At 48.0% G+C, this 144179-nt stretch overlaps 6 protein-coding genes across 13 annotated transcripts in view; 1 reads left to right on the forward strand and 5 right to left on the reverse strand.

Annotated features, from left to right (window-relative positions):
- Nucleotides 1–2368, reverse strand: part of CNOT1 (CCR4-NOT transcription complex subunit 1) — a 66619-nt gene extending 64251 nt beyond the window's left edge. For 5 of the 8 annotated variants that reach the window (XM_040329290.1, XM_040329286.1, XM_040329288.1 and 2 more), the window contains exon 1: nucleotides 2224–2366. The gene's annotated coding sequence lies outside the window, so the exon portion shown is untranslated. Of the gene's footprint in view, nucleotides 1–2223 lie in introns of all 8 variants that reach the window. The other 3 variants (XM_040329289.1, XM_040329284.1, XM_040329291.1) reach the window with 2 other exon arrangements.
- Nucleotides 2369–18001: 15633 nt separating this feature from the next.
- Nucleotides 18002–27101, reverse strand: SLC38A7 (solute carrier family 38 member 7). Its single transcript, XM_040329292.1, has 11 exons — nucleotides 26983–27101; nucleotides 25094–25361; nucleotides 24796–24994; nucleotides 24271–24412; nucleotides 23610–23705; nucleotides 22988–23045; nucleotides 22793–22907; nucleotides 21600–21747; nucleotides 20380–20579; nucleotides 19436–19490; nucleotides 18002–18446 (listed from the first exon to the last, which is right to left on the reverse strand). Exons 2-11 carry the CDS (start codon nucleotides 25322–25324, stop codon nucleotides 18344–18346), a joined length of 1347 nt encoding a protein of 448 aa, XP_040185226.1. The 5' UTR covers nucleotides 25325–25361; nucleotides 26983–27101; the 3' UTR covers nucleotides 18002–18343.
- Nucleotides 27102–47338: 20237 nt separating this feature from the next.
- LOC120917056 (uncharacterized abhydrolase domain-containing protein DDB_G0269086-like) lies at nucleotides 47339–55137 on the forward strand. Its single transcript, XM_040328062.1, has 12 exons — nucleotides 47339–47904; nucleotides 48156–48434; nucleotides 48755–48921; nucleotides 49229–49297; nucleotides 49411–49479; nucleotides 49847–49912; nucleotides 52090–52158; nucleotides 52912–52974; nucleotides 53075–53155; nucleotides 53979–54198; nucleotides 54519–54584; nucleotides 55024–55137. Exons 1-11 carry the CDS (start codon nucleotides 47509–47511, stop codon nucleotides 54576–54578), a joined length of 1539 nt encoding a protein of 512 aa, XP_040183996.1. The 5' UTR covers nucleotides 47339–47508; the 3' UTR covers nucleotides 54579–54584; nucleotides 55024–55137.
- A 4896-nt stretch (nucleotides 55138–60033) lies between these two features.
- GOT2 (glutamic-oxaloacetic transaminase 2) lies at nucleotides 60034–84161 on the reverse strand. Its single transcript, XM_040329293.1, has 10 exons — nucleotides 84049–84161; nucleotides 73869–74025; nucleotides 67349–67477; nucleotides 66578–66637; nucleotides 63558–63719; nucleotides 63314–63418; nucleotides 62521–62671; nucleotides 62147–62312; nucleotides 61903–62053; nucleotides 60034–60497 (listed from the first exon to the last, which is right to left on the reverse strand). The coding sequence occupies exons 1-10, from the start codon at nucleotides 84111–84113 to the stop codon at nucleotides 60375–60377; spliced, it is 1269 nt and encodes a 422-aa protein (XP_040185227.1). The 5' UTR covers nucleotides 84114–84161; the 3' UTR covers nucleotides 60034–60374.
- A 7103-nt stretch (nucleotides 84162–91264) lies between these two features.
- On the reverse strand, nucleotides 91265–130874 carry CALB2 (calbindin 2). The gene is made up of 11 exons (XM_040329294.1): nucleotides 130759–130874; nucleotides 113811–113887; nucleotides 107568–107657; nucleotides 105885–105965; nucleotides 105745–105801; nucleotides 102254–102331; nucleotides 102110–102165; nucleotides 100308–100347; nucleotides 95883–95936; nucleotides 94007–94078; nucleotides 91265–93925 (listed from the first exon to the last, which is right to left on the reverse strand). The coding sequence occupies exons 1-11, from the start codon at nucleotides 130850–130852 to the stop codon at nucleotides 93803–93805; spliced, it is 822 nt and encodes a 273-aa protein (XP_040185228.1). The 5' UTR covers nucleotides 130853–130874; the 3' UTR covers nucleotides 91265–93802.
- Nucleotides 130875–135286: 4412 nt separating this feature from the next.
- LOC120917772 (purine nucleoside phosphorylase-like) lies at nucleotides 135287–142104 on the reverse strand. The gene is made up of 5 exons (XM_040329295.1): nucleotides 141912–142104; nucleotides 141676–141779; nucleotides 139478–139653; nucleotides 139102–139292; nucleotides 135287–136573 (listed from the first exon to the last, which is right to left on the reverse strand). The coding sequence occupies exons 1-5, from the start codon at nucleotides 142060–142062 to the stop codon at nucleotides 136371–136373; spliced, it is 825 nt and encodes a 274-aa protein (XP_040185229.1). The 5' UTR covers nucleotides 142063–142104; the 3' UTR covers nucleotides 135287–136370.
- Nucleotides 142105–144179: the final 2075 nt, after the last annotated feature.

The raw sequence follows: 144179 nt of genomic DNA on the forward strand, positions 1-144179 counted from the left end.
TACTGGGTCAGGGATGACCATGATCCGACCAGAAAGGGAGGGATGGAGATGACCCTACCAGAATCGGGGTGCTGGGCGATGACTGTGGCCCTACCAGGGGGTAGATGACCTTCAGCAAAATGTTTTCACCACCCCCATTCACTTTAGCTGGAAATAAAGTTGCCCGTGACCCCACCAGGGAAGAACCCCTCACTTCCTCTCCCTGTGACACCTGTACAAAAAAAAGGGGGGGGGTCACCAGGACAGGGAGAGCCATGTACTAATTATGTTCTGCCTTAACATAGAACCAGTGAGATCCTCTAACTGGGATACTTCCTCCCTCCACCTAACTGAACTGGGGGGTCATCGCCCGAGTCCCACAAATTTTAGGTACTTGTATAGTCAATTTACTCAGCGCTTTACATTTACATCGGTCCCTAACCTCAAGGAGCTCACAATCCAAGGTCCCCAACTCACATTTATACACATATACTAGGGCCAATTTAGACAGAAGCCAATTAACCTACCAGCATGTCTTTGGAGTGTGGGAGGAAACCGGAGTATCCGGAGGAAACCCGCACAGGGAGAACATGCAAACTCCAGGCAGGTAGTGTCGTGGTTGGGATTCGAACCAGCAACCCTTTTTACTGCTAGGCAAGAGTGCTACACCACTGTGCCACCACCAACATCCGTCACCCCCCCCCCACACACACACACACTTTATAAGAAAGTGCCTCCGTCTATCAGCACCCCCCTTAAGAGAGCATCTCCTTCTCCGGTCATCCCAAAATGGAGAACCTCTTCTCATCACCCCGAAGGGAGGAACACCTCCTCGAATCCCAACATCTGTCTGGAGTTTGCATGTTCTCCCTGTGTGGATTTCCTCCGGGTACTCCGGTTTCCTCTCACACTTTAAAATACATGCTGGTAGGTTAATCGGATCCTGTATAAATTGGCCCAAGCGCATCGGGACCCTTCGGGGGAAGGCCGCGCTATCAAGATCCTGTCCTCTGGTCACCCCTCTCACCCCACCCCCATAAGGGAGCACTGCCCCCCATCAGAAGAAAGCACCTGCCCCCCATTACCCCCCCCCCCCAGGGAAGCACTGCCCCCCATATTACCCCCCCTAGAAGGGAGCATTGCCCCCCCCCCCCATCAGAAGTGAGAACATGCCCCCCCCCCAGAGGGGAGCACTGCTCCCCATATTACCCCCCACAGAAGGGAGCACTGCCCCCCCATCAGAAGGGAGAACCTGCCCCCCTCTGAGTGGACTGCTCCCCCATCAGAAGGGAGCACCTGCCCCCCCATGATAACCCCTAGAGGGGAGCAATCCCCCCCATAACCCCCTCTAGAATGGAACAGCCCCCATTACTGCCCCAGAAGGGATCACCTGACCCCCATCAGAAGGGAGAACCAAAACCCCCCCATTACCCCCCCTGAGGGGAGCACTTCTCCCCCATCAGAAGAGAGCCCCTTGCCCCCCCCCCCTTTATACCCCCCCCTAGAATGAAACTGCCCCCAGAAGAGAGCACTGCCCCTCCCCCCCCATCAGAAGGGAGAACCGAAACACCTCCCCCATATTACCCCCCTAAAGGGAGCACTTCTCCCCCATCAGAAGAGAGCACCTGCCCCCCTTTATACCCCTCTAGAGGGGGAGCACTTACCCCCATAACCCCCCTCTAGAATGGAACTGCCCCCATCACCCTCCCAGAAGGGATCCCCTGACCCCCCCCATCACCCCCCAGAGGGGAGCACTGCCCCCCCATCAGAAGGGAACACCTTCACTGACCCCCCTATTCAGTAGGGATCATATACCCCCCCCCCCTCCAATCACCCCCCAGAGGGGAGCACTGCCCCTCCATCAGAAGGGAGCACCTTCACTGCCCCCCATATCACCCCCTAAAAGGGAGCACTGCCCCCCCATATTACTCCCTATGAGTACTGCCCCCCCATATAAGTGTGCACTGTCCCCATTACCCCCTAAAAGTGAGAACTGCCCCCCATAATCCCCCGGAAGAGAGCTCCTCCCCCCGTCACCCCAGACACACTGGGCCCCATATGTTTCCCCTCCCCCATAGATTGGCCTTGTGAGGGGACACCGGGTCCAGGCGGGGTCTGTGGGCCTCCCTCGGTGCCCCGGCTCAGTGACAGGCCCGACTAAATGTACAATGGGCCCCTCGCTAGAAGGTGACAGCAGCAATGTCCGGGCCCTGGGCTGAGCGGTGTGAAAGACCCCGTTCTCACCTGTAGCGGCCCCCGCAGCCTCCTCCCTCCCCGGTGAATGTTAAGAATTGTTCGGTGACGGTCTCTACGCTCGCTCCCGTCCCTCGTCTTCCCGGTGCTGTCCGTTTGTTTTTGCACAAAATGGCGCTGCCCCACGCTCGCTCCCGCCGCGGCCTTCTCCTCCCCGCTCCTATTTCCCCCAGACTCCGCCCCTCGACCTCGCTGGGCAGCCGCATCGGCCAATGAGCGGGCTCCCCTGATCGCATACGTATATGTGACGTAAGGACGCCGAGGACGGGCGCGCTCCTGAGCCATGACTAAGAAATCACCCAATGAATAGGCGACATCATGTCCCCGCCCCTCACCCCCTCCACCTATCGGATAGCAGCCCAAACAGCAGCCATCATCGCTTTCTCGCATACTTCCTTTGGGCCGTACCACTGTACTAGGGGGGAGGCGAGAGAGGGGAGCAACCACCGTGACCCCAACAGAGAGAACCGAGGAGACGTCTCTTCGTCCGACATACATGGCTACATACTCTGCAGCCGCCTCCCCCAGGGTGGCCCGTCTACTTCCCCACAAATAATGGTATCGTCCGCAGCGCGGATGGGCAATCTGCTATCACGTGGTACAGTCCCACCACCCCGGCGTCTGTGGGTAATGGTACAGTCTGTTACCTGGGTCGGATGAGCTGCTTTGTCCCTTCTAGGCTGTGATTGGTGGAACTGGAGACCGGTGATGACCTTTTGACCAACCAGGACTCCCTGTACAGCTCAGTGTAAGGGAATGTGCAGCTGCCAAAAAGGGAAGCACGTGACCTCAATACTCCCCGCCCCCTCCTCTTCTGGCTGAACAACACGAGTCCTTCATAGTACGGATCCCTATGATGGGTCAGCGCCACCTAGAGGCTATCTGTAAAAGTCATGGACGTTTCCAACGCGTTTCAGGGCTCACAGTCCTCCCTTATCAAGATAATCAGTCCTCCCTTATCAGGGCTCACAGTCCTCCCTTATCAAACCTCACAGGCCTCCTTCCTCAGGGCTCACAGTCCTCCCTTATCAAGGCTCACAGTCCTCCCTTATCAAACCTCGCAGGCCTCCTTCATCAGGGCTCACAGTCCTCCCTTATCAAACCTCGCAGGCCTCCTTCATCAGGGCTCACAGTCCTCCCTTATCAAACCTCACAGGCCTCCTTCATCAGGGCTCACAGTCCTCCCTTATCAAACCTCGCAGGCCTCCTTCATCAGGGCTCACAGTCCTCCCTTATCAAACCTCGCAGGCCTCCTTCATCAGGGCTCACAGTCCTCCCTTATCAAACCTCGCAGGCCTCCTTCATCAGGGCTCACAGTCCTCCCTTATCAAGGCTCACAGTCCTCCCTTATCAAACCTCACAGGCCTCCTTCATCAGGGCTCACAGTCCTCCCTTATCAAACCTCACAGGCCTCCTTCCTCAGGGCTCACAGTCCTCCCTTATCAAGGCTCACAGTCCTCCCTTATCAAACCTCGCAGGCCTCCTTCATCAGGGCTCACAGTCCTCCCTTATCAAACCTCGCAGGCCTCCTTCATCAGGGCTCACAGTCCTCCCTTATCAAACCTCGCAGGCCTCCTTCATCAGGGCTCACAGTCCTCCCTTATCAAACCTCACAGGCCTCCTTCATCAGGGCTCACAGTCCTCCCTTATTGAACCTCACAGTCCTTCTTCATCAAGGCTCACAGTCCTCCCTTATTGAGGCACACAGTCCTCCCTTATCAAACCTCACAGGCCTCCTTCATCAGGGCTCACAGTCCTCCCTTATCAAACCTCGCAGGCCTCCTTCATCAGGGCTCACAGTCCTCCCTTATCAAACCTCGCAGGCCTCCTTCATCAGGGCTCACAGTCCTCCCTTATCAAACCTCACAGTCCTTCTTCATCAAGGCTCACAGTCCTCCCTTATTGAGGCACACAGTCCTCCCTTATCAGGGCTCACAGCCCTCCATTAGGACTTTTGGTCCTGCTTAATCATCGTTCACACTCCTTCCCCATCAGGGTTCACAGTCCCCCTTCATCAGGACTCCTGCTCCTCCTTCATCAAGGTTCACAGTCCCCCCTTATCAGGGCTCACAGTCCCCCCTTATCAGGGCTCACAGTCCCCCCTTATCAGGGCTCACAGTCCCCCCTTATCAGGGCTCACAGTCCCCCCTTATCAGGGCTCACAATCTTCTCTTATCGGGGCTCACAGTCCTACTTCACCAGGGCTCACAGTCCTTCCTTATCAGGACTCACAGCCCTATTCCTTAAATTAAAGCGGTGGTTCACCCATAAAAACGACTTCCCCCCTATTACACTGCCCCCCCGCATTACAATACGAATATGCCATTAATTTTTTTTTGGCTGCTGTACATACCTGGGTACAGCTATTCACCCGTGTCCTCCGGGTTGCGAGTCCCGCGGGAGTGGGCGTTCCTACCATGGCGGTGATTGACGTTTTGACTAAAAAATCAGCTCCCCCCCGTCGCGTAAGCCGCGTCACGACTGGCGAAAGGAGCCGAACTGCGATGCGCAGGCGCAGTATAGCGCCGACTCGCCATTCGGCTCCTTCCGCCAATCGTGACGCTGCTTACGCGACGGAGGGAGCTCGTTTTTTAGTCAAAACGTCAATCACCGCCATGGTAGGAACGCCCACTCCCGCGGGACTCGCAACCCGGAACCCCCAGGTATGTACAGCAGCCAAAAAAAAATGAATGGCATATTCGTATTGTAATGCGGGGGGGCAGTGTAATAGGGGGAAGTCGTTTTTATGGGTGAACCACCGCTTTAAGGACATGTCAAAAAACATAGCTTTTTTTTTTTTATATTTCACTGCTTTTGGGGTGAATGGGTAGGGGTACAATGTACCTGATACCCATTCACATAGAGGGGGGGCGGGATCTGGGGGCACCCTTGTGCAGACCCCGACAAGCACTGGCCAGAGCCCCCCCTTCCTCAAAGCACCCACCCCCTTGAGGGCATGCAGCCTGGTATGGTTCAGGAGGGGGGGGGGGGGGCTCGCTCTTCCCCTCCCTTTCCTGACTTTCTCGGCTGCATGCTCGGATAAGGGTCTGGTCTGGATTTTGGGGCAGATCACACGCCATTTTTTTTTTTTTTTACATTTTGGCATGGGGGGGTTCCCTCTGAATCCATACTAGACCCAAAGAACCTGGTATGGACCTAAGGGGGGGGACACATGCCGTTTCTTTCGCTATTTTCTTTTTTACATTCAGCTGTCAGGGGGGGAACCTGGAAGCTGATTGGTTTCTATGCAGAGCTGCACCAGATTTTGCACTCTCCGGGGCAGATCCACAAAAGAATTACGCCGGCGTGTCTCTTGATACGCCGCGTAATTTCAAATTTTGTGCGTCGTATCTTTGTTTTGTATCTACAAAACAAAGATACGACTGCATCTCGGATCGATCCGACAGGCGTACGTCTTAGTACGCCGTCGGGTCTTAGGTGCATTTTTTCGCTGGGTGGCGTTTCCGTCGATTTCCACGTCGAGTATGCAAATTACCTAGTTACAGCGATTTACGAACGTACGTCCGGCCGGCGCATTTTTTTACGTCGTTTGCGTCCGGCTTTTTCCGGCGTATAGTTACCCCTGCTATATGGTGGCATACTCAATGTTAAGTATGGCCGTCGTTCCCGCCTCGCATTTTGAATTTTTTACGTCGTTTGCGCAAGTCGTTCGCGAATAGGGATTTGCGTAGAATGACGTCACCGTCGTAAGCATTGGCTTGTTCCGGTTTAATTTCGAGCATGCGCACTGGGATACCCCCACGGACGGCGCATGCGTCGTTCAAAAAAAAAACGTTGTTTACGTCGGGTCACAACGTATTTACATAAAACACGCCCCCATCACATCCATTTGAATTCCGCGCCAAAGATACACTACGCCACCGTAACTTACGGCGCAAATTCTTTGAGGATTCCAAAAAAAAAAAGTAAGTTACGGCGGCGTAGTGTATCTTAGCCACGCTACGCCCGGCGGAATAATGCGCCGCTATACGTGGATCTGGCCCTCCAGTTTTAGTAAATCAACCCCTGTTCTGTTGATAAACAGAGATCACCCTTGCAGGCCGGTGTGCCTGTTAACAGCTGTGCCAGTTTTTAGCGCCTCTATGTGATCACCAATCACAAACGTTAACAGTGTAAGGCATTCAAGAGCCCGCCCCTTTCTCTTACAACAGAGGCGAATGAATGAATGAATGAGTTCTTGATCCACCGCAGGTTCGGTGGAGGAGATATTTGAAGGTGGGATCATTTTATTAACCCTTTCACTGCCTCCCCCTCTTGCGTATTTCTCAGCTATATCCTGTCTCTGTATATTAACCCTTCCAGCTCCCTCTGTGTGTGCTGTATCCAATACACAAAGCTTTATGTTTTAATCCCCCCTCAATAAAAACACATCTTCATTACCAAAAAAATTCAAGTGTCTGCTTTTTTTTTATTTTAAAAAAAAGGGGTGAAAGAATCCCAGTGCGCATGCTCGAAATTCCGCGGCAAATCGTCATTGCTTTCGACGTGAACGACGTCCAGCCCTATTCGCGAACGACTTACGCAAACGACGTAAAAAATTCAAAATTCGAAGCGGGAACGACGTCCATACTTAACATTGGCTGCGCCTCCTAATAGCAGGAGTAACCTTACGCGCGAAAAAGCCTCAGCCCCGGAAGAATTTACCCCCTTCCTGACCAGAGCACTTTTTGCGATTCGGCACTGCGTCGATTTAACTGACAATTGCGCGGTCGTGCGACGCTGTACCCAAACAAAATTGGCGTCCTTTTTTTCCCACAAATAGAGATTTCTTTTGGTGGTATTTGATCACCTCTGCGGTTTTTATTTTTTGCGCTATAAAGAAAAATAGAGAGACAATTTTGAAAAAAAAAGCAATACTTTTTGCTTTAATAAATATTCCAAAAAAATATATAGAAAATAATATTTTTTCCTCAGTTTAGACCGATATGTATTCTTCTGCATATTTTCGGTAAAAAAAAAAAAATGCAATAAGCGTATATTGATTGGTTTGCGCAAAAGTTTTAGCGTCTACAAAATAGGGGATAGTTTTATGGCATTTTTATTATAATTTTTATTTATTTTTTACCAATAATGGCTGGTGATGCACTGGCGGGAGAGAAAAACAATCTCCTGTCAGCAGCATCTTTGGAGCGGTGAGAGGAGCGGCGTGTATACCGCTCCTTCACCGCTACTTCCCATTTAAAACAATGGGAAACAATGGGAAACCGCGGCAATACCGCCCGCAATGCGCCTCTGCAGAGGCGCATTGCGGGCAGTATTAACCCTTTATCGCCGCATGCAGGGGTTAAAACCGCACCGCTAGCGGCCAATTTATTTTTTTTTTTAATCGTGACTGCGACATTATGGCGGACACATCAGACACTTTTGACGCTATTTTGGGACCATTGTCATTTATAGAGCGAACAGTGCTATAAAAATGCACTGATTACTGTGTAAATGACACTGGCAGGGAATGGGTTAACACTAGGGGGGTGAGGAAGGGGTTAAGTGTGTCCTAGGGAGTGATTCTAACTGGGGGGGGGGGCTGGGGTACGAGTGACACGACCTTGATCACTGCTCCCGATGACAGGGAGCAGTAGATCAGTGTCCTGTCACTAGGCAGAACAGGGAAATGCCTTGTTTGCATCTCCCCGTTCTGCCGCTCCATGACACGATCGCGGGTCGCCAGCGGACCTCGAGTCTGCGGGTCCTGCGGGCACGGTCACAGAGCTTGTGGCGGGTAGCCATTCTGCCGACGTATATGTTCATTAGGCGATCGGCAAGTGGTTAATACTTTCCTGACATTTTCATTGTAACAGAAAGAAAATGAAACAGAATTTTTTCCCTTAGACCCCTTTCACACGGAGGAGTTTTTCAGGCGGTACAGCGCTAAAAATAGCGCTGCTATACCGCCTGAAAAACTCCTTCACTGCAGACTCAATGTGAAAGCCCGAGGGCTTTCACACTGAGGTGATGCGCTGGCGGGAGAGAAAAACAATCTCCTGTCAGCAGCATCTTTGGAGCGGTGAGAGGAGCGGCATGTTTACCGCTCCTTCACCGCTCCTTCCCATTTAAAACAATGGGAAACTGCGGCAATACGGCTCTGCAGAGACGCATTGCGGGCAGTATTAGCCCTTTATCGGCCGCATGCGGGGGTTAAAACCGCACCGCTAGCGGCCGATTCCCGCAGCAATCCCGGCGGTATAGCGCCACTATTTTTAGCGCCGCTATACCGCCACCGCAGCTCCCACTCCAATGTGAAAGGGGCCTTATTTAGGAAGAAGTACACCAATCAGCCATAACATTCTGACCACTGACAGGTATAGTTATTAAAATTGATTCACAATGGCATCTGAAAGACGGTGGGCTATATTAGGCAGCAAGTGAACATGTTGTCCCTGAAGGTGATCAGTTGAAAGCAGAAATATTGGCAAGCATAGGGATTTAATCAACTTTGACAAGGGCCCATGTTGTTAATGGGTAAATGATTGGGTCAGAGCAGTTCCAAAACTGCAGCTTTTGTGGGATGTTCCTAGTCTGCAGTAATCAGGACCGACCAAAAGTGGTCCAAGGAAAGAGAACCAGTGAACCAGCAATAGGGTTGTGAGGAGTGAAGGCTGGTTCATGGAGTCCGATCCATTAGAAGAGCTACTGGATCTCAAATTGTTCAAAAATGTAATGATTGTTGCAACAGAAAGGTGTGAGAACACGCAGGACATTGCAGTTTGCTGGGTATGGGGCTGTGTAGTCGTAGACCAGTCAAGGGCCCGGATTCACGTAGAAGCGCGCAATGTTTGGGCAGGCGTAACGTATCCTATTTACGTTACGCCTCCGCAACTTTGAGAGGCAAGTGCCGTATTCTCAAAGCAAAGTTGCGGCGGCGTAGCGTAAATAGGCCGGCGTAAGCCCGCCTAATTCAAATGTGGAAGATGTGGGCGTGTGTTATGTAAATGTATGGTGACCCCACGTAAATGACGCTTTCTCTGAACGGCGCATGCGCCGTCCGTGAAAGTATCCCAGTACGCATGCTCCAAATTAACCCGGAAAAAGCCAATGCTTTTGACGTGAACGTAAATTACGCACAGCCTTATTTCGAACGACTTACGCAAACGGCGTAATCGGAAAAATCGACGCTGGCCCGAAGTCCATACTTAACATTGGTACGCCTCATATAGCAGGGGTAACTTAACGCCGGAAAAAGCCTAACGTAAATGGCGTATCTGTAATGCGACGGCCGGGCGTACGTTCGTGAATTGGCGTATCTAGCTGATTTACATATTTCTTTTTTTAAATCAGAAAAGTTTTTATTTTGAAAAAAGCAAAACAAAATATAAGACATGTACAGAGCAGTTAAGTGACCCAAAGGAGAAAGGGCCACATAGGATACATAAGCAGTTGTACATAAAACCAAGGAACATTACATAAACTCAATGGGCTTGATTCAGGTAGATTTGCGTTTTTTTTACGGAGGCGCAGGGCAACGTTTTTGCCCTGCGCCCCCGCAAATTTACTGCGCTGCCCTTGATTCACGGAGCAGTAGCTCCGTAAATTGCGTGGGCGCGCCGGCAAAATACCCGGCGTAAGCGCGCGCAATTTAAATGATCCCGTAGGGGGCGGGAATCATTTAAATTAGGCGCGTTCCCGCGCCGATCGTAGAGCGCATGCTCCGTCGGGAAACTTTCCCGACATGCATTGCGGCAAATGACGTCGCAAGGACGTCATTTGCTTCAAAGTGAACGTGAATGGCGTCCAGCGCCATTCACGAATCACTTACGCAAACTACGTAAATTTGAAATTTCGCGACGCGGGAACGACGGGTACACGTAACATTGGCTGCCCCTGCTAATAGCAGGGGCAGCCTTACGGGAAAACCGCCGTACGGAAACGACGTAGACTGCGTACGCAGGGCTCGCGTAACGTTGTGAATCGGCGTTAGTATGCAATTTGCATACTATACGCTGAGCACAACGGGAACGCCACCTAGCGGCCATCGCAAGAATGCAGCCTAAGATATGCGGGCATAAGAGCCTTATGCCGCGCATATCTTAGGCTGCAGTCGGCGTAACGAGGTTCCTGAATCAGGAGCATTCGTTACGCCGGGGCAAGTAAGCAATTGCGCTGTGTAACTATGGTTACACAGGCGCAATTGCTTCTTGAATCCAGCCCAATAACAGTACTGAATCAATCACCTTGTACAGCTGCTACTTCACCCCTCGGTACATCCGTCAGGAGAGGAATAAAGATAAAGAACAAAGAGAAAACAAAAAGAAAAAAAAAAAAAAAACGGGGGGGGGGGGAAGAACCAGCCCAACCTGATGCCACATACACGATTTACATATTTCTAGGCGTAAATCAGCGTACACGCCCCTAGTGGCCAGCGTAAATATGCATTTAAAGTATGACGGCGTAGGAGACTTACGCTGGACGTATCTTATACAAATTCTGGCATATCTGATTCTTTGAAACAGGCACCAAGATACGACGGCTCAGAGTTACGACGGCGTATCTGGAGATACGCCGGCGTAACTCGTACAGGAATCTGGGCCAAGGTGTCCATGCTGACCCGCGTTCAGAATGGAGTATGGGAAGAAGAGAAGCCGGCCAAAACCTTGTTTGCTGCCATTCATGTGGATGTTACTTTGACACGTACCACCTACCTAAAACATGGATGACCAAGTGGTATCCCCTAAAGGCAGTGGCCTCTTTCAGCAGGATAATACACCCCGCCACACTGCAAAATGGTTAACTTGCGTGAGGAACACGAGTTTGAGGTGTTGACTTGGCTTCCAAATTCTCCAGATCTCAATCCAATCAAGTAGGGATGCACCGATACCAGTTTTGTAAGACCAAGTATGAGTACCGATACTTGCTGATACCAACTACTGATACCTACTTCTCCTTTGGCTAGCTCTGGTTCACACTAGTGTGGCTTTGAAATCGCACTACTTCAGTGCGATTTGAACCTTGCGACTTTATCACTTGCTTTCCAGCCCATTGTCAAAAGACGTCCTGTTTCTAAAGATGGATATCTCAGTAACGGCAGCAGCTGCTGTCACAACTGAGGTATCCATCTTTAGTGCCGACGGTCCTGTACACGATAACGGCGGTCTCTGCGGCGGATTCGCCGCGAGATCGCCGTTATCGGTGGCGGGAGAGGGGCCCCCCCCCTCCCGCCGCTGTCCCGCGCCCTCCGCCGCTTACCGGAGCCGTCGGTAGCGGCGGAGGGGATCGCGACCATCCGGCAGCTGAGCGGGGACGAGACTGAAGGAAAAATCTCCTTCGCCCGTCCCCCATAGCTCTGCTGGGCGGAAGTGACGTCAAAACGTCAGTCCCGCCCAGCCTCCTAAAGAGACATTTTTTTTTTTTTTGTCATTTGAAAAAATGACATTTCCAAATTTTTTTTTTTTTTTTTTGCATTTAAGCCCAAATATGAGATCCGAGGTCTTTTTGACCCCAGATCTCATATTTAAGAGGACCTGTCATGCTTTTTTTCTATTACAAGGGATGTTTACATTCCTTGTAATAGGAATAAAAGTGATAATTTTTTTTTTTTTATTTCACTGTTAAAAATTGTAAAATAAGTAAAAATAAATGCGAAAAGCAAAAAAAATTTTTTTTAAAGCGCCCCGTCCCGACGAGCTCGCGTGGAAGAAGCGAACGTATACGCGAGTAGCGCCGACATATGAAAACGGTATTCAAACCACACAAGTGAGGTATCGCCGCGATCGTTAGAGCGAGAGCAATAATTTTAGCCTTAGGCCTACTCCATAACTCAAAAAATGCAACCTGTAGAATTTTTTAAACGTCGCCTATCAAGATTTTTAAGGGTAAAAGTTTGACGCCATGCCACGAGCGGGGGCAATTTTTAAGCGTGACATGTTGGGTATCATTTTACTCAGCGTAACATTATCTTTCACAATATATAAAAAAATTGGGCCAAATTTATTGTTGTGTTATTTTTTAATTTAAAAAAGTGAATTTTTTCCAAAAAAAGTGCGCTTGTAAGACCGCTGCGCAAATACGGTGTGACAAAAAGTATTGCAATGACTGCCATTTTATTCTCTAGGGTGTTAGAAAAAAATATATATATAATGTTTGGGGGTTTTAAGTAATATTCTAGCAAAAAAAACTGTTTTAGTCTCGTAAACACTGAATCTGAAAAACAGGCTTAGTAATGAAGTGGTTAACAGACATCAATGCAGGTCACAATGAAATCGCAGAAAAGTACTGCAGGAACCTTTGCTGGCAATGAGGTGCATCTTGCGATTTTGAACTGACATATCACACACTTGAAGGTATTGGTTTTAGTATCGGAGCATCTGCATGAGTACAAATGCTTAGTATCTGCGCTGATACTGGTATTGGCCCAACGCTACAATCAAGCATCGGTGGAATGCGCTAGGAAAACAAGTCCAATCCATGGAGGCCCCACGTTGCAACTTACAAGACTTAGGCCTTGTACACACGGTCAGTCAAAACAGATGGAAACGGACTGAAGGTCCGTTTCATCGGTCCAAACCGATGGTGTGTGGGCCCCATCGGTCCGTTATCCTTCGGTCGAAAAATGTAGAACTTGCTTTGAAATTCAACCGATGGACACCTAACCGATCGGTCAAAACCAACGGTTAGTATGCAAAAGCATCGTTTAAAAGCCAGCGCATGCTCAGAATCAGGGGGGGGGGGGGGGGGGGGTTACCTTGCGGGTGTGCTCCCGAGTCCAGCATTTGCGTGCATAGACATGGAATGCCGGACTACAAGTGCAAAGTGAACTTGGAGGTGCAGTCGCTGTAGATCTGAGGGGTAAATCTAAAATGAGGGGAAGCTCTGCTGATTTTATTATCCAATCATGTGCAAGCTAAAATGCTGTTTTTTTTTATTTCCCTTGCATGCCCCCTTGGATCCACAGCAACTGCACTTTGCACTTGTAGTACAAAGTGGATTTGCCTTTAGTAAATACCCTCCTTGTGTCGGAGGAATATAGAAGGGTCTGCTGTGTGTAGACTGGAAAAGAGGGGACCCATGTCAGAATAAAATGGAGGGATCACTGTGCATAGTCTGGAAGAGAGGGGACCACATGTCAGAATATGGAAGGATCATTGGCCCAGATTCAGGTACATTTGCGCTTTATTTGCGGAGGCACAGGGCAACGATTTTGCCCTGCGCCCCCTGCAAATATTTTGCGCTGCCCTCGATTCACAGAGCAGTAGCTCCGTAAATTGCGAGGGCGCGCCGGCAAAATTGCCCGGCGTAAGCCCGCGCAATGTAAATGATCCCGCCGGGGGCGGGAATCATTTAAATTAGGCGCGCTCCCGCGTAGAGCGCATGCTCCGTCGGGAAACTTTCCCGACGTGCATTGCGGCAAATGACGTCGCAAGGACGTCATTTGCTTCAAAGTGAACGTGAATGGCGTCCAGCGCCATTCACGATTCACTTATGCAAACGACGTAGATTTTAAATATTGCGACGCGGGAACGTGGGTATCCTATAGCATTGGCTGCGCCTGCTATTAGGATGTGTAACCTTACGCGAAACCCGACGTACGCAAACTACGTAATTTGCGTACGCAGGGCTCGCGCAACGTTGTGAATCGGTGTTAGTAGCAATTTGCATACTATACACAGATCACAATGGGAGCGCCCCCTAGCGGCCAACGCAAGAATGCAGCCTAAAATCTGCGTGGCATAAGAGCCTTATGCCACGCAGATTTTAGGCTGCAGTTGGCGTAGCGATGTTCCTGAATCAGGAGCATTCGCTACGCCGGAGCAAGTAAGCAATTGCGCTGTGTAACCTATGGTTACACAGGCGCAATTGCTTCTTGAATCTGGCCCATTGTATGTAGGCTGAAAGAGAGGCGCCCCTTGTCAGAGGAATATGGGAGGGTTACGGTGTGTAGACCAAAAGAGAAGGGACTTGTATCATTAGAAGGGTTGCTGTGTGTAGACTGGAAAAGAGGAGACCAAGGGGGTTATTTAGAAAAGGCAAATCCACTTTGGACTACAAGTGCAAAGTGCACTTAAAAATGCACTGAAAGTGCATTTGGAAGTGCAGTCATTGTAAATCTGAGGGGGACATGCAAGGAAAATAAAAAAACAGCATTTTAGCTTGCACATGATTGAATAATAAAATCAGCAGAGCTTCCCCTCATTTCAGATCTTACCCTTAGATCTATAGCAACTGCACTTTGCACTTGAAGTGCAAAGTGGATTTGCCTTTCGTAAATAACTGCCAAATGTCAAAATATGGAAGGATCACTGTGTGTAAGCTGGAAGAGAGGTGACCATGTGTCGGGAATATGGAGGGATCACTGTGTGTAAGCTAGAAGAGGGGACCATGTGTCGGGAATATGGAGGGATCACTGTGTGTAAGCTGGAAGAGAGGGGACCCTGTGTCGGGATTATGGAGGGATCACTGTGTGTAAGCTGGAAGAGAGGGGACGCTGTGTCGGGAATATGGAGGTATCACTGTGTGTAAGCTGGAAGAGAGGGGACCATGTGTCGGGAATATGGAGGGATCACTGTGCGTAAGCTGGAAGAGAGGGGACCATGTGTCGGGAATATGGAGGGATCACTGTGTGTAAGCTGGAAGAGAGGGGACCATGTGTCGGGAATATGGAGGGATCACTGTGCGTAAACTGGAAGAGAGGGGACCCTGTGTCGGGAATATGGAGGGATCACTGTGTGTAAGCTGGAAGAGAGGGGACCCTGTGTCGGGAATATGGAGGGATAACTGTGTGTAAGCTGGAAGAGAGGGGATTCTGTGTCGGGAATATGGAGGGATCACTGTATGTAAGCTGGAAGAGAGGGGACCCTGTGTTCGGGAATATTGAGGGATCACTGTGTGTAAGCTGGAAGAGAGGGGACCATGTGTCGGGAATATGGAGGGATCACTGTGCGTAAACTGGAAGAGAGGGGACCCTGTGTCGGGAATATGGAGGGATCACTGTGTGTAAGCTGGAAGAGAGGGGACCCTGTGTCGGGAATATGGAGGGATAACTGTGTGTAAGCTGGAAGAGAGGGGATTCTGTGTCGGGAATATGGAGGGATCACTGTATGTAAGCTGGAAGAGAGGGGACCCTGTGTCGGGAATATTGAGGGATCACTGTGTGTAAGCTGGAAGAGAGGGGACCCTGTGTCAGGAATATGGAGGGATCACAGTGCGTAAGCTGGAAGAGAGGGGACCCTGTGTCGGGAATATGGAGGGATCACTGTGTGTAAGCTGGAGGAGAGGGGACCCTGTGTCAGGAATATGGAAGGATCATTGTATGTAGGCTGGAAGAGCAGCCTACATACGTGTCAGAGGAATATGGGGGGATTACTGTGTGTAGGCAGAAAGAGAGGGGACCATTGTGTGTGGAATGGTAGTTGTAGTGCAGGTGTCATTTGATCCATATAAAACAAAGTTTCTCTCTTGTATGAGACATATATCACCCACTGAGGCAAAACGCAGCAAACTTCTGGCCATTGATTATTCCATAACACAATGAGACAGAACTGAGAGGCCTCAGATTCCAACTTTTATGAAATGAGTAGAAGGACACCATTCTTTATGTCATACAGACATTTAAATTCCCTTTATTTGTGGAAAAAGACATTGCACAGATATATGAAAACCAAAGCACACAGGTTATAATAGCACCCATTATCCTCAGTGAGCGCAGTCTCTGCTGAGAACCATTCGCCATCCTAGGGGCTGACGAGCTGTTGTGCATTAAAATAAATTGAGGTAAAAATAATCAACAAAACAAACAAAAACGTTTCTTCCTCGTTCTAAACTCCTAGCATCCTCTGCACCAATGTCATGGCACAGAGCTTAAAGGGGTTGTAAAGGTAAAACATTTTTTCCCTAAACAGCTTCCTTTACCTTAGTGTAGTCCTCCTTCACTTACCTCATCCTTCCATTTTGCTTTTAAATGTCCTTATTTCTTCTGAGAAATCCTCACTTCCTGTTCTTCTGTCTGTAACTCCACACAGTAATGCAAGGCTTTCTCCCTGGTGTGGAGAAAGCCTCTTGAGGGGGGAAGGGGCGAGCAGGAGTGTCAGAACACACTCTACTTTGCAGATAGAGAAAGGAGCTGTGTGTTAGTGGACGTCCTGACACTCCTGCTCGCCCCCACCCCCCTCAAGAGGCTTTCTCCACACCAGGGAGAAAGCCTCGCACTACTGTGTGGAGTTACAGACAGAAGAACAGGAAGTGAGGATTTCTCAGAAGAAATAAGGACATTTAAAAGCAAAATGGAAGGATGAGGTAAGTGAAGGAGGACTGCACTAAGGTAAAGGAAGCTATTTAGGAGAAAAAAAAGATTTTTGTACTCACCGTAAAATCCATTTCTCTGAGTTCATAGACGGACACAGCCTTCATTGACCTTAGGGTTATGCTTCTTCCTACCAGGAGATTTAATCTCCTGGTAGGAAGAAGCATAACCCTAAGGTCAATGAAGGCTGTGTCCGTCTATGAACGAAAGAGAAATAAATTGTACCTTTACAACCCCCTTAAGTGGCGAAATAAAGCAGCATGTCACATGACTGAGATCAGCCAGTGCGTGTAAACGTTGCAACTGTCCACAATATTCCCTTCTGCACGTCATGCCATTCAGTTTTGTACCTTGCACGGGTGAAATACGATCTTGGACGCACATGATGCCAATCGTTTAGAAGAATGCAGTCTATAAGGTGACAGTGTGGGGCCCTACAATGCCGTACAAAAAGCCCCTGTTGTAGTTACAGCCTGCCCACCCCAGTTGTAAGACAGGCTGCACTCCAAAAAAATCAAACACTGGAAATGTTTTTCATCCAGAAAAGAGAACAAAGAGTCTGCTATGATTAAGCGCAGCGTTGTAAGGTGTCAGTGAAGAGCCCGGATGAATGTCCACATGAATAAAGTTACCAGCGTTTGACTTTTTTTTCAGGATTCAGCTGATCGTCTTCCTTAGATTCGTGCAGTTGTGGGTTATAGGATAGGCCCCTGCTGGTGTTTAGAGCCCAATTTTTCATGAAGGCGCTTAGGCGCAGCATACCCCATATTCTCTAAAGCAGGCAAATGGTGATCTGAAGAAGTCATATAATAACCATCGTAGTTCTCCAACATTTGCCTATAAAAACATAAAAGTCCTGTGCAAACTGTGGCATTCACGATGCTTAGTAAACTTACAGAATTTTTTTTAATAATTTAAAAAGTAGGGCAGGAGATCTAACAGATGGAAGACAGTGATTGTTTCCTCGTCTCGAGTCACTTCTATGAATGATAAGTCTTCACCCTCCATATTGAAAAACGTATTTCCCATAGGACCCTGCATCTTTTCCCACCATCGGTGGGAGGGGAATACATATACTAAAGACTTGAGATCGGAGGACATACGAGATATACATATAAAAAAAAAAAAAAAAAAAGTAGCATAAACAATTAAAAAAATACATTAAAAATGTGCAATACCATCAATAATAATAATAAAAAAAAATGAATTCTATTGTTAGAGTTGCATTAAAAAAATGAAACAATGGAAGCCTAAATCTAACGCACGGCCTGCATTCCACAGTGGTCTTCATTCAGTGGATCTCCCTGAAGGTGAGGCTCTAAGGCCGCCATGTTCCAGGGCAATGATAGATCTCGCTGATCTACAACTTAATGAAGGAGCAAGTGCCCTTAGATCTCTGTGGCCCAGATGAGGGTGAATCACATTCCAGGGCACCGGCTAACCTTGGCGATCTACAAATGAATGACCATGTAGTGTTCTTTAAGTCTTGGATGATGAGTGACTCATGTTCCAGGGTAATGGCTGCCCTCAATGACCTACAGATTGATGACGACAGTGCAGTGGCCCTAGATCTCCATGTCCTGGATATGGGTGAATTGTTTTTCAGTATGGGGAGGATTCATTATACGGCACATACTGCCTGTGACCACACCTCCCTCTCCACTTACTGTTCAGTTCTTACTGGATGTAGAGCTTGCAATGTGCCCACAGTATTGGATTGGAAATTAAGCGTTGGAGATGGGCAGTGGCTATGTATTGGAGGGGGGTACGAGCAGCGAGAGGGAATGACAGAGGATTCGATGATCTGCAGTACATGAGCAGCGATAAGGAATGTGATATTCAAGTTGTTTCTTGCAGATTTCAGCCCATCAGGTCCACAAAGATGGCCTTTGTAGTGGTTTGTCCAAAGATGAATGCTCCAAGTGTTACCATGGCAACACCATAAGAGATCATAGCCCACCAGCTAAAAGAGTAAGGGACACAGTTAGCTGAGACAGTCCTGGTCTATGAGCCTATCTACATACAGTGCTGTGACCTAGTACACATCAAGAACTCACCCCAATGCAAAATTTACCCCCTTCTTCATACTGTCCGCCTGTCAACTAGTATGTGCCCCAAACACACAATATTCCCTGGTACCCACCCTGTGCCGGCCGTACACACACAGCCGGTTCCTTCCCAAACTCACTACGCCCTGTCAACCTCTGGGTAACCCATACACAATTGTCCCTGGCAGCACCCAGCCTGCATTCTATACACACTACCCTGTCACCCAGCCTGTGCCCCAAATACTGTCCCTGGCACACATACACTGTCCCCGGCACCCACCTTGTGGAGCACACAACCATCCTCCCTGGCACCCACCCTGTGGAGCACATGCACACAGCCCCTGATACCAAGTCTGTACCCCAAACAGCATCCCTGACACCCATCCTGTGGAGCACACAACCATCATCCCTGGAACCCATCCTGTGAAGCACACAGTCCCTGACACTTAGCCTGTGCCTTAAACATGGTCCCTCACACCTACCCTGTGGAACACAAAAGCATCATCCCTGGCACCCATCCTGTGGAGCACACCCGCACATGTATACTTCTTGGCACCCACCCTGTGGTGGCGCACGCACACACACACAGTCATCGCCACCAAGCCTGTACCCCAAACACTGTCCCTGACACCCACCCTGTGGAGCACACAAGCTTCATCCCTGGCACCCACCCTGTGGAGCACACACAGTCCCTGGCACCCAGCGTGTGCCCCAAACCCTGTCCTTATCACACTTTCTGTGTAGCACACACACAATTGTCCTTGCAAACACACTGCCCCATACACACGCACACTGCCCCATACACACGCACACACCCCCTTACACTGCCCCACCATCCATCTTCCACCTTGTACTGTTAGTTATTGATAATTGATTGGATATTGTACGAACGATTCATCCTTACGTTTTGCTCTTTTGCTCCTGAATCTCAGAAAGTTTCAGATTGATGAGACACAGACCTGTTCAAAAGACAAAAGATTTTCATCAGAATTAGGAAATCCGCCTGATTCAACCCAGTTCACAACAGAGGCATAACACAGGACATGGGGGGGGGGGGGGGGAGGGGTGACATTGTAGATGAATTTGTACAGAGCTCCCAAACTGCATACGAAAGACCAAGAAGCCACCGAAAGGAGTAAACCATCAGCTTCAGCTTCTATATTAGAGGTAGAATCTACTTTTGGCGTTTAGGGGTTTTCGTCCGATAGGCAAAAGCTTAACAAAGTGGAAGAAGTGCAAAGTTGCGGAGCAACCCAACACCCCCCCCCCCCCCCAAAAAAAAAAAAAAGATGCTATTGCTGGTACGGAGCTGTAAAGACGCCCCTACGTTACTCTTCTCAGCAGCTCCCGATTTAACGTGAAGACTGCGGTTGGAAAGTTTTCTGCGCACACACATCCCTGCCACTGACCATAGAGGAATAAAGGGTCATCACCCTGATATATACATACACCACTCCTCCAGAATTTCTGTGAGTGCAATATTGAGTTTATTTATTTACAGGTCAACCTGATTTAATACTCAAGGTGATTGCTCCTCTTTCTCTTTATTATGCAGCGTTTGATACAGCTTTGTGGGAGGATGAAATGGAGACAATTTTGATAAAATAGCAACAAGTAAACACTGGCAATGGTTACATTTCTATTTTTAGTATGCCAACAGATGCCATGTATGCACACGTTAAATTACAAATCTACCACACATTCCATCAATGATGGAGTCACAGCAGAAACATGAATGATGTTGCTATGAGTTACCCCCCTCTTCACAACACCCTGCAACAGAATATGTGAGCCCCCAATACCCCCCCCCCCCCCCCCCTCCAACCAGTCCCACAATGTACATCTAACCTGGAAATACAAAAATGAAGCAGGCTGCCAGTCCTCCGACCAGGGAGATGACTCTGCCTATATCCGGGATGAAGAGCGCTAGCAGCAACGTCAGCACAAACCAGATTAGTGTCTGCAGGATTCGTCTGCGCCGCTCTCGCCGTGGCTCCTCCCCTGCTTCCTGAGCGGTAAATCTCAGCCAGAGGCCCTCCAACACCGCCCTGAGAACAGAAAATGCCAATATCAAAACAGGTCACATGATAGTACACACCCCTTTCCCCATCTAGCCAAACAAAACCTTGTTATGGTCTCTGGCTCCGTATTGATCTACAGAAGGCCTCCATCCTATCATCCTTCTTCCAGGATCCTGCTCTCATGACTGGTCTAAAACCTTGCCTGGGAAAACGCAGCCAGTGTCTTCCCAGTTTCCAGTGACATCTGAGCACACAGTTTTGTTTTTTGTTTCCTGGTTCAAATGCAGTTTCACCTCTTCCCTCACTGAACGTGAATCGGCATCCTCACTTCTGTCCAGTAAGGTGATCCAGGGAGTAGCAGAGTGATGCACAAAAGAACAGAGGTAGATTCTCAGACTGGCTGGACAAAATGGGGGAGAAATAAAGCTTCTCGTCCCGGAAATTGTTGTTATGCCTGTCATAGATGGTTCAGGAGCCGGCTGAGACTCGAACCATGTATGGGCAGGCTGGATTTAACCAAATTGATCAACTTGGGTACAACCAGCCTATTGGATTGCACATGCAGTTCTTGCTAGCAGCTGTTATAGGCTTAGCAGAAGGAATTCCCTCATCAACTTGGACTGTGTTTCAGTTTGGTCTATGGCCGGCCTTAGTGGCATGCACCACATTAATAAAGCAGACGGGGGCGGGCAGCATGTCTTTAAACTGGTAACAAAGGGGGCTGCTCTGTTTTCTCAGTTTAGAAGACTGGTGCAGGTTTTATGCCTGTGGCACTCTGTTAATTGCCCCCCACCCTGTATAATCTATTGACTTATCTATATATTTACCACCATTGTGTACCCAGCTGTTTTACTGGAGCTTTCCTTTATTTACAGGCTAGTCAGTCCATCCCTACATGGCGCTGTCAGTACAGTGTTTGCCTGCCATGTGAACAAGCAACTACCTCTATATAGCAACAAAAAAAGTACGGTAATTGTGAAAGAGACTGTACATGAACATTGGGATCCAGTAAAGATGACATGGCAAAAAGCAACAGATGGAACTGACCGGCCACAGTAGTGAAGAATCGGGTAGGAGGTGATCACGCAGACGATGATGAACGCACGGGCCACAGCCACTGGAATGTCGTTAGATGGGAAGGAGAGAAGGACATCCTGGTCCACACCAGAGCCAAACAGCAGGTACCCGCACACCCCTAGATGTGACAATGAAGGGGCAAGACATGGTTACATCATATGGGAAAGGAGCTCATAATACACAAAAAGACCGCAGAAGATTTTCACTATGGCCGGACAAAGCCATTTAACACAGATATTAAACTAATTAGAACTTAATTTGAAGGTTATTGTGTTTGGCCGCAGAGCTCCTGTTATGTGGAGTCTATAAGACCCTACAGGGACTCTACCCAGCCCAAAAAAGACTCCTCCCCACAAACCACAAGAAAAAGAAAGAAAGGGCACACTGACCTAGTAAATTATCCTAAAACCATAATTTTATTAGTAAAACGTGGTATTATACTCACAAAATCACAATGGAGTTAAAGCTCATCATATGGTATGGCATTGTTTAGTCCATAGTGCATCAAAATCTTGGGTAGGAGGTGAAGACCCAATAGGCCAACATGTTTCGAGATTAAAACATCTTTAAAAAGTTTTTGGCTCTGAGAAAGAGGTTTAACCTCAAAACATATTAGCCCATTGTGTCTTCACCTCCTACCCAAGATTTTGATGCACTATGGACTGAACGATGCCGTACCATGTGATGAGCTTTAATTCCATTGTTATTTTGTGAGTATAATACTAAGCACTTTTTAACAATAAAAATTATGGTTTTAGGATAATGCACTAGGTCGATGGGCCTTTTCTTTTTCTTGTGGTTCTAGAATACCAGACTACCCCAGTCTTTAGAGGGCAGAAAGATGTGGCTTATCCTTGTTGAACCAAGATGAAGATTTAGTACATTCATCCTGAGCAGGCTCACTCCCAAGCGCAGGAGAATTTGTGTTTGTGACCATTTGTTCTCCCTCACAAAGTAAGATCCTAAAATGTGATTGGCTGCAGAGTTCCTGTTATGTAGAGCCTAGGAGGCCTCTGCTGGCCAACATTAGGCTCCTACCTCACATAAGAACAACTAATGATGTGATTGGTTATAGAGTTCCTGTTATGTGGAGTCTACAAGACCCTAGGAGAACTCTACCTGGCCCACATCATATGTATAGCATGAAGAATGTCCCAGCTTACCTGTCCCTGTATAGACACACAAGGCAATAAACATGGCGATGGTCACTATAATCCCCCAGCGTCGCATATCCTGCTGCTGCATACTGCCATAGACGGGGACGCTACTGACATGGCACTGTGGACACAGTGGGAAGAAGGTGAGGATGACTACACACAGGTAATTACTGGACAGACACCAAAATAATATCTGCTCACCTGATATCCAAAACAGATGGTGGGGACAGCATTGAAGACTGCAATCCAGGAGGAGGCCCTGAAGAAACAAGAGGAATGTCAGCAACAAAAGACATGCAGACAGCAGGAAGATCAGACGCAGCATAAGAAACATAGAGCCAGTGGGAGGACAAGACACAAGGGGAGATAAGGGGAGAGAAGTGGAGTAAACAAACTGAAGCAGGGGGAAGGACAAGACACAGGGGAAAAGACATGGAGGCAGAGGACAGGGCAGAGGGGAGAAAAGCCGAGACGGGGAGGACAAGATCATGGGAGGAGACACAGAGGCAGCAGGAGGACAGGGCAGAGGGGAGAAAAGCTGAGACGGGGAGGACAAGATCATGGGAGGAGACACAGAGGCAGCAGGAGGACAGGACAGAGGGGAGAAAAGCTGAGTTGGGGGTGGACAAGATCATGGGAGGAGACACGGAGGCAGCGGGAGGACAGGACAGAAGGGAGGAAAGATGAGACAGGGGGAGGACAAGACAGAAGAAGGAAAGCTGAGACAGGGGGAGGACAAGACAGAAGGGAAGAGAAGCCAGGGCAGAGGGAGGACAAGACACAGATGTGGGGGCACAGGAAAGAGGAGATGTGGGAGCAGTACCTGGATGGAATATATGCCGGGATCTGCTCATGTGGCTGGGCGCAGCGGAAGATAACAATAAATGTCACATAACATGTCCCGAGAACACTGAGTGAGCTGTAAAAGACAGGAGACTGTCAGAGATGTAACAGGAACTCAACACAAAAGACAGAAAACTGAGAATACCCCCCACAGGGGCAGCTGATCACTGTGTGCCAATTTAATTAACTGCTTTACCATGTCCTTCTGTGCCTATGAGGGGGTACCCACCATCCCTATGCTGAGTTCCTGGATCTATACCCCTGCTGTGCCCATTATGAGGAATTCACACCATCCCTATGCTGAGTTCCTGGATCTATACCCCTGCTGTGCCCATTATGAGGAGTTTCCACCATGCCTATGCTGAGTTCCTGGGTCTGTACCCATGCTGTGCCCATTATGAGGGATTCCCACCCGCCCCAAGTGAGTTCCTGGGTCTGTACCACTGTTGTGCCCATTATGAGGAGTTCCCACCATCCCTACGCTGAGTTCCTGGGTCTGTACCACCGTTGTGCCCATTATGAGGAGTTCCCATCATCCCTACGCTGAGTTCCTGGGTCTGTAACACCGTTGTGCCCATTATGAGGAGTTTCCACCATGACATTATAATAAAAACTCATAAATACGGACATGGCTGACTCACCTTGCATACTTTTGTACACTGATCTCACGTGGCAGAGACAGCGGCAGAACAAATAAAATTCCTGTGATGGTGATTGTGAACTTCCTGTCAGCATACCAGGGAACACTGCCCTCCGCCAGGGAGGGCATTATGGCTCCGATAACTGCGCACAAACAGCAGAGATAGGGCAGAGTAAGTCAAGCACAGACAGAACACAGATGATATTCTAGACCAGTGATGGTCAACCTTGGCACCCCAGGTGTTTTGGAACTACATTTCCCATGATGCTGCACTAAACTGCAGAGTGCATGAGCATCATGGGAAATGTAGTTCCAAAACATCTGGGTTGCCAAGGTTCGCCATCACTGTTCTAGACTGACGTTCCTGTACAGGATGGCAGTCAGTCCCCGTAGGAAGGGAACCCTAATGGGACCACTGACTGGCAGCTGCTCCGTTAGGAGGAAACATCATCACCCACATACAAAACACAAACACTGACACAACCGGCGGCATCACTCCAGTACCACGTTGGCAAAAGGGACTCACGTTTGTCGAGTTGGTCAGCAATAATGATGAAGAAGGCGATGCATGTCCCGAAAGTGTAAACGGCGATGAGGACCTCACACAGCACACCAGTAAGCCGGCCGCAGATCCCACGTACCACCTCCTGGTACGTCCGCTCGCTGCAGGCGTCCGCGCAGTGTGCCAGGATCACCAGACCACTGATGATGAAGAGCAGCAACACCTTGAGGGGGGATAGACAACACGCATTGTCGTGAGGTGCAAACAGATAATGATGTAACACGGCAAGGGGAGGGGAGATCCTGTGGTGGAGCGCACTTACCAGCTGCAGCACGATACCAGCCGTAACTCCTCCCGCTGCGCTGAAGGCAGCTGGGAAATTCAGCAGACCGGCTCCCAGGGCGGCGTTCACCACAATGAAGACGGCTCCGATGGCGGACGTCCCTCCGGCCAGGCGTCGGGTCTCCGGGACGATGGGGCTCTGCAGGAGGCGAGCCCGCTCCCCGGCGTCCCACGAGTAGTCGTCATTGATGGCCACATTCCCCAGGGACATTGTACTCGGGAAGAGGGAGACACCATCCGTGTGTGTGCTGAAAGAGAGAGAGAGAGAGAGAGAGTCACATGACTGGGCGGGGTCACATGACCAGAGCACACAACAACCTCTTCCTGAATGAAATCTGCTGAGCCAGCACTACAGGAGTCACCTCTTCCCCTTCTCTGACACACATTCCTCCGACATCAGGATTTAACCCCCTTCCTGACTAGATCACTTTTTACAATTTGCCCCTGTGTCGCTTTAATACCCCTCCTCTCCAACATCAGGAAAACTGGACCAGGGGCCTGGAGGAGAGGGAGATACTCCACGATGACATGATACCCCCCTAGTCCAATATTATGAGGGGAGGAGGGGTGATATAAGGGGAAGGAAGGGTACTACAAGGTATATCATGGGGGGGGGGGGGGAGAAAGGGGTATTATAGGGAGGAGGACAGATATTACGAAATGCCATGGGGAAGGGATGGGGGTATTAGAGAGAGAGAGGAGGGGTATTTTGAGGGGGGGTGAATGGTTATATAAGAGGGGAGGGGGGTTATAGGAAGGAGGAGATATTACAGAAAAAAGAAAAGCATAATATGGAGAGAGGAGGGGTACTATATGGGGGGGGGGGGGTACATTTTAACGATAGAATGCATTCTATGAGTAGAGCAGGGGTATTATGGAAGGCAGGAGGGGGGATTATAGCAGGAGGGGTATAATAGGGGAGTAGAGGTATAGAGAGGAGTATTATGAGGGGTACGATAAGGGGGGGGGGGGGGGTATTATGAGGGGAGGAAGGGTATTATGAAGGGAGAAGGGGTATTAGGAGTATTATGAGAGTAGAAGGGTATAATGGGAGGAGTAGGGATATTATGAGGGGAAGAATAGTATAATGAGAAGGAGTTATATGAGGGGTAACATGAGAGGAGTCGAGGTACAATGATGCAAGGAAGGGTATTATGAAGGGAGAAGGGGTACAATTTCAGGGGATGGGTATTATGAGAGGGGGAGGGGTATTACGAGTATTATGAGAGGGGGAGGGGTATTACAAGTATTATGAGGGGAGGAAGGGTATAAGAAGTATTATGAGAGGGGGAGGGGTATTATGAGAGCGGGAGGGGTATTATGTGAGGTGGAGGGGTATTGAGTATTATTATTGAGTATTATGGGAGGGGTATTGGGATTATGGGAGGGAGGAGGGGTATTGGGAGTATTATGAGGGGTATTAGAAGTATTATGAGAGGGGGAGTGGTATTATGAGAATGAGAGGGGTATTAGGAGTATTATGGGAGGGAGGAGGAGTATTGGGAGTATTGAGGGGTATTAGAAGTATTATGAGAGGGGGAGGGGTATTATGAGAATGAGAGGGGTATTATGAGTATTATGGGAGGGAGGAGGGGTATTGGCAGTATTATGAGGGGTATTAGAAGTATTATGAGAGGGGGAGGGGTATTATGAGAGGGGTATTGGGAGTATTATGAGGGGAGGAGGGGTATTAGGAGGAATATTATGAGGGGATGAGGATTATTATATATAGAATTGTTTTTACAATTGGGGAGGGGTAATTAAAAGGAGGAGAAATAACGGGGGAGGGACGAGGTGTATTATGGAGGGGGTACATTGCATGGAGGAGGGGTAGTAATTTGGGTCGGGGTTATATTCGGCTTCCCTCACCTGACCAACCGCTCCTTGCCCGCCACGTGACCGTCCACCTTCTATCACATGACCACCGAAAGGTTTGCCGGTGTAGTGTCACATTCTGCTGCCTATCGTAGAATGCTGCGGCAGTCACGTGGCGGCCAATTGCGCATGCGCAGTTGTCCGCCACGTGACTTCCGCAGCGTTCTAAGATAGGCAGCAGAATGTGACACTACATAGGCAGCAGAATGTGACAATACACCTGGGATGAGAATCCTCGGATCGGTGTGTTATCGCGGCGTCTCCTCCCCTATCCGATCACCGGAATTCACACGAGACTCTCATTCTCCATAATGTTGGTCTTCAAGAAAATGGCGGCTAAAGACCCAGAATTCCCGGCGCCTCTTCCCTGAATTCCCTGCTGTGTGGAGACGCAGTAAGATGTGGAGTCACCTGAGCTACAGGAAGATGTAATTGTACTGTGTGTCCCCCCCAATAGTCTGATCCCTGTGTGTCCCCCCAATCCCCACCCCCCATAGTGTGATCTGTGTGTCCCCCATAGTCTGATCCCTGTGTGTCCCCCCAATCCCATAGTGTGATCTGTGTGACCCCCCCATAGTCTGATCCCTGTGTGTCCCCCATAGTCTGATCCCTGTGTGTCCCCCAATCCCCACCCCCCCCATAGTCTGATCCCGGTGTGTCCCCCAATCTCCCCCATAGTCTGATCCCTGTGTGTCCCCCAATCCCCATCCCCCATAGTGTGATCTGTGTGTCCCCCATTCCTCCCCATAGTCTGATCCCTGTGTGTCCCCCAATCCCCATCCCATAGTGTGATCTGTGTGTCCCCCCATTCCGCCCCATAGTCTGATCCCTGTGTGTCCCCCATAGTCTGATTCATGTGTGTCCCCCAACCCCCCCCCCCCATAGTCTGATTCCTGTGTATCCCCCCCCCCCCATAGTCTGATTCCTGTGTGTCCCCCAATCCCCCCCCATAGTCTGATCCCTGTGTGTCCCCCAATCCCCCCCATAGTCTGATCCCTGTGTGTCCCCCAATCCCCATCCCCCCCATAGTCTGATCCCTGTATGTCCCCCATCCCCCCCCATAGTCTGATCCCTGTGTGTCCCCCAATTCCCCCCATAGTGTGATCTGTGTGTCCCCCATAGTCTGATCACTGTGTGTCCCCCAATCCCCATCCCCCCCCCATAGTCTGATCCCTGTGTGTCCCCCATAGTGTGATCTGTGTGTCCCCCATTCCCCCCCCATAATCTGATCCCTGTGTCCCCCATAGTAAGATTCACACCGGTAAAAAAACGTACCAGTGCGCAGAGTGTGGCAAAACGCTTATCCGGAAGCTGGACCTCATCATCCACGAGAGAACCCACACCGGGGAAAAACCCTTTACATGTTGTGAGTGTGGGAAACGTTTTGTGTGCAACTCCCATCTGGCCTCCCATCAGAGGGTGCACAGAGATCGCAGCAGCCTGACCTGCCCCATGTGCGGCAAATGTCTGAGAAGTGAGCCTCTGCTACGGGAACATACCAAAGCCTGTCCCATGATGATCCCAAATCCCCTCCCCAGAGGAGCACCCAAGGCAAATTATTTCCCATAAGACACCACTGGACCCCCACCAATCAATGACTGCCCCATGATGATCCCAACTTCCCTCCCCAGAGGAGCACCCAAGGCAAATTATTTCCCATAAGACACCACTGGACCCCCCACCAATCAATGACTGCCCCATGATGATCCCAACTTCCCTCCCCAGAGGAGCACCCAAGGCAAATTATTTCCCATAAGACACCACTGGACCCCCACCAATCAATGACTGCCCCATGATGATCCCAACTTCCCTCCCCAGAGGAGCACCCAAGGCAAATTATTTCCCATAAGACACCACTGGACCCCCCACCAATCAATGACTGCCCCATGATGCCACCCAAGACTTATTCCAAGGGCAATTATTTCCTATAAGACCACCACTGGACTCCCACCAATCAATGACTGCGCTGCTTGGACTGCCCTATGATGATCCCCAATCCCCTCCCCAGAGGAGCACCCAAGGCAAATTATTTCCTATAAGACACCACTGGACCCCCCACCAATCAATGACTGCCCCATGATGCCACCCAAGACTTATTCCAAGGGCAATTATTTCCTATAAGACCACCACTGGACTCCCACCAATCAATGACTGCGCTTCTTGGATTGCCCTCGGTGATCTAGTTGAGCATTCACAAACTTGAACCCTCAGTAGGTCTCAGTGGCTGGAGCCTTTCAGAAGATCACAAGTATATTAAAGCGGAGCTCCACCCAAAAAAAGGGGATGCTCCCATTATGTAGTTCCTCCACCCCCTCCGGTGCCACATTTGGCACCTTTCGGGAGGGGGGGGGGAACCTATTTGTACCTGTCCCCACTTCCGGAAGACCTGACTGAAGTGAGGTCCCCTGGAAGTTAGTTCCACCTCCTCCTTCCCCCGCACCGCCGGTCCATTCACAAAGTGCAGCGCACTTCACGCATGCGCAGTATGGAGCTGGCCGTAAAGCCGCTTCACTGCTGGTTTCCCTTACAGGCAGTTGTGGCGGTACCCAAGAACCAATGGGAATGTGGCCTGGGGTGCCGATATGACGGGATCAGCAGCTCCGGGATTTGTGGCTGCTGACTTTTCATTTTTTTTTTTTCGTGTGGGGGGTGTGACTCTTTAAAATGCCATTAAACCCGAAATCCAACATTATATTGCAGCTCACAAATTCTTCGGTGTGACGGCTGCATTCGTTTTCTTTCTTTGGCTTTCTGTTTTCTTAACCACTTGGTTACTGGCCCATAGTCAAAAGACGTCCTGTTTTTAAAGATGGATATCTCAGTAACGGCAGCAGCTGCTGCCACAACTGAGGTATCCATCTTTAGTGCCGACGGTCCTGTACACGATAACGGCGGTCTCCGCGGCGAATTCTCCGCGAGATCGCCGTTATCGGTGGTGGGAGAGGGCCCCTCCCGCCGCTGTCCCGCGCCCTCCGCCGCTTACCGGAGCTGGCGGAGGGGACAGCGACCATCCGGCAGCTGAGCGGGGACGAGACTGAAGGAAAAATCTCCTTCGCCCGTCCCCCATAGCTCTGCTGGGCGGAAGTGACGTCAAAACGTCAGTCCCGCCCAGCCTCTTAAAGAGACATTTTTTTTTTTTTGTCATTTGAAAAAATGACATTTCCAAATTTTTTTTTTTTTTTTTGCATTTAAGCCCAAATATGAGATCTGAGGTCTTTTTGACCCCAGATCTCATATTTAAGAGGACCTGTCATGCTTTTTTCTATTACAAGGGATGTTTACATTCCTTGTAATAGGAATAAAAGTGATTTTTTTTTTATTTCAGTGTTAAAAATTGTAAAATAACAAAAAATAAATGCGAAAAGCAAAAAAAAAATTTTTTAAAGCGCCCCGACGAGCTCGCGCGTAGAAGCGAACGTATACGCGAGTAGCGCCGACATATGAAAACGGTATTCAAACCACACAAGTGAGGTATCGCCGCGATCGTTAGAGCGAGAGCAATAATTCTAGCCTTAGGCCTACTCTGTAACTCAAAAAATGCAACCTGTAGAATTTTTTAAACGTCGCCTATCAAGATTTTTAAGGGTAAAAGTTTGACGCCATGCCACGAGCGGGCGCAATTTTTAAGCGTGACATGTTGGGTATCATTTTACTCGGCGTAACATTATCTTTCACAATATATAAAAAAATTGGGCCAAATTTATTGTTGTGTTATTTTTTAATTTAAAAAGTGAATTTTTTCAAAAAAAAGTGCGCTTGTAAGACCGCTGCGCAAATACGGTGTGACAAAAAGTATTGCAATGACTGCCATTTTATTCTCTAGGGTGTTAGAAAAAAATATATATATAATGTTTGGGGGTTTTAAGTAATATTCTAGCAAAAAAAAACTGTTTTAGTCTCGTAAACACTGAATCTGAAAAACAGGCTCGGTAACGAAGTGGTTAACCAGATGAAAAAGTAATGCAGCTGCCGCCTCTAATTGAGGGGGGAAACCATCTAATGGAGGGGGCACTTCATGGAGGGGCGTCCACCTAATGAATTGGGACCGTCTAATGAAGGGGGATCACGGTGCGGCAGACACAAGATTGGGGGATTTTCTTCCATTTTTTTTTTTTTATCCGTTTTTTTTCCTTCCATTGAATAAGGGGAGATCAGGATATGTGGAGATCGACATGGAGATCGGAATGAAAGATTAGAACTCTGATGTGAAAAGGAAACGTCTTCAGTGCGAGAAAAGGACGACTTCTATTATTTATACCAATAAAGTTACAATTGAACCCTCCAGAGGCGTCATCTATTCAATGTTTATTCCATTCCTCTATTGGGGGGCACAGAGAGGGGTATCATTGGGGTTCTGCTGTGACCCGGGTTACACCCCACAGTCCGGGTGATCATCAATGGAGGCCCCGTGTGGTTTTTTTTGTGGTATTTCCTGCCGGTCATGTGACTGCAATCCCTCTAAGGCAGGGGTCTCAAACTCAAATTACCTGAGGGCCACAAGACAAGTTTTCATATGCCATGGGGGGCCGCATGCAAACTTTCAAACTTCAAAAACAACAGTACTGGTGTCAGCGAGCGCATTATTACCCCCAGCACTGGTGTAAGTCAGGGTGCTCATATATCAGGACCGCGCTCATATATCAAGACCGCACTCGTATATCAAGACCGCGCTCGTATATCAAGACATGCTCGTATATCAAGACCGCGCTCGTATATCAAAGCATGCTCGTATATCAAGACCGCGCTCGTATATCAAAGCATGCGCGTATATCAAGACCGCGCTCGTATATCAAAACATGCTCGTATATCAAAACATGCTCGTATATCAAAACATGCTCGTATATCAAGACCGCGCTCGTATATCAAAACATGCTCGTATATCAAGACCGCGCTCGTATATCAAAACATGCTCGTATATCAAGACCGCGCTCGTATATCAAAACATGCTCGTATATCAAGATCGCGCTCGTATATCAAGACCGCACTCGTATATCAAAACATGCTCGTATATCAAGACCGCGCTCGTATATCAAGACATGCTCGTATATCAAGACCGCGCTCGTATATCAAGACAGCGCTCAGTGCTCACCTCCAAATGTGTATAGCAGTGGTCTCAAAGTACTGGCCCGCGGGCCATTTGCGGCCCGTAGACCAGTTATAAATGGCCCCCAGGCAGGGCAGAAGTGGGGGAGCAAAAAAATTTTTTTTTTTTGTGAGCTGGCGCTATTTGGTGGTGAGCCGTTGGTATTACAAGTTATTACCACCAGATGTGAGCTGGCGCCATCTGGTGGTGGCCGTTGGTATTACAAGTTAAGCATTACAAGTTAAACAGCAATTCTAATGTCATTTTTCACTATTTTCACTGCCATCTTCTTCCCTCTAATTAGAACCCCCAAACATTATATATATTTTTTATCCTAACACCTTAGAGAATAAAATGGCGATCGTTGCAATACTTTCTGTTACGCCGTATTTGCGCAGCGGTCTTACAAGCGTACTTTTTTTGGAAAAAAATACACTTTTTTAAATTAAAAAATAAGACAACAGTAAAGTTTGACAAATTTGCTTGGAATCTAGGAGCCAGCTAAAAAAGTTAGGAGCCAGAAAACGCACCCCGTCCCGACGAGCTCACGCGCAGAAGCGAACACATACGTGAGCAGCGCCCGCATATGTAAACGGTGTTCAAACCACACATGTGAGGTATCGCCGCGATTGGTAGAGCGAGAGCAATAATTCTAGCCCTAGACCTCCTCTGTAACTCAAAACATGCAACCTGTAGATTTTTTTAAACGTCGCCTATGAAGATTTTAAGGGGTAAAAAAGTTTGTCGGCATTCCACAAGCGGGCACAATTTTGAAGCGTGACATGTTGGGGATGAATTTACTCGGCGTAACATTATCTTTCATTATATTTAGAAAAATGGGGATAACTTTACTGTTGTCTTATTTTTTAATTTAAAAAAGTGTATTTTTTTCCAAAAAAAGTACGCTTGTAAGACCGCTGCGCAAATACGGCGTAACAGAAAGTATTGCAACGATCGCCATTTTATTCTCTAAGGTGTTAGGATAAAAAATATATATAATGTTTGGGGGTTCTAATTAGAGGGAAGAAGATGGCAGTGAAAATAGTGAAAAATGACATTAGAATTGCTGTTTAACTTGTAATGCTTAACTTGTAATACCAACGGCTCACCACCAAATAGCGCCAGCTCACAAAAAAAATATTTTTTTTGCTCCCCCACTTCTGCCCTGCCTGGGGGCCATTTATAACTGGTCTACGGGCCGCAAATGGCCCGCGGGCCGGTACTTTGAGACCACTGCTATACACATTTGGAGGTGAGCACTGAGCGCTGTCTTGATATACGAGCGCGGTCTTGATATACGAGCATGTCTTGATAGACGCGCGCGGTCTTGATATACGAGCATGTCTTGATATACGAGCGCGGTCTTGATATACGAGCATTTTTGATAAACGAGCGTGGTCTTGATATACGAGCATGTCTTGATATACGAGCGCGGTCTTGATATAAGAGCATGTCTTGATAGATGAGCTCGGTCTTGATATACGAGCATGTTTTGATATACGAGCGCGGTTTTGATATACGAGCATGTTTTGATATACGAGTGTGGTCTTGATATACGAGCATGTTTTGATATACGAGCGCGGTCTTGATATACGAGCATGTCTTGATATACGAGCGCGGTCTTGATATACGAGCATGTTTTGTTATACGAGCGCGGTCTTGATATACGAGCGCGGTCTTGATATACGAGCATGTTTTGATATACGAGCGCGGTCTTGATATACGAGCATGTCTTGATATACGAGCGCGGTCTTGATACACGAGCATGTCTTGATATACGAGCATGTTTTGATATACGAGCGCGGTCTTGATATACGAGCATGTTTTGATATACGAGCGCGGTCTTGATATACGAGCATTTGTTGTTATACGAGCGCGGTCTTGATATACGAGCATGTCTTGATATACGAGCATGTCTTGATATACGAGCATGTCTTGATATACGAGCATGTTTTGATATACGAGCATGTTTTTATATACGAGCGCGGTCTTGATATACGAGCGCGGTCTTGATATACGAGCAAGTCTTAATATACGAGCATGTTTTGATATATACGAGCACGGTCTTGATATACGAGCATGTCTTGATATACGAGCATGTTTTGATATACGGGCGCGGTCTTGATATACGAGCATGTTTTGATATACGAGCGCGGTCTTGATATACGAGCGCGGTCTTGATATACGAACATGTTTTGATATACGAGCATGTTTTGATATACGAGCGCGGTCTTGATATACGAGCATTTTTTGATATACGAGCATGTTTTGATATACGAGCGTGTCTTGATATACGAAAATGTTTTGATATACGAGCGCGGTCTTGATATACGAGCATGCTTTGATATACGAGCGCGGTCTTGATATACGAGCATGTCTTGATATACGAGCGCGGTCTTGATATACGAGCATGTTTTGATATACGAGCGTGGTCTAGATATACGAGCGCGGTCTTGATATACGAACATGTCTTGATACACGAGCATGGTCTTGATATACGAGCATGTCTTTATATACGAGCATGTCTTGATATACGAGCGCGGTCTTGATATACGACCATGTCTTGATATACGCGTGCGGTCTTGATATACGAGCATGTTTTGATATACGAGTGCGGTCTTGTTATACGAGCGCGATCTTGATATACGAGCATGTTTTGATATACGAGCGCGGTCTTCATATACGAGCATGTCTTGATATACGAGCGCGGTCTTGATATACGAGCGCGGTCTTTATATACGAGCGCGGTCTTGATATACGAACATGATATCAAGACCGCGCTCGTATGAGCGCGGTCTTGATATACGAGCATGCTTTGATATACAAGTATGTTTTGATATACGAGCATGTATTTATACGAGCGCGGTCTTGATATTCGAGTATGTTTTGATATACGAGCGCGGTCTTGATATACGAGCATGTCTTGATATACGAGAGCGGTCTTGATATACGAGTGCGGTCTTGATATATGAGCGCGGTCCTGATATATGAGCATGTTTTGATATACGAGCGCGGTCTTGATATACGAGCATGTTTCGATTATACGAGCATGTCTTGATATACGAGCGCGGTCTTGATATATGAGCATGTTTTGCTATACGAGCGCGGTCTTGATATACGAGCATGTTTTGATATACAAGCATGTTTTGATATACGCGCATGTTTTGATATACGAGCGCGGTCTTGATATAAGAGCATGCTTTGATATACAAGTATGCTTTGATATACGAGCATGTTTTGTACAGGTGTATGCGAGCGCATTATTACCCCCAGCACTGGTGTAAGTCAGGGTTTGACAAATTTGCTTGGAATCTAGGAGCCAGCTAAAAAAGTTAGGAGCCAGAAAACGCACCCCGTCCCGACGAGCTCGCGCGCAGAAGCGAACACATACGTGAGCAGCGCCCGCATATGTAAACGGTGTTCAAACCACACATGTGAGGTATCGCCGCGATTGGTAGAGCGAGAGCAATAATTCTAGCCCTAGACCTCCTCTGTAACTCAAAACATGCAACCTGTAGATTTTTTTAAACGTCGCCTATGAAGATTTTAAGGGGTAAAAAAGTTTGTCGGCATTCCACAAGCGGGCGCAATTTTGAAGCGTGACATGTTGGGGATGAATTTACTCGGCGTAACATTATCTTTCATTATATTTAGAAAAATGGGGATAACTTTACTGTTGTCTTATTTTTTAATTTAAAAAAGTGTATTTTTTTCCAAAAAAAGTACGCTTGTAAGACCGCTGCGCAAATACGGCGTAACAGAAAGTATTGCAACGATCGCCATTTTATTCTCTAAGGTGTTAGGATAAAAAATATATATAATGTTTGGGGGTTCTAATTAGAGGGAAGAAGATGGCAGTGAAAATAGTGAAAAATGACATTAGAATTGCTGTTTAACTTGTAATGCTTAACTTGTAATACCAACGGCCACCAAAAAAAATATTTTTTTTGCTCCCCCACTTCTGCCCTGCCTGGGGGCCATTTATAACTGGTCTACGGGCCGCAAATGGCCCGCGGGCCGGTACTTTGAGACCACTGCTATACACATTTGGAGGTGAGCACTGAGCGCTGTCTTGATATACGAGCGCGGTCTTGATATACGAGCATGTCTTGATATACGAGCGCGGTCTTGATATACGAGCATGTTTTGATATACGAGTGCGGTCTTGTTATACGAGCGCGATCTTGATATACGAGCGCGGTCTTGATATACGAGCATGTTTTGATATACGAGCATGTCTTTATATACGAGCATGTTTTGATATACGAGTGCGGTCTTGTTATACGAGCGCGATCTTGATATACGAGCATGTTTTGATATACGAGTGCGGTCTTGTTATACGAGCGCGATCTTGATATACGAGCGCGGTCTTGATATACGAGCATGTTTTGATATACGAGCATGTCTTTATATACGAGCATGTTTTGATATACGAGTGCGGTCTTGTTATACGAGCGCGATCTTGATATACGAGCGCGGTCTTGATATACGAGCATGTTTTGATATACGAGCGCGGTCTTGATATACGAGCATGTTTTGATATAGGAGCGCGGTCTTGATATACGAGCATGTTTTGATATACGAGCATGTCATTATATACGAGCATGTTTTGATATATGAGCGCGGTCTTGATATACGAGCATGTTTTGATATACGAGCATGTTTTGATATACGAGCATGCTTTGATATACGAGCATGCTTTGATATACGAGCGCGGTCTTGATATACGAGCATGTTTTGATATACGAGCATGTCTTGATATACGAGTGCGGTCTTGATATACGAGCATGTCTTGATATACGAGCGCGGTCTTGATATACGAGCACGTTTTGATATACGGGCGCGGTCTTGATATACGAGCATGTTTTGATATACGAGCATGTCTTGATATACGAGCATGTCCTTATATACGAGCATGTTTTGATATACGAGCATGCTTTGATATACGAGCGCGGTCTTGATATACGAGCATGTTTTGATATACGAGCGCGGTCTTGACATACGAGCATGTTTTGATATACGAGCATGTCTTTATATACGAGCAAGTTTTGATATATGAGCGCGGTCTTGATATACGAGCATGTTTTGATATACGAGCATGCTTTGAAATACGAGCGCGGTCTTGATATACGAGCATGTCTTGATATACGAGCGCGGTCTTGATATACGAGCACGTTTTGATATACGAGCGCGGTCATGATATACGAGCATGTTTTGATATACGAGCATGTCTTGATATACGAGCGCGGTCTTGATACACGAGCATGTCTTGATATACGAGCGCGGTCTTGATATACGAGCGCGGTCTTGATATACGAGCATGTTTTGATATACGAGCGCGGTCTTGATATACGAGCATGTTTTGATATACGAGCGCGGTCTTGATATACGAGAATGTCTTGATATACGAGCGCGGTCTTGATATATGAGCGCGGTCCTGATATATGAGCATGTTTTGATATACGAGCGCGGTCTTGATATACGAGCATGTTTCGATTATACGAGCGTGGTCTTGATATACGAGCGCGGTCTTGATATACGAGCATGTTTTGATATACAAGCATGTTTTGATATACGCGCATGTTTTGATATACGAGCGCGGTCTTGATATAAGAGCATGCTTTGATATACAAGTATGCTTTGATATACGAGCATGTTTTGTACAGGTGTATGCGAGCGCATTATTACCCCCAGCACTGGTGTAAGTCAGGGTTTGACAAATTTGCTTGGAATCTAGGAGCCAGCTAAAAAAGTTAGGAGCCAGAAAACGCACCCCGTCCCGACGAGCTCGCGCGCAGAAGCGAACACATACGTGAGCAGCGCCCGCATATGTAAACGGTGTTCAAACCACACATGTGAGGTATCGCCGCGATTGGTAGAGCGAGAGCAATAATTCTAGCCCTAGACCTCCTCTGTAACTCAAAACATGCAACCTGTAGATTTTTTTAAACGTCGCCTATGAAGATTTTAAGGGGTAAAAAAGTTTGTCGGCATTCCACAAGCGGGTGCAATTTTGAAGCGTGACATGTTGGGGATGAATTTACTCGGCGTAACATTATCTTTCATAATATTTAGAAAAATGGGGATAACTTTACTGTTGTCTTATTTTTTAATTTAAAAAAGTGTAAAGTGTAAAAAAAGTACGCTTGTAAGACCGCTGCGCAAATACGGCGTAACAGAAAGTATTGCAACGATCGCCATTTTATTCTCTAAGGTGTTAGGATAAAAAATATATATAATGTTTGGGGGTTCTAATTAGAGGGAAGAAGATGGCAGTGAAAATAGTGAAAAATGACATTAGAATTGCTGTTTAACTTGTAATGCTTAACTTGTAATACCAACGGCGCCAGCTCACATCTGGTGGTAATAACTTGTAATACCAACGGCTCACCACCAAATAGCGCCAGCTCACAAAAAAAAAATATTTGTTTTGCTCCCCCACTTCTGCCCTGCCTGGGGGCCATTTATAACTGGTCTACGGGCCGCAAATGGCCCGCGGGCCGGTATTTTGAGACCACTGCTCTAAGGGAAGCTGGTAGGCGTGTCTAGAATTGACACCCTGCTCCTCTGTAGCCAATTGGTGTGAACAGGATGGGAGGAGCCGATCACATTCACCTATCAGAGATCTTTCATCAATGTGTATCCAATTCTAAACCCCGCCCCCGAGGTGATTAAATCCCACCAATAGAAAGCTTTGTGATAAAATGATGAGATCATAAAGTGTTATTGTCCTTCAAAGGTGACAGCGCTGGGAGCTGCGAATTGTCCTGGGCAGGAAGGGGGAAGTGCCTAATATTGATGGAGGAGTATCTGATATTAAAGGGGGGTCCCCAATATTGAAGGAGGGTCCCTGATATTGAAGGGGGAGTGTCTGATATGTAAGGGGGAGTGTCTGATATTGATGGGGGTCCCTGATATGAAAGGGGAGTGTCTAATATTGATGGGGGGGTCCCCAATATTGAAGGGGGAGTGTAATAGTGATGGGGATCCCTGATATTGAAGGGGGAGTGTCTGATATTGATGGGGATACCTAATATTGATGGGGGAGTGTCTGATATTGATGGGGGAGTGTCTAATATTGAAGGGGATTCCTAATATTGAAGGGGGAGTGTCTGGTATTGATGGGGATCCCTAATATTGAAGGGGGAGTGTCTGATATTGAAGGGGGAGTGTCTAATATTGATAGGGGTCCCCAATATTGAAGGGGGAGTGTGATATTGATGGGGATCGCTGATATTGATGGGGGAGTGTCTAATATTGAAGGGTGAGTGTAATATTATATATACATACACTCCATACACATAAATAGAAAGGTTTTAGTATCACAATAATAATGCCCTCCCCCCATCTACTTACATTAGATCAGTTGTAGTTTGAAAAAAAAAACAAAAAACGTTGAATTCTGTTGCCGTGACGACTTCCAATTTCAGAAGGCTCCTCCCCATCACAGGTCAGTGCTGTGCCAAGTAAACAACTCCTCCCCCCATCACCTATAACCTACCATCCCTCCACAACGCCTCCACCTGCAGAGGGCGTTGGCGGCTCATTTCGAAGGTCTCGGGACGCTCTTTCACGCGATATAAATATGTTGGGGTAATAAACATTCTCTTCCCAGATATCACCCCCTGTGTTTAGGGGTGGAACCCCCTTTCTGGGCACTGCACACAGCTTAGACCCTGAGTGCAGAGCAGCAGTTGGTTTCCATGAAGACTGTGTGATGTCACAGTAGGAGACCCCGGGGGAGGGTATATAAGGCAGAGCTCAGGGAAACTCAGTAATTTCACTGTAGACAGTTGAAGAGAGAAGACGTGTTGCAGAGAAGTTCCTGTGATATTAGAGAGAGAGAAAACTACAGAGAGACATTTTTACTGAGAAGACGAATTCTTCTTATTATTCTAAAATTCAAAGCATCGCAATGCATGCTTACAATCTGAGATCGGTGGATGACGTCCTGAAGAACGCCTTCCCCCGCATTGAAGAGTATCCCGGATTTGGGAATCTGGTGTCCACCGTTCTCCTCCAACTAGAAACCACCGCCGGAGGAAACGCTGACATGAGGGCGGAGATCCAACAGCTGAGGAATGTAAGACTCCTCCCACTTCTCGCATTTAAAAGCTCTATTTTATTTTCTAGAAAATCACTGTGCCCACTCCTCACTGTGCCCATGCCTCACTGTGCCCATGACTAGACTGACGTTTAACATGGGAGTCTATGGAAGGGGTGCCCGGCTTTGAAAAATCGGTGGGGACCTACGACCGGCCATTACCGGGTCCCCAAAGTCACCAGAGAAATTACCATTTAACATGGGAGTCTATGGAAGGGGTGCCCGGATTTGAAAAATCGGTGCTCCCCGGCCATAGGTCCCCCGGACAAGAAACTTTGCACACTTATAGAGAAGAAATGGGACTAAATGTGTGCCAAGTTCTGGGTCAAGGGGGACCTACGACCGGCCATTACCAGGTCCCCAAAGTCACCAGAGAAATTACCATTTAACATGGGAGTCTATGGAAGGGGAACCCGGATTTGAAAAATCGGTGCTCCCCGGTTGTAGGTTGCCCGGACAAAAAACTTTGCACACTTATAAAGGAAGAGTGGGGGTACATGTGTGCCAAGTACTGGGTCAAGGGGACATACGACCGGCCATTACCGGGTCCCCAAAGTCACCAGAGAAATGACCATTTAATTTAACATGGGAATCTATGGAAGTGGTGCCCGGATTTGAAAAATTGGTGCTCCCCGGCCATAGGTCCCCCGGACAAGAAACTTTGCACACTTATAAAGGAAGAGTGGGGGTACATGTGTGCCAAGTTCTGTGTCAAGGGGACCTACAACCGGCCATTACCGGGTCACCGGAGAAATGACCGTTTAACATGGGAGTCTATGGAAAAGGTGCCCGGCTTTGAAAAATTGGTGGTTGGTCCCCTAGACAACAAACTTTGGACACTTGTAGAGGAGAAATTGGGCTACATGTGTGCCAAGTTCTGGGTCTAGGGAACCTACGACCGGCCATTACTGGGTCCCCAAAGTCACCGGAGAAATTACCACTGTAATATGGGGGTGTTTGACTCAAGTGATAAATGCGCTTCCGTAGATTTAAATTGGTTGTAAACCCACTTTTTCACTTTTACCTACAGGTAAGCCTATAACAAGGCTTACCTGTAGGTATAAAGAATATCTCCTAAACCTGTACGGTTTAGGACATATTCCCCTCGCAATGCGGGCGGCGCATGCCTAGGGGGGAATCCACGGCGCAAGGACCGGCATCCGCCGGACCCTGCCGATTTTAAATCTCGCGCACGCGCGGGAGTGACGTCATCGCCGCTCCAGCCAATCACATCGCTGGAGCGGCGATACCTGGAAGACACGCCGGAGCAAGATGACATCCTGCTCGGCGTGGACCAGGTAAGTGGTGTTCACCTCGTTCCGAGGTAAGTATTTCATAATCGACTAGTATGCGGTGCATACTAGCCGATTATGCCTTTTGCCTTGCAGGTTTGAAAAAAAAAAAAAAAAGTTTATGCGGTTTACAACCGCTTTAAGCGTCAAATATGCAAATGACCTAGATACGCCGATTCAGAAATGTACTTGCGCCCGTCGGATTTAGCTACTCCGTTTACGTAAGGCGTCGGTCCGGCGTAAGTTTACCCCCTCAAAAATTGGTGGACAACAAACTTTGGACACTTGTAGAGGAGAAATTGGGCTACATGTGTGCCAAGTTCTGGGTCTAGGGAACCTACGACCGGCCATTACTGGGTCCCCAAAAATCACCAGAGAAATTACCATTTAACATGGGAGTCTATGGAAGGGGTGCTCGGCTTTGGAAAATCGGTGCTACCCGGTCGTAGGTCCCCTAGACAACAAACTTTGCACACTTGTAGAGGAGGAAAGGGGCTACATGTGTGCCAAGTTCTGGATCTAGGGAACCTATGACTGGCCGGTATCGGGTCCCCAAAATCACCGGAGAAATTACCATTTAACATGGGCGTCTATGGAAGGGGTGCCCGGCTTTGAAAAATCGGTGCCCCCCAGACAAGAAACTTTGCACACTTGTAGAGGAAGATTGGGGCTACATGTGTGCCAAATACCGGGTCCCCAAATTCCAGGAGATCAGGCGCAAAAAGGTGATTTGAGTATAAGCCGAGGGGGGCATTTTCAGAACCCAAAAAATGTGCTGAAAAACTTGGCTTATACTCGAGTATATACGGTAGTTCTGATTCCCAGCTCTCCAGAAGGCGGGGTATCCCAATTCCCGGGGGGGTTGGAATCTTGTAAATATTAGATATCCCATGCCCATTTATCCCTCCTTGGTCTATAGGTTTTTCCCATGGGCTAAGTTCTTTAATAGGGCGCAGGGGTTTTGGGAGGGTATTTACGAAGTGCTGAAGTTGTCTATATCTCCAGTCATCCCAGGGTGACCCTCCATATTTCTCCCGTAGTTCAGCTAAGGTACAGAGCACATTCCCTTTCAGTACATTTTTTATTCTCAAACTGTCCGATAACGTCCCTCTCAGATACAGCTTATCCCCTTTCACTGGGGGGGAAGTGGCTTGTCCCCGAAAGGGGCAATAAGCGGACTGTTATATTGCCGTTTTCTAGCCACACTCTAAATGTTTCTTCTGTGACTGAGGCCGTATCTCCAGATTTCCTTGGTCCCCACATTGTGTGACCCAGGCGTGATTGGCCTAGGTTTTTTTCTAAGGCTACCCATTTTTTCAGACATGTTCCATGAGTCCAGCCAATGGTCCTCCGTAGTACCGCTGCCTCATGGTACTTCTTAAAATCTGGGAGGTATAATCCTCCCCTGGATCTCGGCTCTGTCAGAGTCTTATTGGAAATACGTGGGGGGGGGGGTGAATTTCCCGATCATTGATCAGAGTGTTACAATAGGCTTTTGGGAAGCATTTGGAAGACATATAGGGCCCTTGGTAAGGTCACCATTCATTCTCCCAAACCAGGACAGCCCCCCCCCCCCCCCGGATATCCCTTCAGATCTTGTTTCATTGTATTTAGCAGTGGGAGGTGGTTCTCCCGGTATAGATCTACTTCCGACGAGGACAGGAGAATACCCAGGTACTTCAATCCCCTCCGCCTCCATGCAAAGTCATATGGACATTTAATATCTCTACACTCTGCCGGGGGGACAGAGACCTTCAGCACCTCGGCCTTTTCCTGGTTCATCTTTACATTTGATATTTCTCTGTATTTCTCAAATCCTTTCAGTACCTTTTGAGAGTGCTTGTCCCGGGTTTGGAATATATAACATTATGTCATCTGCAAATGCAGAGACCTTCTGTCCCTGTCCTGCTATTTCTAAGCCGGTAATTTCTTGGTTCCATCGTATGGTGGCCAACAATGGTTCCAGGGAGAGGACAAAAACTACGGGAGAGAGTGGGCAACCCTGACGGGGGCCATTCTATAATGTCTAGAGTACAATGCCTCATCTGTGGGCCTATGCCCGCATATCTCAGTGTCGCCAGCATATACCCCCAGTCTAGTCTATCCAAAGCCTTTTCGGCATCTACTGATAGACATATTAAAGGTTTTTCCCCCTTCTTGGCCCTATGAATCAGCAACACTGCTATTATTACTTTATCCCTTGCTTCCCTCCCAGGGACAAACCCCACCTGATCTTTATCTATCCTCTCGGCCAATATCCTTCCATACATTTTTATGTCTTCATTGATCAAGTATATTGGCCTATAGCTGGCGCATAGCGTTGGGTCTTTCCCTTCTTTAGGTATAAGGGTTATATGGGCCCCTAGGGCTTCTTGGCGCATCTCTACACCTTTCCCTATGGCATTCATATATTGCTGAAAAAATGTCCCAGTGAATTTCTTGTAATATAGTGAGGTGTAGCCATCTGGGCCCGGACATTTCCCTGCTTTAGTGTTTTTAATCGCCTGTTCAATTTCTTCCTTTGTAATTTCTCTTTCTAATTCACTAGTTCCTTCTTCTGATAGAGCTGGTATGTTTGCTTTTTCTAGGTACTGCTTGTGACGGTATTGGTATGATATCCCTGTCGACGTTCCCTTCTTCCCATAACGACAATCACCCCAATATTCCACGAGGAGGGATATCCCTGGAGTCGCCCAGAAAGCCACACATGAGACAAGCTTACTGCTGGAACCAAGACACTTTATTGACACAAAAACTCAGCTTATGTGTGGTTACAGCCTGTTAGGAACGCCCCCCTCACACAGTGGGGTTTCCCATACAGATTATAGGAGACAAGTCGGAGCCGACCATGCAGACATGTTTCTTTAGATAAAGACATCAGCGGAGTTAATTACTAGGTGTAACAGCCTGACCACAATGAAGCAATCAGAATAATTAACATGAGCCCCTTATCTAATCATTGTAAACAGTAAGGCCGGTCTCCTTCCCACACACAATAAATCAATTACCATTTGAACTAGGGAGCTGGCTGAGGAAGGGTCATTAACATGTCAATAGCTTGTGACACATGAACCAAGCAGGGAGATTTACACTGACATCCTTCACAATGGCCCCCCTTTTTCTCCCTGCTCCGGCAAACCCGGTTGGACCTTCCCTGGTCCAGTAGGGTTGACGGGTTCAGAGCTTTTAGTCCGAGGTTAACTCCGTTTGGCGTGACTGACCTCCATTGGTAACTGCTTCCGACTCAGGTATGCTACCGGGTCGTCAGATCACACGCCGGTCAGTCCCCAAGTCTTTGTGCGATCTGCAAAGTCACCAGAAGTCAGTGTGAAGACAGCGAATGGGTCTGTGCGCCGCCGTCTAGGTGTCCCGCTATGGGAGGGGGCAGGTTATGGCTCTGAAGTGACAATCACAGGAGATTCATAAAAAGAAAAAGTTATATTTGTTGAAATGCTGTAGCACTGGTGCTCAGAGTCCGGGGGGGGGGGGGGGGGAGAGGGGACTCAGAGCCCCATAAGGTCAGCCACCCCCTGCTCCCTCCGCAGCCGCCGGTTCTCCTCTTTGAGCTTCTCCAGCTCCATCTCCAGTTCATGGAGCCTGGGGGGGTCAGCCCGCTGTGACCTCAGGTGGTTGTTCTCCTCCTCCATGCGGCTTATGCACTCCTCCAGCTCTATGTACTCACGGATCAGATCCTGCTTGCTCATGTCCTGCAGGCTCTCCACGTGGTCCTTCATCATCAGGAACTGGGTGGTGGTGTAAGGGGCCACCGGTGGGCCCTTGGCGAACATCTCGGCCCGCATCTGGGGCGCCCGCTGCGATTCCATCTCCTCCAGTCGCTTCTTCTCCTCCCAGGTCCGCTGGTTATATGACTTCCAGGACCTCTTCTTCTTGGAGGGTAGCTGGCGGTGCCTCTTTCTGCCCAGCTCCCTCCAAGGCCCCTCCGGCTCATGGCGGTCGCCCATGACCAGCTGACAATGGTGTTCCCTGTTGTCCGTAATAACAGATTGTACCATGAGGGCTTCGTAAGGGGTGCCCAATGGTTCTTCCGGACCCAGCTCCTGGAGATCCCAAGCCGAGTCTACACAATGGGCTGCTGCTGGTGGGCGGTACCCAGGTTGAGACCAATTTGACCTGGTGTTGTCGTTCATGGGGCAATTCTGCTTGAAGTGACCCAACTGTTTGCACCGGAAGCAGCGTTGTTCGTTGTCCTCCTGGCGTGGGTAGCGAGGGCTAGATGTCATCGGTCTGTTAGGCGGTTGGTATCTAGCGGCTGGTGGGTGTGAGGGCGCCGTTGGTTGTGGAGGTTGTACCCGTGGTGTGACCTGGTTTGTCTTGCGAGTATCCGCATATTCATCCGCCAACTTCGCGGCCTCTGGTAGAGTCATGGGCCTGCGATCTCTCACCCAATCTTTGACATCCGTCTGGATGTGATTGTAAAATTGCTCCAGGAGCATTAGTTGCAAAATGTCCTCTGCGGTGGTGGCCTGGCTGCTGTTAACCCAGTTAGAGGCCGACAGGGACAGCTGGCATGCCCATTCTGCGTAAGAGTCTTTCGTGGTTTTGCGTGAGTCCCTGAACTTCTGTCGGTGGGACTCTGGGGTTACTGCATAACGAGCCAGGAGCGCTTCTTTAACCCGGGCGTAGCTATGGATATCCTGATCTGGCACGGTCCGGAAAGCATCAGAAGCTTTGCCTGACAGTTTGCCTGACAATATTGCAACCCACTCTCTTCTAGCAATTCGGTGCAGGTTACATTGTCGCTCAAAGTCTGCCAGGTAGTTATCAATTTCACAGTCCTTTTCATCAAAAGCTTTAAAAGCGCTAAACGGAATCTTCCTTGCGTCTGCTGTGCTGTACTCACTGTTCGTAGAAGGTGCGGCTGCTTGTTGGACTGCTGCCAGTTTTAACTGTAGCTCTGCGTCCCTTATTTGTTTATCCTTCTGTAGTTCTGCGTCCCTTATTTGTTTAGCCTCCTGTAGTTCTGCGTCCCTTATTTGTTTATCCTTCTGTAGTTCTGCGTCCCTTATTTGTTTAGCCTCCTCCGCTAACAGGTCCATCACTTTCAGAACCACATCCGGCGTTGGGTTCGGGCCGAACCACGCTAGCTTCTCTCTCATTAGCTTGTTGGCTGGCGATTCCTCCTCCTGAATCACTGGTGTCTCCATCTCTTGTACTGCTGGCGTTGCTGCAATCCCGTCCTCCTGGTCTAGCTCCATTAATTCTGCTATGATGACCCGCTTGGTTTTGTTGCTAGCGATCCTTCCACGAACTTCCAGTAGTTCTTCCAGTGTCTGCTTGGAATCCGGGTGTGAAGGGGAATAGAAGGGAAAAATCCCGCTGCTACCAACCAATTGTGACGGTATTGGTATGATATCCCCGTCAACGTTCCCTTCTTCCCATAACGACAATCACCCCAATATTCCACGAGGAGGGATATCCCTGGAGTCGCCCAGAAAGCCACACATGAGACAAGCTTACTGCTGGAACCAAGACACTTTATTGACACAAAAACTCAGCTTATGTGTGGTTACAGCCTGTTAGGAACGCCCCCCTCACACAGTGGGGTTTCCCATACAGATTATAGGAGACAAGTCGGAGCCGACCATGCAGACATGTTTCTTTAGATAAAGACATCAGCGGAGTTAATTACTAGGTGTAACAGCCTGACCACAATGAAGCAATCAGAATAATTAACATGAGCCCCTTATCTAATCATTGTAAACAGTAAGGCCGGTCTCCTTCCCACACACAATAAATCAATTACCATTTGAACTAGGGAGCTGGCTGAGGAAGGGTCATTAACATGTCAATAGCTTGTGACACATGAACCAAGCAGGGAGATTTACACTGACATCCTTCACACTGCTCTATTCTGTTTTTCCTAAATTGGGTTTCCTCCGCATGGAACAGTTTTTGATGGGGGCAATTTGATGGAACAGTTTTTGATGGGGCAGTTTTTTATGGGGGCAGTTTTGATTGGGCAATAGAATGTGGGCAATTTGATGGGGCAGTTTTGATGGAATGAATGAAAGTTGTAATTGATGTCTGAGCTCTATAAAAGAAAGATCACAACTAATGTTTCCTATTTGTGGGTATTACAGGAGATGTCAGCGAAGGACGATCAGATGAAGAAGATGGAAAACAGTTACACGGAATGTATGAAAGCCCTGAAAGACAAGGAGGAGGCAGATAAGAAAGAGAAGGAGACCTGGAAGAAGGAGCTGGAAGAGAAGCTGGGCATTGTCCAGAAGGAGTGGGAAGAGAAGAGCGAGAGGAATGGGGTTGCCCTTCAGGAGCAGTGTAAGGAAGCCAATGAGAAGCAGCGGAACATGGAGGAACAACTGATGAAGATGATGGAGGAGTTGAAGGTGATGAAGGAGCAGCATGAAAAGGAGAAGGAGATGGAGGAGCAAATGGATAACATGATGGAGGCAATGGTAAGTATCAGATTGTTGGGGTGTCATTGCGATGGAGCCTACCACACACGGCCGCAATTTCCCAACCAAAAGCTCCCATCGGACTTTTCTTGTGGGAATTTCCGATCGTGTGTACGCCATATTAGTCTTACATAGGTGGCTGCCAAAGGGTGAAATAATCCTCTGTGCTCCCGACCTCCACAATCTGCATTACATTTCACACACTATAAGCTACTCAATGCTTTGACATTTCATTGATTTTCTTCTTCCAGGAACAAAAGATGAAGGCCGGGCGTGATCGGGCCGAGCGTGATCGGGCCAAGAAGGATCAGGATGAGAAGGATCAGGCCGAGAAAGATCGAACCAAGAAGGATCAGGATGAAAAGGATCGGGTCAAGAAGGATCGAGCCAAGAAGAATCAGAATGAAAAGGATCGGGCCAAGAAGGATCAGAATGAAAAGGATCAGGCCGAGAAGGATCGAGCCAAGAAGGATCAGAATGAAAAGGATCGAGCCAAGAAGGATCAGGATGAAAAGGCACAGGATGAGAAGGTAGGGGTGATAGGATTAGTAGTCTTAGGGTTACCTAACCCTAACCCTCTAACCCTGACCCTCTAACCCTAACCCAAGCCCTAACCTTAACCCTAACCCCCCTCTAACCCTAACCTAACCCGAACTCTCTAACCCTAACCCAAGCCCTAACCCTGAACCTCTAACCCTGACCCTCTAACCCCAACCCCCTAACCTTAACCCCAAGCCCTAACCTTAACCCCCCTCTAACCCGAACTCTCTAACCCTAACCCCCTAACCCTAACCCTTATTTGTTCTTTATACAAAGTAATGTAATCTAATGGTCTCTTTTCTCTTATTAGATGATGACGGAGTCGGACCTTCAGAAACAGAAGTTCGCACTTTCCTTTATGCAGATGAAGGATCTGGAGCCCGGTGCTCTGCCCAGGCTGATGGAGGAAAGGTCAAAGGAGACCCTCCAGCCGGTAAAGTTGCAGCCACTACACGTTAAAGTGGCGGCGGACCTCCTGTAAGTGATGATTTCTTCTGTCTTTGGTAGGGGAAGTCTATGTGTACAACTGATCTGCTGGAAGCCGAGACCTTCCTATACAGATATGCTGTACATACAGACTGGTGCCGGCACCCCCCTCTCTCTCCTGCCTCCTGATTGACCTCTCCACCTGATGGTGGCCAATCATGAAGCCGGTGAGGCCGGGCCAAGTGCTCCTATTGGGAGATTATTGGGCTCCCCGAGGATATGTGCCGGCACCAACATTCAGTAGAAAATGTATTTTTATCATAAGAAAGAAATAACCGCCAACTGTTTTCTCTTCTAGGACCGCCAAGATCACGTTTGAGAGTTGTCCTTGCTGCAAATTCGGAGTGTCCCAGACCAAAGCCATCAAGTAAGTCTATACCATCCTCTTGTACCCCAGACTCCACCCTCTTGTACCCGGACTCCACCCGGACTCCAGGAAGAAAACAATAAAATAATCTCTAACTGTTTTTTCTCTTCTAGCACCTCGGAGATCTTTGATTTGCTATGCCCTTCCTGCTACAGCCTGATGAAGAAGCTGAGCTCCGCCCAGTAAGTATCCTCCAATCATAGAAAGATGTTTTGTATTCCTCACATGCGTGTATCCGGACATCCCATAATATCATTACATTTATTATTGGGGAGGGGTGTCCCCCTTTCTCTCCTGCCTCCTGATTGGCCACCATCAGATCGAGGGGTCAATCATGAAGCCGGTGAGGCCGTGCCAAGTGCTCCTATTGGGAGATTGTTGGGCCCTTCATTTGACGGGCCCCCCGGGGGGGAACCCTGGAAGGCCCCTGAGGATATATGCCGGCACCAACATTCAGGAAACACTTCAGAGAGGAAGAAATTAGTAGAAAATGTATTTTTATCATGATAAGAAAGCAATGAAATAACCGCCAACTGTTTTCTCTTCTAGGATCATGGAGGTGTGTAAATTCTGTCCTTGGTGCGGCCACACAGCGTCCCGGAGAAGACCCACCAAGTAAGTATATCCCTCCTATTGTACCCCCCCCATGGGACCCCGATGTAAGAGGGGGGCTCTGATGGGACCCTGATGTAAGGGGGGCTCTGATGGGGACCCTGATGTAAGGGGGGTTTCTGACGTGGACCCTGATGTAAGGGGGGCTCTGACGTGGACCCTGATGTAAGGGGGGCTCTGTCGGGGACCCTGATATAAGGGGGGCCCCTGACGGGGACCCTGATGTAAGGGGGGGGGCTCTGATGGGGACCCTGATGTAAGGGGGGCTCTGATGGGGACCCTGATGTAAGGGGGGGCTCTGATGGGGACCCTGATATAAGGGGGGCTCTGATGGGGACCCTGATGTAAGGGGGGGCTCTGACGGGGACCCTGATGTAAGGGGGGGCTCTGACGGGGACCCTGATGTAAGGGGGGCTCTGACAGGGACCCTGATGTAAGGGGGGCTCTGACGGGGACCCTGATGTAAGGGGGGGCTCTGATGGGGACCCTGATATAAGGGGGGCCCCTGATGGGGACCCTGATGTAAGGGGGGGGGCTCTGATGGGGACCCTGATGTAAGGGGGGGGGCTCTGACGGGGACCCTGATGTAAGGGGGGGCTCTGACAGGGACCCTGATATAAGGGGGGCTCTGACGGGGACCCTGATATAAGGGAGGGGCTCTGATGGGGACCCTGATATAAGATAAGGGGGGGCTCTGATGGGGACCCTGATATAAGGGGGGCTCTGACGGGGACCCTGATGTAAGGGGGGCTCTGACGGGGACCCTGATGTAAGGGGGGCTCTGACGGGGACCCTGATGTAAGGGGGTGCTCTGATGGGGACCCTGATATACCTGATAGGGACCCTGATGTAAGGGGGGGGCTCTGATGGGGACCCTGATGTAAGGGGGGGGGGCTCTGATGGGGACCCTGATGTAAGGGGGGGCTCTGATGGGGACCCTGATGTAAGGGGGGGCTCTGATGGGGACCCTGATGTAAGGGGGGGCTCTGATGGGGACCCTGATGTGAGGGGGGGCTCTGATGGGGACCCTGATGTAAGGGGGGGGCTCTGATGGGGACCCTGATGTAAGGGGGGCTCTGATGGGGACCCTGATGTAAGGGGGGGCTCTGATGGGGACCCTGATATAAGGGGGGCTCTGATGGGGACCCTGATGTAAGGGGGGGCTCTGATGGGGACCCTGATATAAGGGGGGCCCCTGATGTAAGGGGGGGGGCTCTGATGGGGACCCTGATGTAAGGGGGGGGGGGGGCTCTGACGGGGACCCTGATGTAAGGGGGGCTCTGACGGGGACCCTGATATAAGGGGGGGCTCTGATGGGGACCCTGATATAAGATAAGGGGGGGCTCTGATGGGGACCCTGATATAAGGGGGGCTCTGACGGGGACCCTGATGTAAGGGGGGCTCTGACGGGGACCCTGATGTAAGGGGGGCTCTGACGGGGACCCTGATGTAAGGGGGGCTCTGACAGGGACCCTGATGTAAGGGGGGGCTCTGATGGGGACCCTGATATACCCGATAGGGACCCTGATGTAAGGGGGGGGGGGCTCTGATGGGGACCCTGATGTAAGGGGGGGGGCTCTGATGGGGACCCTGATGTAAGGGGGGGCTCTGATGGGGACCCTGATGTAAGGGGGGCTCTGATGGGGACCCTGATGTAAGGGGGGCTCTGATGGGGACCCTGATGTAAGGGGGGGCTCTGATGGGGACCCTGATGTAAGGGGGGGCTCTGATGGGGACCCTGATGTAAGGGGGGCTCTGATGGGGACCCTGATATAAGGGGGGATCTGATGGGGACCCTGATATAAGGGGGGGGGCTCTGATGGGGACCCTGATATAAGATAAGGGGGGGGCTCTGATGGGGACCCTGATATAAGGGGGGCTCTGATGGGGACCATGATATAAGGGGGGGGGGTCTCTGATGGGGACCTTGATATAAGATAAGGGGGGGCTCTGATGGGGACCCTGATATAAGGGGGGCTCTGATGGGGACCCTGATATAAGGGGGGCTCTGATGGGGACCATGATATAAGGGGGGGATCTGATGGGGACCATGATATAAGGGGGGGATCTGATGGGGACCATGATATAAGGGGGGGGGCTCTGAAGGGGACCCTGATGTAGTGACGAGTAGAAAGACTTATTAGTATCAATGAAATAACCTCCAATGTTTTCTCTTGTAGGACGGTGGGGATCCCTGATTTGCTGTGCTCTGACTGTCATACCCTGATGGACAAGCTGCGCTCCGGCCGGTAAGTATATTCCAATGATAGAAAGATATTTCTTATTGTATTCCTCACATGGGTGTTTTCCCGGACATCCCATAATATCATTACATTTATTATTGGAGGGGGGGGGGGGGTCCTGAGGTCAGAATATAATCGCTCAGCGGGGAGATCGCTAACACCCCATACTTAGTACAGCAATCTCCCCCCCAAGCTCTTCCACTAGATTTTACCAGACCCACATCTTATGTCAATAGCACTGATGGGGACCCTGATATAAGGGGGGGCTCTGATGGGGACCCTGATATAAGGGGGGGCTCTGATGGGGACCCTGATATAAGGGGGGCTCTGATGGGGACCCTGATATAAGGGGGGCTCTGATGGGGACCGTGATGTAAGGGGGGCCTCTGATGGGGACCGTGATATAAGGGGGGCCTCTGATGGGGACCCTGATATAAGGGAGGCCTCTGATGGGGACCCTGATATAAGGGGGGCCTCTGATGGGGACCCTAATAAAAGGGGGGACCCTGATATAAGGGAGGCTCTGATGGTGACTGTAATATAAGGGGGGCTCTTATGGGGACCCTAATATAAGGGGGGCCTCTGATGGGGACCCTAATATAAGGGGGGCCTCTGATGGGGACCGTGATATAAGGGGGGCCTCTGATGGGGACCCTGATATAAGGGGGGCTCTGATGGGGACCCTGAATGTAGTGATGAGTAGAAAGACCTTCTTAGTAACAAAGCAATGAAATAACTTCCATCTCTCTTCTTTTCTAGGACCATGGACATCTCCGATTTGCCGTGCTCTGCCTGCCCACTGCTGCAGCCATTGCCCAACCAGTAAGTATCACATGGGTGTTCCCGGACATCTGGACATCCCATAATATCATTACATTTATTATTGGATTTCATTCTTCTACTGACTTTCTTTTCTTATCAGAGAGATAAAGATGACCCCAAATCCTCCTTCAGGACGGAAACCGACAATAATGGGAGAAAGAGTCGCCAGGCTTCACTCTGCGTAAGTATGGGAAAACCAAGGGTTAAAGGGGGAGGGGAAACCAAGCGTTAAAGGGGGAGGGGAAACCAAGCATTAAAGGGGGAGGGGAAACCAAGCATTAAAGGGGGAGGGGAAACCAAGCGTTAAAGGGGGAGGGGAAACCAAGCGTTAAAAGGGGGAGGGGAAACCAAGGGTTAAAAGGGGGAGGGGAAACCAAGGGTTAAAGGGGGGAGAGGAAACCAAGCGTTAAAGGGGGAGGGGGAACCAAGGGTTTAAGGGGAAGAGACAGGGAGGAGCAGGAAAGATCTGGCCATACATACACTTTAATGCTCCTCTGGCAAGATCTCCTACATATGTGTAGGACTATGGGAGGGATATTATGCGGCTCCATGGAGATGGATTCTTCTGGACGAGGGCAGATAATCCACAACATTTCTAAGGCCTCATCAACTAATCTCAGTCCTATGTGCCAATGATGGGGTATAGAAGGGCAGAGGCGGCTCTTTAATTAGACGGTCGCCTAAGGCCTCGCACTCACAGGGGCCTCACAAAGCCTCTGTAGAAGGGTATCTTGGGGTGCCCATAAATAGACCTCTATGGTAGTGAGATAAGAGGGTGTGAGACATCTCCTGCTACCTGTCACCCAATCAATGGACAGGACTCCTTCCCATCACTCCGGGATTCTGTAACCTTTATGATCCTTACCGGATGGTGCCGGGGTGATGTGAGAATGGATGATGGGAGAGCAGATCACGTATGCTCAGATATCGATCACATGGGAATGGGATCAGCTGGGATAAAGTACTATAATGACCTCTAATCTCATATCTCCTTTTCTTATTAGTAAAAAGCTCGCGACCGGCCAAGCAACCGATGCACAGAAGATCTACAAGACTACAACATTGGAGAGTCCATCGATCATCGCACCATTGAAGACAAAGCCAACGATCATCGCACCATTGAAGACAAAGCCAACGATCATCACACCATTGAAGACAAAGCCAACGATCATCACACCATTGAAGAAAAATCTACAGCTCCTCCCAAAACGGAAGACAACCATAGTAAGTACTCTAAAGGATGAAGGACAGTAGGGTGGTCACTGTCCCGGATGAGGGTGGTCACTGTCCCGGATGAGGGTGGTCACTGTCCCGGATGAGGGTGGTCACTGTCCCGGATGAGGGTGGTCACTGTCCCGGATGAGGGTGGTCACTGTCCCGGATGAGGGTGGTCACTGTACCGGATGAGGGTGGTCACCGTACCGGATGAGGGTGGTCACTATATCCCCCCCCCCATGTCCCCTCCATCTGATCTCTTTATATTAGTATTCTGTATAGAAATTTCTGTATTTAATCATTTTTATCTATTTTTCTCCACCAACCAGTCACTCCGACTCCCATGGATCTCCGTAGAAGATCAGAGCTCCTCCCACAATTCTCGCTGAAGAAAGGTAAGGAACCATCTACCATCCTCATTTGTGTTTAGATAGTGAAGGGAAGAAGGTGATAAGTCACCCTACTGATCTCATGATGTACCCAGGGGCCCATTCCAACCCCCCTCCCCAGGGGGCCCATTCCAACCCCCCTCCCCCCAGGGGCCCATTCCAACTTCCCCAGGGGCCCATTCCAACTCCCCCGGGGACCCATTCCAACCCCCCTCCCCTGGGGGGCCCGACCTTCTCTGGAGATCATCATGTCCTCCCCTCTTATTCTTCACCCACAATGTCTATGGGAGAGTCTCCTATAATATACAAGTCATACTAACCATGGATGAGATCAGTAGGTGTGACTTCTCTCTTCTTCCCCCAATCACAATCCCAAAGTGTGCTCTATAAACTATTTCCTTCTATAGTGGGATTTATTTCTATGTCTCTTTGTTTTATCTCTCAGGAAACACCAATCCCGTAACTTGGCGTTGATCCCAAGGTGACCGTCCGTAAGCCTAATGAAGAAGGAGTATGATTTTTCAGAGGGACGCCGTGAGAGGAGTACAGAGGGACGTCGTGAGACAAGGGTTTGGGGATGGGAAAGTAAGGGGGATGAGAGTGAGGGGGGTTGGGGATGAGAGAGAAATTGAGGGGGGTTGGGGATTAGAGAGGGGGGTTGGGGATTAGAGAGGGGGATTGGGGATGAGAGAGGGGGATTGGGGATGAGAGAGGGGGATTGGGGATGAGAGAGAGGGGATTGGGGATGAGAGAGAGGGGATTGGGGATGAGAGAGAGGGATTGGGGATGAGAGAGAGGGGATTAGGGATTGGAGAGGGGGATTGGGGATGAGAGAGGGGGGATTGAGGATTAGAGAGGGGGGGATTGAGGATTAGAGAGGGGGGATTGAGGATTAAAGAGAGGGGGGATTGAGGATTAGAGAGGGGGGGGGGGGATTGAGGATTAGAGAGGGGGGGGATTGATGATTAGAGAGGGGGGGGATTGGGGACGAGATAGGGGGATTGGGGGATGAGAAAGAGGGGATGAGAAAGAGGGAACTGGGGATGAGAAAAGTTAAACAAATTAATTTAAAAAAAGAAATGTTTTATTGTTGCTGTGTGTTATTGTTACCCATTGTTGTTTGCTTTGTGGGAACGCCAATCAGCTGCAGCACTGATCTGTGTATTTTGACAGCGGCAGGGTGCTGCTCTCACAATACATACGTCAGTGCCTGCAGCGCTCCAGGGGGAAATTTCTCCAGCTACAGTAAAAAAAAGAAAAAAGCAAGTGTATGGCGAAGCATTAGGAGCGTGGGGTGGTCAGCGGGCGGATCGCTCCTATGCTTCACCATATACTTTATTCACTTTTTTCTGGCAGAGACTACTTCATTCATATCGCACCAGAGATCGTTGATCCAGGGAATATCTGATTGCCTCCCAGGGGATCAGGAAGGATGGACCAATGTCTTTATAAACCTCACTATGTAACATCGATCGATGTGAATGGAGGAATCTGTTCTCTTTTTCGTATGCCCAGCATTAGGAGCGTGGGGTGGTCAGCGGGCGGATCGCTCCTATGCTGTGGCCAATGGTTTTTACGGGCAGAGATTTGTTCATCCACATCGATCGATGTGAATGGAGGAATCTGCTATGTATGCCCAACATACCCAATTAGGAGAGAGTAGATGGCACACACAGATTATAAGACGTCCAGATGTACATAAACTGACCGCTCCATGCTTTAGATAGATGTACACACACACAAGCCAATTAGGAGAGAGTAGATCGCACACACAGATTATAGGATGAGGCCGTACTACAAACATACACCCAACATTAGAGAAAGTATGACTAGCATCCAGTAGGGTAGCTTAGTGTAGATCCTGCCCTAGAAGAGTCTACCTTGTCGTGGTGGGCAGGCTTGGAATCTCTTGGTCAGAAGAGTGTCAGCGAATGGGCGAGAGGATCACTAGATCTTCACTTCTGGCCAATTGATTTTTACCAAAGGACTCTTGGGGTTAATCCGAGTATATAGAGATAGAAAAGGAAACAATGTGTCTGGATCCAGAATTCTACTTTCATAAACACATTAAAAATGTTGTAGATTTATATTTGAATTGCTTCTTCTTTTATGTAACCCTTTCATGATCGGGGGGTCATTACCCCTTGGATGCCCAGGCCACATTTACAAGGCTGGAAGGGGCTCTATGGCGACTGTGGGGGAGGGGAGGTGTAATAGATGTTTATGTAGTAAAGTGATTGAGAAAAAACCTGCAAGACAAAGACATAATAATAATGAAGAGCATCTCATTATCAATGACTTACCTCGAAGCCCCCGCAGCCGTTCCTCAGACATCGCTCCGGGGGGCCCGACATCGCTCCCGGAGTTACTTCCGGGTATTGCGGGCCCCGGAGACACGATGACGTCACTTCCACGCATGCACGCGGGAGCCGCCCGTAACGGCGCACTCACTAAAGCAGCGGCACGTACGGCAGTTTTCTGCAGCGCGCATGTGCCGACCACATCGGAAAATACAGGAGAGATCTCCTAAACCAGTGATGGGGAACCTCGGCACCCCGGAGGTTTTGGAACTACTTTTCCCATGATGCTCTTGCACTCTGCAGGGTAGTGGAGCATCATGGGAAATGTAGGAGGTGTCGAGGTTCCCCATCACTGTCCTAAAGCGTTCCGGTGTTGGAGATATCCGGGGAGCGACAGGTAAGTCTTATTATAGACTATTGTAAGGGGCCATGTGTCCTCGCCATGTATGTACTGACACGCCCCTTATGTGACAGTAGTGACACGCCCCTCTCCATGGTGACATCGGGGGTCTTCACCCCAAGAACAGAACATACCATGAAATCCTGGAATGAAACTTTCCCCTAAACTAGGAAAAGAGATGAAAGTTCTCGGGAATATCTGGGGAATTCTCTCCTGTTATCCGGGATGAGGATCTGCTCTATTCAGAGGAAGAGTTTTCCTCCCCTCACAATCTATACTTTAGTATCAAGTCTCTCTCGTCTCCGACATTCCACATTTTACCATTTCTTCTTTTTCCCGCATTCTGCAGGTCTGTCCCGGGCAGTGCCGATCCTGACCTCCCTGGGGCCCTAAGCAAAATGACATGGCACATTAAAAATGAGAAGCGGGGGGCGCTGACGACAGTGACATGTCACATTAAAGAAAGTTGAGAAGCGGGGGAGAAATGACATCTTACATTAAATTGAGAAGCAGGGGGTGCTGACTTCTTACCTCTTTGCCCATGCAGCCAGCGAGTTGAGAAGCGGGGTGAGGGGGCGAAAATGACTACTCACCAGGCGGTGCCTCTAGTAATTTGGGGGGCCCTAAGCGGCTTGCATAATGAGCCTATAGGGCGGATCGGCCCTGGTCCCGGGTACCTTCACTCTGGGACAATACAGTTTCCCGGAATGAAACTGACACAGGTCCCAGCATGACCCCCCCAAAGCTAAAGATGTGACCCCCCCCGCCCCCCAAATAGTGAAGAACTACAGGTCCCAGCATAGATCTGTGAAATCTATGGGATCACTCTCTAGATCTCATAGGTTCATGCTGGGAGTTTCAAATTGGGGGGGGGGGTCACACCCTTAGATCTCAGGGGTTCATGCTGGGACAGGTAGTCCTTTATTTTGGGGGGTGTGATCTCCCCAAAGTTAAAGGAATACAGGCCCCAGCATGACCCCCCCAGAGCTAAAGATGTGAGACCCCCCGCCCCCCAAATAGTGAAGGACTACAGGTCCCAGCATGAACCCCTCAGAGCTGAAGATGTGACCACCTGACAGAACCCAGCAGAGGTGTGTGAGGGGGGACCAGGAAAGAACATGGGGGGGGGGGGGGCGAGAGCACAAGTGAGGCAGAGAACACAGGGAGGAAAAGCAGAGCATGGGGGTGGCAGAGACCATTTAGTACTCAGATGGTGAGTCAGGACTTCTCATCCAACATCAGTTTCAGTTTATCATCAATTCCGTGTATGGGTGTCACAGGGACAGGAAGTGAGAAATTTCCACCATGGTGACACAGGTGATCACACTTCCTGTCCCAGTGACACTCACTCCCCACATTCCTTGTATGGGAGTCACAGGGAAGTCACCTGACCTCATCCCTACCGATCACCCGACCTCACCCCTACCGATCACCCGACCTCAGAAATGGGGACAAAGTCTTTTTCCGAATCTAACAGGTTTACTTTTAAGATTGTCCTGTATTTGTCTCCATCCATCAACTCTGACCAGCTTCCCTGTCCCTGCTGAAGAAAAGAATCCCCACCACATGATGCTACCACCATGTTTCACGGTGGGGATGGTGTGTTCAGGGTGATGGGCAGTGTTAGTTTTCCCCACACATAGCTGAAAGTTGAATTTTGGTGTCATGTGACCAGAGCACCTTCTTCCACATGTTTGCTGTGTCCCCCACATGGCTTCTCACAAACTACAAACAGGACTTATGTCTTTCTTCTTGTCACTCTTCCATAAAGGGCAGATTTGTGGAGAGCACCACTAATAGTTGTCCTGTGGACAGATTCTCCCCAGTATGTGTGTTCCCTCTGTACTGGGAACACACATCGGTCTCCTCACCTGACAGGACCGTGGATCTATGTTTACACACACAGATCCACGTTCCTGCCGTGATCGTGGGCAATCACGGGTGGGTGCCCGGCGGATACCGGGTCCCGAGCGATGCCACACCCCCCCCGGTGGCTGGGAAGCCTAGGACGTCATACGACATCCACCCAGGATGGGAGATCCCATCTGTGGACGTCATATGACAATGGGCGGGTAGGAAAGTGCCTAAAAGAGGTGGTGACATGTCGACAAAAAAATAAAAAAAATAAGGGGGCATACTAAATGGACCACGGGGTAATTTTTCTGCAATCGCCTTTCTTTGTCTCCTATCTGCCTGTCACCTTCCCTCTGAAGAGCGATCACTTTTCAGAGGGCCAGCAAGGTCTGGTGTCGGTGCAAGCGTAGATGGGTTTTTCAGAGGCCTTTTCCACATGTTTGTACCCATGACTTATAGTTAGGGTGACCACATTTCCAAACTGCCATTCAGGGACATCCCCCCCCCAAAAAAGATAACTTTTTATATAAAAAAAAAAAGTGACCCCCATGGTTTTCACCGGTTCATCCTGGGACCTGTACTTCTTCACTAGTTGGGGGGGGGGGGGGTCGCATCTTCAGCTCTTGGTGCTAGGGGGGACATGGAGATCACTCATGGCACAGACATGTGTCATATGCAGAGCCCATGAAGAAAGCCAATTACTTGACTCCATCATATATGCGTTACATGGTTGTAAAGGGGTTGGTTGAAAGACTCATGCAGGGAAAACGACCCCCCCACCATAGCATGTACACCTGAAGTGTAGTAAATGGTCCAGCACCCCCAGTTTACTTGTGATGTAGCAGTGCCAATTGAACCAGCATTGGGGGGGTGTTATTGAATCAGAGGCGACACAGAAAGCTGGAGATTCCCAGATGGACTTTATTGAAGCAAATACATTCAAAGCTCCCTCCTCCCATGCCTGTACCCCGAGACCGGCAGAGGGGGAAATGGGAGACTGAGGTCACATGATCTTATCTTTAAAAAGGTGGTGAAATGGTTTTCTATCAACAATGGACGCCTGCCATCTCATCCAATCTGGCTGCATCTTCCAGAGCTACAATGTCAAGCTCACACACAGGGAATACTGGGGTCAGTAACAGTTCTAGGGGGATGAAAAGTGCTAATTATGAGGGTGTAAAGTTCTCTGTACCCCAGACAGGACAACAAGGATAAGTGCTTTGGATGATGGCTCCTTCCTCTTTATTTGGAGACTTGGTGGATGGCGTGTGCCAAATAGCCAACATTTCCAGAAGTGACACCGGCGACAGAGATGCGGCCGTCCTTTGTCAAGTAGATGGAGAATTCTTTCATCAGACGTTCCACCTGGAGAAAGATGATTATAATATTATAAAAAGGAAATAAGAATTGTGCACTGGTTGATATGGGTACTGTGACAGAGCCAACCAGAACAGGGGGCTTTTGAAGGACGACTGCAGGGTGGCCTCTTGCCTACTATGGGCCCTGGCTTTTGAGAGGGGCTCCATTTTTGGGAGGTGTGTGTCTGGGGGACCCTGGGAGTGGTCTTGCTTTGGATTTAGGTCCTTCCTTGTCTCCCCGAAACACAGACCTGGGAATCTAGGCATAGAATAAAGATGTGGGGGCCTTTGTCTAAGGCAGTCATTGCTGGTTTAGGCACTGACTCAGCAGATGTTAATATAATAAGCTCAAAACAACCCGATGCTGGGGTCTCCTGCTTTTAAAAAAAAAAAAAAAAAAAAAAAAAAAACAGACATCTTTCTCCCATTATATGCCTCCAAGGTGTGAATTTGAATTGTTAATAGAGTCACCAATTTGTCCATCTAATCCTTCAGAGATTTGGGCAGCCCTAGGTCTTCTTACTGGGAAACTGGTGCCAACAGCTTAATTACCGTTTATGTTGGCTGTTACTTAGCCATTTTAATTATGAGAAAAAAAAAAGAGAAAGATTCTGTGGGCGTTTACAATAAAGAGAGTTCCAGTTTGCACCCAAGCTAGTGTCGTCTAGTTCTTCAGTCGCTCAGCTATGATACCTGGGTCCTGGTTCCAGACTGGTGGAAGCTGCATCTTGACATAAGCATCCAAGCTGGGTGCTAGGCGTTCCATCACAGATTCAAGGACACTAGGGCTGCAACTAACGATTATTTTCATAATCAATTAGTTGGCCGATTGTTTTGATTAATTACCTTAGCAATTTTGCTGCGATTTGCATTTTTTTGGGCCAATTTTTTTTTTTTTTTTTTAATTCTAAACACAAATTGCCGCAAAAACGTATTACATGCTTTTCTGCAGCTTCTCCATTTAAGTATATTAAACAAAAAAATAAATAAAAACAGCACAGGTATGCATTAAAAAAAGTCCTTGCCCTTTACAAATATGCAGCAGCTGAAAAAAAAAGCATGGATGTGAACGTGTCCCATAGGAAACAATGTAAATGAACTGTAGTGCGTTTCTGCAAAAAAAAAGTGTGAACCAGGCCTGAGATGTTTAGTAACATAATGGGGTATATAAAAAATATATATAAATAAGCTACTGTAAGGGGTTAATTTACTGTGGTACAGTGAAAGTAATATTTACAGTAGCGATTTGCTCTTTTTTGTACTATAAAGGGAAATTTTTTTTTTCAACCCCATTATGTTACTGGCCGATTAATCGATTATGAAATTAATCGATTAATTGTGATAAACCAACAGAGGCAGTCAGTGAGTACACAAAGTATGAGATCCTTTTAATTATTTCAATGGCAGCTCACCTGCTCTGGGCGCAGACCGGTGAAGCAAAACATGCCAATCTGGTCACTGATGTGCTGCCAGCTGTGAATGGAGCCCTCCTTCTTCAGGTTGGACACCAGTTGCTCTCGCATGCTGATGATACGATTAGCCATCCCCTTTACCTCCTGCAGCCTGTAGAGGAAAAACAAAAAAAAAAAGTGAATACGTTTACACCAACACAGAACAGAGACAGAGGGAAGGAGAAGGGTGATGGGTCTGGCGTACCACTCGCTGCGCAGCTCTGGCTGAGTCAAGATTGCTGCCGCTATCCTTGCTCCATTCAGAGGAGGGTTGGAGTACATGGGACGAATAAGGATCTTCAGTTGAGACTCCACCCTTTTTGCTTCTTCAGCATCGCTGCACACCACAGTGAAAGCACCAACACGTTCACCTGGAAGGAGGGAGGAAGCCTAGAATCAGCAGAGTTTCCACTTACCCAGAACATACAGCTAGTGCCAGCTTGTCAAATATATTCTGCAGCATCCAGAAGCCTACTATAGTCAGAATTATGGAGCCAGAACCATATTCTTGGCAAATAAGAGCAGTTTGTTTCAGATTGATTTACAACACTTGCTATGTAGTAAATTCATATTACTCACCGTAAAGCCCCATGTTTTTGGCATATGACTGGGACAAAACCACATTAAGACCCTCCTGGATGAAATGGCGCACGGCCCAGGCATCCCTGTCTATGTCTCCACTTGCAAAGCCCTGGTAAGCCATATCGAAGAATGGGAAGAGGCGGCGGCTCTGGAAGGTGAACAAAATACATTTTTCTTCCTCAGAATAAAGTGTTAGTGAACACCAAAACTACCCCCACAGACTCCTCCCCCACAACCAACTTCTCAATTTACCCCACGACCCCCTACCCCAGTGCAACCTGCAGCCTCCTCATGTCACACACAAATTTACCCCCACAAACCCTACCCCAATCCAGCCTGCAGACTACCCCTTCTAATACACCCCCCCATGGGCTCTGCCCATTCTACACCAAAGCCTCTTTATGCCACACCCCAATGTTTCCCACAACACCCTACCCCAATCTAGCCCAGTCTCCCCCCTCCTACTACCCCAATCTACCCAGCAGACTTCTCATGCCACCCTCTAAAATGCACTCTGCAAACTCATCATCCCAACCTCCACTGCTCCAGTCTCCCCCAGCCAAGTCCTGCATCCCAGCTCTCCTTCCCCTATTACAATAAGAAAGGCTCAGAAGTTGCCTGCAGTTTCCTTTAAGGAACAGGAAGTAAACAGAACTTAGAAAAAGGTCTTGCTACGCTATGAACTTTAGGTTAAGTTTAATGATTACCAATTTATAAATTATTTTGTTCTACCTATAACCAAAAAAGGATCTACACAACGCTAATAGTGATCAGGGTAGAAGAGAAATACCTTGACGATGGCAGCAATCTCCTTCCACTGCTCCTTGCGGGGGTCCACTCCAGTGGGGTTGTGAGCGCAGGCGTGGAACAGGATGATGCTCTGTTCTGGGATTTTCTGTCGGCATTGGAAAATAAAAAAGTTTCCTGAAACCATGACTACAAAGTGCAGAATGGGGTGGCGGGGAAAATAAGAGGTGAGGGTTGGGTATAGGAGATGGAGAGAGCACATGAGTGCCGGATGGGATTCCACTTACCGAGATATCAGCCAGAGCACCAGCAGAGTCGAACCCACAGGTCTTTGGATCGTAATAGCCATAACTTTTGACCTCCAGCCCAGCATCCCGGAAGATGGGAGTGTGGTTACCCCAGGACGGTTTGGGCAAATACACATCACGGCTGAACTTGTAGAATCTTTGCTGTGAAAGAAAATCTAGAAATTAGTCTGACTGGACTGAATATTGCAGTCGTGACACAGAGTAGAGATTCGAGGTCAATGTATCAGTTGATCACCTCCATGCACCCAGTCCCATCATCCATTGGGGGGGCGCACCTCCATGTGGACAGTTCCTTTAGAGTGCCTCCTTGTTTGCTTTACATTGATGAGCAAGACACATTCCACCAGAAAGCAGTCTACGCTCGTGCCCTGAATAGCAATGCATGCAAGACAACACTAAGAGCTGCATATATGATTTCTGTCACTTCTACTCTGCGCTCATTTCCAGGGCAGAGGATTCATTCTCCACTCAAGAGTCATTTAGCGAGTACGAAAAAAATATTTAAGATTGGTATGTGGAACCACCCGCTCTCTTAACAAATAATGTGCAATCTTCTTAGACAACTTGGTACGATTCCATTATATCACAGAAATATTATGCATGCATAGTTTGTATAGCTTTCCAAAAACAATTTGTAAAAAAAAAAAAAATTAAACTGCAAAACAATCCTTGGTATAAATACGTTTTTTTTTTTAAAAATGTGTCCGATGACAAATTTTCAAATATTGGTGTCAAAGTGCCAAGCCATGCTCCCCTCCTATGTGCCCTCACTCAACAGCTCATAATGGGTTAATCGCCTGTATCGAAAGAGGATCTGTGACGTAACCGACGAGTTCCCATATGCAATATTCACTACTCTCAGTCCTCTGACTGCTATTGATGGTTGACCCTAGCTCTTGGACACCCAGAGCTCTGCCCAGTTGCCACCAGCCAAATATACTGATCACTTTTTGATTACACAGAAATCCGGTAATCACGACGGACATTTGTGCAATTGTCCTCAAAGACTGAGATGCAGATCCACTTCGTACCTAGCACACATAGGACCATCAGCATTCTACTTACTGTATAAACTTGAGTATAAGCCGAGGCCCCCAATTTAACCACAAAAGTTTTTTTTTGGACGCAAGTAGAAGCCTAGGGTGTCCATCTGCATGCCTCACTGTGCCCATGACTAGACTGATGTTTAACATGGGAGTCTATGGAAGGGGTGCCCGGCTTTGGAGAGGGGGAGAGGGAGAGACAAAAATGAAGAAGTGCTCCCCAGCCAAAACTTTGCACACCTGTAGAGGAAGAGTGGGGCTACATGTGTGCCAAGTTTGGGGCACCAGGTCTCCAAAGTCCGGGTGCAAAAAGGTGAATCGAGTATAAGCTGAGGGGGCATTTTCAGCACAAAAAAAAAATACAATTTGCTAAAAAAAAACTCTGCTTTTACTCCAGCTCGAGCCTCCAAGGGTGTTGACACACGGGAGTAACACCTAGGAAGTCCTTTTGATAGTTATATGGCCATTGGCCGTGGCAGTACCATGTGTACACTTGGCATCCGGGCGATTGTTTGCATGCCATTCACTAGTGGTTCTGTGTGTTACCCTATATGAGGGTTTATACCCTTGACCAATTTTAGGCGATCATATTGTTAATATACAATACATTTTACCAGGGCTTGACAAATCCCAGTCACCATGGCGACTAGAAATAGGGTCCTGGCGACTTGGCTTGGAAGGGGGGGCAAAAAAAAGAAAAAAGAAAAAAAAAAAAAAAAAACACTTGGAGCTGGCGCCATCTGGTGGTGAGCCGTTGGTATTACAAGTTATTACCACCAGATGTGAGCTGGCGCCATCTAGTGGTGGCCGTTGGTATTACAAGTTAAGCATTACAAGTTAAACAGCAATTCTAATGTAATTTTTCACTATTTTCACTGCAATCTTCCTCCCTCCAATTAGAACCCCCAAACATTATATATATTTTTTATCCTAACACCCTAGAGAATAAAATGGCGATCGTTGCAATACTCTGTCACGCCGTATTTGCGCAGCGGTCTTACAAGCGCACTTTTTTGGGGAAAAATTACACTTTTTTTAATTAAAAAACAGTAAAGTTATCCCCATTTTTTTTTTATATTATGAAAGATAATGTTACGCCGAGTAAATTGATACCCAACATGTCATGCTTCAAAATTACATCCGCTCGTGGAATGGCGACAAACTTTTACCCTTTAAAATCTCCATAGGCGTTGTTTAAAAAAATTCTACAGGTTTCATGTTTTGAGTTACAGAGGAGGTCTAGGGCTAGAATTATTGCTCTCGCTCTACCATCGCGGCGATACCTCACCTGTGTGGTTTGAACACCGTTTACATATGCGGGCGCTGCTCACGTATGTGTTCGCTTCTGCGCGCAAGCTCGCCGGGACGGGGCGCGTTTTCTGGCTCTCAACTTTTTTAGCTGGCTCCTAGATTCCAAGCAAATTTGTCAACCCCTGCATTTTACATACTTTTTGAACATAAGCTGTCCACACTCTTGGTACTCGTTTCCCTGTCCTAGGAGGAAGATTTTTCTCCAAATGGGGGGGGGGGGGGGGGGGGGGGTGGGAGCACGGCTTGGCACTTTGTCAAACACATTTTAAAAGAACTTATCATATATACCAAGGATTGTTTTGCACAAAGTACCGATTGCACTATAAAATAATTTTTCCCTTATTTATTATTACAAATATTATTGGTTTTTGGAAAGCTATACAAACTATGCATGCATAATATAATTTTATGTGATTGGATTATAGAATGATACCAAGTTTTATAAAAAGAATGAACATCATCATTTGTGGAGACAGTGCTGGTTACATATACCAATACATCTTAAAGAAACAAACCTTTTCAAATCCGCCGTCCTTCCAATTTTATTACTTAATCACAAAACACATTGCAGCGCATGGATTACTTTATTTAAAATACCAGAATTACCTCTTTAGACCCCCATAATCATGGTCATCTCTCACTCACCAGGAAGCTGGCTCCAACCCGCAGAGATCCGGTCCCAGAGATGGTCTGCACTGTGATATACTGGAGAGAGACAGAAGAGAACACAAGTCACTACCAGACACACACCAGACTATCAGAGCTAATAACCGTGCGCTTAGGCTACCATAGAAGCTCTGGAGCCCCAGCCTTGGTATTGGCTTGAGGGTGGAGAACCAACAATTGGCTGCTTCCATCAGATTCCTCATATAGGTGCTTCCCCCCCCCCCCCCCACCCCCAAAGAAACAAATCGTTTTCTTTACACATATATTGGGGGGGGGGGGGTGACATCTGGTCTGATCCATGCGGTCAGGAATTATGGGAAGCTCACAGGAGGATCTGTCCTGTTCATTAATCTAGAAGTGGTGCCCCCTGGTGTAGAGGAACAGTATTGGTGTGACCAGAATCTCTGAACACAGGACAATGAAGTAACCATCGGATGAGATCTGTGTTTAGTTCACAAAATACTTTACTGGCTTTCTACACCATGTCTACTGCAGGTGTGACCACCCACCCCAGCTATGTACAGCTGTGGACCACCCACCAGCCCATGTAGACTCTCCCACCCCAGCTATGTACAGGTGTGAACCGCCCACTATTCTTGACAAGCCCCATCCCACTTCCAACTTTGTACAGTTGTGAGCTGCTCGCCATTCTCGGTAGGCACCCACCACCTCCCCATCAGAGTATGACAGATGTCCACATACAGATTAGCAGGGTCAAGGGGGCAATAACAATATCAATCCAAGACTTACCCGGCCACACTGAACCACCTCCGCGTTGTCCCCAAGTGCTAGCTGAGCCGATGCCCGGGCAAAGTCAGCCAGTCCTCCAATAGGCAGGTACTCTTTGTCCAGATGTTTGGCTGCCAGCTGAGCCTCCGCCTGAGAGATGGAAATCAGTGCAACATTAGTGATGGCTAGAGAGAACTGCTATGGACAATGTCAGCCGGCAGAGGATTGGTCCTACCAGCGCCAAAATAACTGTAGATCATAAGGCTTACCAGAGATTACCAGTGCCCAAAATATACCATAGGGCCTACAGGAGAGTGCCAGTACCAAAATGATAGCTTTGGTCCTACCAGAGCCCAAATGATACCATATAGCCTACAGAAGACTATCGGTATCCAAATTATACCAAATCAGGGCAACTGAAGACTACCAGTGCCCAAATTCTAGCATAGGGTAGACCGGAGTGTACCAGTACCCAAATTATACCATAAGGCCTACAGAAGACTACCAGTGCCCAAATGAAACCATAGGACTTATTGGAATGTACCAGTACCCAAAGGATCCCATTTGGTCTGTTGAACACCAGCCCAAAACAGGACTACCACAGGATCGGGCCTCCCAGATACTACCATTACCCATACTATACTATGGGGTCCAAGAGAGATTGTCAGTGCCAAAATGATAGCACCGAGCACCTGCCACAACCTTCGACTACCAAACACGTCTAATCTATGCAATCCAAGAATTACTTTTCATGGAACGTTGTGCAGAGGGTTGGCTTTGTGTCCATCATTCTACTTTGGTGAAATTGTAGTCACCAGCACAGGAAGCAAGGAGGAAATTTCTAATTTGGCCACAGATAGTAAAAACCTGATGGAGGGTTCTAGCCTGTCTCCACTATTCAAATCTGTGGCTGGACATACATTAAAATGGAGTCTCGATGCTAGAGAACATACACCCTGCCTCCTAGCACTATGCTGGACCATACACTGTCCTTCTCAGCACCATGCTATACACAGTACTCGCTCAGTGCTGTGCTATATTGGCAGTGCCTGGCACCTACAGCACACCTTAGATTGGAGAAGGGCAAGCCTTCTAGCCCTTTGTATGAAACTGGATTCTCGCCATTCTCTGTATTCGGTCTGCATCTTTGATTCAGAGATCAGACAGACAAACAGATTTCCTGGCACACACATGGCAGGTGCAGAGTGCAGCACAGTGATCAATGCCCGCACTGTTATCAGCTATGTCTGCCCCATAGAAGGATTTGAGTTTAAACACTCCTCCAGGGTTATGAAGGGACAGCAGGTACCTGGGTCACACAGGTGATTGTGCCATGCATTCATCACATGCCAGAGGAGCGATTGGTGGCAGCTGACGCAGACAGCAGTGAGGAGAGAACATAGACTCTGGAAAAATTCCAGCAATGTCAACAGATGGTGGCGAGTCTCACATAGAGGGCACCAATGAATGTTGTAACTCCCAGCAACCAAAGTTCACTATTCAAGGGTATGCATAGCATACTGCACAGATGGGAGGTAAAGTCTGGTCACTATGGGTTACCACCACTAGCCACATCATTATTTCCTTGTAGGAGGACTTAAAACTGAAATTGAAGACAAACTGGCTGTGCCCTGACGGGAGCTAAGATAATTAAAGAATGGAGGATGGTGTATGACATCACTATAAAACAACGTGACTCCAATTTTTCTGACAAGCCACAGCATGACCACAGATTTGTGTGAATCTCCAACAAACCAGATGTAATGTGTCATGTGACCGTCTCTACCCAGAAACCAGGGAGGGTGGAGGAGAGCGATGTTCAAGGTGTGCAACACAGCAGTTATGAAACACCGGGCAAACGTGGTTCTAAATTCTGGATGGAGCAAGAAGATCCTCCCACAGGTTTTACAGCAGTCTCTGCTCCCCATTAGGTAGATTCCCCTTTTTGTCTGGAGTTCCCCCTCATCTCTGCCTGCCCCAACCTTAACCAGGAAAATATGGACGAGCAATTCTGGGTGAGCCAGCACGATGCCAAGTTCCTAATTTGTCCATGAACAGGCCACATACACACTGCAGACAGGTCTGGTTCTATAGTGTGTGAGTCGTATTATAAGATTATGGCGCTCTCCTGGCAATACCCAACTCCCCACAGATTAGCCCTCCAGTGATGTTCTATACCCAGTTCCCTATAGATTAGATCCCCCCCCAAATTATACCCCCTCACCACCAGTAATACCCAGCCCCCTGCAGATTGGACCCCCCCCTCCCCACTGCTGGTAGCATCCAGCAGGGTGCAGATTAGACCCCCCACACTGCCAGTTTATTGACCTGGCTTCCCACAGATTAGACACCCACTGCGGGCATTATCCAGCTACCAGAAATGGTAGCTGGATAATGGCCCCCTTGGAACAAAAGCCCCTCTTGACAGCAATATCCAGCAATATGCAGGTTAGGATGAAGGAAAAAAGCTGGGACAGCCGCACTCCAAAAAAACTCCTCCTTTAATTAAAAATCACAAAATACATGCCACAGCAAAAAACAGCACAACAAAAGAAAAGCTGACGTTTCGCACTATGCCTTTCTTTTCTTTTGTTGTGCTGTTTTTTGCTGTGGCATGTATTTTGTGATTTTTAATTAAAGGAGGAGTTTTTTGGAGTGCGGCTGTCCCAGCTTTTTTCCTTCATCCTAACCTGCATTTTGATTGCACTGCCTGCACCCCAGGGGCGGATCCAGAGTCTAATCTCGGGAGGGGCACTGCCAAAATTTCTGCAGGCAATTTGTAGGGGCAATGGCTGGTGTAGGCGCTTCAATCATCACGGCACCGTGGTTAATATGGTGTCCGGATGATTGAAGCACATAATTTCAATTATTACTGTGTGGGAGCAGCCAGGTGGAGGGGGAGACAGGGGGGGGTGCAGCCAGGTGGAGGGAAGGAAAAAGGTGGTTGCAGCCAGGTGGAGGGAAGGAAAAGGTGGTTGCAGCCAGGTGGAAGAGAGGACAGGGGGTTGCAGCCAGGTGGAAGAGAGGACAGGGGGGTTGCAGCCAGGTAAAGGGGAGGACAGGGGGGTTGCAGCCAGGTAAAGGGGAGGACAGGGGGGTTGCAGCCAGGTAAAGGGGAGGACAGGGGGGTTGCAGCAAGGTGGTGGGGAGGACAGGGGGGTTGCAGCCAGGTGGTGGGGAGGACAGGGGGGTTGCAGCCAGGTGGTGGGGAGGACAGGGGGGTTGCAGCCAGGTGGTGGGGAGGACAGGGGGGTTGCAGCCAGGTGGTGGGGAGGACAGGGGGGTTGCAGCCAGGTGAAGGGGAGGACAGGGGGGTTGCAGCCAGGTGAAGGGGAGGACAGGGGGGTTGCAGCCAGGTGAAGGGGAGGACAGGGGGGTTGCAGCCAGGTGAAGGGGAGGACAGGGGGGTTGCAGCCAGGTGAAGGGGAGGACAGGGGGGTTGCAGCCAGGTGAAGGGGAGGACAGGGGGGTTGCAGCCAGGTGAAGGGGAGGACAGGGGGGTTGCAGCCAGGTGAAGGGGAGGACAGGGGGGTTGCAGCCAGGTGAAGGGGAGGACAGGGGGGTTGCAGCCAGGTGAAGGGGAGGACAGGGGGGTTGCAGCCAGGTGAAGGGGAGGACGGGGGTTGCAGCCAGGTGGTGGGGAGGACAGGGGGGTTGCAGCCAGGTGGTGGGGAGGACAGGGGGGTTGCAGCCAGGTGGTGGGGAGGACAGGGGGGTTGCAGCCAGGTGGTGGGGAGGACAGGGGGGTTGCAGCCAGGTGGTGGGGAGGACAGGGGGGTTGCAGCCAGGTGGTGGGGAGGACAGGGGGGTTGCAGCCAGGTGGTGGGGAGGACAGGGGGGTTGCAGCCAGGTGAAGGGGAGGACAGGGGGGTTGCAGCCAGGTGGTGGGGAGGACAGGGGGGTTGCAGCCAGGTGAAGGGAAGGACAGTTGGGTTGCAGCCAGGTGAAGGGGAGGACAGAGGGGTTGCAGCCAGGTGAAGGGGAGGACAGAGGGGTTGCAGCCAGGTGGAAGGGAGGACAGGGGTGTTTCAGCCGGGTGAAGGGGAGGACAGGGGTGTTGCAGCCAGGTGAAGGGGAGGACAGAGGGGTTGCAGCCAGGTGGAAGGGAGGACATGGGTGTTTCAGCCGGGTGAAGGGGAGGACAGGGGGGTTGCAGCCAGGTGAAGGGGAGGACAGAGGGGTTGCAGCCAGGTGGAAGGGAGGACAGGGGTGTTTCAGCCGGGTGAAGGGGAGGACAGGGGGGTTGCAGCCAGGTGAAGGGAAGGACAGTTGGGTTGCAGCCAGGTGGAAGGGAGGACAGGGGGTTGCAGCCAGGTGCAAGGGAGGACAAGGGGCTGCAGCCAGGTGGAAGGGAGGCCAGGGGGGTTGCAGCCAGGTGGATGGGAGGGTTGCAGCCAGGTGAAGGGGAGGACAGGGGGGTTGCAGCCAGGTGGAAGGGAGGGACAGGGGGGGTTGCAGCCAGGTGAAGGGGAGGACAGGGGGGGTTGCAACCAGGTGGAAGGAAGGACAGTGGGGTTGCAGCCAGGTGAAGGGGAGGACAGGGGGGTTGCAGCCAGGTGCAAGGGAGGCCAGGGGGGTTGCAGCCAGGTGCAAGGGAGGCCAGGGGGGTTGCAGCCAGGTGCAAGGGAGGCCAGGGGGGTTGCAGCCAGGTGCAAGGGAGGACAGGGGGGTTGCAGCCAGGTGCAAGGGAGGACAGGGGGGTTGCAGCCAGGTGGAAGGGAGGACAGGGGGGTTGCAGCCAGGTGGAAGGGAGGACAGGGGGGGTTGCAGCCAGGTGGAAGGGAGGCCAGGGGGGTTGCAGCCAGGTGAAGGGGAGGACAGGGGGTTGCAGCCAGGTGGAAGGGAGGACAGGGGGCTGCAGCCAGGTGGAAGGGAGGACAGGGGGCTGCAGCCAGGTGGAAGGGAGGACAGGGGGCTGCAGCCAGGTGGAAGGGAGGACAGGGGGCTGCAGCCAGGTGGAAGGGAGGACAGGGGGGTTGCAGCCAGGTGGAAGGGAGGACAGGGGGGGTTGCAGCCAGGTGGAAGGGAGGCCAGGGGGGTTGCAGCCAGGTGGAAGGGAGGGTTGCAGCCAGGTGAAGGGGAGGACAGGGGGGGTTGCAGCCAGGTGGAAGGGAGGGACAGGGGGGGTTGCAGCCAGGTGAAGGGGAGGACAGGGGGGGTTGCAACCAGGTGAAGGGGAGGACAGGGGGGGTTGCAACCAGGTGGAAGGGAGGACAAGGGGCTGCAGCCAGGTGGAAGGGAGGACAGGGGGGTTGCAGCCAGGTGGAAGGGAGGCCAGGGGGGTTGCAGCCAGGTGGAAGGGAGGCCAGGGGGGTTGCAGCCAGGTGGATGGGAGGGTTGCAGCCAGGTGAAGGGGAGGACAGGGGGGTTGCAGCCAGGTGGAAGGGAGGGACAGGGGGGGTTGCAGCCAGGTGAAGGGGAGGACAGGGGGGGTTGCAACCAGGTGGAAGGAAGGACAGTGGGGTTGCAGCCAGGTGAAGGGGAGGACAGGGGGGTTGCAGCCAGGTGAAGGGGAGATAAGTTCTTACCTTGGATGATAATAGTGGAATCATTGGCTTCCTACAGCCTCATGGTCTCTCCCCCCCCCTGCTCGGCATGTTGGGGGCTGCAGTCCTCCCAGGGAATCCTCCTGTGGCCTGCTGGTACTACATGTCCCATAATCCTCTTGGTTGTGCTTTACCAGCCATTGGCTCTGAATGTAGCCAATAGCATCAGGCATTGCCTGGTGAATGAGAGTTACTGGGCTCAAGGAGGAGAGGGAGGGGTGGAAATCCCCCGCAACTGCAGCTCTGCCTGTGTCCCTTCACAGAGAGCCTGTCAGCAACGGCTGATGGGGTCGGCATCAGCACAGTCTGCAGTGCAAAAAAATGTTCGGGGGGGGAGGGGGGGTCAATTGACATGCACAGCAAGGCAGTTTAAAAAAGCCTGATTTAAAAAAAAAAAAAAAAAACGTTTTTTTTTTTTTTTTTTTTTTTTTTTTTTAAACCAAGCGAGTGTGACATGATTGTCTCGGGGGGGGGCAATTGCCCTGTTTCCCCCCCCCTGGATCCGCCGTTGCTGCACCCTTGGCTCGGACCACAGGAATCAGATTACCTGGTTCTCTTTGAGCGGTTACCCACTCTCCAATATCCAGCAATAGATGAGCCCAAAGCAGGGGCGGACTGACCATTGAGTCACTCGGGCACTGCCCGAGGGCCCCATGCCACTAGGCCCCCCCCCCCCCATCAGCGTTGCCAGGCTCAGTAAAACCAGGGACAGTATGTAAAAATCTGTTTTTTTTACATCTGTCCGAAACCGACATGCTTTTGATGTGAAGATCCAGAGGTTTTTAGCTGCCCCGCCTCTGCGCTGCCTCCTGGCGTGGTGGCCATCTGTAAGCCCGGGGGCCCCATAATCTTCTATTCCCCATGAGTTGTCAGTCCGCCCCTGGCCCAAAGACCCCCTCCCTGCCTGTTCCTCCCAGTAATATCTTGTTCAGGCAAATGATTCCCTCCCCAAGTAATAGCCAGTACAGCCCAATGATTCCCATGGCCTTCCTTACCTTCCGCACGCTACTCAGGACAAATGGCTTGCCGTTGTCATCTCTGTACGCTCCGACTCCCAGATTCATCTTCTTGGGGTTGGTGTCCTTCTTGAAAGCTTCAGTCACCCCCAGGATGGCATCAGGGGGGCCCATTTCCACATGAGACCACCATGAGCTGCCAGGAGAACATTACAGATAATCATCCTCAGAGGCCTTCTAGCACCATTCTATTATTTCTGAAGCATCAATGCATTAACTGTAATGGCAAATATACAAGAACAAGTCTCCTGCGCTCTGATATTTTAAAAGGAAATGCTATGCAGTGGTGCAGTTCGATTAAAAGTTATCATCTAGAGTCTTGCAGCCCTCCTCAGAATCGTGGGTATTCATAAAACTATAAAAGAGAAGAAAAAGAGCGGAGGGCGCACCGACCTCGTGTGATACTGATAAAAAATATTTATTCAAATAATAAAATCAATGGTTATACTCACACATTAGGAGTTAAAAACAGGCTTTAAAAATGAATACAGCAGGTATCCAGCATCGTCAGTGGAACATGAGTAATCGTTTGGACCAATCAGTAGAAGTAAAAGCTGACGCGTTTCGGGGGCGTACCCCTTTCCTCAGAGCTGACGTGGTCTGCAGTGCTCCCTTGCCGTGGTGATTGTGGGACTAAATATACATACACACTCACAAATGCACATAGCCACACGCCCACAAGTGGGCAGGTAGACCTATGATGATAGGTCGCTGTCTGGGTGTACTCCTCCCAGATAGAGGGGGGGGGCCGTTTTATCAGGGGCCACACCTCTATATCCTCAGAACACCAGTCTCTTAAGTGAGGGTGGTCTCAAAACAGTAATGCAGTGTATGTTGTATTTTTTGAGACTGTCAATGCAAATGTGCACTGGCTCCCATCTTTGGCTAAACTGTTTATTTAGTTAGTTATTTTTATGGTTAGTGGTGTTCTGAGGATATAGAGGTGTGGCCCCTGATAAAACGGCCCCCCCCCCTCTATCTGGGAGGAGTACACCCAGACAGCGACCCATCATCATAGGTCTACCTGCCCACTTGTGGGCGTGTGGCTATGTGCATTTGTGAGTGTGTATGTATATTTAGTCCCACAATCACCACGGCAAGGGAGCACTGCAGACCACGTCAGCTCTGAGGAAAGGGGTACGCCCCCGAAACGCGTCAGCTTTTACTTCTACTGATTGGTCCAAACGATTACTCATGTTCCACTGACGATGCTGGATACCTGCTGTATTCATTTTTAAAGCCTGTTTTTAACTCCTAATGTGTGAGTATAACCATTGATTTTATTATTTGAATAAATATTTTTTATCAGTATCACACGAGGTCGGTGCGCCCTCCGCTCTTTTTCTTCTCTTAACTGTAATGGGACAGGCTGGACCCCCTCCCCAAAAACACAGGGCAGCAGGTCACATGACACGTATTTGCTCACACATAACACCCCACAAGGTTAATACACATCTGACATGCAGTTGGTGGCTGACAGCCGACGCAATACAGACTGATTTACTGACCATGCAGTAACCCATGGTAACCAGATTATACTGCCAGCACAGATTACAGAAGAGTACAATACAGGATTACCCCAAGAAGAACTGATCAGAGAACACTTGGAGTGGATGTGCCGGGGAAAAAAGGTCAGGGACGTAGAAGGTGATCTATAAATAGCAACTGCCAGTTAACTGTGCCCAAAATACCCCACAAAGGGTAAAGAGGGGGGGGGGGGTTCACAGACATTTCAGGAAACACCGCAGGAAATAAGGAAAGGTTGGTGACATGGAAAAAACAACTTCACCTTCTAAAAAAGGCCAAGCTGGGGCTACGATACTAGCATTAGGCAGGACTACACTGAGTTTGCACACGGAATGCAATCCATTACAGCAAGGATCCTCAAACTACGGCCCTCCAGCTGTTGCAGAACTACACATCCCACACACTGACATTCACAGACATGACTAGGCATGATGGGAATTGTAGTTCCTGAACAACTGGAGGGCCATAGTTTGAAGACCCATGCATTACAGCATGAGAATATTTCGTTGGGGGGGGGGGGGGGGGGAGGAAGGTTGCATAGCAGACAGGGAGCACAGTGGAGTTGTGGGGGGTGAGTTGGGGAAAAGACCAGAGGAGGAGTGCTGTGGAGTCAGGGAGGAGGGGCAGGTACCCGCTCCCACTTCTGGGTAAGATTGATCACGATCACCACACAACGATTGTGGCAATCTATGGAATTTCCAGTCCACCCCCCCACCGCCTTCTGGGAGAGACATACACAGGTCCCAGAAGACCGCAGGACCATTGAAAAAGCAGGAGAGCGCGACTCGCACATGTGCAGTAGGAAACAGCCTGTGAAGCCGCAAGGCTTCACTTCCTGTTACCCTTAGGCCCCTTTCACATTGAGGAGTTTTTCAGGCGGTAAAGCGCTAAAAATAGCGCTGCTATCCGGCCTGAAAAACTCCTGCCCAGCTACCTCAATGTGAAAGCCGAAGGGCTTTCACACTGAGGCGATGCGCTGGCGGGAGACAAAAAAATCTCCTGTCAGCAGCATCTTTGGAGCGGTGAGAGGAGCGGCATGTATACCGCTCCTTCCCATTGAAAACAATGGGAACCGCGGCAATACCGCCCGCAATGCGCCTCTATATAGGCGCATTGCGGGCGGTATTAACCCTTTATCGGCCGCTAGCGGGGGTTAATACCGCACCGCTAGCGGCTGATTTCCACGGCAATCCCGGCGGTATAGCGCCGCTATTTTTAGCGGCGTTATACCGCCACCGCAGCTCCCGCCCCAGTCTGAAAGGGGCCTTAGGCTCCATTCACACCTAGGCGCCTGAAGCGCGACGCCGCAACAGCCCCTAATACGCTGGAGGGGCGATTTTACATTGCCCTCTATGGAGATGGTTCACATATCCACGCCGAACGCCTGAAGCTCAAAACAAGTCCCGGACCCTTTTTGTTCAGGCGGCTTCGGCATAGGAGATGTGGACCTGGGGGTTAAATAGGGGTTTAAATCGCGACGTTTTGTTGCCGAAAATCGCGGTACAAAACGCCGCAATTTGTCGCCGCGATTAGGTGTGAATGCAGCCTTAATAAGGAGCACTCTCCAGATTTAGTAAATGAACCCGTGTTTAGTTTAGTTAGGACAGCTGAAGTATTACATTGTAACTTCTCTTATTACTGAGATCATATTAGATACATTAGTCAGTCACATGACAGGTGGTGGTGTGGGGGGGGTTCTGGTATCAGATGTAAATCCAATGTGATCCGAGTACATCAAGTACCCAATACTCACAGTACAGACACGGAAGTACACACAGGGACATGTGCAGAGTGCTGCACAGATAAGGAAGGAGCCCCAAGCCCCTGATCTCCCAGAAAATCCAGTCCACCCCCCTTCCCCAATCCCCATCAGACTCAATGCCGGGTTTTTTCTGTCACGGTACCTTCCACACCTTTCTCCCCCATAATATAGAATGGGTAATGGTACTTTACCCATACTATATTATTGGGCGCAAGAGAGACTGCCAGTGCTAAAATGATAGCACAGAGCACCAGCCACAACCTCTGACTACCAAACATGTCTGATCTATGCAATCCAAGAATTACTCTTCATGGAACGTTGTGCAGAGGGTTGGCTTGGTGTGCATAATTCCACTTCGGTGAAATTGTTGTCACCAGCACAGGAAGCAATCGTGTTCACAGCTTCTCCCCATAGGGATGTAGTCCTAAGGGAGGGGGGCGAGCACACTGACTAACCCCCCCCCCCCCCCCCAGCCAGAACGGCTCGGATGATGGGGGCAAGCTTACTGAGGAGGAAGAGGAAAGTTCAGACAAAGAAAAAAAAAAAAAAAAAAACAGTCAGAAGGAAAAAGGTAAGTGAACCAACAATGCACTAGCTTAAAGGAACCAATTTAGAAAATAAACAAACCTTTACAACCCCTTTAAGCCACAGATGGCAAAAACCTGATAGAGGGTTCTAGCCTGTCTCCACTATTCAAATCTGTGGCACATACATTAAAATGGAGTTTCTATGCTAGATAACATTCACCGTGAGGTTTATTTACTAAAGGCAAATCCACTTTGCACTACAAGTGCAATCGCTTTATATCTGAGGGGAAGATCTGAAATGAGGGGAAGCTCTGCTGATTTTATCATCCAATCACGTACAAGCAAACATGCTGTTTTTTTCATTTTCCTTGCATGTCCCCCTCGGATCTAAAGCAACTGCACTTGTAGTGCAAAGTGGATTTGCCTTAGTAAATAAACCCCCATGCCTCCTAGCACTATGCCAAGCCATACACTGTCCTCAGCACCATGCTATACGCAGTACTCTCAGTGCTGTGCTATATTGGCAGTGTGTGGCACCTACAGCACACCTTAGATTGGAGAATGGCACGTTCTAGCCCTATGTATGAAGCTGGATTCTTGCCATTCTCTGTATTAGTTCTGCATCTTTGATTCAGAGATCAGACAAACAGATTTCCTGGCGCACACACATGGCAGGTGCAGAGTGCAGCACGGTGATCAATGCCCGCACCATTATCAGCCATGTCTGCCCCATAGAAGGATTAGCGTTTAAACACTCCAGGGTTATTAAGGGACAGCGGGCCCATGGATGACACAGGTGATTGTGCCATGCATTTATCACATGCCAGAGGAGTGATTGAACAGTGTGGCAGTGACCCCATTTAACCCCCCCTCCCCTCTTGGGCCCCAGGCCATGAATCCTGAAATCCCAGAAAAACCGGTCCATTCCCCCTTCCTAATCCCCATCAGACTCCATGCCAGGTTTTTATCTGTCACAGGACCTTCCGCACAGCACGGATTTAACCCCCTTCAGAATAGTGTGGCAGTGATCTCATTTAAAGGAGTTGTAAAGGAAAATGTTTTTTCATCTTAATGCAATCTATGCATCAAGGTGAAAAAACATCCGAGGCCACCGCCGCCACCCCCCCACTAGCCCCCGTTATACTTACCTGACCCCTCGAAAGTCCCGCACGGTCCAGATATTATCTTCGCCGCTCAGCCTGGCCACTGATTGGCTAGAGCGGATGGATCGAGAGCAGCGCAGAAATTGGCTGGTGCTGCTGTCAATCACATCCAGTGAAGCTGCGCACTGAGGGGCGGGGCCGAGTGATACAGTGAGCGGCTATGGCCGCTCGCTGTATCACAGGAGTGCGTCCGTAATTAGTGACCACCATGCGAGCTCTCGCATGACTGTGGTGACCAATTGCGGGGAGGACCAGAGACAGCCGCTGAGGGACCCCAGAAGACGTGGATCGGGGGCACTCTGTGCAAAAACGAACTGCACAGTCGAGGCAAGTATAACATGTTTAACCACTTCCATACCGTGCCATAGGGAAATGGCGGCAGGAACCCCTCGCCAATCCGCGATTGCCGGTAATCACGGCAGGAGTGTGGATCTGTGTGTGTAAACACACAGATTCACCTCCTGTCAGCGGTGGAGACCAATGTGTGTTCCCAGTACAGAGGAACACACATCGGTCTCCTCCCCTTGAGAGTCCCCTCCCCCCTACAGTTAGAACACACCTTAGGGAACATATTAACCCCTTCAACGTCCCCTAGTGGTTAACCCCTTCCCTGCCAGTCACATTTACACAGTAATCAATGCATATTTCTAGCATTAATCGCTGTATAAATGTGAATGGTCCCAAAATTGTGTCAAAAGTGTCTGATGTGTTCGCCGCAATGTCACGGTAAGAAAAAAAAAAAAAAAAAAGAAAAAAAAAAAAAAGCAAATCGCCGCCAATACTAGTAAAAAAATGTATTAAAAAAAAAATGCCATAAATCTATCACCTATTTTGTAGACGCTATAACTTTTGCGCAAACCAATCAATATACGATTATTGCGATTTTTTTTACCAAAAATATGAAGAATACGTATCGGCCTAAACTTAAAAAAAAAAAAAAAAATGTTTCCTTAAATTGTGACATTTATTAAATAAAAAAATCATGTTTTTTTTTTAAATTGTCGCTCTTTTGTTTATAGCGCAAAAAATAAAAACCGCAGAGATGATCAAATACCACCAGACGAAAGCTCTATTTGTGGGGGGAAAAACATAAAGATTTAGTTTGGGTACAGTGTTGCATGACCACGCAATTGTCATTCAAAATGCAACAGCGCTGAAAACTAAAAATTGGTCTGGGCAGGAAGGGGGTGAAAATGGCCTGTATGAAAGGGGTTAAAAAAATAAATAAATTTACTTTAGTGACCCTTTAATACATGTGGTTCTGTCTCCATCAAACAAAACACTTCTGATGGAATATTCCAACAAACCACCACGAGGGTGTACACCCCGGGCGGCCATGCTTGTGAAGTCCATGTTGGGTAATGGCACACAATGGGGGTTGAGTTACTGAAACTGGAGTGCGCAAAATCTGGCGCAGCTGTGCATGGTAGCCAATCAGCTTCTAACTTCAGGAGGGGGAGGAAGCGGGATACCTGGATAGGCAAGTGTCCTTATATTAAAAGTCAGCAGCTACAAAAATTTGTAGCAGCCGACTTTATATACACACAATCACACACACACACACACACAATCACACACACACACACACACACACACACAATCACACACACACACACACACAATCACACACACACACACACACCGGGCTGGAACTTCGTTTTGAGCTTTGACAAAGAAAATCTGGAAGCCGATTGGTTTCTATGCAGAGCTCCTCCAGATTTTGCACTCTTCAGATTTAGTAAATCAACCCCTTTGTGTTAGTTTAGCGATCCCAGGACAGGTGAAGTGTTATGAAGCTGAAGTTAGCTTCTTATACAGGTTGGATGTTTGTTTAGTAAATAATCACTTTTGGGAATATTTACTAAACAATCATCTGCAATGTTTATAATAAAATTGTGAACATTAGCCACTTCAGCCCCGGAAGAATTGGCTGCCCAATAACCGGGCAATTTTTTTTTGCGATTTGGCACTGCGTCGCCTTAACCGACAATTGCGCAGTTGTGTGACGTTGCACCCAAACAAAATTGAATTGACTTTTTTTCACACAAATAGAGCTTTCTTTTGGTGATATTTGACCACCTCTGCGGTTTTTATTGGAGGGAGGAGAAAGAAAAAAAAAAACAAAAAACGCAATAAGCGTATATTGATTGGTTTGCACAAAAAAGTTATAGCGTCTACAAGATATGGGATAGATTTATGGCATTTTTTTTATTATAAATTATTTTTATTACTAGTAATTGCGGCGGATAGAAAAAGGTCCTGGACTGCCGCACTCCTTAAAATGATGTCTTTATTATACAAAGAAAATCCAAAACACAAAAAACAACCAAGTAACGGCGGCGATCCGCAATTTTTATTGTGACTGCGACATTATGGCGGAAACTTTTGACACCATTTTGGAACCATTGTCATGTATACATCCATCAGTGCTATAAAAATGCACGGATTACTGTGTAAACGACACTGGCAGGGAAGGGGTTAACCACTAGGGAGCGAGGAAGGGGTTAAGTGTGTCCTAGGGAGTGATTCTAACTGAGGGGGATGGGCTACATGTGACACGACATTGATCATTGCTCCTGATAACAAGGGAGCAGTTGATCAGTGTTCTGTCACTAGGCAGAACAGGGAAATGCCTTGTTTACATAGGCATCTTCCCTTTCTGCCACTCCATGACACGATCGCGGGGCACCCGGCAGACACAGAGTACGCGGGTCCCACGGAGCACGCTGGACAGCAGATTAAAAGCAACGTACCTGTACGCGGCTTTGCCTGCCCATGCCATTCTGCCGACGTATATCTACGTTAGGCAGTCAGCAAGGGGTTAACAAAAATTCTGTCTCCCTAAAATGCCATGCATTTAAAAAGGGGCAATTCTGAATAAATATATGAAAACCCATCTTGGCTCCTCACCCAAATTCCACTTGTTAAAACAAGTGGAATTTGGGAGAGGCCAAGATGGGTGTTCATATAGGAATAGCTTGGCTTCTTATTCGGAATTTCCCATTGAAATGCATGGGTGACAGGCCTGGGGGTCTTATTTTACAATTTCTATCATCTGACTCGGGCCAAATTGAACTTTCCTATATAGTAGGATGCCCAATGAGTAACAAGTGGAATTTGGGTGAGCCAAGATGATTTTCATATAGAATACGTTATTTTTATGCAGCATTACCCCTTTAAATACATGGCATTAAGCCCCCGTTCACACCTAGGCGTATATACTCCTGTAGTGTGACGCCGCAGCCGCCCCTGAGACGCTGGAGGGGTGATTTCACATTGCCCTCTATGGAGATGGTTCACATCTCCACGCTGAACGCCGAACGCCTGCAAACAAGTCCCGGACCTTTTTTTCAGGCGGCGTTCGGCATAGGAGATGTGAACCATCTCCATAGAGGGGCTGCATTCAGAATCGCCGCGAGGTACAAAACACCGCAATTTGCGGGACAAAATGCCGCGATTTTGTACGCCAAGGTGTGAATAGGGAGAAAGAATTGTTAAAGGACACAATTTACTAAACAGTCTGCAATGTTTATAATAAATGATTTTTGTGAATGAAGATCCAACCTGAAGAAGAAGCTGGCAGAATTGAGCTTCATTGAAATGTTACATTGTAACTTTTTATTACCGAGATCATATTAGATACATTTAATATGTCAGTCACATGACACGTTGTGGTGGGGGTTGTGGCATCAGACTTGAGATGTAAAGCGAACACTCGCACTGTACAGACACGGGAAGTACACACACGGAGTGCTGCACAAAAGGGGGAGGGGCATATTGGGCCCCAAGCCATGAATCCGATCTCCCAGAAAATCCAGTCCACCCCCCCTTCCCAATCCGACTCCATGCCAGGTTTTTTCTGTCGCAGAACCTTCCACACAGGAAGGATTTAACCCCTTCAGAACAGTGTGGCAGTGATCCCATTAAATTCCCCCCCCCTCCTTCTTAAGGCCCTCTATACAGTGCTGGTGGTGATCTGCACAAGGTGACAATATATGGGGGGGTCACCATACAAGTGACTCTTCACCCGATGGTTCCAGTCCCCCCCCACACTGAGCACAGATCCCCTCTCTGACCTTCAATCGTCCTTGTTACCCATGCAGAGTAGAGGTGACCCAAAATCACTACTGCTAGCACACTGGGAGGGGGGGGGGGGTTATGTGTCTACAGCCCAGGCCACATGCCAGACTACAGGGGGACTACAAATCTCAGCTTTCCCTACACTGTTCACCAAAGAGAAAATAGAGGGGGTCTACAAATCCCAGCACACCAGAGAGAAGCCACAGGGGGGAGGGGGGACTACAACACCCAGCACTGCTCACCAGAGAGCTAGAGGGGGGAGGGGGGACTACAACTCCCAGCACACCAGAAAGAAGCTACGGGGGGGGGGGGGGACTACAACTCCCAGCACACCAGAGAGAAGCTACGGAGGGGGGGACTACAACTCCCAGCACTGCACACCAGAGAGAAGCTACAGGGGGGGGGGGGGACTACAACTCCCAGCACACCAGAGCAGAGAGAAGCTAGAGGGGGGGACCACAACTCCCAGCACACCAGAGAGAAGCCACAGGGGGGGACTACAACTCCCAGCACTACTCACCAGAGAGAAGCTACAGGGGAACTACAGCTCCCAGCATTGCCCGCACTGCTCAGATAGAAGAGGGGGGCTACAACTTCCAGCACTTGCCAGCAGAGAGAAGCTATGGGGAGGGGGGAGACTACAACTCCCAGCATTGCCTGTGCCACTCACCAGGGAGAGGTTACAGGGGGGGGGGGACTATAACTCCCAGCATTGCCTGCACTGCTCACCAGAAATAAGCTAGAAAGGAGGGGGGGGGGGGAACTATAACTCCCAGCACTGGTCACCAGAGAGAAATTACAGGGGGGGGGGGACTACAACTCCCAGCATTCTCTGCACTGCTCACCAGAGAGAATCTATTGCTCCCTCACACATGGCCAGGTGCCCCAGATACTCCAATCCCCATTTCCATACATGAACAGGGGCCCCATATACTCCCCCCATCTGCACACATGTACAAGGAGCCCCATAGACTCCAATTCTCTTCTGACACATGGCCAGGGGCCCCATAGCCCACCCTCTCCCCCTTTACACTGACATGCGCCCCATAAAAGCCTCGGGCTCCTAAACCACTCAGTAGCCCGAAGACAGCCAGACCTACCTGGCTCTGGCCCCGAGGGACCCCAGGCTGCTGGGCCGGAACCGGAGAGATGTCAGCAGAGCCATGACTGAGGAGAGAAAGCACCGAGACCGTCGGGAAATATTACAGGGTCACCCGACCCCGCCCACCGAATCACACACACCCCCTGGTCTGACTCCGCCCATTCCCAACCAGCGCCCCCCGCCGTCCCGGAGGAGTCACTGCACTGCCAGGAGGACCTGTGCAATCATCCCAATAATACTCATTGGGCCAGATTCAGGTAGATCCGCGCAATATTTGCGTGGGCAAAGGGCAACGATTTTTGCTCTGCGCCCACGCAAATATTTTGATATGCCCGCGATTCACGGAGCAGTAGCTCCGTAAATTGCGCGGGCGCTATGCTAAATAGCCCGGCGTAAGGGCGCCTAATGTAAATGATCCCGCCGGGGGCGGGAATCATTTAAATTAGGCGCGCTCCCGCGCCGAGCGAACAGCGCATGCTCCGTCGGGAAACTTTCCCGACGTGCATTGCGGCAAATGACGTCGCAAGGACGTCATTTGCTTCTAAGTGAACGTGAATGGCGTCCAGCGCCATTCACGAATCACTTACGTAAACGACGTGAAATTTAAATTTCACGAGCGGGAAGGGCGGCTATACTTTAGCATTGGCTGCCCCTGCTATAGCAGGAGCAACCTTGGGCTAAAGTCGCCGTACGGAAACTCCGTACCTTGCGTGCGCAGGGCCCGCGCAACTTTTGTGAATCGGTGGTAGTATGCAATTTGCATACTATACGCCGATCACAATGGCCGCGCTCCCTAGCGGACAACGCAAGAATGCAGCCTGAGATATGAAGGCATAAGGAGGCTTATGCCTGTCATATCCTAGGCTGCAGTCCGCGTAGCGATGTTCCTGAATCAGGGGCATTCGCTACGCGGGAGCAAAACAGCTATTGCGCCGCGCAACCTATGGTTGCGCGGGCGCAATAGCTTCTTGAATCTGGGCCATTATATTATTATTTGTATTATTCTATCACAGGTAGCACAGGTAGTCCTGTAATATTATCGTCATCCTCATTATTATTATTATAGAACCTATAATATCATCATCCTCATGATTATTATAGTATCATTCACTACACCACCAGGAGAAGCTGTAATATCATCATCCTCTAATATTATTAATGTTTTATTATCAATGTATCACCAAGAGAACAGATATCATCATTATCGTCATTATCACCCTCATCATCCCCCTCCTCATTATCATCACTGCACCACCAAGAGACCCTGTATGATAATTATTATCCGTCTACTCATCATTCTCCTCCTCATCCTTATCTACATCCTCATCATCATCATTCTCCTCCTCATCCTTATCTACATCCTCATCATCATCATCCTCCTCCTCATCCTCACCAACATCATCCTCCTCATCATCATCCTCCTCATCATCATCCCCCCTTCTTATCCTCTGTTCCTATCAGCCTTGATGGATGTCCCCTTTTTTAATGCCACCCAAGAGGATGTCCTATGTCTCTATCCTACCCAAGAGGATGTCCTATATCTCCATCCCACCCAAGAGGGTGTCCTATATCTCCATCCCACCCAAGAGGATGTCCTATGTCTCCATCCCACCCAAGAGGATGTCCTATGTCTCCATCCCACCCAAGAGGATGTCCTATGTCTCTATCCCACCCCCAAGAGGATGTCCTATGTCTCTATCCCACCCAAGAGGATGTCCTATGTCTCTATCCCACCCAAGAGGATGTCCTATGTCTCTATCCCACCCAAGAGGATGTCCTATGTCTCCATCCCACCCAAGAGGATGTCCTATGTCTCCATCCCACCCAAGAGGATGTCCTATGTCTCCATCCCACCCAAGAGGATGTCCTATGTCTCCATCCTACCCAAGAGGATGTCCTATATCTCCATCCCACCCAAGAGGGTGTCCTATATCTCCATCCCACCCAAGAGGATGTCCTATGTCTCTATCCCACCCAAGAGGATGTCCTATGTCTCCATCCCACCCAAGAGGATGTCCTATGTCTCTATCCCACCCAAGAGGATGTCCTATGTCTCCATCCCACCCAAGAGGATGTCCTATGTCTCCATCCCACCCAAGAGGATGTCCTATGTCTCTATCCCACCCCCAAGAGGATGTCCTATGTCTCTATCCCACCCAAGAGGATGTCCTATGTCTCTATCCCACCCAAGAGGATGTCCTATGTCTCTATCCCACCCAAGAGGATGTCCTATGTCTCCATCCCACCCAAGAGGATGTCCTATGTCTCCATCCCACCCAAAAGGATGTCCTATGTCTCCAACCCACCCAAGAGGATGTCCTATGTCTCTATCCCACCCAAGAGGGTGTCCTATGTCTCTATCCCACCCAAGAGGATGTCCTATGTCTATATCCCACCCAAGAGGATGCCCTATGTCTCTATCCCACCCAAGAGGATGTCCTATGTCTCCATCCCACCCAAGAGGATGTCCTATGTCTCCATCCCACCCAAGAGGATGTCCTATGTCTCCATCCCACCCAAGAGGATGTTCTATGTCTCCATCACAACCAAGAGGATGTCCTTTGTCTCCATCCCACCCAAGAGGATGTCCTATGTCTCCATCCCACCCATGAGGGCGCCTTCTGTCTCCATCCCACCCAGGATCATTCCCTCTTTCTCCATTCCACCTAAAATAATGTCATTTGTGTCCATCCTGCCCAGGAGGATGTTTTATGTCTCCAACCCACCCAGTAGGCAGACTTATTTCTTCATCACACCCAGAAAGGTATCCTGCCCAGGGGAATATTTTCTGAATCTATCTTAGCCAGAAGAATTTCCTTTCTCGCTGTCCCATCCAAAATAATCTCTGCTGTCTCCATACTGCTCAGGAGAATATTCCTGGTCTCCATCCCATCCAAGAGGATGTTCTCTGTATCTATTCCACCTAGAAGGATTTTCTCTGTCTCTATCCCACCCAGAAGGATGTGCCATGTCTCTGTGCCACCCAAGAGGATATCCTCTATATCCATCTCACCCAGAAGGATGTCCACTGTCTCCATCCCACCAAGGAGGGAGGATGTCCTCTGTCTCTGGACTCTACCCCCCCCTCCCCAGAATGATGTCCTCTATTTACATCTCTCCCAAGTGGATGTCTTCTGTCTCCCCTGTACCCATTAGAATTTCTCTATCCGACCCAGGAGGATGTCCTTTGTCTCCATTCTACCCAAGAGGATGCCACCTGTCTCCATATCACCCAGGAGCATTTCCTCTACCTCCATCCCATTAATGAGGATGTCCCCTGTGTCCCCTTTACTCATTAGGCTGTCCTCTGTATCTATCCCACCCAAAAGGATGTTCTCTGTCTCTATTCCACCCAGGAGAAGGTTCTCTATCTCTATCCCACCCAGGAGAAGGTTCTCTATCTCTATCCCACCCAGGAGGATGTACCCTGTCTCTGTAGCACCCAAGAGGATATCCTCTGTCTCCATCACACCCAGAAGGATGTCCACTGTCTCCATACCACACAGGAGCTTGTCCTTTGCCTCCATCTCACCCAGAAGTTTCTATGTCTCCCTCCTGCCCAAGAGGATCTCCTCTTTCTCCATCCCACCTTGGGAGGTGTCTTCTGTATCCACATTGCCCAGGAGGAAGTCCTCTGTCTATATCCATCCCCAGGAGGAAGTCCTCGTTTACAGCCTGGTAGTTAGGTAGGTATCCATCAGGCCAAAAGCATAGCTCCCATCACATTCACCTTGAGTTATCACGGTAGAATAAAGTCTCCGCTTTCTTTTTACCTTTGGACATAGTAGGCTGGGACCTCTGTTTTAATCCTTACTGTGGAGATTTACACAATTGTGTTTTTTGTCCTGGTAACACCCTGTTTGTCAATCTGTTTGAGGGGAAATCTCAGATTATGGCAGAAGAGGACATACATTGGTGTGACGGGGTAATAGACTGTTCTGTGATCTGGGATCCCTCTGGTGGATGTGTTCTCCAATATGGCGGAACCAATGGAAAAATGCGTGGTAATAGAATACAGTATAGTGATTCCCTTAGTGAGGATGGCGGCACCGGGACCCGGTCCGAGGGACGGATCGGCCTCGGGCGGCCAATATCGCGGGCAACCTGGACAGGTAAGTGTGCTTATTAAAAGTCAGCAGCTACAGTGTTTGTAGCTGCTGACTTTTAATTTTTTTTTTTTTACCGGACCTTTGCTTTAATATGAAAAAAAAAAACTCTAATATAACTTCATCATAAAAAGAATCTCAATTCATAAAGTGCAAAAATATAAAATAAATGCAAATTTACATTTTATAAAAAATATATCAACATAAAAAAAATATTTAAATCCTATAAACAAATAATAAGTCCCAATTCATAAATAAAATAAAATAAAAACAATAGGTTATGTATGTGCAACATCAATTTTTTTGATTTTTTTATTCATGGATTGGGAGTTATTAATTGTTTATCGGATTTGAATATTGTTTTTTCAGCATACTCATTTTATTATGTTGATGTATTTTTTATGAAATGTAAATTTGCACTTATTTCACATTTTTGCACTTGAGATTTTTATTAGCGTTTTATGCATATTAATTAAGTATGGTATAATTTATATCACGTTGTATTAATTCAGCGCCACACTATTTAATTTATTTATGCACTAATTTGGTATCAGTGATTTTGGTGTAGGCTGCTTTTTTATGTGTTAAAAGTGCAGAAATATTTTTGCTTTTATTTTATTTATTTTTTCTGTACCACTTCTCTTGTCCTGTATGCTGAGCATATTCCTCACTATTTGTTCACATTCTGTATCTATGGACTATGTACCGGGTGTAATTCTCAGTATCTGTTCTTATTCTGTATGTATGGACTCTGCACAGTACTACTTCTCTTGTCCTGTATGCTGGGTGTAATTCTCGGTATCTGTTCTTATTCTGTATGTATGGACTCTGCACAGTACTACTTCTCTTGTCCTGTATGCCGGGTGTAATTCTCGGTATCTGTTATTATTCTGTATGTATGGACTCTGCACAGTACTACTTCTCTTGTCCTGTATGCCGGGTGTAATTCTCAGTATCTGTTCTCATTCTGTATGTATGGACTCTGCACAGTACTACTTCTCTTGTCCTGTATGCCGGGTGTAATTCTTAGTATCTGTTCTTATTCTGTATGTATGGGCTCTGCATATTACCACTATTTGTGGCTCAATCATATTTCTCTGAACACTGTTGTAAATTTCTAAAGTTCTCCAGTTTTCAGCTGGGAATGGCAATCGGGAAATCTCAGTCTGAAGTTCAGGGTGATAATTTATAATTATATGGTGGTAGAATTATGGTAAACAATAACATGTTTTTCTCTCTATGCTGCTTTTGCATGTTTTATTATCCTGTGCCATGCATCCTCTAACCAGCAGGGGGGGCATCACCTTTGCATCCTCTAACCAGCACAATTGTATCCTCTAACCAGCAGGGGGCTTCAACCTTACCTCCTGAAACTGGTAGGGCATCCACCTTTACCTCCTCTAATCAGCAGGGGGGCTTTACTCTTATCTCATCCAACTGGCAGGGGGTTCATCTTTACCTCCTCTAATCAGCAGAGGGCTTTACCCTTATCTCATCCAACTGGCAGGGGGTTCATCTTTACCTCCTCTAATCAGCAGGGGGCTTCACCCCTACATCCTCTAAACATAAGTTGACAAAGTATATGGAAGGTATATACTTACACTTTGACAACTTTTGTTTAGGGACGTGGCACACATAAAAAAGCCTTCTTTTACTATTATCTTACATCCATTTACCGACAGCCACTTCACTCTTACCTCCTCTAACCAGCAGGGGGTTCACCTATACCTCCTCTAACTGGCAGGGACATAAAGCAGGGTTCCAAGCACAATTAGCATTTTTTAAATGTATGTCCTTTCTTCATGCGTTTTTATAATATAAATCCGGTCACTTACTATTTTGCAATCCGCCGCCGCTCCACATAGTTATTAAAAAAAGATAGATTATAAAACTATGTCCACACCGTTGTCATTTTGCTTGTGGGCATTGTGAAGCCCACAAGCACTTACTTCCTGGATATCTTGGATGGGGAGTTATAATGGGGAAGCACAGTGCATCGTGGGAAGCTGAGGAGCCGAGGGAGATGATGTCAGAATCCTAGGTGATTCCCAAGGCAGATTTCATGGGACCGCATAGCAACAGGCATTTCCAGGTGAGTAAAAAATAGTTTTTCTTTTTTTAGGTCTAATGAGCACAATAATAAAAAAAAAAATTTGGGGATGGAAACTCCACTTTAAGTCTGAAGCCCTGTACACATGGTGGTTCTTTTGAATGGAGTGTGTGCACACTCGGCCGGCAAGAGAATCTTGCCAAGAATCTCGTCAGGAAAAACAACGTTTTTTTCCTGTCGAGATTCTGGGCCGTGTGTACAGGGCTTCAGACGCGGTGACATCATTGACTATGACAAGCATGCGCTTGTCACATTTGATGCCATCTTGCTACACCCTACCTAGGCCTTGGAAGCTACCGCGAACGCGTCAAAGTCATTTCGAGCATGCGCAGGGGTTTCCACGGCGACAGGTAAGTATACAGACGCTCTGGTTTCTCGGCCGAGAATCACGACGAGAAAATAGAGAGCAGGTTCTCTATTTTTCTTGTCTAGATTCTGGGCAGTTTTCTTGACGAGAAACCTCAAAGCCTCGTACACACGCATGGTTTACTCGGCAAGAAAACTGTGCCAGCAGTTTTCTTGCTGGTTCTTGCCGAGAAAAAAATGATCCTCGGTGAGAAAAACAGCGGGCAGCAAGGCAGCGGCACAGCGAATCCAATTAGAGCCGCTCTCTCTCTTTTCTTGCTCCAGCTGACAGAGAGGGGGTTGTTATTTCCTTGGGGGGGGGGGGGGGCTACATTTTTTATGATATTGTTATTCAAAGTTTCTAGTTGCTTGATAGTTGCATCAGGTTTCTCAAACCTTTGTATGCCTGCGCTTTATGTGATAATGACTAAGCCCCTCCCCTTCATGATGACATTGTCAAAAGGGACCGAGCATGGATGACCTTAAAATGATGCCCCCCCCCCCCCTGAAAAAAGTTCAGCGGACGCCCATGGTCTGGTCACCCTACTTTAACTGTCAGAGGGTGCAGTGAGCTCAGTTTCAAGGAGTCTGTATTGTATTAGGTTCCCTCAATTGTCTGTATGCGAGTCGGGACACAAAAGGTGGAGACACACTCAGGATCTGCCGTTTTATTCATTCTTTGGTAAGCAGGAAACAAGCAAAACCCAGAAAGAAAACGAGAAGTGGGGATCACTCTGCAGAAACCCCAAATATAACAGAGACCTTTCCTAAACTCAGGACAGCGGCAGCAGGTGTCAGGGAGAGAGACACAGGGCAAGGACCAGGGACCAGAGGGGTCTGGAGAGAGCACTGTCTGGAGGATCGAGGGGTGCACAGAGTAGGGTTCATGGTAGAGGGTGCTGGGGGTTCCATCAGAAACAGGGTGCTGAGGAGCGGGGAGAGAGGGGTGGTAGGTTCCAAACAAAATGAGGTACTGGGGACCAGGGGAGAGCAAGGAGCAAGAAAGAGAAGGGTGATTGAGTGATACAGTCCAGTAGACAGTGGGGTGGTAGGTTCCAGAATAAAGCAGGGTAACTAAGACCAGAGGAGGCCGAGCCTCAGGAAAGAGATGAGTATGTGGGTGATGCTGTACAGTTGAGAGTGGGGTGGTGGGTTCCAGAATAAAGCAGAATAAGACCAGAGGAGGCCGAGCCTCAGGAAAGAGATGAGTATGTGGGTGATGCTGTACAGTTGAGAGTGGGGTGGTGGGTTCCAGTAGAAAGCAGGGTGCTTAGGAACAGGAGGAAGTGGGTTTATAGGGTCCTGGAGAGAATGAGGTGGTGGGTTCCAGAGAGGTGATAAGTACTTATGACAGTGATCTATAAAACGTATGAGAATACAATTTTGGAACTCTAAGACCAAGTATAGGTGGAAGTGTAAGGATGTGGGGTGGATAGGTAAATAATTATCAGGCTTCATATATGATATGGGGCACAGGCCCTCTCAAACTCAGAACAATCCATGGTTCAATGTGAGGACAGGAAGAGACCATCCAATGAGCGAGATCACAGAAGTGAGAGTCCAGGAGTCCCACATTTTAGAAAGAGTGCAGAAAGCTCTCTAGATGTCTCTATATCTCCACACTATCGTTCCCCACTGACTAACACTGCACTATCCTCCCTCCTTGGTATTTAGGTGGGGGTACCATCTCCCAAATATTTATTTGGAAAACTGTACTTAGTCGCTCTTACACAGTGGAGTTCTTTGACTCTCTTATGGGTTGTACTCCTCCTTGGTCTACCTTAGAGATGGTACACTCTCCTTCTGTGGTGGTACCCATCCCTAGCCCCCCTCAGTGATGGTACTCTTCCCTGGCCCCCCTCAGTGGTGGCACTCCTCTAAGATCTACGACAGTGGTGGTAGTCTCTTTCCCTCAAGGGGATACTCAAATCTCCATCAGTGTTGGTACTCTCGCTGTCCCTTATGGGTGGTACTCCTCCCTGCACTCCCTCAGTGGTGGCACTCTCCCTCATATAGGTGGCACTCTTGTTTGGTTTCCTTCAGAGTCCGGGGTGCTATTCCTTCCTGATCTTTATCTCTCAGTGTTGGTATTGCTCCTTGTTTTTTTACTCCTTCCAAGTCTCCCTCGGTAATAGTTCTCTCTCCTTCAGGAGTGGTACTCATCAATTGTCTCCCACACTGGTGGTACTCCTCTCAGTTTTCTCTAAGTGGTATTACCACTCTGTTCCTCAGTGGTGATACGCGCTCTCCCACAGGGGTGGCACTCCTACCAGTTCTCCATCAGGTGTAGTGGTCATCTTTGAACTTTCTCCCAGTGCTCTCTCAGGGGATACACTTTCTCCAGTCTCGCCAGTCTCTTACATTATGGTGCTTTCTGTCCCATACCCATCTTTATGGTGCCTCTCAGTGCTGGTAGTAGCTCTTCCTCTTACGCAGTGGTACTCCCTCTACCCACAGTTCTGATACTCCTTCATCTTGGCCTCTCTTAGAAGTAGTAAGCGTTTCCGTAGTGGTGCTCTCTCCCTTGGACTCTCCCCCAGTGGTGGTACTCTCTACCCGGTTTTTCTCATATGGCTGTACTCTCTCCCTAGTATTTTTCATAGGTTTGTACTCTCTCCTCCGGTAAGTCTCATATGGTAGTACTCTCTCCCTGATATCTCTCCTTGGGTGGTACTCTCTCCCCAGTATTTCTCATACAGTGGCACTCGCTCCCTGGTATTTCTGTCTTCCTGGTCTCTCTCATATGGTGGTACTCATTACCAGTAACGCTCACAGGTTGGTACTCTCTACCCAGTATCTCTCATTGGGTTGTACTCTCTCCCTGGTATCTCTCACAGGGTGGTACTCCCCCCCAGTGTCCCTGCTAGGGGGTACTGTCTCCACAGTATCTTTCATAGGGTGGTACTCCCCCCCAATATCTTTCTTAGGGTAGTACTCTCTCTTCCCAGTCTCTCTCAGTGGTGGAACTCTCCCTCCCCAGAATCTCTCTCTGGGATGGTACTCTCTCTCAATGGGTGTACTCTCTCTCTCCCTGGTTTCTCATAATCAAAGGAACTCTCTCTCAGTGGTGGTACTCTCCTTGGTCTCTGGGCAGGGTTTTAGTCTCTCTCCCTGGTCTCTGGACAGTGGTGGGGTGGGGGCAGGGAAAAGGGTCTCAGTGCAGTGTGTTGAGTAGAGTTGGGGCCCCTCAGTTACTTGAAGGGGGATGAGTCATTGCAGAGTACAATCTCCAGCTCCTTGCGGTAGAGGCGTCCCCCGTCACACAGCGACATGATGCTCTGGCGGTATCCGGTCAGGTTCTGAATATTCACCTCCTAAAACCAGACAACATGGATGAGTCAACATTGTCAGGCCTCGGGATTCGCCAGCTCCATGCGATCTGTAAAGACTCTCACCTTTTTACTTTTCTCAAAGAAGTCTTTCAGTAAAGCGTCCAATTCATTCTCATCAATGAAGCCATTCCGGTCCTGCAAAAGTCAAATGTTAAGATGAGAGTGAGTCTGCGTGTACCTTGTCTACAAAGACCTCCCATATACGATGGAGAGCTCAAGAGTATACAGACCTCCCATATGTAATAATGACCCAAGAGTATACAGACCTCCCATATGTAATAATGACCCAAGAGTATACAGACCTCCCATATGTAATAAGGACCCAAGAGTATACAGACCTCCCATATGTAATAAGGAACCAAGAGTATACAGACCTCCCATATGTAATAAGGAACCAAGAGTATACAGACCTCCCATATGTAATAAGGACCCAAGAGTATACAGACCTCCCATATGTAATAATGACCCAAGAGTATACAGACCTCCCATATGTAATAATGACCCAAGAGTATACAGACCTCCCATATGTAATAATGACCCAAGAGTATACAGACCTCCCATATGTAATAAGGACCCAAGAGTATACATACCTCCCATATGTAATAATGACCCAAGAGTACCCCCTTTACCAAGGCCTTTCAGGGGTCACCAGATAACACAGTATGCTCAATGGTCACCAGATAACACAGGATGCTCAAGGGTAACCAGATAACACAGGATGCTCAGGGGTCATGGATGTTACAGGATGCTCAATGCTCAGGGTCACTGAATAACAGAGGATGCTCTGAGATACACTGGAGTTATGGGGCGCATTGGGGTGACAAGATGACACAGTATGCTCAGGAGTCATGGGTTGCACTGGTGCCACAAGATGACACTGGATGCTTAGGGGTCAATAGATTAAACAAGATATTCAGGGGTCATCGGATAGCACATAATACTCAGGGGTTAACAGGCGACACAAAATGCTCAGGGGTCATGGGTGACACAAAATGCTCAGGGGTCATGGGTGACACAAAATGCTCAGGGGTCATGGGTGACACAAAATGCTCAGGGGTCATGGGTGACACAAAATGCTCAGGGGTTAACAGACGACACAGAATGCTCAGGGGTTAACAGACGACACAGAATGCTCAGGGGTTAACAGACGACACGGAATGCTCAGGGGTCATGGATAACACAGAATGCTTAGGGAAGAGTGTGGGGTGTAGCAAGATGGCGGTGACGGAAAGTCACTTCCGTTACAAATTCTGACGGGTCACCAAATCTGATGAAACAGGGGTCACCAACAAACACAGGATGCTCAGCGGTCACCAGCTAACACGGGATGCTCAAGGGTCACCAGCTAACACGGGATGCTCAGGGGTCACCAGCTAACACGGGATGCTCAGGGGTCACCAGCTAACACGGGATGCTCAGGGGTCACCAGCTAACACGGGATGCTCAAGGGTCACCAGCTAACACGGGATGCTCAGGGGTCACCAGCTAACACGGGATGCTCAGGGGTCACCAGCTAACACGGGATGCTCAAGGGTCACCAGCTAACACGGGATGCTCAGGGGTCACCAGCTAACACGGGATGCTCAAGGGTCACCAGCTAACACGGGATGCTCAGGAGTCACCAGCTAACACGGGATGCTCAGGGGATACTGGATTACACAGGATGTTCAGGGGCCACTGGATTACCCTAAAATGAAAGTTTGGATGTGTCTATTGAGGTTGGGAGGGGCCCATGGACATCTCAGTCTTTGCTTGATCCTGATGGACCAGACTGGGTGGCAATTATTTAATGCTTAGGGCAGCTTCAGGAACTGCGTAAACTTGTCTGAATTGGTACCATCAGGGGATCTAAGAGAACTGGTTATATATCTGATTCTTCTCTATGAACCCCACTATATGTTATGACATTTCTAATTAGAGATGGCCATCACCACCTTACCTTGTCATAGAAGTTGAATATTGCATTAAACTCATCACAGCTCAACTTCATTCCCTGTAAAATAACCAATTTTTCCATGTGATTTACATTATATAGTGCACATCGCTCCACTATATATATATATATATATATATATATATATATATATATATATATATACACATATACACACTATGCTGTACATTAAATACTCTGCATTGTATATACTCTGCTTTACATTATGTACTCTACACCACTCCATTGTATACACTCTGCTGTACATTATATTTGTCACGTTGTGTCCGTTTAATAAACTGTGAAGTTTTTTCTCCGTTCAGTTCACAGCAGTTCACGGCTGTTCTCAGGAGGAAAATTATCTCCTCTGCAGCCGGTTTAATAAACCGAGAACTTCAGTTCTCAGATGGTGAACAGAGGTGAAGTTTTTTCTCTGAAAACAGCCGAGATCTGTGTAAAAGTGGGTGGGCTGCCTGTAATCTCGTGAGATATTGTGAGATTATGGTGCAGCCAAGTTCAAAAAGTGAAACTAAAGTTTAAAAGAACATGTAATTATGTTTTCAGACATGTGATAACATTATATATATACATACACACACACACATATATATACCAGATTTATATATATGTATACATATACAGTATATATGTATATATACACAAATACATGAATATATATATTCATGTGTTTGTGTATATATGTGTGTGTATACATATATATAAATATATATAAATACTGTATATATGTGTGTGTGTGTGTACATATAAAAAATACTGTATATATGTGTGTGTATACATACATATATGTGTGTATATATATATATATATACACACACGTGTTATATAGATACTGTGGGCCAGATCCACAAAGAACTTACAGCGGCGCAAGTTCTACGATGCGCCGTTGCATCTTTGTTTGTATCCACCTGAATGTGGGCTAGATCCGACTGACGTACGTCTTAGTATGCCGTCGGATCTTAGGTGCATATTTACGCTGGCCAATAGGTGGCGCTTCCGTTGATTTCCGCGTAGAGTATGCAAATTACTAGATACGCCGATTCTCAAACGTATGTCCGCCCGGCGCATTTTTTTTTTAAGGCTTTTTTCGGCGTAACGTTACCCCTGCCTCTATGAGGTGTACGCAATGTTAGGTATGGACGTCGGGACATCGTAAAATTTTTTCCGTCGTTTGCGTAAATCGTTCGCAAATATGGCTTTGCGTAAGTTACGCTCACGTCAAAAGCATTGACTATTTGCGACGTGATTTTGCGCACTAGGATACGTCCACGGACGGCGCATGCGCCGTTCGTAAAAAGCGTCAATTACGTGGGGTCATACCAGATTACCATACAACACGCCCACTCCAAGCCTGCTTTGAATCACGCGGGCTTACGCCGGCAGATTTACGTTACGCCGGCCCGCATATGGGAGCAAGTTCTTTGTGGATACCCTAGGAGACACTCTGATTTACGGCGGCGTAGCGCATATGAGATGCGCTACGCCCGCCTAAATATACGCCCATTTTTGTGGATCTGGCCCTGTATGTGTGTATATATATATATATATATATATATATATATATATATATATATATATATATTAGTGCTGTCAGTTAAACGCGTTATTAACGGCATTAACACAAACCCATGTTAACGCCGTCAATTTTTTTATCGCGCGATTAACGTTCGGGGGTTATACCGGGATGATGCCTGTTTAGAGCGGGCGATCGGCTATCCAAAAAAAGCCGCTCGGTAAGAAAAAATAAGAAAACAAAAAAAAAAATGTTTTAAAGGGTGAACCTCCTTAATCGCGTGATTAATCGTGAGTTAACTATGACATTAATGCGATTAATCGCGATTAGAAATTTTAATCGCTTGACAGCACTAATATATATATACACAGTATATATATATATATATATATATATATATATATATACACACACACACACACATATACACAGTATCTATATACACGTGTATATTGTTGTTAATATTAATTTTTAACCCACTGGTGTTGAAATTAGGAAGAAATAAGCCTTCTTCCTCTTATCACACCAGCTTCTCTCCCAGATTCTCCACCTCTGAGCTGGTGAATCTGGAAGGGAGATATTTCAGTGGAAGAGCTGTGAAATCTTCAGATCACGGTTTATTAAACTGGCCGTTTGTGATAAAACATCCATGTGCTGTGATGTGAAGTGGAGAATGTGTTCTCTGCTCCTTATCACAGTTTATTAAACCGACAATGCTCTGTGATAAGCCATGATCATCATGATCTCTGCTTATCACGGTTTATTAAACGTACACCATGTGCCACACTGCTCCACTGTATACACTGTGTTGTACATTACATACTCCACTGTATCCTCTATGATGTACATTACATACTCCACACGGCTTCACTGTATACACTGTACATTATAAACTCCACACTGCTCTACTATACACTGTGCTGTGCGTTATATACTGTGCACAGCTTCCCTGTGTAAGCTCTGCTGTAAATTACTCCACACTGCTTGTCATGCCTTCATTAAATAAGTCTCATAGTCTTCATTGACTTTAATTTGTTTGAATTAAATCAATGCTGCCATCTAGTGGACATTCTGTTTAGCTGCACCTGTTCTACCTTAATACAGTCAGTTAGAATAGTTCATTAGTTTGACCCATGCAAGCCTCCGTATTTCAATCCCATGAGGCTTTGCTCCATCTTCAGGCCTATCTTTTCCATTTTCTCCTTGGAAGCAAGCACATGTCTGCTGAGTTCTATCCCACGTTAGCCATACCGATCCATCTCCGGTACGTTTATCTTTGTGTCTCTAGCTAGGTAGTTAGGGATGCTCTAATTGTGTGATTATTTACTAATTGTACTTGTTTGTATCTGTTTCAGTTTTACTCTATCTTGTACTAATAAAAGTTCAAAAGGATTCTGCGCCTACTGGAATGCATTGGTATGAGAGGAGTTAACAGTGTGCCCGAATACACCTCAGTCACGTGTAGTGAGAGGCATAACACTGCTTAATTCTAAACATTGTGCTTTAGATTATAGATTTCACACTGCTATACTTTATACCTTCTGCTGTACATTACATACTCCAGATTGCTCCACTGTATACACTCCACTGTATACACGCTGTTGTACATTATATAGTCCACACTTCTTTACTCTGTACACTCTGCTGTACGTTACATTAGGGTGACCACGTGTCCCGGATTGCCTGGGACAGTCCCGCATTTTGCAGGTCTGTCCCGGGCACCTTCATTTTAGGACAATACAGTGTCCCGGAATGAAACTGACACAGCTACCCCCCGGGCCAATCTGATGCCCTCAAAAAAGGACGCCACATCACCACTTTACTCACTGACAGTACTTGTCCTGGCTGGGAATGCCTGGAGGAGCACAATCCCCGCCCCCTGCTTGTGATTGGAGAAATCATAAATCCCGCCTCTTGTGTCCAATCACTGCGCTGTGATTCGTTACAGCACAAGCTGATTTTTGGGAAGGAAGGGTAGTCCCTGAATGGTAGTTTTGAAATGTGGACACCCTACGTTACATACACCACACTGTTCCATGTATAATGCAGTGTTTATACACTGCATTATACATTATGGGCCAGATTCAGAGAGAAATACGTTACGCTGCGGCAGCGTAACGTATCCCATTTACGTTACACCGCCGCAGGTTTACAGCGTTAAGTGCCTGATTTACAAAGCTCTTACCTGTAAACTTGCGGCGGTGTAACGTAATTCCACTCGGCGCAAGCCCGCCTAATTCAAATGGGGCGGGCACCATTTAAATTAGGCGCGTTCCCACGCCGAACGTTCTGCGCATGCTCCGTTAGGAAATTTCCCGACGTGCATTGCGTGAAATTGCGGCACCCCGGCGTTTTTTTTGAAATGCGACGTGCGTTATGGTGTTTCGTATTACGGGACGTCTTACGCAAAAAAAAAGAAATTCGAAATTCGACGCGGGAACAACGGCCATACTTTAACATGGCTGATCTAAAGATAAGCCATGTTAAAGTAGGTGTAACTTTGCGACGGGTAAAAATGACTAGCGACGACGTACGGGATTGCGACGAACGCGCGGATCTTCGTGGATCGCCGTAACTAGTCATTTGCATATTCTACGCCGACCGCTATGGAATCGCCACCTAGCGGGCGGCCTAGAATTGCATCCCAAGATCCGACGGTGTAAGTCAATTACACCTGTCGGATCTCAGGGCTATCTATGCGTAACTGATTCTATGAATCAGTCGCATAGTTAGTACGGGCGGATCACAGAGATACGAGGTCGTATCAGGAGATACGCTGTCGTATCTCTTCTGTGAATCTGGCCCTATATACTCCACACGGCTCAGTTGATTACACTGTGATGTAAGATGTATAATGACTATGTCCGATATGGCCGTATCCTCTGATAATTCTCCCATACCTGAAACTTCAGTAGAAAGTTCTCCTGTACAGGAAGCAGCCTGCAATAGAGAACACATTATATTAGAAGGCCTGTGCTGGTAGTGGTAGGAGACCCATAACTGAACAGAAGACTTTTATTGTCCTGATACACACAGCTCATATACCAAAGGAGTACCACATGTGAACGTTACAATGTGAATTTCGCTTTTCTTACTAAATGTGATAAAAATCCACTGTACAAAGAATATCCAATCACGTGCAAGAGCAAGTAAATTGCATCCATAACCCCCCCCCCCCCCGTTTTATATGTAGTGGGGAAGAATTAGAACTTTTTGAAGAGATTGCCTCACTTCCTGTCTGGTAAAAATGTTGTCTTCGGGACAGGAAGTGAGAGGAAATCTAACTATCAGAGCCCCAGAGACCAATAAAACCTGACAGATATTCTAACCGTTGCCATGTCACGCTACGCCACCTTAAGTCAGAGAGGCAAGTGCTTTATTCACAAAGCACTTTCCTCCTAAGTTACGGCGGCGTAGCGTAAATGTGCCGGCCTAAGCGCTCCTAATTCAAATTAGGAACAGGGGGGCGTGTTTTATGTAAATGACTAGTGACCCGACGTGATTGACGTTTTTTACGTCCGTGTACATATGCCAGTGTGCATTGCTCCAAAGTACGCCGCAAGGACGTATTGGTTTCGACGTGAACGTAAATTACGTCCAGCCCCATTCACGGACGACTTACAACGTAAAATTTTCAAATTTCGACGCGGGAATGACGGCCATACTTAACATTGGCTAGGCCACCTAGGGGGCAGCTTTATCTTTACGCCGGCATACCTCTTACGGAAACGGCGTATCTTTACTGCGACGGGCAAGCGTACGTTCGTGAATCGGCGTATCTAGTCATTTGCATATTCTACACCGAACTCAACGGAAGTGCCACCTAGCAGCCAGCGGAAATATTGCGCCCTAAGATAAGACGGCGCAGGTTTAAGTGTATCTCAGTTTGAGCATACACTTAAACATACGACGGCTTAGATTCCGAGTTACGACGGCGTATCTGCTGATACGCCGGCATAACTCTTTGTGAATCCAGCTATAAGTCCAACAATACACAATTCGAATCTTGGCTGGTTCAGCAGAAACCGGCTAAGATTTGAACCGTTAATGTACCAAGTTGATGGATCGATCAACTTGGGTACAACCAGCCTGCCGGATTCTCCTGCGATTATCGCTAGCAGCTCCTATAGCCGGTATCGATAATCACCATCTTCTCCCGGCTGGGGGCGGCTTCCTCCGCCCCCCTGCCAGGAGCAGACAATTGCTCAGCAGGAGGGATTTCCCTGTCAACACGGTCTGTGTAGATGGGTGAAACATGCTATTTTTTTTCCTGCAACCACGCCTGCCTAAAGCCTCGTACACACGATCGGATTTTGTGCGTAGGAATTTTGTCCGAAGGGCGTTGGCCAAGAATTTGTCCGTGGAAAATCCGACAACAATTGTTCAAGGGAGCATACAAACGGTTGGATTTTCCACCAACAGCCTGTCATCGCACAATTCCCATCGGAAAATCCGATTGTGTGTATTCCCTTACCGAAGATGGTGAGGGCAGCACCCGAGAGGCGAGGGACAGATCGGCTTCGGGTGAGGACATCGCAGGCGCCCTGGACAGGTAAGTGTCCATATATTAAAAGTCAGCAGCTGCAGTATTTGTAGCTTCTGACTTTTAAGAAAAAAATTTAAGTTAACGTGCTTTACTCAACAGCATATTCTGTGTCCATTATCAGCCATAGTTCATAGAGAAAAGAAGCCTCTACATTACCTGGACATCTCTGAAAGGCAGAGCTTCCCATCACCATTCAAGTCAAACATGCGCAGCTGCAAGATAAGGAAATAGAGTGTCAGCTTAGCAGACAAGGAGAAACACTTTAGGATGTCCACTAGGACCCGTGGCTTGGACACTTACAATGGTCTGTGTGTACTCCTGCAGCTTCTTCTCATCGAATGGTCGATTGGCTTTCTTCAGGAGGTCGCAGAGGAACCCCTACAACAGAGAACAGAGATGAGGATGACCAAGATACGCAGTCAGCACAGGATCGTTCTGTATCTAGTGTGGAACAGATGACACGGTCAATGCTGTATTAGGCCCCGTACACACGAGGCGACATGTCCGATCAAAATGGTCCGCTAGCCGTTTTCATCGGACATGTCTCCTGGGAGCTTTTGGTCTGATGTGTGTACACACCATCAGACCAAAATCCCCGCGGACAGAGAACGCGGTGACGTAGAAGACACCGACGTTCTCAAACACGGAAGTGCAATGCTTCCGCGCATGCGTCGAATCAATTCGACGCATGCGCGGGATTTCGGGACGCTGGTTACACGTCATAACCAGCGGACATGTCCGATTAGGTGTACTAACCATCGGACATGTCCGACGGACATGTTTCCAGCGGACAAGTTTCTTAGCTTGCTAAGAAACTTTTGTCCGCTGGAAACCTGTCCGCTAGGCCGTACACACGGTCGGACATGTCCGCGGAAACTGGTCCGCGGACCAGTTTTAGCGGACATGTTCGACCGTGTGTGCGCGGCCTAAGGCCTCGTACAGACGACCGGACAGTCCGCTGAAAACGGTCCGCCGGACCGTTTTCAGCAGACATGTCCGGCCGGAGATTTCTGTCTGATGAATGTACACACCATCAGACAGAAATCCGCGCGTACACGATCCGCGGTGACGTGGCTGAAACTGGTCTGCGGACCAGTTTCAGCAGACATGTTCGGTCGTGTGTACGAGGCCTAAGATGCAGAAGCGGATTTTCCATACAATGGCTTTCATGTGTGATACCTGCCCAGGTCACACAAAGCTAACAGAGATCAATCAATATGCAAGGCCAAGGTAAACCCCAACAACGATAGAAAACTCCCCACAGAAACCTCAAGATACCCTTTTTCTTTCCTGAGTAAATGTTGTGTAGATTTTGTGTAAAAGCATTTGTAAATAGATCCCTAGAGCTTACCACGCACGTTACAATCTGATTGTACAATCCCTGCTAGATCTACCAACAACTAGTAGTTCAAGGGCCTACCTGATTGTATTCAGATTTGGTAGTTGAGGTACGTGTTCCAAATGCATTGTATTAATAGATCTAAAGTTGATTACAGAGATTGTATGGTCAAATTGTACCATGTGTGATGACTGGGAGAGTTTACTGGGTTACTAGAAAAGATCCTTCGACAGGGCTGGACTGGGACAAAAATTTGGCCCTGGACTTCATCCAGACTGGCCCACTCTGACAGGTCTCTCCCATGGCAGCCAGACAACTCCCGCCCCCCCCCCCGGCCACCCAAGCCCCCTCTCCCCGGCCACCCAAGCCCCCTCTCCCCCTTCACTAGCCACTAGCCGTTCTACTTTATTAGAGTAGAACGGCTGGTACTGGTACTCTTATAGGCAGTACCAGTGGGGAAGCTAGACATTATTTCACCCGGGGCAAAGAATCAGTTTGGTGCCCCCCCTTATGGGACAAGATTAGGCAGAAGTGAGAAACTCCCAGGCCATAGCTGTTGAGTCAGCTGTCTGTCCCCTTCCCCATGCTCCTCTGGTCCTCCCCCTGCTTCTTTGTCCCCCCCAGGTGAGCTCTGCGGGGAGGGAGAGGAGGTGAGCGCTGCGGAAAGGGAGAGACAGAGGAGCGGAGGGGGGCGGCGGTCCGCTGTCACTGAAACCGGCCCACTGAGCCATCGGCCCACCGGGAAACTCCCTGTAGTCCCAATGGCCAGTCCATCCCTGCCTTCGGATGAGAGGGCATGTGACCAGACTGCCCTCAGGCTATCCCCTAGACCAGGGATCTCCAAACTTTCTAAAGAAAGGGCCAGTTTACTATCCTTCAGACTTTAGGGGGGCTGGACTGTGCCCAGTCGGGGTAAATAATGTCTGATCGTTGGTATTAGCAGGAGAAATAGTTGGTGTAGGCATAGTGCCCCTATTTTTGTTGCCAGTGGAAAGAATAATGCCCCATCATTGGTGTTAGTGGAAGGAATAGTTCCCCATTGTTGGTTTCAGTGGCAGGGATAATACCTCAAAGGCCAGATAAATACAAGCAAAGCAAAGGGCTAAAGTTTGGAGACCCCTGCCCTATACCCAGGGCTTCCTAAACGTATACACTCAGCTCAGCAAGGGATACATGCAGAGGAAAAATAAGTCAACTGTCAATACCCAGGGATGGACTGGCCATTGGGACTACAGGGAGTTTCCCGGAGGGCCGATGGCTCAGTGGGCTGGCTTCAGTGAAAGCGGACCGCTGCCCCCCTCCGCTCCTCTGTCTCTCCCTTCCCGCAGCGCTCACCTCCTCTCTGTTCCCCCCAGGTGATCACTTCGGGGAGGACCAGAGAAGCAGGGGGGGGGGATGACAGAGGAGCATGGGGGAGGGGACAGACAGCTGACTCAACAGCTATGGCCTGGGAGTTTCTCACTTCTGTGTAATCTTGTCCCATAAGGGGGGGCACCGAACTGATTCCTTGCCCCGGGTGGGTGAAATAATGTCTAGCTTCCCCACTGGTACTGCCTATAAGAATACTAGTACCAACCGTTCTACGCTAATAAAGTAGAACGGCTAGTGGCTAGTGAAGGGGGAGAGGGGGCTTGGGTGACCGGGGGGGTGCGGGAGTTGTCCGGCCCCCATGGGAGAGACCTGTCAAAGTGGGCCAGTCTGGATGAAGTCCAGGGCCAAATTTTTGTCCCAGTCCAGCCCTGTCAATACCTGTTCTCTCTAGTAAGACTACAAATGAATAGTATCTGACTTCATTCTGCCCTGTGGGTATCTGCTAAACCCATATACCTGATATCATCATTAATAGAGGGATTGGCAGACACAAAGGCCCAAATGGCAGAAATGATCCCATAGCTCCCAACTGTCCCTAATTTCAAGAGACTGTCCCTGATTTGGAGCAATGTCCCTCTGTCCCTCATTCCTCCTCATTTGTCCCTCATTTTGACTAATTCATATATTTGTATAAAAAATTCCCTTTTTATCTTTCAAAAAGTGTTCCCCGGTGCTAAACCTTTCATCCGAATTCTAAATTGCTGCATTTTTAAATTTTAAAAGCCAATATAAAGGAATAGTAGTGGTAAAAAAAAGACCCTTGTGGATTTAATTATTATTTTTTTGTTAATTCTCCTTTAAGGGGGTGTGGCAGGGGGCGTGTCCTATGCCTACATGCATTTGCAAGTAGGTGTCCCTCATTCCCATCTCAAAATGTTGGGAGGTATGTGACCCCCTTCCCTTTATTAAGTGAAATCTCCGTTCATTAAATCATGAATCAATCACATGACTGGAGGGATCGTCAGTTGGAGATCGGTAGGCCCCTAAGACTGATCACCCTCCACCCAGAAAAGAACCTGGAAGAGAAGAATAGGCACCAGGCCCCAGTGTTAGTGAACTCCTAGCATGTTGAGCCACTTACCTTCAGCTCATTAGCCTCTATGTAGCCACTTCTGTCTGTGTCGTATTTTCTCCATGCCTACAACAGCAGAAGAGTAATGAAATCACCAGGGGGGCTGAGGTAAGTGTCTGCAGGTAAGTACGAGTGGGCGCAGCACTCACCTCCATGAACTCTGTGCTGGAACCGGCATGCTGACGGAAGCAGAGAAGAAAATTTTCCTCAGTCGGGAGAATCTGAGCCAACTGTAAAGTGAAGAGAAAAGTTGGGGGGTCATCCAATGATAGCTGAGCCAACGTCACCTGCACACACTCCTAGATCACCTGTACTCAGTTCCTGCACACACCTCGTATCTCACCTGTACTCTGTCCCTGCACACACTTCATATCTCACCTGTACTCAGTTCCTGCACACACTTCATATCTCACCTGTACTCCGTCCCTACACACACTTCATATCTCACCTGTACTCAGTTCCTGCACACTCCTCGTATCTCACCTGTACTCTGTCCCTGCACACACTCCTAGATCACCTGTTCTCAGTTCCTGCACACACTCCTAGATCACCTGTTCTCAGTTCCTGCACACACTCCTAGATCACCTGTACTCCGTCCCTGCACACACTTCATATCTCACCTGTACTCCGTCCCTGCACACTTCATATCTCACCTGTACTCCATCCCTGCACACTTCATATCTCACCTGTACTCCGTCCCTGCACACACCTTATATCTCACCTGTACTCCATCCCTGCACACTTCATATCTCACCTGTACTCCGTCCCTGCACACACTTCATATCTCACCAGTACTCCGTCCCTGCACACACCTCATATTCCACCTGTACTGCGTCCCTGCACACACTTCATCTAACCTGTACTCAGTTCCCACACAAACCTCATATATCACCTGTATGCGATACCTGCACACCTTACTTTTTCGCCTGTACTGGTTTCTGACAACTCATCATGTCTCACCTGTACTCAGTTCCTGCACACACCTCATATCTCACCTGTACTCCATCCCTGCACACTCCTCATATCTCACCTGTACTCAGTTCCTGCACACTCCTCATAGCTCATCTGCACTCAGTTCCTATATACATCTCATATCTCACCTGTACTCCATCCCTGCACACTCCTCATATCTCACCTGTACTCAGTTCCTGCACACTCCTCATAGCTCATCTGCACTCAGTTCCTATATACATCTCATATCTCACCTGTACTCAGTTCCTGCACACACTTCATATCTCACCTGTACTCAGTTCCTATACACACCTCATATCTCACCTGTACTCCGTCCCTGCACATACTTCATATCTCACTTGTACTCCGTCCCTGCACACACCTCATATCTCACCTGTACTCCGTCCCTGCACACACCTCATATCTCACCTGTACTCAGTTCCTGCACACACCTCATATCTCACCTGTACTCCATCCCTGCACACACCTCATATCTCACCTGTACTCCATCCCTGCACACACCTCATATCTCACCTGTACTCCATCCCTGCACACACCTCATATCTCACCTGTAGTCAGTTCCTGCACACACCTCATATCTCACCTGTACTCCATCCCTGCACACACCTCATATCTCACCTGTACTGCATCCCTGCACACACCTCATATCTCACCTGTACTCCATCCCTGCACACACCTCATATCTCACCTGTAGTCAGTTCCTGCACACACCTCATATCTCACCTGCACTCAGTTCCTGCACACACCTCATATCTCACCTGTAGTCAGTTCCTACACACACCTCATACTGTATCTAACCTGTACTAAGATCCTGCATGCACCTCATATCTCACCTCTACTTACTTCCTGCACGCACTCACCTCTGCCATCTCTATGCGCCCATCTGCATTTTTGTCATACTTTTGCATAAATTCTTTCAACTTCTCTCCAATATTAATGGTGGATCCTTCCTAATAGATGAGGAAAAGAAAAGGTGAGTGGGTAAGTCTTTATAAGAGCAAATTCTGCAGAATGGGGCTATAATGGCCCTTAAGAATGTTCACATTTGTTGAGATTTATGTTCCTCACCTGGTGATATATAATACAGTGCAAAGATTTAGTGAGGCTAACCTTCTCCTTTGCTGTAGGTATTGATGTTTGCCTTGTTAACACCGTTATTAAAAATAGAATTAAGTGGGAGGGTGTGCATTCCTTATCACACCCTAATCAGTCTAAGGCCTCGTACACACGACAGAGTTTCTCGGCAGAATTCAGCGAGAAACTCGGTCAGAGCCGGATTCTGCCGAGAAACTCTGTCGTGTGTACACTTTCGGCCCGATGGAGCCGCCGAGGAACTCGTCGAGAAAATAGAGAACATGTTCTCTATTTTCTCGTTGTTCTATGGGAGAACTCGGCCCGCCAAGCTCCTCGGCGGCTTCAGGGCTGAACTCGCCAAGGAACTCGACGTGTTTGGCACGTCGAGTTCCTCGGCCGTGTGTACGAGGCCTCAGTGTTGGAAATAGAATAGCTGCTCCCGGGGCCGTCTTTAATATTGATTGGACCCTGGGCAAACATTTTCATATTCATACCCCTTGACATTTTCCACATTTTGTCATGTTACAACCAAAAACGTAAATGTATTTTATTTTGATTTTTTGTGATAGACCAACACAAAGTGACACATAATTATGAAGTGGAAGGAAAACGATAAATGGTTTTCATATGTTTAAGAAATAAATATGTGAAAAGTGTGGGGGGTGCATTTGTTTTCAGCCCCCCCCGGAGTCAATACTTTGTAGAACCCCCTTTCACTGCAATTACAGCTGCAAGTCTTTTGGGGAGGTCTCTACCAGCTTTGCCCATCTAGAGAGGGACATTTCTGCCCATTCCTCTTCTTTGCAAAATATCTCAAGCTCTGTCAGATTGGATGGAGAGCGTCTGAACAGCGATTTTCCAAGTCTTGTTACAGATTCTCAATGTGATTTAGGTCTGGACGGTGACTGGGCCATTCTAACACATAAATATGCTTTGATCTAAACCATTCCATTGTAGCTCTGGCTGTATGTTTAGGGTCGTTGTCCTGCTGGAAGGTGAACCTCCCCCCCCAGTCTCAAGTCTTTTGCAGACTCTAAGGCCTAGTACACACGAGAGGATTTATCCGCGGATACGGTCCAACGGACCGTTTCCGCGGATAAATCCTCTTGAGGATTTCCGCGGATTTGGATCCGATGGAGTGTACTCACCATAGGATCGAAATCCGCGCCGAAATCCCATGGCGATGACGTGTCGCGCCGTCGCCGCGATGATGACGCGGCGACGTGCGCGACGCTGTTATATAAGGAATTACACGCATGCGTCGAATCATTACGACGCATGCGGGGGATCCATTCGGACGGATTGATCCGGTGAGTCTGTACAGACCAGCGGATCAATCTGTTGGGATGGATTCAAGCGGATAGGTTTGAAAGCATGTCTTCAAATTTTTATCCGCTTGAAATCCATCCCAGGGGATAAAAATCCGCGGAAACAGATCCGCTGGGCTGTACACACCAGGGGATCTATCCGCTGGAACTGATCCGCAGATCAATTCCAGCGGATAGATCCTCTCGTGTGTACGGGGCCCAACAGGTTTTCTTCTAAGATTGCCCTGTATTTGGCTCCATCCATCTTCCCATCAACTCTGACCAGCTTCCCTGTCCCTGCTGAAGAAAAGCCTCCCCACAACATGATGCTGCCACCACCATGTTTCACGGTGGGGATGGTGTGTTCAGGGTGATGTGCAGTGTTAGTTTGCCACCACACATAACGTTTTGCTTTTAGGCCAAAAAGTAAAATTTTGGTCTCATTTGACCAGAGCACCTTCTTCCACATGTTTGCTGTTTTCCCCACACGGCTTCTCACAAACTGAAAACAGAACTTCTTATGGCTTTCTTTCAATGATGTCTTTCTTCTTGCCACTCTTCCATAAAGATCAGATTTGTGGAGAACACGACTAATAGTTGTCCTGTGGACAGATTCTCCCACCTGAGCTGTGGATCTCTGCAGCTCCTCCAGAGTTACCATGGGCCTCTTGGCTGCTTCTCTGATGAATGCTCTCCTTGCCCGGCTGGTCAGTTTAGGTGGACGGCCATGTCTTGGTAGGTTTGCAGTTGTGCCATACTCTTTCAATTTTCGGATGATGGATTAAACAGAGCTCCGTGGGATGTTCAAAGCTTATTTTTTTTATATCCTAACCCTGCGTTAAACGTCTCCACAACATTATCCCTGACCTGGGCTTCACAGCACAGCTATATTTATACCAGGGACATCGGGAGGGGGTGGATAGGGGGGGGGGGTGAAGCCCCGAATGTGACCCCGAAAAGCTCAGAGTCTCATAATGGCAAGGCTCCATTGTTAGCCCCGAGCGAGCGGCGGGACCGATCTGATCCCGAGCGCCACCGAATGTGGCCTAGTACTGCCGACTCGCCGAGTGCCATAGCAGGTCCCGCCTTCTGGAGCCTGAGCAAAGTCTATGATGGGCGTCTCACTGGTCCAATGCCACGACCGCGGGACGTGTAACGTTTATCATATGCGCTGCAGGCTCCAGAAGGCGGAATTGCAATGCGGCCGCGGCGCCACATCCTGCTCAGGCGGGTGGCTCTCCTCAGGCTCTCCTCCAGGGCAGCTCCTCGGCTCTCCTACCCTCCAGGCTCCTCGGCTCTCCTCTCCTCCTCCTTTCCTCCTCTGATGGAATGACCGACTGCCTGGCCTGCCTGTGCCTGCTGCGACACTGCTGAGCTGAGGTAGGTCAGAGGTAATGTGTATGTAAATGTCAGTGTATGTAGGTCAGTGTATATAGGTCACTAACGTCAGTGTAGGTAGGTCAGTGTATGTAGGTCAGGTAGGTCAGTGTATGTAGGTCAGTGTAGGTAGGTCACTACCGTCAATGTATGTAGGTCACTACCGTCAATGTATGTAGGTAAGTCATGAAGGTCAGTGTATGTAGGTCACTACCGTCAATGTATGTAGGTCAGTGTAGGTAGGTCACTACCGTCAATGTATGTAGGTCAGTGTATGTTGGTCAGTGTATGTAGGTCACTACGGTCAGTGTATGTAGGTCAGTGTATGTAGGTCACTACGGTCAGTGTATGTAGGTCAGTGTATGTAGGTCAGTGTATGTAGGTCAGTGTATGTAGGTCAGGTAGGTCGGTGTATGTAGGTCAGTGTATGTAGGTCACTACCGTCAGTGTATGTAGGTCAGGTAGGTCACAGGCCAGCCAAAAGAATATCCTGCGTCACATAACCCCCCCCCCCCCCCGCCCCCGGCCTTGGACTTGAGGCTGAAGCCCCTGGTCTTTTTGCCACCTAGCAACGCCCCTGATTTATACTGATATTAAATTACACACAGGTGGACTCTATTTACTAATTAGGTGACTTCTGAATGCAATTGGTTCCACTAAATTTTAGTTAGGGGTATCAGAGAAATGGGGGCTGAATGCATGCATGCCACACTTTTCAGATATATTTATTTGTAAAACGTTTTGAAAAACATTGATCATTTTATTTCCACGTCACAATTATGTGCTGCTTTCTATCACATAAAATCCCAATAAAATACATTTTTGGTTGTAACATGACAAAATGTGGAAAATTTCAAGGGGTATGAATACTTTTTCTAGGCATTGCATCTTCCACATGAAATACATCTACTGCTGGATACAGTTCCCTATATACTCTGCCTGAACTCCCATAATATACATGATTTCACCAGAGTGACCAGCAGAGGGCAGCATCCAGCCATCTATAACGTGCATTGCTGCCATTTGAGGGACTTTTCTTCTAGTATAGTTAGTGACTAGTACTGAAGCCAGAGGTTCAGCGTGACATTCCGCTATTTTATGGAGAAAGGTCAGGGGACCTGTTATTTAATTGAAAGATATTCATTGTAATTTCCAACATTATTTTGTGCTGCAGATATTTTGTTCCAAAAAATAAAGTCAGTCGTTTTATCCTGTAAAATATATAAAATTCTTCTTACCCCTTCTCTCCCTTTTTCCTTCTCCCCCCCCCCCATCTTCTTCCTCTCCTACGCATTCTCTTTCTTATCTCCTTTTTTTTTTTTTTTTTTTTTTTGAAAATTATTTTTTTATTAAAGTTTTTGCAACACTTATACAATACAAGGCCGCAACATGCGACCGACAATTACCGGTCAAAACACAAAAATCTCCTTTTTTTTTAACCTCTTCTTCTACAATCCTCCCATCTCCTCAGCTCTCCCTCCTCTCTCCTATTCTCTTTCCTTCTCCCTTTCATCTCATTCTTCTTTTTTCTCCACTCCCTCTTTTTTTTTCATCTCCTTTCTTCTCTCTTCTTCTATTTTTCCCCCTCCCCGTTCTTTTCCTTCATGCCCTCCATTCCTCTCTCTTCCTTTCCCTTTTCTTTTCATTCTGTCCTCATCCTTCATCTCTCCTCCTCTCCGCGTCGTCCCTTCTCCCCTCCCTTCATATCTTCTTCTTTCCATCCCTGTACTCACTCCCCCCCCCCCTTTTTTTTTGTTCCTCTCCTGTCCCTTGTTCTTCTTTCCTTTCTCTCTAATCCTCTCCTCTCACTTTTAATCTTCTCTCTCTTCCCGTTTTCAAATATTTCCTCTATATTTCTTCCATGCCCTTTCTTGGTCTGTCCTCTTCTCCTTCAAGGAAGACACTTCTCTACATTTCCAACTTCCTTTCCCTTTCTTCTGCTCTATTTTTGACCTCATCTCCCCTTTACGTTCTTTCTTTCTCCTTTTCCGTTTTCCCCACATCCTCTCACCAGGGCTGCATATGCATATGCACCCCTAGGCACTGCACAGGGGCCCCAGGTGCATGGGGGCACCATGATAATCTTGCATTACATTGTACTTGCCAACTGTCCCGGATTATCCGGGACAGTCACACTTTTTACAACGCTTGTCCTGGGATGGCTGTGTCCCAGGAAGCATCATGGAACCTGTACTGTGCCTTCCTGATCCCAGTATTGTGTCCTTCTGCCCAGGGCTGGCCTTAGGTGTTCAGGCACCCTGTGCGAGCTAATCCTGTGGCGCCCCCCCCCCATCTTCACCCCTTGCCCCCTGGTCACCTAAACATACACAAAGAGGCTGTCCGGGGCCCCTCTATCCTCTGCTGGGAGCCTGGGGAGTGACAATGAGGAGGAAGAGGTGAGTCAACAGTCAGCGGAGCCCCTAGGTGGCAGTGCGCCCTAGGAGGCTGCCTTCCTAATCCGCCTAGTGGTAGCGCCGACCGCCCGGCCCTGCTGCGACTCACATTTTGCGAGCTGCGATGGCCGCACAGCGCCCCTGTTGCCCATGGCGCCCTGTGCAGCCGCACGGCTCGCACACCCCAAAGGCCGGCCCTGCTTCTGCCCCCCTCCCCCCGTACTGTGCACAATGCACCCACAGCCCCCCGTTCTTTCCAGTCGGGTTACCCCAACTCCGTGAGTCGGTCGGTCAGATCTGCACACATCCATCGGTGAGTCGATGAGCCCGGTACTTACCCGCAGGCAGCGAATATTAATTCGATATTATTACACAACTGGGTGGGCTCAGACAGCAGTGCTCTGCACCCCAAGACCACCCTTTTTAGAAGCCTATTAGAGCCTGTGGGTCTAATCACGTGCTAAAAAAAAAAAACATTGGAATCCATGCATTCAGCACCCCAAATTTAGATTAGGGGGCCAGGCGCAGTGGATATGGGGGCGGCGCCCCAAATGGACAGGCCGCCCCTGGTATCCACAGCGGCTCAGCCCCGCCCCTGCCCCCTCCTCACTATCTGTTATTGACAGCAGAGGGAGCCAATGGCTGCTATTGCTGTGTCCAAGCAAATGATAAGGGAGAGAGCCGTTGCTCTCGTTCATATTGCTGGATCGAGATCGGGCTCAGGTAAGTATAAGTGGGGCTGAGCTGCAGAGAGAAGGTATTTTACTCTAATGCATAGAATGCATTAATGGTAAAAAAAAATTCGGCCTTTAGAACCACTTCAAATATTCAGAATGGCGCCCCCAATCTACACACAGAGCAGTAATACATAAAAAGTGAAGTACATTGATGAATAGTAATAATGTAACTGGGCCTCTTTAAGAAGCACTGAGCCATTTAGGACAGCTCTTACCATTCCGGCTCCTCGCCGCGCTGCCTCCAATTCCTGGAAAAAATTCTCCAGCTCTTTCCCTTCGATGAAGCCATTTCCTGGGGAGAGAAAAAAAAAACATTGCAATGGACTATTTGAGAAGGGCCCCCGGGCCCCAGCCAATCCTTAGAAAATGGGCTGGCAGGGGGTAGGCCTAGGTTTGCCACCTTTTCTTCAAGCCAAACCCAAACACTTTAGTAGCCTATGACCCCTTTGGGTGGCCCAAGAAGAGTAGTAATGCAGTGTGCATAACGTGTTGCAGTGAACAGTGGGTGGGGCCAAATTTCTCTTGCTGACATCATCGCCCTACCCCCCCCCCAGTGATGCCAAACCTGCCCCAAGACAGCCACCCGCAGCTCCTGGGCGGCAACAGATTTGTGTGTGACTATCTTAGTTACTTGGGGAGTCACAGCCCAATCTAAATAATGTGAAACCCGGACACCTGATTCAAAGCCCCTTTTAAATACTCGTACCTAGATTCATAGACGCCACCGCAACTTTAAGGCGGCGTAGCGTATTGTATTTACGCTATGCCGCCTTAAGTCAGAGAGGCAAGTACTGTATTCACAAAGTACTTGCCTCCTAACTTACGGCGGCGTAGCGTAAATGCGGCCGGCGTAAGCGCGCCTAATTCAAATGAGGATGGGGGGGCGTGTTTTATGTTAATTTTTTGTGACCCGACGTGATTGACGTTTTTTACGAACGGCGCATGCGCCGTCCGTGTACATATCCCAGTGTGCATTCTTCCAAAGTACGCCGCAAGGACGTATTGGTTTTGACGTGAACGTAAATTACGTCCAGCCCCATTCACGGACGACTTACGCAAACGACGTAAAATTTTCAAATTTCGACACGGGAACGACGGCCATACTTAACATTGACTACGCCTCCTAGGGGCAGCTTTATCTGTACGCGGCGTATCTCTTACGGAAACGGCGTATCTTTACTGCGACGGGCGCACGTACGTTCGTGAATCGGCGTATCTAGTAATTTACATATTCTACGCCGAACTCAATGGAAGCGCCACCTAGCGGCCAGCCTAAAAATTACACTTTAAGATACGACGGCGTAGGAGACTTACGCCGCTCGTATCTTAGTCTAATTTAAGCGTATCTGGTTTCCAGAATATGCTTAAATTAACGCCGGCGTAGATTCGGAGTTACGACGGCGTCTCTACTGATACGCTGGCGTAACTCGCTATGAATCTGCCTATCAGAGTCAGGTTGAAACTGGAAATGGCGTGCTGAGTAGGCAGTCAATGGCCCTCGTCTGGGGCAGTAAACTCGGTCCTGGGGCTCGGGTACTGAAGGGATCCTCTTACAACACACGGTGGAGTCCTGCTCAGAAGCACAGAAGCAAGAGTAAGGACAGCAGGAGCCAGCGAGCACGTCGAGGAGATCTCCAGGAGAAGTCAGCCACATGGGCTGGTGAGTGTGCAGTCTGGGAGGACTGTGGGATGTAGCCAGGAGGCCTAGTGAAAGGGGCTGCTGCAGACAGGTGGGCTGGCAGAGCCTGAAGAGGTGGTGCTGGGACCAGTGACCAGGAAGGAAGTGCAGTGAAAGAGTCTGTGGTGTCATCCCATCGTACAGGGGCCCATGGTCCCTGCCTGTAAAGGGCCATTGCTACTACCTTTTACAAGGGTGCCACCAAAGTGGGATCTGCAAGCAAGTTAGTGCAGGAGGCAGAGGAGGAGTGTACATAGACTGTAAATAGTTGAAGTTTCCCTGAAGAGAATTTGTTCCAGTCAAGTGGGCATCCCATAATACCCCTATTCCCATCCAAGTTTATGAACCCCTAATAAAACACAAAAACAAAGTTACTGGACTGTTTTCCTGTCTCAAGTGTGCTTGTGGAAATTCGGTATGCCTGGCTGTGCAGGGTGGGGGGATCTCTATTCACCAAAGGCTCCTACGTGGGGTGCGCTACATTAAGGAAGCCCCCAAATATGACCTCGTTGGAAGAAGATCTGTGTCTCTGAATACACACTGATATCAGCTGAGCTGTCACAGTGTATCCGCACTTCTCCTGCACCTGGCACCGCTATCGCTGCTCATGAGATGTGACATCTCTCTAGCACAACTGTGACAACCGTCCTCCTCCCGTCTCATAATCGCCTCCGAGACCAACAATTACTGGATCTTCTCTCCCCGGGGAACATTCGAAGAATAACCCCTTCTATGCCACTTTCCTACCAGTGTCAGCTGGTCCCACTTTGCCTGGTACATATTCTATAATCTACATATTCTATTATTACTGTATATACTCGAGTATAAGCCAATTCGAATATCAGCCGAGGCACCTAATTTTACCACAAAAAACTGGGAAAACGTATTGACTCGAGTATAAACATAGGGCAGGGCCGCCATCAGGGGGGTACAGGCAGTACACCTGTAAGGGGCCCGGAGGCCCACAGGGCCCCAGATGGCAACGCCCTATTTTTTATTTATTTTTTATTAAAAAAAAGAAATATATAAAAAAATATATATATTTTATTTTTTATTAAAAGGGCCAATTTTTTTTTTTTTTTTTTTTTAGGGGCCCAGAGGTCCCCAGGGGCCTGGAGATTTACAGGTCCCCGGATGACAACCCCCCTTTTTTTTTATAAAAACAATCTTTTTTTTTATATATTTTTTTATTTCTTTTATTTATATATATATATATATATATATATATATATATATATATATATATATATATATATATATATATATATATATATATAAATTAAAAATAAAATAAATAAAAAAATATATAAAAAAAAGATTGTTTGATTGTTTGTTTGATTTATATTTTTTTATTTCTTTTATTTTTTATATATATATATATATATATATATATATATATATATATATATATATATAAAAAATAAAATAAATAAAAAAATATATAAAAAAAAGATTGTTTTTATTAAAAAAAAAAGGGGGGTTGTCATCCGGGGACCTGTAAATCTCCAGGCCCCTGGGGACCTCCGGACCCCTAAAAAAAAAAAATGATGGCGGCCCTGACCTAGGGTGTCCATGTGCATGCCTCACTGTGCCTCACTGTGTCCATGTGCATGCCTCACTGTGTCCATGCCTCACTATGCCCGTTGCTTCACTGTGCCCATGCCTCACTGTGCCCATGTGCATGTTTCACTGTGTCCATGCCTCACTGGGCCCATGCCTCACTGGGCCCATGCCTCACTGTGTCCATGCCTCACTGGGCCCATGCCTCACTGTGCCCATGACTAGACTTATGTTTAACATGGGATTATATAGAAGGGGTGTCCGGCTTTGAAAAATCAGTGCTCCTCGGCCGTAGGTCCCCCGGACAACAAACTTTGCACACTTGTAGAGGAAGAATGGGGCTACTGACGTCCGGTACCGGGTCCCCAAAATCCGGGAGATCAGGCGCAAAAAGGTGACTCGAGTATAAGCTGAGGGGGGCATTTTCAGCGCCAAAAAATGTGCTGAAAACTCGGCTTATACTCGAGTATATATGGTATATATTCTCTCTATACCTTTATAATATTATCTATTATATGAGATGTAAATTAGAGGTTGCCATCGCTTTGTCTTTCTCCTACCAACTGCTGAGATAAAATATCAGACACATGAGCAGTGCATGGTTTTCAGTGGGTTGGCTGGCTCAGAGACCTTCATCATGTCCCTGTTTTAACTTTGCCAAAATGTCCTCATTTTGGTGATATGTATTGCATACATATTTGCCAGAATAGTTCCACATCTTCCTCTGCTCCATAGATACTGGGGTAGATTTACTAAAGGCAAATAGACTGTGCACTTTATAAAGAGCAGTTGCTCCAGAGTTTAGTAAATGAGCAGAGGCTCTGCTGACTTCCATCTTCCAATCATGTGCAAGCAAAATGCTGTTTTTTCATTTTCCTTGCACGTGATTGATTATTCTTTACAAAGCGAAGCTTTAACTCATTTACTAAGCTCTGGAGAAACTGCACTTTGCAAAGTGAACAGTCTATTTGCCTTTATTAAATCAACCCCGCTGTGTCTAGGGCCATGTCCCAGGATCGCAGCATTAACCTTAGTTGGGTTACGGCTCCTGCACAGTAACCCAAAGAGGAATTCAAATTGTGGGACTTGGGCTGAAAGTGGGTGGTTCCTATATATTTAGAGGTGGAGTCTGAGCGGGAGCAACCTAGAAAGTGGGTGTGATTGGTGGTCCCCACATATTTAGATCTGGGGTGTGGGTAGGGTAGCAATACACACCAAACTGAGCATATGCAGAGTGCCTCCAAGGCTTAAATGGATTGGGGACTGTGGAAGAGGGGGAGAAAAAAAAACATTCCCCTCTGAGTGATCTATGTACACTGTAGAGATTTTAACAAATCTTGTTGCAGATTCCCACCTTTTGTTATTCTGAAGAAATAGCTGTTTGTTTGGCAGTTTCCATGTGGAAGCACACATTCTGTCTACAGAACACCTCCAGGTAGTCATATTGCATTGAATTTTATAGAAAATTACAGCGGCTGCAGATTGAAAAGGAAAGGTAATTTTTAATTACTTTGAGTTACTTGTGCCGCAATTATATACGCTATATAATTTTTTCTTTATTAGCTATTTTTTCCCCCATGAAAGTGGAGTTACCCTTTAAGTACATCATGTAGAGAGTGCAGGCCTCAGCAGTATGAAAAGCACAGAGTGAAGGGCCTAGGAGTGCATAATGCACAGAATGCAGGGACCAGGCGAGCGTAACACATTGAGTGCAGAAGTCATGAGTGAGTAGGGTGCAGGGGTCAGAAATACATAACACAGAGAGTGAAGGGATCAGAAGTGTATATCTCAGAGGGGTCAGGAGTGCGTAATGCACAGGCCAGTGTACAGAATATAACAAAAAATTAGCCTCTCCTCCCAGTACAAATCCCCCTCAAGCCCAAATATCGCCCACAGTGGGCGGCCTAAAGGTGGTACATAGGATGGAGCGGAGATGCTTTTGGTACATAGAGTAGAGCAGTGATAGTATACAGGTTGGAGTAGAGGTGGTACACAGTGATGGAGTAGAAATGGTTTAAAAGACAGTGGGCCAGATTCATGTAGATCAGCGGATCTTTAGATCTGCTCGATCTACGTGTTTTTTATGATCCGCCGGTGCAATTTAGCGAGGCTAGTGCAGTATTCATCAAGCACTTACCTCGAAAATTGCATCGTCGGATCGTAACTCCCCCGGCGGAATGCAAATTCCACGGCTAGGGGGAGTGTACAATTTAAATCAGGCGCGTTCCCGCGCCGATTTAACTGCGCATGCGCCGCCGGCAAAATTTCCCAGTGCGCATGCTCCAAATGACGTCGCTAGGACGTCATTGTTAGCGGCGGGTACGTCAATTGCGGCCATCCGTATTCCGGATCGACTTACGCAAACGACATAAAAATTTGAATCTCGGCGCGGGAACGACGGCCATACTTAACATTAGCTACCTCTCATATAGCAGGGGTAGCTATCCACCGGAAAAAGCCGAACGCAAACGACGTTAAAAAAAAGCGGCGGACGTACGGACTTGAATCGGCGGTTCTACTCATTTGCATATCCGACGCGTAAAAAAAAGCGACGACACCTAGCAGCCGGTGGTAGATTGCAGCCTAAGATTCGACTGGTGTAAGTCACTTACACCAGTCGGATCTAAGGGAGATCTATGTGGAATCTGATTCTATGAATCAGCCTCATAGATCCGACCGTCGGCTCTCACAGATACGACGGCGGATCAGGAGATCCGCCGTCGTATCTCTTGATGAATCTCTTGATGAATCTGCCCCAGGCAGAGTTGCATCACAGGGTGGAATAGAGGTGGTATTCGCGGTAGATTGTATGCAGGGTGAAGCAGAGGTTGTATACATGATGAAGTGGCAGTGGTATATAGGTTTGGGTAGAGATTGGATGCAGAGTGGAGTAGAGGTAATACATAAGGTGGAACAGTGATGGTGGGTGCAGTAGAATTTTAACGTATGGTGGAGTATGGATGATACAAAAGTATGTGATAAATACAGGGTGGAGTAGAAATAGCAGAAAGGGTGAAGTGAGGTGTTACACTGGATGGAGCAGGGTTGGTATCTAGGGTGGAAAAGAAGCTGTATGTGGGGTGGAGTAGGGTTGGTATCTGGGTTGAAAAGAAGATTTATGTAGAGTGGAGTAGAGTTGGTATCTAGGGTGGATAAAAGCTGTATCTAGGGTGGAGTAGAGTTGGTATCTAGGGTGGAAAATAAGCTGTATGTAGGGTGGAATAGGGTTGGTATGTAGGGTGGAAAATAAGCTGTATGTAGGGTGGAGTAGGGTGGAAAATAAGCTATATGTAGGATAGAGTAGGGTTGGTATGTAGGGTGAAAAAGAATCTGTATGTAGGGTGGAGTAGGGTTAGTATGTAGGGTGGAAAAGAAGCTGTATGTAGGATGGAAAAGGGTTGGTATAAAGGGGGGAAAATAAGCTGTATGTAGGGTTGGTATGTAGGGTGGAAAAGAAGCTGTATGTAGGGTGGAGTAGGGTTGGTATGTAGGGTGGAAAAGAAGCTGTATGTAGGATGAAGTAGGGTTAGTATGGTATCTAGGGTGGAAAAGAAGCTGTATATAAGATGGAGTAGGGTTGATATCTAGCGTGGAAAAGAAGCTGTATGTGGGGTGGAGTAGAGTTGATATCTAGCGTGGAAAAGAAGCTGTATGTGGGGTGGAGTAGAGTTGATATCTAGGGTGGAAAATAAACTGTATGTAGGATGGAGAAGGGTTGGTATCTAGGGTGGAAAAGAAGCTGTATGTAAGATGGAGTAGAGTTGATATCTAGGGTGGAAAAGAAGCTGTATGTGGGTGGAGTAGGGTTGGTATCTAGGATGGAAAAGAAGCTGTATGTGGGTGGAGTAGGGTTGGTATCTAGGGTGGAAAAGGAGCTGTATGTAGGGTGGAGTAGGGTTGGTATCTAGGGTGGAAAAGGAGCTGTATGTAGGGTGGAGTAGGGTTGGTATCTAGGGTGGAAAAGAAGCTGTATGTGGGTGGAGTAGGGTTGGTATCTAGGGTGGAAAAGGAGCTGTATGTAGGGTGGAGTAGGGTTGGTATCTAGGGTTGAAAAGGAGCGGTATGTAAGGTGGAGTAGGGTTGGTATCTAGGGTGGAAAAGGAGCTGTATGTAGGATGGAGTAGAGTTGATATCTAGGGTTGAAAAGGAGCTGTATGTAGGATGGAGTAGGGTTGATATCTAGGGTTGAAAAGGAGCTGTATGTAGGGTGGAGTAGGGTTGATATCTAGGGTTGAAAAGGAGCTGTATGTGGGGTGGAGTAGGGTTGGTATCTAGGGTGGAAAAGGAGCTGCATGTAGGGTGGAGTAGGGTTGGTATATAGGGTGGAAAAGAAGCTGTATGTAGGGTGGAGTAGGGTTGGTACATAGGGTGGAAAAGGAGCTGCATGTAGGGTGGAGTAGGGTTGGTACATAGGGTGGAAAAGAAGCTGTATGTAGGGTGGAGTAGGGTTGGTACATAGGGTGGAAAAGGAGCTGCATGTAGGGTGGAGTAGGGTTGGTACATAGGGTGGAAAAGAAGCTGTATGTAGGGTGGAGTAGGGTTGGTATCTAGGGTGGAAAAGGAGCTGTATGTAGGGTGGAGTAGGGTTGGTATCTAGGGTGGAAAAGGAGCTGTTTTAGGATGGAATAGGGTTGGTATGTAGGGTTGAAGAAATACTTTATATAGGGTGGCATAGGTGTCTTGGCTGGTGCTGGGAGGACGCAGCTGTTTGCTCAGGTGTTGTTTTCTCAGCTCACTGAAGAGAAATTAGTGAGGATCTCTGGTGAGGGGCCCCCTGCTCCCTGGGGCCCTTGTGCCTGCAGTGTGTTCTGCTGTCTTTTCATCAGCAGATCAGACAAGTGAACAGGTTGGCAGGGACTCAATAAAGATGATTGGAAATCATGGGAGGTTCGTTGGTATCTGATGTGTGTACCATCCCAATCCCCTGACGCCCCCCTTCCCCCAACACCTTTGGGGTCCCTTAGGTAGGCGATTCAAAAAGGGGTTCATTGTTCAAGAAGCGAGCAATCAGAAGGCTTCATTCACACAGCTGTAAACATTTTACTGATTTTATTACACATCTTTTTTTAGGGGAAAAGTTCCTGCGTAATGATCAATAACATTCTTATATATACAGTATTAAGTGCGATTGCTGACTTTTGGACTGTATGTACCCAAATAGATGGAAAGAAATAATAATACTTTGGTATAATGTTCTTATCTTCGGAAACATGGAGGGGGAGGAGGGGTTGATGCTATATTATTATTATTATTATTATTATTATTATTTTATATTTGTCAAAAAGTCACACTGCTTTATGCTATGGGACCACATGGAGGGGGTTTTGCTCATGTAGAGATAATAATAAAAATAATTCTTAGTGATGTGGCTATATTAGCACATTGGATCCTAAAACATCACAGCATTACATGTAAGAAAAATATCAGCGCATTATAGGAGCAGAAATAGAAAATCCACCATCCACTCACCTCCTCACTACAACAAACATATGTGATATATAGTATGTGTGTGTTCTGCCTGTGTGCCCCATGTACTCTGACTTTATCCTTTCACTATGTGCTCTGTGTACTCTGATTGTGTGCTCTATGTACTCTGATTGTGTGCTCTGTGTACTCTGATTGTGTCCTCTGACCGTGTGCTCTGATTGTGTCCTCTGACTGTGTGCTCTGTGTACTCTGATTGTGTGCTCTGTGTACTCTGATTGTGTGCTCTGTGTACTCTGACCGTGTGCTCTGACTGTGTGCTCTGTGTACTCTGATTGTGTGCTCTGTGTACTCTGATTGTGTTCTCTGACTGTGCGCTCTGTGTACTCTGATTGTGTCCTCTGACTGTGTGCTCTGTGTACTCTGACTGTGTGCTCTGTGTACTCTGATTGTGTGCTCTGTGTACTCTGACCGTGTGCTCTGACTGTGTGCTCTGTGTACTCTGATTGTGTGCTCTGTGTACTCTGATTGTGTGCTCTGATTGTGTGCTCTGTGTGCTCTGATTGTGTTCTCTGACTGTGCGCTCTGTGTACTCTGACCGTGTGCTCTGTGTACTCTGACCGTGTGCTCTGACTGTGTGCTCTGTGTACTCTGACTGTGTGCTCTGTGTACTCTGACCGTGTGCTCTGTGTACTCTGACCGTGTGCTCTGTGTACTCTGACCGTGTGCTCTGTGTACTCTGACCGTGTGCTCTGACTGTGTGCTCTGTGTACTCTGATTGTGTGCTCTGTGTACTCTGATTGTGTGCTCTGACCGTGTGCTCTGTGTACTCTGACCGTGTGCTCTGTGTACTCTGACCGTATGCTCTGTGTACTCTGACCGTATGCTCTGTGTACTCTGACCGTGTGCTCTGGTGATTGTTTGCTTTATGTGCTCTAAATGTCTTCTGGCTGTGTGATCCGTGTACACTCACTGCGATCCATATGCTCTCACAGTGTGCTCTATGTACTCCAACTGTGTTCTCTGTGTAATTTGATTATGTGTTCTGACTCTTCTGTGTGTACTCTGACCGTGTGCTATATGTGCTCTTATTGTGTTGTGGTTGTGTTCTCTGTGTATTCTATGCACTTTGTTTGTGTGCTCTGATTGTGTCCTCTGACTGTTAGATTTATGTACTCTGACTGTGTGTACTAATTTTGTATTCTGTGTGTACTGATTTTGTGCTCTGGTTGTGTACTGTGATTGTGTGCTCTATGTACTCTGGTTGTGTGCTCTGGTTGTGTAATGTGATTGTGTGCTCTGGTTGTGTGTGCTCTGGTTGTGTGTGCTCTGGTCGTGTAATGTGATTGTGTGCTCTGGTTGTGTGTGCTCTGGTCATGTGCTCTGGTTGTGTGTGCTCTGGTTGTGTGTGCTCCGATTGTGTGCTCTGGTCGTGTGCTCTGGTCGTGTGTGCTCTGGTTGTGTACTGTGATTATCTGCTCTATGTACTCTGGTTGTGTGCTCTGATTGTGTGTGCTCCGATTGTGTGTGCTCCAATTGTGTGCTCTAAATTTGCTGTATGCGTGATCTTTGATTCTGTGTTCTGGTACTGAGTGTGTTCTGTTGATGTGCCCTGACTGTGTGTCTATGTGTATGCAGAGACCCACAACCTTTCACGTCTGATGCAGGATTGGATTAGTATCCTGGAGTCCTGATTTTGTATTCTGTGTGCTCTGGTTGTGTACTGTGATTGTGTGCTCTGGTCGTGTGCTCTGGTTGTGTGTGCTCCGATTGTGTGCTCTGGTCGTGTGTGCTCTGGTTGTGTGTGCTCTGGTTGTGTACTGTGATTATCTGCTCTATGTACTCTGGTTGTGTGCTCCGATTGTGTGCTCTGGTTGTGTACTGTGATTGTGTGCTCTATGTACTCTGATTGTGTGCTCTGGTCGTGTGCTCTGGTTGTGTGTGCTCCCATTGTGTGCCCTGGTCGTGTGTGCTCTGGTTGTGTACTGTGATTATCTGCTCTATGTACTCTGGTTGTGTGCTCCGATTGTGTGCTCTGGTCGTGTGTGCTCTGGTTGTGTACTGTGATTATCTGCTCTATGTACTCTGGTTGTGTGCTCCGATTGTGTGCTCTGGTCGTGTGCCCTGGTCGTGTGTGCTCTGGTCATGTACTGTGATTATGTGCTCTATGTACTCTGGTTGTGTGCTCTGATTGTGTGTGCTCCGATTGTGTGTGCTCCAATTGTGTGCTCTAAATTTGCCGTATGCGTGATCTTTGATTCTGTGTTCTGGTACTGAGTGTGTTCTGTTGATGTGCCCTGACTGTGTGTCTATGTGTATGCAGAGACCCACGACCTTTCACATCTGATGCAGGATTGGATCAGTATCCTGGAGTCCCGTGGACTCGGGTCCAAACTCGTTCCAGCATCCAGTGATCTGCTTCCCAATAGTGGAAAATAGTTCTACCATCAGCACAGAACTCCACTCCAAGGTATACCAATGGGAGGAAGAAGTACCACTGACATCAATGCTGAGAGGGGGGGGGGGGGTATGTCCCACTGACATCAATGCCAAGAGGGGGGGACCTCAGATATTTGAGATTTAAATTACAAATGGTTAGTTTGCACAGTGGGAGAGGTTTAAACGAGTATGAGTAAATAAAACCTGAGCTTACTCTGCAGAGAGCAGGGGTCAGGAGTAGGGAAGCACAAAAGTAAGTAACACACAGAGCGCAGGGATCAGAATAAGTGATGTACAGATTGCAGGGGTCAGGAGTAAGAAGGGTACAGAGTTCAGGGGTTAGGAGTAAGTAACAGAGTGCAAGGGTCAGAGTTAGTAACCCTCAGAGTGTAGGGCTCAGGTGTAAGTAACACAAAAAGCGCAGGGGTCAAGTGTAAGTAATGCTCAGAGTGCAAGTGCCAGGAGGAATAATGCACCAAGTACAAGGGGTCAGGATTAAGTAACACATGGATTGTTACTTAACACAGGAGTACAGAGTACAGAGTACAGGGGTCAGGAGTAAATAACGCAAAAAGTGCAGGAGTAAGTAATGCACAGAGTATAATGCCGCGTACACACCATCACTTTATGTGATGAAAAAAAATGACATTTTTAAAAACGTCACTTTAATTGACTGTGTGTGGGGGAAAACGTCGTTTTATGTCTTGTAAAAAACGACCAAAAAAAATTGAAGCATGCTTCAATTTTATGTGTCGTTTTTCAAAACGTCATTTTTTACTTCACAGAAATTGACCGTGTGTAGCAAAAAACTTTGTTTTCTAAGACATTTTTTGATCCACGCATGCCCAGAAGCTACTTATGAAGCGAGCTTCAATGGTAAAACGTGGTGGAACGTAACCTCACTTTGCAAGATCATTGTGAGAAAACGATGGTGTGTAGGCAACTTCGTCTTTGAAAATTGAAGTTTCAAAAACGTCATTTTTTACTTCACAGAAAGTGTCGTTTTTTTTCATCACATAAAGTGATGGTGTGTACGCGGCATAAGGATCAGAAGTGAGTAACCCACAGAATGCTTGGGTCAGGAGTATATAACATGCAGAGTTCAGGGATCAAGCAACACACAAGGTGCAAGGGCCAGGAGAAAGTAACGCTCAGAGTGCAGGGGTCAGGAGTAAGTAACAGAGAGTGCAGGGATCAGGAGTAAGTAACAGAGAGTGCAGGGATCAGGAGTAAGTAATGCTCAGAGAGCAGGGGTCAGGAGTAAGTAACAGAGAGTGCAGGGGTCAGGAGTAAGTAACAGAGAGTGCAGGGATCAGGAGTAAGTAATGCTCAGAGAGCAGGGGTCAGGAGTAAGTAACAGAGAGTGCAGGGGTCAGGAGTAAGTAACAGAGAGTGCAGGGATCAGGAGTAAGTAATGCTCGGAGTGCAAGGGCCAGGAGTAAGTAATGCACTGAGTGCAAGGGCCAGGAGTAAGTAATGCACTGAGTGCGGGGTTCAGGAGTAGGTATGTGCAGAGTGCAGGAGTCAAGAGTAACTCACAGAATACAAGAATCATGATTAAGTAACGCATAGAGTACAGGGGTTAGGAGAAATGCACAGAGTAAAAGGATCAGGAGTAAGTAACACACAGAGTAAAAGGATCAGGAGTAAGTAACACACAGAGTAAAAGGATCAGGAGTAAGTAACCCACAGAGTGTAGGGATCAAGAGTAAGTAACACCCAAGGTGCAGGGGTCAGAAGTAATTAATGCTCAGAGTGTAGGGGTCAGGAGTAAGTAACACAGACTGTGGAGGGATACATGGTGCAAGGGTCAGGAGTAAGTAACACAGACTGTGGAGGGATACATGGTGCAAGGGTCAGGAGTAAGTAACACAGACTGTGGAGGGATACATGGTGCAAGGGTCAGGAGTAAGTAACAGACTGGAGGTATCAGGAGTACACAGTGTGAAGGGGTGAGGAGTAATTCACAAAGGAGTGCAAGGCTCAGGAGTGCACCAAGAGTCAGGGGTAATGCAGAGTGCAGGGGGTCAGGAGTAAGTAGGGCGAAGAGTTAGCAATATACAGAATGCAAGGGTCAGGAGTAACATATGGAGGTCCAGATTTAATAATGCATAAACATTTATGGTGACAGAAGAGTGTGTTATATACAGGTACAACAGTGTGTCTTATACACAGGGACAGCAGTGTGTAACATATAGGGACGGCAGAGTGTGTTATATACAGAGACGGCAGTGTGTGTTATATACAGGGACAGCAGTGTGTGTTATATACAGGGACAGCAGTGTGGCTTATATACAGGGACAGCAGTTTGGGTTATATACAGGGAAAGTAGAGTATAATATACAGGGACAGCAGTGTTTTATATACAGGGATGGCAATGTGTGTTATATACAGGGACAGCAGTGTGTGTTATATACAGGGACAGCAGTGTGTGTTATATACAGGGACAGCAGTGTGTGTTATATACAGGGATGGCAGTGTGTGTTATATACAGGGAAAGTAGAGTGTAATATACAGGGACAGCAGTGTGGCTTATATACAGGGACAGCAGAGTGTAATATACAGGGACAGCAGTGTGTAATATACAGGGACAGCAGTGTGTGTTATATACAGGGACAGCAGTGTGTGTTATATACAGGGACAGCAGTATGTGTTATATACAGGGACAGCAGTGTGTGTTATATACAGGGATGGCAGTGTGTGTTATATACAGGGAAAGTAGAGTGTAATATACAGGGACAGCAGTGTGGCTTATATACAGGGACAGCAGTGTGTAATATACAGGGACAGCAGTGTGGCTTATATACAGGGACAGCAGTGTGGCTTATATACAGGGACAGCAGTGTGTAATATACAGGGACAGCAGTGTGTGTTATATACAGGGACAGCAGTGTGTGTTATATACAGGGACAGCAGTGTGTAATATACAGGGACAGCAGTGTGTGTTATATACAGGGACAGCAGTGTGTGTAATATACAGGGACAGCAGTGTGTAATATACAGGGACAGCAGTGTGTGTTATATACAGAGACGGCAGTGTGTAATATACAGGGACAGCAGTGTGTGTTATATACAGGGACAGCAGTGTGTGTAATATACAGGGACAGCAGTGTGTAATATACAGGGACAGCAGTGTGTGTTATATACAGAGACGGCAGTGTGCGTTATATACAGGGACGGCAGTGTGCGTTATATACAGGGACAGCAGTGTGCGTTATATACAGGGACAGCAGTGTGTGTTATATACAGGGACAGCAGTGTGTGTTATATACAGGGACAGCAGTGTGCGTTATATACAGGGACAGCAGTGTGTGTTATATACAGGGACAGCAGTGTGTGTTATATACAGGGACAGCAGAGTGTAATATACAGGGACAGCAGTGTGTAATATACAGGGACAGCAGTGTGTGTTATATACAGAGACGGCAGTGTGCGTTATATACAGGGACAGCAGTGTGCGTTATATACAGGGACAGCAGTGTGCGTTATATACAGGGACAGCAGTGTGGCTTATATACAGGGACAGCAGAGTGTAATATACAGGGACAGCAGTGTGTGTTATAAACAGGGAAAGTAGAGTGTAATATACAGGGACAGCAGTGTGTTATATACAGGGACAGCAGTGTGTGTTATATACAGGGACAGCAGTGTGTGTTATATACAGGGACAGCAGTGTGTGTTATATACAGGGACAGCAGTGTGTGTTATATACAGAGACGGCACAGTGTGTTATATACAGGGACAGCAGTGTGTGTTATATGCAGAGATATAGATGACCTGTATATAGTGGGGGTTACCTGTATATTAGAGGGAGTTATGTCTATTCTTTTCATGTTTCGATGGTTCTCACTGTAAGTTGGATTCTGGGTGGAGAATTTCTTTTTGGTGGGACTGATTTTCCTGGATTGGGCAGAACTCGGATTGCTCTTTATCCAAAACTCCCTCCATCCTTCCCCTATAATAGATGGGACGTATGGGGCTCTGTATGCTCAGGTTTCATCTGTCGCATCGTTAGTGTATAAGAAATGTAATAAAGGATTTTGGGTGAAGCTGGGGGGGGGGGGGTTATTTTATGGTTCAGTCCATAGGATCTAAGAGGGGTCCCTCTTCTCCATCTAAGACAGTTGAGAGGTATAGAAGGTATTTCTCAGATGAGGGTGGAGCAAGGGTTGGAGCTGGAACAAGTGATCAGGGTGGGATAGTGTGGATCTCAGGCTAAGGTGGAGCAGAAGCTCAGGATCGGCTGGAACAGGTAGTCATGATGGAAGAGTAAAGATCTCAGATTAGGGTGGAACATAGCCTCAATGTTGGCTGGCAGAGGTAATCAGTAAGGTAAAGTATCAGTGGCGCCCCGTCAATAGGGGGCGCATGGGAGCGCCACCCGCATGCATCTCAGAGGCTCGTTATTAGCTGGAACAGGTGATCAGTATGGGATAGTATGGAATTTAGATTAGGGTGGAGCAGAGGTTCTGGGTCAGATGGAACAGGTGATCAGTATGGTATAGTATGGATCCCAGTTTAAGGGGGGGGGGGCAGAAGCTCAGGGTTGGCTGGAACAGGTGATCAGTATGTGATAGCATGGAATTTAGATTAGGGTGGAGCAGAGTCTCAGTATTGGCTGGAACAGGTGGTCTTTATAGGATAGTATAGATCTCAGATTAAGGTGCAGCAGAAGCTTGTGGCAGCTGGAACCAGTGGTCGTTCTAGGATAGTATGGATCTTAGAGTATGGATCTCAGATCAAGGTGGATGGAACAGATAACCAGCATGGGATAGTATGGATCTCAGAGTATGGATCGCAGATCAAGGTGGATGGAACAGATAACCAGCATGGGATAGTATGGATCTCAGAGTATGGATCGCAGATCGAGGTGGATGGAACAGATAACCAGCATGGGATAGAATGGATCTCAGAGTATGGATCGCAGATCGAGGTGGATGGAACAGATAACCAGCATGGGATAGTATGGATCTCAGAGTATGGATCGCAGATCGAGGTGGATGGAACAGATAACCAGCATGGGATAGTATGGATCTCAGAGTATGGATCGCAGATCAAGGTGGATGGAACAGATAACCAGCATGGGATAGTATAGATCTCAGAGTATGGATCGCAGATCAAGGTGGAGCAGAGGCTCTGGGTCAGATGGAACAGATAACCAGCATGGGATAGAATGGATCTCAGAGTATGGATCGCAGATCAAGGTGGATGGAACAGATAACCAGCATGGGATAGAATGGATCTCAGAGTATGGATCGCAGATCGAGGTGGATGGAACAGATAACCAGCATGGGATAGTATGGATCTCAGAGTATGGATCGCAGATCGAGGTGGATGGAACAGATAACCAGCATGGGATAGTATGGATCTCAGAGTATGGATCGCAGATCAAGGTGGATGGAACAGATAACCAGCATGGGATAGTATAGATCTCAGAGTATGGATCGCAGATCAAGGTGGAGCAGAGGCTCTGGGTCAGATGGAACAGATAACCAGCATGGGATAGAATGGATCTCAGAGTATGGATCGCAGATCAAGGTGGATGGAACAGATAACCAGCATGGGATAGAATGGATCTCAGAGTATGGATCGCAGGTCAAGGTGGAGCAGAGGCTCTGCGTCAGATGGAACAGGTAATCAATGTGGGATAGTATGGATCTCAGATTAAGGTGGAGCAGAGGCTCTGGGTCAGATGGAACAGGTATTCAATGTGGGATAGTATGGATATCAGATGAGGGAGGAGCAGAGGCTCAGTGTTGGCTGGAACAGGTGGTCATTATGGGATAGTATGGATCTCAGTTGAAGGTGGAGCAGAGGCTCTGGGTCAGATGGAAAGGTAATCAATGTGGGATAGTAAGGATATCAGATGAGGGAGGAGCAGAGGCTCAGTGTCGGCTGGAACAGGTGGTCATTATGGGATAGTATAGATCTCAGATGAAGGTGGAGCAGAGGCTCTGGGTCAGATGGAAAGGTAATCAGTATGGGATAGTATGGATCTCAGTTTCGGGTGGAGCAGAGGTGATTAGTATGGATCTCAGAATTTAGGGTAGAGCAACACTCACCGTCAGAGTCATAATGCTTCCAGATATCCAGGAATTGGGATGCGGTGAGCTCAGCCAGGTGCAGGTAGAGCGGCTGCTGCTTGTGTGCCATCATTATCTGCGAGTGCCAGCTGAGGCTCCGCACTGTCCTTATATACAGAGCCATTCCCAACTATGCCCCCAGAGGGCAGCACTGAGCCAATCTCCATCCCTGGAGGAATGCTCAACCCCTTCACTATCAGACTTCATTCCAGGGACCTCTTCATTGCCAGATTCCTTTTCAGTATCCCTTCACTGCCAGTCTCCTTTCTGGGCACCCTTTCACTGTCAGAATCTATTCCAGGAACCACTTCACTGCCAGGCTTCATTCTGAGGACCCCTTAACTGCTGGGCTCCATTCTGAGGACCCTTTTACTGCCACATTCTATTTTAGGAACCCCTTCACTGCCACACTTCATTCTCTGGTCCCCTTCACTGCCACACTTCATTCTCTGGTCCCCTTCACTGCCAGTCTCCATTCCGGGGACTCCTTCACTGCCAGACTCCATTCCAGGGACTCCTTCACTGCCAGTCTCCATTCTGGGGACTCCTTCACTGCCAGGCTCCATTCCGGGGACTCCTTCACTGCCAGACTCCATTCTGGAGACTCCTTCACTGCCAGACTCCATTCTGGAGACTCCTTCACTGCCAGACTCCATACCGGGGACTCCTTCACTGCCAGGCTCCATTCCAAGGACTCCTTCACTGCCAGGCTCCATTCCAGGGACCCCTACACCGCCAGGCTCCATTCTGGGGAGCAATCAGTAGTCCTCCCATTACTCTCTGTCACCTCTTTAACTGCTTATTAGCCATCTCTTTCATTAACCCCTACTGTGTCTCCTATTGAGCCCATCACCTGACATACAAAGTAGGGATATATATGTATACCATCCAGGACACATGCCTTTTGACCGTACAGGAGGACTAGGAGGTGGAGGCACCAGTGGAGCCATAACAATGGACTTGGGAATGAGCATTCAACATTTTGATAAAGTCAACCAGTTTTATGCTCCACCACGATCCTGAATTTTTGGAGCTCCAGAAAACATTGTGTTATCCTGGTGTTTGTCCTCCTACTTTGTGGCATTGCCATCAGCTGAAGCCACAGCATGGCCAAGGATAAGCCTGAACTTCCTGCTGAAGAGATAATACTGGAGTGATTGAAAGGCCCACCTAATGGCCAAACATTCTTGTTTTGCTATAGCATAGTCTTTCTCAGCAGTGGTTAATTTCAGACTGAAAAAGATCACAGGATGTTCACGGATGACTTGTGAGGCCCACGTTGGAAGCCTCTGTCTGCATAACAAATTAGTCTGGGAAACCAAGAGCTACCAGGATAGGAGGTTAGCACAATGCTGGCATGAGCGCCAGGATGTCCTTTTTAGCATCCACATTTCATTCCACCATGAATGACTTCCAACGCTTACATTGGTCACTGGAGCTGCCACGCTGGCAAAATTGGGCACCAACCATCTGTAGTACCCAACTTTGCCTAGGAACACACCCACCTGCTTTTGGTGAGGGGACAGGGTCAACACTATACAGTCTCTACCGTGCTGATTTGTGGCTTCAGCTTTCCTTCTCCCACACTATATTTCAAGGTACCGTACTTCCCTCCATTTCTAATGCCTTGTACACACGATCGGAAATTCCAAAGGAAAAAGTCAGACGGAATTCTTTCATCCAATATTTCGACTGTGTGTGTGCCCCATGAATTTAGAAAGAGAACATGTTCGGAAATTCCGTTCGTCTGTAGGGAACTCCGACGGAGAAAAAAACATGCATGCTCAGAATCAAGTCGACGCATGCTCGGAAACATTGAACTTAATTTTTCTCGGCTTGTCATAGTGTTGTATGTCACCGCGTTCTTGACGGTCTGAATTTGGTCTGACAGTGTGTATGCAAGACAGCCTGAACCGAATTCTGTCGGAAAAATCCGTCTGAGTTTATACCGACGGAAAATCCGATCGTGTGTACAAGGCATTAGTCACATTTTACAGGGTTTACTTCCTCTTTAAACTCAAAAGGCTTGTCTGAGGCCATATCAATAAAAGAGCCTATGTTCCCTGTCTTCCCAGGGGTTCAACACTTTATCGAACATAATCTAAGTCACTGCTGGACTTCATTCCATGGCCCCTTGGGGCACTTCCTAACCCCTCATTGAAACGCTCCACCCACACTTTGTTCCATGGACCCCTTCATTGTCAGACTCAACCCACACTTAATCCCAGGAAGCCCTAAACAACAAGAGTCCACCCACAAATCATTCCAGGGACCTCTTTATTGTCAGACTCCACCCACACTTCATTCCATGGACCCCTTCATTGGCAGACTCAACCCACACTTAATCCCAGGAACCCTTAAACAACAAGAGGCCACCTACAAATCATTCCAGGGACCTCTTTATTGTGAGACTCTATCAACACTTAATTCCAGAGACCCCGTGTGGACTATATAGCCCAGTGATGGCGAACCTTGGCACCCCAGATGTTTTGGAACTACATTTCCCATGATGCTCATGCACTCTGCAGTGTAGTGGAGCATCATGGGAAATGTAGTTCCAAAACATCTGGGGTGCCAAGGTTCGCCATCACTGATATAGCCCCTCCACTGCTGGACTCCACCCATACTTCATTCCAGAGACCTCTTTACCACTGGACTCCAGAGCACTTTATTCTAGGGACCCTGTAACCCCCTTCACTGCCAGACTCCACTCACACTTTATTCCGACGACCCTTGGTGAATTCTCCAACTCCTTCACTGCCAGACTCCATTCCTGGCACCATTGGCAAACATATTAACACCCATATTAACGTCCCTCTCTATGGTACTACCAGTTGATCCAATTTTATTTATCCATCTACTGCATACACAGTGATCTTATATACAGTGCCTCATATTAAAGTTCTCCTGAAGAAGTCATTGGAATGGCGAAACATGTAGAGATCTTATCAGTTTGCACCTTCTGTTTATATATCATGATCAGTTTTTGAATGTATTCTATGTATTCATATAAAATTTCTTTTTAATCTACTAAATTTATATATTTTTCTAAATCTTGCACCTTAAAAGTCCCACAAAAATCTTTTTTTGCTAAAACATATTAACACCTTCACTGCCAGATTCCAGTAAGTGATTCCTCTTTTACTGCTGGACTCCACCCAAACTTCATTTAAGGTACCCCTTCACTTAGAAAGTTACAGGGCTAGATTCAGATAGGTTAGCGGATCTTTAGATCTGATTTACGTTACGCTGCCGCTATTATTTGAAGCAAGTGCTTTATTCAGAAAGCACTTGCCTCTAAAGTTGCGGCGGCGTATCATAAATCCCCCAGCGGAATTCAAATTCCGCGGCTAGGGGGCGTGTACAATTCAAATCAGGCGCGTCCCTGCGCCGATCAAACAGCGCATGCGCCGTCTGCAAATTTTCCCAGCGTGCATTGCTCCAAATGACGTCGCAAGGACGTCATTGGTTTCGACGTTAACGTAAATTACGTCCGGCCGTATTCGCGAACGACTTACGCAAACGACGTAAAAAATTCAAAACTCGGCGCGGGAACGACGGCCATACTTAACATAGGATACGCCGCACTTACCCCTGCTATAGGGGTAACTTTCCACCGGAAAAAGCAGAACGCAAACGACGTAAAAAAAAGCGCCGGGCGGTCGTTCGTTTCTGAATCGGCGTAAATGCTCATTTGCATATTCGACGCGTAAAAAATATGGAAGCGCCACCTAGCGGCCGGCCTGGAATTGCAGCCTAAGATCCGACGGTGTAAGTCACTTACACCTGTCGGATCTTAGGCATATCTATGCGTAACCTGATTCTATGAATCAGGCGCATAGATACGACGGCCGGACTCAGAGATACGACGGCGTATAAGGAGATACGCCGTCGTATCTTATTTCTGAATCCGGCCCACAGACTCCACTAACACTTGATCACAGGAACCCAGAGAAATTCCTTAACCCCTTTATAACCCACATTCCAGTCCAGGGGACCTGAGGCAACCCTGTAACTCCTTCATTGCAATATAATTTTCGCATTAAATGATTATTTAACATTAATTGCACCAGAGACTTTCAAATCCCCATATCCCCCCCCCCCCCCCCCAGACTCTGACTTGAGCCAGCATCTAATTTTAACCTATATTCTAATATTAATAAAAGCGCTAAAATTAGATGAGCGCCAATGAGAATGGAAAAAAAAAAACATATGATTGATCAGTGGGAAGAACCCTGCACTGGTGAGTGGTGATGTCATAGTTGGAGAGTATTGATGTCATCTGTTACATGACTCAGGAAAAGCAGATCAACATGACTCAAATCTGCGTGCGAAACATGGCGGTTCATCAGGACCACTGCAAGGTAAAAATATTCAGCAAAGCAAAGTGCCGTAACCAATAGCAACCAATCTGACTTCATCCTGATTTCCACTTAAACGCCTTTATATGTGATGCGATGTGCATGCGCCCCTCTGATAGTGAGGAATCACAAAAAAGAAAACATGATTCATTTGCAGAATTTATTCAGCTCTTTTCTACAGAAGAGAATGAGGATTCCATCCTGGTGAGTTTGAGGCCAGACATTGGTCTGTACAATCTATGTGCAATCTGCATACAATTTGCAATACAATCAATGTACAAACTACGTACAATCTGTGTACAGTGTCAGCACTGGCTGTATCAGAATCAGTATATGAAGGATGAGAGCGCTCCAAGTTACACTAAAACCAGTGGAAGTTTTTCTTCACAACAGGTCAGAGGATTTATCTAACATATTTCAGAGGTTCAACTCCCCCTTTATCAGGGCTTGAGTGCTTCAGTGTTTGGGGTATACTGGACAGTCAGGCTGTTGAACAGCAATTATTATTTTCACTAGAATCTTTGTTTCACACAATTGTTGTCAGAATACCCTAATCATTGAAGCACTCAAGCCCTGATGAAGGGAACTTAAGCCCCTGAAACGTGTTGATATATATGCTCTGACCTGTTAGCAAGACAAATTTTTAATGGACTTAGACTAATCTGTGGTGCCTCCATCCTTCTTATACCAAGTACTCAAGGAACCCCAAGGGATACCCCAGGTGATAGACAGCTGCCTTTAGGAACTGAACTTTGAACTATTGATAACCTAATAGTGGGTTCAACGCTCCACCAACATGCCCCTTGGGACCTACAGAGAGATCTTCATATACATCCTACTCTCCAATGTTTCCCAATGTTCCTGAGGCTAGTCCTAAGCTTTGATGCCTGGGGAGATCCTAAATACCCTCTTGTCCATCTACCTATCATGCACGCAGTGCATGCAGAGCTCTTCATTTATGCAGTGCAGGTGGGTAAAGCTATCTGTGTATATGATGAAGGTGAAGCTCTTCTATACAGTGCTTGTGAAGCTCTCTGTGTATAGTGCTGGTGGATCTCTCTTAAATAAGGCAGTTGGGTGGAGTTCTCTGTCTATACAGTGCAGGTGGACCCTGTTTGTATACAGTGCAGGTGGATGGTATATATCTGTTACAAACAGGAATATTAATGAGCTAAAACTAGGTGGAGCACTAACAGCCTATGAGGATCTTCTACGTTCTTCTATTTGGAGTCAATCTGGAATCCTCCCCACCAGGGCAGTGATCAATGCTGTCAGTGCAGGTGCTCGCTCCTCAGATGTCTGGAGGACTTCCTGGTGGTTGGCACAAGTGGAGCTGTCATATGATGTCACTACCATATTGGTGATGAGAGAGAAACCAAAAATTCGAAGACCGCAATGACGTCCCACCAGCACCTCAGGAACCGTGCTCATCCCTGGAACCAAAGCAGGAGAGGATCATATAGGGCAGAGTACATATGATTGGAGAACAGAGAGGATGAAAATAAGAAGAGGGTGGAGCAGAGAGAGGCAGAAGAATAGAGCAGGGGGGAGTACATAAAAGAGAAATAAGAGAGCAGGGGGATCACAGAGGGGAAAGCAGCAGGGGGAGCATGGAGATAGGAAGAAGAGATTTGGGGGATGGGGGTACAGAGAAGAAGAAGAAAAGAACACTGGGTGCACAGAAAGGAAGGAGAACAGAGAAAGGGAGAACTCAGAGAAGAGGAAGAAGAGAACAAGAGGGTGCACAGAGAGGAGAAAGAAGAGCGCAAGTGGGAGAACACAGAAGAAGAATAGAGCAGGGCGAAGTACATAGAGGAAAAGCCAGAGAGCAGGGTGGAGCACAAAGAGGAATGAAAAAAGAGGGTGGAGTGCATATAGGTGTAGAACAGAGAGGAGTAAGAAGAGAAGAGGGCAAAGCACATATTGGTGGCATACAGAGAGGAGGAAAAAGAGAACACAGTTGGGTAAATATAAATGGAGTACAGAGAGAAGGAAGAAGAGAACAGGGTGGAGTACAGAGAGGAGGAAGCAGAACAGGGGGAGGACAGACAAAAGGAAGAAGAGAAAACGGGGCGGAGTACATATAAGTGGAGTGCAGAGAGAAGGAAGTATAGAAAGGAGGAAGCAAAGAACACTGGAGTAAAAAAAAATGGAGCAAGCAGGAAACAGGGCGGAGTACAGAGTGAAGGAAGAAGAGAATGTGGGGGAGTAAAGAGAGGGAAGCAGAAAAAAGGGTTGAGTAGAGAGAGAAGAAAGAAGAGAACAGGAAGGAGGAAAAAGAGAACAGGGTGGAGTAGAGAGGAGGAATAATAGAACAGGGTGGAGTACAGAGAGGAGGAAGAAGAAAACAGGGTTGAGTACAGACAGGTGAAAGAAGAGAACAGGGTGGAGTAGAAAGGAGGACAAAGAAAACAGGGTGGAGTACAGAGAGGAGGAAAAAAAGAACAGGGTGGAGTACAGAGAGGAGGACATAGAGAACCGGGTGGAGTACAGAGAGGAGGAAGAAGAAAACAGAGAGGAGGAAGAAGAAAACAGGGTGGAGTACAGAGAGGAGGAAGACAAGAACAGGGTTGAGTACAGACAGGTGAAAGAAGAGAACAGGGTGGAGTACAGAGAGGAGGAGAAAGAAAACAGGGTGGAGTACAGAGAGGAGGAAGAAAAGAACAGGGTAGAGTACAGAGAGGAGGACAAAGAGAACAGGGTGGAGTACAGAGAGGAGGAAGAAGAAAACAGGGTGGAGTACAGAGAAGAGGAAGGCCTCGTACAGACGACTGGATCTATCCGCTGGGATTGATCCGCGGATCAGTTCCAGCGGACAAATCCGGTCGTCTGTACGGCCTAGCGGATATTTATCCGCTGAGATTCGTCAGGCCGATCGATTTCAAGCGGATAGAAATTTCTTAGCATGCTAAGAAATCTATCCGCTTGAATCGTTTCCAGCGGATTGATCCGGTCGTCTGTACAGACTCACCGGATCAATCCGTCCACTCCCCTCCCTCGCATGCGTCGTAATGATTCGACGCATGCGTGGAAGTACTTACCTTGATCCGATGGTGTGTACAAGCCATCGGATCAAAATCCGGAGGAGGAATCTCCGCTGGAAACGGTCCAGTTTCCAGCGGAGATTCCTCCTCCGGATTTTGATCCGATGGCTTGTACACACCATCGGATCAAAATCCGCGCGGAATACATCCACGGTGATGTGTCGCGCCATCGCCGCGACGTGCGCGACGCTGGAAGGTAAGTACTTCCACGCATGCGTCGATCCCCTCGTCTGTACGAGGCCGAAGAAGAGAACAGGGTGGAGTAGAGAGGAGGAAGAAGAGAACAGGGTAGAGTAGAGAGGAGGAAGAAGGTGAACATGGTGGAGTACAGAGAGGAGGAAGAAGAAAACAGAGTGGAGTACAGAGAGGAGGAAGAAGAAAACAGAGAGGAGGAAGAAGAAAACAGAGAGGAGGAAGAAGAAAACAGAGAGGAGGAAGAAGAAAACAGAGAGGAGGAAGAAGAAAACAGGGTGGAGCACAGAGAGGAGGAAGAAGAGAACAGGGTTGAGTACAGAGAGGAGGAAGAAGAGAACAGGGTTGAGTACAGAGAGGAGGAAGAAGAGAACAGGGTGGAGTACAGAAAGGAGGAAGAAAAGAACAGGGTAGAGTAGAGAGGAGGACAAAGAGAACAGGGTGGAGTACAGAGAGGAGGAAGAAGAGAACAGGGTGGAGTAGAGAGGAGGAAGAAGAAAACAGGGTGGAGTACAGAGAAGAGGAAGAAGAGAACCGGGTGGAGTAGAGAGGAGGAAGAAGAGAACAGGCTGAAGTATATAGGAGGAAGAAAAGAACAGGGTGGAGTAGAGAAGAGGAAGAATAGCACAGGGTGGAGTAGACAGGAGGAAGAAAAGAACAGGGTGGAGTACATAATGATGGAGTTCACAGAAAAAGCAGAAGGTTACAGAGTAGAGACCTCTTACCAACAGCATCAGCTCCTAGCAGTTGCAGCATTCGGCCCTCAGCGATGGTCTCATAGGAGGGGCCCCCTACCATGCAGTACACACCTTCCCGGATGTAGCTTTGTATGCCCAGCTCCCGCGCACAGTCCTTGGCCAGGCTCCGCAGATGGCAGTCATAACCATCAGACATACAAGGGAAGCGTACGCCGAACCTGTCATGGGACATCAATGACACCATGAGGAGCCCCACCCCCTCCTGGTACAGGTGGAACCACACCAGGGACTGCACTATTCTATAGTGGTCTGTGAGAGGAGGGGGTGTGCGATTGGCTGGGAATGAGGGATTCAGAGGACCACGATAACACTTCATGACATACCGTGCCCGGCCTCCCCTTACCTGTTATCGTTGGGTCCTTGCAATGGGTTCTGTCCAGCCAATCCTGGCAGGTTGATGTGATCTTTGATGAACATGATGTCCCCCACAGAATAGCTGTCATTCAGCCCTCCCGCTGCGTTAGTCACAATCAGCGTGTGCACTCCCAGCAGAAAGAATACACGCACAGGGAACGCCACCTGCACAGGCAGAAAACTCGATGAGCCCCAGAAAGTAGCTGGTAAGGTACATGCTGCCCTTAGCCTTCTCCAGTGTTGCTCATGATGAGCCAATGGGGGGGTATACTAGTCTGGGGAAAGAAATCATAGCCCCCCCACGCTCACCTTTTCTGGAAATGGCCCAGTAACCATAAAGGAGGCTCCTTATTTCTGGCATTGATTCGAATGTTTATTGCACTTAGGGGGCAATAATTGGCAGCTTTTACCACCAGAGGGGTGGTTGGGGTGGGGGATTCCTCTACTGGCCTATTACTATTTACTATTCCATAAAGGAAAGACCAGAGGGCTCAGGAGGCTCCCAGCTTTGGTGCCCGTTTGTCCCTAAAATGCCAAAGGACAGTGTGAGGTCTAGTCCCCGATCTGATGTCAGCCATGCTGGGATAGGTGGGATGTTGGTAAAGGAACTGCTACAGATACTTATTCAGTGCTATCAGTGTCAACTCCTTCCCCCTCAGGTATCAGATGGGGGCTCAGACCTCACACAATCCTGGACTTACCTGTGGATATTAATGAGCTAAAGGCTGAAAGTCACTGACACCAACTCCCCCCCCCCCCCCCCCCCAGGTATCAGATGGGAGCTCAGACCAGTGGCGGTGTGTCTATAGTGGGCGCAGGAGCGCCGTCCCCTCTCTCCTCCTGCACCCATCAATAAACAATACATGAAGCTATGTATTTTTGACGCTGCCGCCCACTATTCAGATGTCCGCTCCCCTGTTGAGCGCTGACAATCTGAATAACAGTGGTGGGCGTGTTTTGGAAGTGCCTGATTAGAGCGAGAGGCTCTAATAGGCTAGCCTGCGGGGTCTAATTGGCTTCCAAATGGTTAACCAGAGGGCGCACAGGCTGTGCGTTCCCTGGTTAAACAGTGCTGTGTTAGGGAATCGCTTCTCTAACAATGCCCTGCCTCTCAGCCAATCAGGTGCACCGGGTCTGGTTACCGGTCACCTGATTGGCTGAAGCGACATCGAGGGAGCGTAGAGAGAATGGCACTGACCCGAGGAAGGTAAGTGCTGGGCTGGGGGGAAACTGACGGAAATTGGGGGCACAAACTGGCTGCATTTGGGGGGGTGAACTCGCTGCATTTGAGGGGACAAACTGGCTGCATTTGGGGGGGCAAACTGGCTGCATTTGGGGGGGAAAACTGGCTGCATTTGAGGGGACAAACTGGCTGCATTTGATGGGCACATTAGCTGCGTTTAATGGGCACAGTGGCGGCAATTTTTTTCAGTTTGTTTGCGCCCCCCAAAAATTTTTGAGCACCAGCCGCCACTGGCTCAGACCTCACACAGCCCTCGCCTCTCCTATGAATGCTAATAAGATAAATGGTGTATGTCATTGACACCACCTGCCCCCTCCCCCGGGTATCAGATGGAGGGTTTCAAGCTCACAGCCCTCGTATCTCCTGTGGTTGTTATAAGACAAATGCTGAAAGTCACTGACACAACCTCCCCTCTCAGGTATCAAATGGGGGGCTCGGAATTCACACAGCCTTCGCCTCTCCTGTGGATGTTAATAAGATAAAGGCTATAAGTCACTGACACCACCTCTCCCTTACTATCAGGGCCGATCCGCCCTATAGGCTCACTATGCAAGCCTCTTAGGGCCCCGTAAAGCTGCGGAGGGCCCCCCAAATTACTAGAGGCCCCGCCTGGTGCTGGTGAGAAGTCATTTTTCGGCCCCTCACCTTGCTGGCTGCATGGGAGAAGAGGTAAGAAGTCAGCACCCCCCGCTTCTCAACTTTATTGTGAGATGTCAACTTTAATGTGACATCATGTCATTTTGCTTAGGGCCCCTGGGAGGTCAGGATCGGCACTGATTACTATAAGTGAATGGAAAGAGTTTAACTCTTTCCTGATGATCCTCTTTACACATTATTGTTATTGTGAACGTTCAGTGGCTGATTTGGTCACACTGGTTACATGTGAAAAAAACAGAGGAGCTTATGGGGGCACCTGGCATCAGCTACTAACCATTGATACTTACTGCAGAGATGGAGTGGCCCTCATACATGTGGAACCGACCCTGCATGCAGACACACGGTTTCCCATTCAGCATTCCGAGCACCAACCTGCCAGCGTGGCCCTGCACTGGACGACACAAAGGGGTGAACATCCCACTACTCCCCCATAATGAAAGATACCAAGAGGTAGGTACACCTATTCTAGCCCACACCCCTTGGAGAGTGCTGCTTTAAGTCCAACAGGCCTATACTCACTTACCGGTGCTGCAGGGGAAATGCGGGATATGCTTATACGATATGATGACTCTATCATGTAGGGTGTCGGCCAGAGATCCCAGACCAGAACCGCAGATGATCGCTACTCGGGGTCGGACGTTGGTGTGAGCCAGAATCCATTCTGCAGCCTCCATGTAGAGGTCCTTGGGGAGACTTCAAGAGAAGGGAAGAATCATCGACAGAGATCACAATATGATCATCAACTGACACAGATCGCAGTGCTACAAGAGGACCATTAACTGACACAGAGGACCTACAAGAGGATCATCAACTGACACAGGTCACATTGCTATCATACGACTGACAGACACAGATCAAAGTGCTATAATATGACCATCAACTGAGACAGATCGCAGTGCTACAATATGATCACTGACTGACACAGATCAAAGTTACCAAACCCCGTTGTTTGCGTCGTCCGTGAATAGGGATTTACCTTGTTTACGTCCATGTCAAAATCAATAGGCCCGTGCGGCGGACGTAGCCGCAATGCACACTGGGAAATGTAGGCGCACGGCGCATGCGCAGTTAAAAAAAAACGTCAGGTCAAGCCCCATTAACATAAAACACGCCCCCTTAGCTAAAATTGAATTAGGCGCCATTACGCCCGCCCGCTTTAGGCTACGCCGCCGTAACTTAGCAGGCAAGTACATTGTGAATCATGTACTTGCCTCGCTAACTTACGGCGGCGTAGCTTAAATGCCTTAAGCTACGCCGCCTTAAAGTTGCGGCCATCTATGTGAATCTGGCTATTTATCTCTAATCTGTATCAGTGGAAGAACACTTCCTGTTTCTGATAACAACCAATCCCATCCATCCACCTGTTGCTCTCAGGTCCATCATGTGAGCTGTCCATGGTGCTGATTCATGTAAAAGGGAAAATAATGACATCACAGACGGTGCTGGGTGGGGTTCACCCTTCCTGTAATATGGAAGGACAATTCGGATTGATCAGTGATGGGATAAATCATCTCCTCCAACTGCATCTCTGCGCTCTCTCTATTGCCCTCACTTCATCTGCTCTTTTATCTGATCCCCCTTCTACCTTCCGGCTCTCCTGTCCCAGATCCCAACCTCTGATCGCTATACTCCCGTCCCCCCCGTCCCCGTCCCCCTTTCCCACCTCCAATGCATTTCCAGGATTAGCAGACAGATTATTTGCTGTGCTGCCCCCCCCCCCCCCCCCATCTGCCCAAACATTGTGCACCTTCCAGTCTGGTGACATGGTGTCAATGTAATAGCCCATCCACAGGTGAGCCTCCCTGTATGATTTCTGCCTTACCTGCCCTCCATAGGACGGGCCATATCACTGGTGTCTGTAGGAGACTCGCAAGATGAAGATCTCTCCCTCCTTAATCCCTTAACAACCAAGGAGACTGCACGTCTCTGTGGAGATGACGAGGATTAAAGACACGGTTCATCATTGAGAGGTGTGGCAGGAGGTCTCAAGGGGCATCAGCCGGGGGGGGGGGGGGGCACGAGGACTCCACAATATGCTGCTTTTTTTAACACCTACAATGGAGGTGTGACACCTGTACCTCGCCCGTATACTGTATATCAGGTGACACAAACATAACCTACATCTCACAGGGGACTCCCGGACCTCACAGGAGTCACCCAGAGCTATCCTACATCTAGGAGGAGATACCCGCACCTTGCAAGAGTCAAAGAGACCTCACCTACATCTCATATGAAAAACACCCGGACCTCATCCACAGCTCGCAGGAGATGCCTGGACCACACCTGCATCTGAAAGGAGACACCCAGAATGCCCTTACATCTCACAGGAGAACCCTGGACCACGCCACCTACATCTCACAGGAGACCCCCAGATCTCATCTAAATCTTACATGAGATGCTTGGACCACACCTACATCTCACAGGAGACCCCCAGACCTCATCTAAATCTCACATGAGACCCTTGGACCACACCTACATCTCACAGGATACACCCAGCCCCAATCTACATCTCATAGGAGACCCCCAGCCCCAATCTACATCTCACAGGAGATACCCAGACCACACCTACATCTCATAGGAGAAACCTCAACATATCACAAGAATTCCCTGGATCACACCTAAATCTTACAGGAGACCCCTAGATCTCATCTACATCTCACATGAGACACCAAGGCCTCACCAACATCTCACAGGAGACCCCTGGACCACGCCTACATCTCACAGGAGACCCCTGGACTATACCTGCATCTCACAGGAGACACCCAGACCTCACCTACATCTTGAAGAAGAG

This window comes from Rana temporaria, chromosome 11 (genome assembly GCF_905171775.1).
Source record: "Rana temporaria chromosome 11, aRanTem1.1, whole genome shotgun sequence".
Taxonomy (NCBI): domain Eukaryota; kingdom Metazoa; phylum Chordata; class Amphibia; order Anura; family Ranidae; genus Rana; species Rana temporaria.

Coding starts and splice junctions, on each gene's coding strand:
- SLC38A7 (XM_040329292.1), bottom strand. CDS start 25,324: ATGTCCCTGGGGAATGTGGCCATCAATGACGACTACTCGTGGGACGCC. Junction 20,580..21,599: donor ATTCTTCACTACTGTGGCCG/GTCAGTTCCATC, acceptor TTCTGTTCTCAG/GGCGGTGTTGGAGGGCCTCT. Junction 19,491..20,379: donor CTTCATTTTTGTATTTCCAG/GTTAGATGTACA, acceptor TCTTTTGAACAG/GTCTGTGTCTCATCAATCTG.
- LOC120917056 (XM_040328062.1), top strand. CDS start 47,509: ATGTCTGAGCTCTATAAAAGAAAGATCACAACTAATGTTTCCTATTTG. Junction 52,159..52,911: donor GACAAGCTGCGCTCCGGCCG/GTAAGTATATTC, acceptor CTTCTTTTCTAG/GACCATGGACATCTCCGATT. Junction 53,156..53,978: donor GTCGCCAGGCTTCACTCTGC/GTAAGTATGGGA, acceptor TTTTCTTATTAG/TAAAAAGCTCGCGACCGGCC.
- GOT2 (XM_040329293.1), bottom strand. CDS start 84,113: ATGGCTCTGCTGACATCTCTCCGGTTCCGGCCCAGCAGCCTGGGGTCC. Junction 66,638..67,348: donor AGGTGGTTCAGTGTGGCCGG/GTAAGTCTTGGA, acceptor GTCTCTCTCCAG/TATATCACAGTGCAGACCAT. Junction 62,672..63,313: donor AGATTGCTGCCATCGTCAAG/GTATTTCTCTTC, acceptor TTCACCTTCCAG/AGCCGCCGCCTCTTCCCATT.
- CALB2 (XM_040329294.1), bottom strand. CDS start 130,852: ATGATGGCACACAAGCAGCAGCCGCTCTACCTGCACCTGGCTGAGCTC. Junction 107,658..113,810: donor CGCGGCGAGGAGCCGGAATG/GTAAGAGCTGTC, acceptor CTCATCTATTAG/GAAGGATCCACCATTAATAT. Junction 100,348..102,109: donor TGCCTTTCAGAGATGTCCAG/GTAATGTAGAGG, acceptor TCTCTATTGCAG/GCTGCTTCCTGTACAGGAGA.
- LOC120917772 (XM_040329295.1), bottom strand. CDS start 142,062: ATGGAGGCTGCAGAATGGATTCTGGCTCACACCAACGTCCGACCCCGA. Junction 141,780..141,911: donor GCATTTCCCCTGCAGCACCG/GTAAGTGAGTAT, acceptor TGTGTCGTCCAG/TGCAGGGCCACGCTGGCAGG. Junction 136,574..139,101: donor GCTAGGAGCTGATGCTGTTG/GTAAGAGGTCTC, acceptor CTTTGGTTCCAG/GGATGAGCACGGTTCCTGAG.